Genomic DNA, 142381 nt, shown 5'->3' with positions numbered 1-142381 from the left:
GACGATGAAGGCTAAACTCCAGATAACTCCAGGCCATCATTTCGCACACAAATTCAGATTTTTGGCAAAGTTACTGTAATAAAAAATGATCATGTTGGAAGACCTATTCAAACCTTTACTTTGAGTAAAGTAAAAGTAGTAATATGAAAACATAAAACTATTCCACATACTAACTTACTGCATACAGTATCTAACATGAGTGCAGAAATATCATCTGCTAAATGCGCTATACTCAAAAGTAAATGAATTCATAGTGCAGCTGAATGGCTGCTGTTATTGTGTATTAAAGATTATTCTACTAACGCAAGAACATAAAAGTATGCAAATGTAGCAATGTTGTGCTCATTTTATATACACTCCGGTAATTTATAAAACACATTTTATAAATGAATAAATGTTTAATGTATTTGCAACGTAACTAAATAAAAGGAGTGAAAAGTATAATATTGCTCTCTGAAATGTTGTGAAGTAGAATTATAAGGTAGCAGAGTGGAACTGGAAATTCAATTTTGGAGTCGTATTTTGTTATTTTCCATCACTACAAGCCTCATTAGTAATTAACAAACACGTCATCTATGAAAGATAAATACACAGTGCAGCAATAATATAAAACCGTACTACACTGTTTTACACTTTGCATCTTTATTGTAAACGTCTTGCCTGACTGGTTGACTGGGTGTGTCCCTGTGGGTGGAGATATTTGGTTCGAAAAACAGAGAGTACAAACTGTACCCGTACATTTTTAAAAGCCGCACATAGAAGCACCTGGAAAAATAATGGCTCAGATCCTGGCACTGATTAACGAACTAATGAAAGTCTTGCATATATTATGGGCGTTTATACGAGGAAGTAAAAATCTTACTTAATGGGCCTTAAGATCCTGACTGACGTATTGTGCTTTCTGCTGTGTTTGTAGTCAAAGTACGCTACAGAAGAAGAAAAATAGATTAGTGATGTAAGATTATAGCATGAATGACTTGGTTAATTAAGTGTTTAAGAGTCTGCCAGGTCATTACAGGGGCATTACAGTAGAGAGATTAGCACTGATGGTTAATTGAGTCACTGAATGTCAGTGGAAATGACTGTGCCATGACTTGATGTCTGGTTTTCTACAGAAGCTATAATGAGCTGTATGTGATCTGTACATTAAAGGATAAACATGGAAAAGACATCAGACCTGGGTCACCTGTGGGTGAAGAAAATTAGAGGCAACTTTTTTTTCTTCTTTCCTGTGTGAGTCCATGTTGGCTTCAGGAGACCTTTTTTTTTTAAAAAAGCGAGTGAAGTCATGCCAATTACAGTACAATGAAGCTGGTGTAATAACCAAGAGAGTTTGACTGCTTTATTAAAAAAAATAGCAACAACATATTTTCTTTGTTTTACTATTTGAGCAAAAAAATAAAGCTCAGCTGGTCAATTTGTTATCAAAAGAGACCGCATCCCTACTTTGTTCTCACAATATTTAGATGATTTGCCTTCATTTTATCTCATATTTTTTCAATTATTATTGTATGACCATGCTCTGACCTCTTGGATGGGAGAGGGAGAAAGAGAGAGAAAGAAATGAGACCTGTGGACTTCCAAAATGGTGAAGTGATAGTGATGGAAATGTGAAGGGAGCCAGTAAAAAGGGGCCTGTGCTTTAGTTGGAGGCCGACCAATAATTGGAGCAGAGAAAACAGGGGTAGGGGAGCTGCTGCAAAGACAGTTGGGATATTATCCACGCAGGACATGTATGCTGAGGCTGATTTATAACAGCTATGTGGAGCTTGGCAAGCTTTATTTTTCAATGAATATCTGTTTTCTGCCTCTTGTGTTGTTTGCCGGATTCCACTGCGTGTTTTGACATTCTCTGGCGCAAGTTTTGTAAGAAAGCCATGGAGGAGGAAATTGAAAGTCATTCACAAAGAATTTTTTTTTTTTCCAGCAGTGATAATGTGACTGTCAAATCATGACTTCTTCAGAGAGCTCGACGCGTGCTCCTCCTTCTTCATGTGGTTTTCAAGATGTGTGCACTGACAGAGATAGCCACAAATGGAAACAAAACAGGTGCTGCTGGCAGAGCGTGAAGCTACACAGCCAAACATAAAATGAATACAAATCAAAGACCGCAATGTGGAGACAGAGGTCATGGTCATCCACGCGACAGAAAACATAATATGTATTATCTGATGTATATGTATCAGTATGTCATACATTTTAGTGGAAGACACTGAAACTCAAACACGTAAAATATAAAGTGAATTGTAAAGTCACAAGCATGCACTATAAAGTTGCATATAGAATCTGCAGTTCCCCTCAGCTCTAGGAAGCTTTAAGCATCTTTCAGCTCATTGTTTTGGTTTTACAGCTTCAACTTTAATGGTCTGGTTGAGTATCACAGCTCTCAACAGCATCGTTTCCAGACAAAATTAGCTATAGAGACCAAAACTATATGTGTACCAGGCTGTAAACACGTTTATTTCTGCTGTGGAGTTGGGAATTTTAATATGGGCACTTAGGGAGATTGCTATATTCTGCAGCCAGCCTCAAGTGGCCACTTTGAGGAACTGCATTTTTTGGCACTTCCACGTTGGCTTCACTTCACAGCCACGAATGTTGTTGCTTGGTCCAGACACATGACTGTTAATATAAATGTTGTCTGTATCTGCTACATGTGGAATTGGACAATTGTTTGCTCACATGTTAGCCATAATCAAATTTATACCATGATAATATGTCAGTGTTTTGTTTAAAGCTTGTTGTGCTTCCAACATAAAACACGCAACACAACTAAACAACTGTTCAAGATATTTTTCTGGGTTTTTTGATAATGTATACCCAATTTTTTGGGCCTTCCTTTGAGTGGCATCTCAGATTGCCCTAATTTGTAACAATCTTTTTGTTTGTTGTCAAAAAAGTGAACTAACTTTGATGTCATTTATCAAAATAAGTTACAGAAACTTAGAGATAGACACTGTGAGATTACTTTATGCTAGATGTTGCTTCGCTCGACATCTCATTCTCCCTCTCCCCCTCAAAAAGGTGCAACAACTGCTTTACCTTGGAAAACTGAATAATGTAATTGAATCTCCAGACACCAGAGAGAAAGGCCAACCAGTATAATCAAATAAAGTCCCTGGTTGGGTAAAGTAATTGGTCACGTAGAGTAATGTGTGCAGCTTATGAGCCAAAGCAATGACTAACAGCTGATGAGTGGAAATATCTATAGCATAAATGCAGCGTTGAGTTCTCTGTGTTGCTCCCCTTCTCCTCCCTTTACTCTGCTGTGCTCCCCTCCCTGTATCCCTCCTCCCCTCCCTTCCCTTCCTGCTTTTCCCGCCAACTCAAATTTTCTCAACTGCATTTCACAGGCATGTTCTCTCTCTCTCTCTCTCTCTCTCTCTCTCTCTCTCTCTCTGTCCAGTCTCATTTTCCTCTTTATCTTTCACTCTCTCTATCTCTGCTACGACAAATAAACAGGTCTCACGTGAGCTTTTCTTCTGCCCCGTCTGCAGAGAGGACACCGCCCTGTCTGGCCTCTGTGGCGACCTGAGGAGCACCGGATTGGCTGAGGGGGAGAGAAACTGCAGCGAGAGGAACCGCGAGTGGCAGACAGACATAGCGAGACAAAAACACAGGGCGGCCGGCCAGCTGCTGTCCCTGAGGGGTGAGCACTGGAGATGGAGAACATGGACGGAGTGCCTGGCTGGCTGCTGGACAAGTCAGCGTGAAGGGTTTCACTGCAACACACTGTACATCTGTTTTGCATGTACATTGTCACCACATGTTTAATACTTACAAAGTGCAGATGATTATATCCTTTAAAATTAAAGTATTTTATTCTTGACAGTCAACCTAAATATCACATCGTAGCATTAAATCCAGCAGTCATTCTGCTGCAGCAAATGTTACAATTTTTTAAACCGATATCAAGTTTAGGAATGAAACCCTTCCCTTGCGGACTGGCTGAGTGATGAAATGACTAGATGCTTCAACAGATGTCAAATGCTTGAAACACCTCATGGAAAAACTAAACTAAATCACAGTTTCTGTCAGTTATAAAAGAGGTCTGGCACTCCATGCTTTAAATATGAGTTTTCAAAGCAACATGAGACAGCAGAGCTCTATTTTTGCCTCATGTTGACATCTCATGTAATCTGTTCCCAAAGTCCAGCTGCAACCAATCCAAAAAAAAAAAAAAAAAAGCTGCAAAATTATTTAATATGGCATGAACAAAAAAAATTGACACAAAGAAGAACAGTGGTCACAATTTAAAACCTAACCAACAGGGGCATTATGATCATTAAACGTTGCCTGACAGACTGAACAGCTCCCTAACAGCTGACTAATTAAAGCTCTAATTAACTGTTTAATTGCCCTCCTGAATGACTAATTGTCAGTATGACAGGTGTGTGGGGGGTAACTGCAGTAGCTGATGTACTGCACAGCGGCCATCTTGAGCCGGTGCTTAAAGAGGAAGCACGACTCAACAGTCTATTGAATGTAAGAAGAAATCCCAGCTAATATAATTACTTTATCTTGAAAGTGCAGTATATTTTATTATATATTAAAGAATCCAATAAGACGCTGTTGGTACAAGCAAATTAAGAAAATATGTTTTGTGTTTTTTTATTTATTTTATTCTTAACCTTGTCGACTCTCCGCTCCAGACTTATAGCCAGCAGCGCCCTAACTGAGATGGCACACCTCCCGGCCAGTGCTCTCTCATCTAGTGGTGTTTAAAACAGTCATGAAATGCTGCTAAATCATGTGGGAAGGGCAGTTGTTGCTAATTGCTTTAGGGAAAATAATTATAATCCATACATCCAGCTAACCAATGGCAGAGGGAGGGTATAGCCAGGGCTGACAAACAACCATTCATGCTCACTTTTACAGAGAATTACCAATTAACTGCATGTCTTTGGACTGTGATAGGAAGCCAGAGTACCCAAGGAGAACCCATACAGAAAATGCAGACATGGGCAGAACATTTAAACTGCACTTCAGCAACTTCAGCCTGCTGTGAGGTGACAGTGCTAACCTCTAAACCAAAAAACAAACTTTGAGCTGGGTTGAGTCACTGATAGAGAAACAGAAAGAGTAAGAAAGGGAGTAAGGATGATCCACATAGTCAAGACAGGATAAAGAGAGACAGCGAGCAGAGAGATATTTTGAAGTGCTTCAGACAGTTTCTCCCTGCCACACCCTTTGTCTCACTCTTCTCCCCCTCTTCCATTCCCAATTAGCTTTTTGCTTTATGTGTCTGAACCTGCCACTTTGTTAGCAGTGTCTGTGTGTGTCGTGCAAATACTCTTCAATGACTGTATCACAGACCAATTATGGTGCTTTAATTTGTTGCATGTAGACCAAGTGGTTAGACACACCATCAATAAGATGATCTGGGTTTAAATCCATCTGTTTTGATGCAGATCCCTGGATAGCAGAAAGTGGTGACATTAATTGAAGACGATAAACATAAAATAGTACAGAAATGATTCAACAGCAGGAACATTTGGTTCTTACTTTAAATGATCCCAGAGGCACTCTTTACACTCACATGTCAGATTAAACTTCCTCTTTCTCAGCCCGCTCCCGCCAAGGCGCTGACTGAGCTTTTCACCGACTCATCACTTGATCAACTAAGAGTTAGAAAAACATACACCTTCATCACCTAAAGCATTGTGGTGTTTCAAAACCATGTCTGGGTTTGACATGTGTAAGCCATTGAATTAAAGAGGATTTAGAGATGAGATTATATTTCTGTTTGCGTGAAGTGTCTGGTTATGTCATACCATCACTTTGTCTTTTATTACAAGGAGAAAACGTCTGCAACTTGAAGAAACATAATATGACAATTTTGGTACAAATTATTTAAAACAACATTATACTTCATGATTCGAAACACCGTTGATCTTTTTTTCCATGTGTGTCATTTTGTTTAAATGTCATGTCCTTCGCTAATCCTCCCACACCCCCTCGCTTACTGTTGCTACTCCTGTCAACTTTTTATTCTTGTACTTATTCAGTTTAAACTGAGATTTGTAGGAGATTTACCACCCAAAATTATTAGTCATTTTTGAAACCTTGATTTTAGACAGAGATAGAAAAAAGCAAGTTCTCATTTCTAACCAACCACCAGTGATTTTGCTGGTTAAAAATGTATCAGTATCAGATTTTTTCTGATATAAAAGGGATCCTAAATATGCATATAATATATATGTATTATATTATGCTAAAAGTAAAGCGTAGAAATGGTTAATAAGAAGTCTTTGTGTTATAGGAATGATGAATAAAAATGTTGGACAGTTCTAATATAACATAAAACATAAATGAAGCCTGGTCACTCAAACAAGACACCTTTAATGACACCCACCTGTCAGTCAAAGTGGCCACACCCGTATTTATGCATAACTTTAAGCCTTAATATAATTTGAACAATTTAGTTATATACAAATTCACCCTCAGTACAGTTGTCATGAAGAGGGAAATTAGCTTTAGAGACCAAAACTGTTTTTTGTACCAGGCTGGTAACATGTTTATTTCTGCTGTGAAGTTGGACATTTTAACATGGGGAGTTACAGAGACTTCTGTAGCCGGCCTCAAGTGGCCTTTTGAGGAACTGCAGTTTTCGGCAGTTCTGCATTGGTTTCATTTCACAACCATGAAGGATGCCTCTTGTTTCATACTTTTTATTTGTACTTTTTACTTTTTAGTAATCAACATGTTTGATGAACGGCCAGGACTAGCTTGCATGCAATGGAAATATGCTGCACAGTTTGTTTTTCTTTAATGTAACCTATAATGCTACACACTAATGTAGTTAATGATGTTCTCCATGGCCTTGGAAGTAACTCTGGATTAGCTTACTACTCTAAGTTGGTTAGCTGGAAATGCCAATGATCGGGCCATCAACCTTCAAACATTTTATATAACTCTTTCACTGTACTACAACCACATGCATGCTTTCAGCATGTGAATATATCCAAAGTTTAGCAGGCCTGCTGACCTGAATAATTACCAAGCAATGATTGGGCAATCACTATTTGTGGGAGGGGTTTAGCGACAATTAATTTACAACAGAAGTTTTTACTTCAAAGCTAAGGTAAACTGGTTTCAGATAAGAGGCCACAGAAACCATTATAGAATTACAGGGTGCAATGCATCATCACAGTGACCTTTGCTCAGAAACTTCCTGCATATTTTGGACTTCAAAACCCCCCTATGGAGGAGTCCTTGCGTCTGCAGAGATGTTTGTCTTCCACCAGGATATGATGCATGATGATGTCACCACATTCCCAAAAAACAAAGTCAGAAATCTGAACATTCCAGCTGCAGGAATGTGAAGAACGCTTACCGTCAGCCGTTTTCGGGCCCCGTGGGGTTATCAGGCAGCTGTAGGAGCTGACTAAAGTCTGAACAACAAAACAGAAAAACATCGATCTATCTGACAGCAGAGTGTCTCTTTCAAAAGACAGGGGTCAAAGGGTGTCAGGGTTAGGTGTGATGTACATGACAAACGACAGTTACAGACAATAGGAGGATCTGGAGGAATGAAAGCTCCAAAGTGTGGAAGGGTGAAGGTAGATGAAAGTGAGAGTTCTTGACCCCGGCCAATTCTCAGCTCAATTTTCATGTTTGTATTAGTTTGTTTGATGGTGTAAAATGTCAAAGGAAAAAAGGTAGGTGCCTTAATTTGCTTAAAAGTTGTTTCTGGGTAATATAGGAGGAAAAAAAACATCATGGACCTGGGACAAATTGAGACTTGACCCTGTAAATTTTCATCTGGATATTCACAAAACACTCTTGATGCCACCAGCGTTATTGAGTAAACTGAAAACAAATTAAAACGCAATTTATTTATGTGGTACTTCATGGAAATGTCGTATCACGGACAATGCCTCTGCTATCAATAACAAGAAAAAAGAGAGAGGGACTAACATGCTGTTTCCACAACTCCTCGCATGACTCACAAGCAAATATGAGCCTCACTGATGTCCTCTTCCTCCTTCTTCTTCTCTTTGTTCTAATTTTAAAAGCCTGACACTGACAAATAAATAACCTCTCCTTGGGGTTTCAAATGAGTCAGCAAAGCCTTTCATCACACGCCGATGTGTCAGTGGGTTCAGACGTCTGTAATTTGATCGGAGCTCAGAGAGAGCACAATCCTGGCCTTTGACCTCTGGCCAGGCTCTGCATCCTCTCATCTCTCGTGAGACGTGATGCAAAGCTACAGAGTTTAAATGCTGCCAGGCCTCCCGGACATCTGAGCGCAGTTGCTGCTGTCCTCAGTGTGCACCCCTGGGACAGTCAAGTCACAAAATATGTGACATGACTAATGTTAGAGATTTGTTTAGCTGTTTCTGTGACTTTATATATTTTTTTCTTTCTGTCTGTCTAAAAAAAAAAAGATGTTTATGATCAAGTTGTTGTCCACAAACGTCTTCCCACATGCACTCCCTTTCACCATAACCGTCTTAAGCACCCCCCCCCTCTCTTAGTTACATGTGTTTTCATGCTACAAGACAACAGTGAGGCTCCGGTAATCCTCACAAACAGATATCCACCACTACCGCACAATTAAAGCTGCAGTAGGCAACATTTGAACATACACACTACAAAGCCTTTTGCTGCTTGTATCACTCCGTTAAACCCACTAAACCCACAAGTTCAACCGCAGCAGAAGGAGCCGGTTGCCCTGTGAAACCTCATCCCTCGTAGGGCTCGCTCTCCACAGCGTGAGTCTCGGTTCGTCTTCTCAAAGACGTCCCTTCAGTCTCAGCCTCTGGAGTTTTTGGCCACTAGTAGTGCAAAGGAGCAATATTTTTACATGCAAGTTCTGTTTTGTTTGTATCTCAAGCAGAGAGGTGATATGACAAACGACTCTATCATGGTTTCACCCTATTTAACTGAAACTGGGGGAGGCAATTTGCAGAGATGCATAGCAATGTGCCAGTAAAGGCAGTAGAGCAGAAGACTGATAGTACGCAAACACGGATGTAAAGCAGGAGTTCAAATCTTTGGAAAACTGGCTTCTGTTAAAGGTGTTTTACGGGAAAGGACACGTATTTGAACATAAAACTTACCATAATACAGGACACCTTTGAAGACGCCAAACTAATGCTGTTGATTTTTGAATGAGCTGCTGATGAACACTTATTGTTCCAAAATGCGACAACTGGATATAATTAAAACAATTTGAGGACAGTGGTGAGACAATTCCCGTAAAAATACTGAAAAACAAAAAGAAATCTGGTATTGCACCTCTGGCAAAACTTATTTCCCAAATTTGAAAATTAGCAGTAGCAAAGTTTAATTGATGTCTGCACGTCTTGTATTTCCTGATAGTACAAAACAATTAAGTGCATTCAAAACAATTTTCCATGAAGTTATGGGAGTTTAGCACATGTATATTTAAAATGCAAAGATAAATATACAGCGTGAAATTGGGGCAGACTGTTTGCACACACGTGCATATACAGTACAAACACTCAGAGTCATGATCAAAGTGGTGACTAAGCACAGCTGTGACAGATTTATGTAGCACATGACTTTTGTTACACTGATAACCAACCGTTTTTTCCTTGAACTGAAACCTTGGCATTTGAATTTTGTTGTTCGCAAGTATATGTTGCCCGGTAACCGCTGACTGAACCACAAAAGTACACATCACTGAATACATCACATTAAATGCCCAAGATAACTCCATGCAGGACGTGTTAACATCGGTGACAGGTTAACAATTTGCATCTTGAGTGGGTTGTTTGACAGACAGAGGGGGGTTGGTGTATGATACAGAGGGAGATAGACTGTTGATAACTGCTGTCTGGTGTAGCAAACCGCACAGGGCTGTGAAACCACTGCTGAGGTCTGAATAATGAGGAACTATAACTGTCAACTTCAGACCCCCCGACACACAAACACACACACACATCTAAAAAACTAGTTGGTTATAGGTAAAATCCCTTTTTTAGCAAAATGTAGATTCATGAAATGAGAATGATGTGAACTTCTTGATGGCTCTGACATTTTGCAAAGTTAATAACTTACAGAAAAGTGTCTTAAAAGCTGGACGACAAAGACAGACAGACGTGTGTGGAGCGATTGCATCATTCAACTTGCCTCGAGCAGCTTTTTCTACATCAGTTGCAGACACCTGATCAATACTACACACACACACACACACACACACATCCTGCATGCATGCCAGTACACTCTCTACAACACATGACTCACATGCTCTGGCCTATTATTAAAAGTGGGTACATGATAGACATGTGGTGAAAGAAATGGCAGGAGCGTGAGTAGAAGAAGAAGGAGGATGTCGAGGTCAATGGGTTCCTCCACGCTCCATTCGCTGGTCATACCGCAGAATCACTTCTAGCTTCTCCTCCACTTTTCTGTCTCATCCCAACAGACGTGCAGCCTTACCACACGCTAACGGTCTGAGTCAGAGAGTGGGACGCTTATGAAATCCAGGTTTGCCACATCGCCCCTCTCTCAGTTAGATAAAAAGAGACATAAGTCAGCTCTGTCTTTCAGCACTCATCCCAACTGCAGCACCGAGCCTCCATTCGCTGCCATTATATCAGTCCGTGCGAGATGAAAACCAGACACAGGTGATGTGTGTGTGTGTGTGTGTGTGTATCTGTGCTTGTGTGCTGGCCTGCATGCTTGTGGCCTACTTGTTGATACATGCACCATTTAATTTTCATGGTCCAGCTTGGTCACAACAAGACGGTTGAACAACATGAAGCGTTTGGCAGATGTTCAAAAGCAATATGGATTAAAGATGAATGTGGCAGCACATAGATCAGATCAAATGTCAAACCAGGATTTTATGGCGGGATAGGGCATTTTTTTGGTTTTCCTTAAAGAAAAAAAAAAAAAAAAAAAAAATCCCACTTCGTGATCCAAATGTTTTGTACAGAGACATGCAAGTAGTCCGTGCACACAAGTGGTGCATTGGGATATATCAGAGAACATAATCCGAAGCTTGAAGGAACATAACACTGCTTTATACAAATAAAATAAACCAACCACACAATTAGAGTCAAGCTTTTAGGGTTTGCTTTCAGTTAAATAAACACAGAGGAGTAACAGAGCAATGTAGCGGGTATAATGACACGCAATTAGTTTCTTCAAAGTTTACATGTTGGTGTAGTAAAAGTTTCCCATCATTGTGAACGTTCACATTTTCCACGAGAGAACAAAAATCGAAGCCTGAGATTTGCAGCTGTGGTGCAAAGACATTGTTTGCAAATGAGCTGAGCATACAACAGCAATAACGACAACAAAAATACTTAAATCGCCATTAAAACCCTCGCAAAGTTAAAAGATAATGCCGGTAATTAACGTATATAAGCTCCAGTTGTAAATGTACACAGCTGACAGTTAACAGATGTGGGTAACTTTTGCATTGGAAACATATTTTTTGTTTGTTTAATGTACTGCTGCAGGGGAAAAGCAGGAGGAAAAGAAAAGAGAGAAAGAGAGAAAAGAGTGTGTGACATAAGCTCAAGCTCACATTACTGTGTACACATCTTGGTTCAAGGCCACAACAAAAGATGAACCAACACATGAAATACAGTTAATTGTCAATAAAGCCTATATCTTCTAATAATCTAGTTGTAGCAGACATATTCCCATCACTGGTAACCAAAAAAAACCCCCAAAAGAAACGCCCACTATCCTATGAGTCACACTGATATTTACCCGCCACATCCAACTGCTCGTTCGACCTCACGGAGGACAAAACTCTAATAAGAAATGACGATGATGATCACTTGCAGCTGAGTTTGCATGTGTGTTTACATCATAGTGCTTTCATGCAGTGTATAAATGCATGCAAATGTGCATGCATCTGATCTGATTAAGAAGGCACAAAGTGTACCTGCAACATGCAGATAATAACAATAAAGCTGACACTCACACCCTTCGCTTCTGGCTTCTTCCCACTGTTTCACACACTGTTAGTTACAGTATGGTTTCACGCCATAAAAACAACATTACAACAAAGTGTGAAATGAAATGGCTTTTCCTTGTATGAACTCACTGTCCTAAAGAGAAGCGACCCTATATTCACTCACCAGCTAACTGACTGAAATGATTCAGCCGAACAGGACAAGGAGAGTTATTGATGTGAGGTTGCCTCGGGCTGAATGACAGACAGATGGCACGGAGTCAAACAATCAAACAAGAAGCAGTAGTCACTCTCATACTTTTTTCTTTGTCCTTCCTCACATTCCCAAAAAGAAAATGTTATAAACCAAAAAGATACTCAAGACTTATTTAATGTATGAACACTGCCTGTGGCTTAGGACTTTTACTCTGAAGGAACCTAATTACTGCAAAGGTGGCTCATATTAGCGCTGAGCGCTAATCACCACCATGAGGCAAAAAAAGAGGCCTGGAAATCAGAAGAGTGTGTGAGCTCATAATGATGCCACAGTGCAGGGCCGTAAGTCAAAAGCAAATAAACTGACTAAGCAAAGATGGTATCTGAAATAATAACCCAACATCCTGCTTCAAATGTAAACAAACATACATGATATTATACATGTCATGTATGTACAGTAGCAGCTAATTGGCATGCAGCAGTGTTTACAAAAGGGACTTAGATTAAGTCCTTTTTCATGCTTGCAACATTTCCCCCACCCCATATCTAATGTAACCCAAAGAACAAACTAATGGGCGTTTATTTCCAAAAGATGTTTCGAACCATAAATCATGCGCTAAAGAACTTCAGTTTCCTGAAAACCAACAGGAGGAAATATTGAATAATGGAAGCAGCAAATGGTGTTTGTCTCTTCTAAACCCTTCTCTTTTCCCAAGAAACCACTTCCCAATCTCCCATTTCCTTATAGAGATGTAGTCACGATTGGCAGGAACAGGCTGATGTGCTTCCCCCTTTTTCTGAAGGATACTGTGGATAACAAGGCCCGACTAGCACCACCCAGCCACATCAAAACTACATCCAGTCTCATTGAGTACATGCACATTCTTTTTTTTTTTTTTTTTACCAGAGAGGAAAGCAAGAAAACAAGGATCTTCTATCGTGTCTCGCGGCCAGTAATTTTTCTTCAGGGCACCCGTGGGAGCCATACATTTTCACATATGGCAAACTGAGCCTGGATTTTATGGGGTGTATTGTTTTGGGATTCTGTGAGAAGAGAAGGAGTGAAAATTTAACTGTCTGTGGCAAGACAGAGCAGGAGAGAGATGTTTTGATCCCGCAATTTTTCTGTTGTGACATGAAAAACAGGTCCAAGCCCAAAGTTATGGGCTGACTTTTTAATACGCATTGAGATGTAGAACTGTTGTAAAAAATAAAAAATAAACTTTGATGTGACTTTCCAGGAGATTCTCAGTAACACATTTCCAAGGAGTGTCCTACCCAAACATAACTCTAAGCTCTGCACACACACACATTCATGCACACTTACAGGAGGGGTGGCCCCATTTGAATTAAATGTTGCACTATGACTAAGGTTGGGTTCAGTTCAGGGCTTCTGTTTGCAGAGACAACACATGTTGACACACATGTCTCTTAATCTTCACAGTTTGATGCAATCTTTGCACAATCATTCCAGCGGAGATTAAAAAAAAAGCCAGAAAACTTGCTTGAAATGCAGCCCAGAAATACACAAAGTCGGTCCTCATCATGTGTACAAACAAATAAAAAATAGTAGTTTATGAGAGTTTTGGAGTAGATGTGTCACTTTTCTTCATGTATATAGGCCTTTTTACTTGACCTCAGTGACAGACTTGAATACACTGCCCCCTAGTGGTTCACAAACTAGAGGTTTATACACAGGATATCTGAAGTATATAAAAACCTTGTTAATTGCTTATACGTTCTCTTAAAAGCTTTTATTAATGTACATTTGAGAATCTATATATGTATATAGATATGTATACATATACGCATATATATGTTTCATGTTCAGTCTAGAAGTCCATTTGCATCCATACATCTTTGGTAATCAATAACTGTACAGCCACATTTGTTTGCTCGACATTCTCACACACACAAAATGAAACCTGGCCTAGATTTGTTTGTCTTTGCCTAATATGACCTTGCGATAATGAAGTCATACATGCATATCAAGGATAAGTACACGCTTAGTTTGGATAATGTGTGTCAACTTAGTGACGTGAAAACAGAAACAGAGGAGAAAGTTTTCACCTCTGATTACTACATAAGATTTAAGAGAATAAGAGAGCTAAACGCCCTGTACACTTGTGGTACACACACACCTTTTTTGCTGATTAGAAATCTTGCATGTCTACAGACTCCTTGACTCTGATGCTAGCTTGGTTGCACCTGTTAGAATGTATCAAATTACATTTTTATTATTTTTGTTCATCTGAGGAATCCAGCAGGCACCCATCAACCAGAGCAGTCTCATCAACCGATATACCTGAAAACAACTTTGGGGGTGTGCAACAGCCTTTAAAAAAATCCCCTAATTCCTAAAAAGTTGCTTTCTCTATGAGGCACGACATGTGCAGTTCTGTCTGAAAATTCATGTCTGATGAAGTGGCAGGTGGGAATCTTTGGAGGAGTCCCGACACATCACCCTGATTAAGATGGATGCGGTGATAGTGTTCTTCAGCAGCTAGTAGAAGTGGGATTTAGAGATGATACGCTCTGTCGAGGCCCTTCATGTCCCTGGAGTACCCATGCCCATGAAGTGGACCACCACCAGAAGAGTGAAATATGTATCCAGATGTTATGAATCTGTTCCACTACCAATGAGCTGGCAAGAAAATCCTGCCCTGGTGGATGGTTTCTCACATGCAACGTGGTTAAGACAGCAGCTCCATGCCGTTCCACCTCTACCGCTAATGTTCAAACATCTACCCAACTGCACAAGGCCATGGGAAGTGCACGTTCTGGTAATTCAACAGGCTGGACCAGAAGTACCTAAATAGCAGGTCTGGTATAGCCATTCTTGGACTCTCATAGATTTAAGTCCAGAGGTGGAAGTAGAAAATGGGGGCATCCAGTTGGGGTGATTGGGATCAGCATTGTGAAAAGCTGAACCAACCCAAAGGGAACCGACCCAAACAAAACCAGGAATTGTCACTGGTATCAATCATCAAGCCTTTCATCACTTTGCAGGTTATATTATGGTCATTCTTTCCTATGGGCCTGTAAAAATTGGGCTTTTCCTTTAACAACCCACAAGGAAGTTCCTTTAGAATAAGCTTCTATTAAGCGTCATTCACTTCCAATAAAACCACACCCTCGTCTGGGAGGATAATGTCGCCTACTTCGCGCTCACGCTCCTACTTCTACAGTCTGTTTCAATAAAATCAAAATTTAGTTATCCTTTATTTAACTTTTGCTTATGTATATTTTTACATTTAATCGATTTATGATTCTTTTAATTATATTATTTACGCATGTGCATTGCAGTTTATTCTCACACTCCTTTGGTCTCTTTGAAAGGAGAATGCTAATCTCAGTGGGATCCAGTAAGTCTAAATGAAATAAGGTTCTGCTCCCACGTTCCTTCCACTCCTCCCTCCTTCCCCTCCACCCTAAACAACCTGTAAACCTCTGATTTATTGTTATTACAGCTGAGCTGAATCAAAGAGTGGCAGGGGCATAGACAGGAAAGGCAGTGAGGAGGGAGGGACTGACGTGGCCCAAGGCTACGCTCCGCAGACAGTACATGGACTTTTAAACGAAGTAGGCCGATATGGCATTTTAACATGTCTGTCGCAGCAACTTCCATTTCCTCATGTGGGCCAATTGTCGTCTGGTAGGAAATCAAACTCATTTCACTAGGTTCAAGAACAAAATTGGTAAGTGCTGTGAGATATATACATAAGTTTAAATATGACAAAATATGAGCTAAAAGAAGGGAAAACTGAGGTGTTTTGTAGAGGATTCACCAAACGTCTGGGCCCATTTCTTGTTTGTTGCAACCTCCTCTAATTTTTTCATTTTCTGTCCACGCCTTGCCTATCTTCTGCTATTCTACTTAGCTTTCCAAACTGTCTTCTGCAATCATATTCCTTTGTAAATATAACAGAAAGCTTGGACTATTTCTGATGAATTTTGTCAGAAAATCACAAGTGCTGAAGCCAAGATCAGGAAGTCCCACACTGATTACATATTCTTAAGCACTCTATGCAGCATAATTATGTTTTTCTCTCTCTATATATATATATATATATTTTTTTTTTCATCCAGATGGGACCCTCAGACAAGTATGACAAGTCAGATGGCACAGACCTCTCTTTGCCAAAGTCACATGATTGTTGTTCAAAAAGCCTGGAGAGCAGTAATTGTCCAGATGTTTTATAATTTTGACCCTCTTTCAACATGATACAGCTGTATACAGCCTTGCTGATTGACTGACTAATTCACTCAATAAAAACCTGCTGGGAATATGTTTGCAATCAAAATGTATAATCTTTCCAATATGGTGAAGAACAGTTCTCAGATCAGTGATGTTTTCTGGCGATATCCCATCAGTTTCTTTGTTCACTGATGTAAAAGTTCATGAGTCAAGAGCAGTTAAGAATTTACTTTTTCATGTTCAAAAGGTTTGAAAAGTTTAGATTTTAACCATGATCTGTATGATCTGGGCTTTTACTTAGCAAGCTTGCTCCAACAACAATGGCGAGCATGTGGTATTAGGAACAACTACACCAAAGTGCATATTACATCATTTAAAAATGTTGGTGACTCCATGTAAAGTGATTAATTTGAGGTTTAATGTTTCTTAAACTGGATAAACCAGGATTAGGGAACTGGTGAGGCTGAACCTAAAGCTGCCTTCACATGGTAAGAGATTTGACAAAGCATGTTGCGTTCAGCAAAAATACGTTCTTCTTCAACAAAAACAGAATTTCTAAGAAACAGCGTCTGGGATTAACTGTCACTAAGTCAACATTTTCTGGTCACTGGATGTTTATTTAGCTATACTTCATGTTGTATTATAATTCTGACATTAGAGAAATGTTTATTTCACTCTCTGATCTCTACTTCCCCTGCTTGCTGCCATGCTGCTACATCACGTACAGCTGTCATTTCATTGGTTTCACTTTGTAAGGTCAGCTGCACCTGAGGTTGAAGTTAAAATAATGTCATGGTTTTGAGTTTCTTGTTTAGTGTTTTCCTGTTTTCTACCCTTCCCTTGTGTTTGTAACCTTACTTCCTGCTGTTGTTGTAATTCCCGCCAGTTTTGATTGTCCACTCCAGCCTAATTAGTTTTTATCTGTCTTGTCATCTTGCCTTCACTTGTGTATTTAGTCTCTGTGCTCCTTTCTCAGTTTTATATTTTCATTGTTGGACTTTTGCTTTTGGGATTTTTCTTAGATTGTTGGATTAAGTTTGTTTTTTACCTGGACTCCTGAGCCACCTTTTGCTATTTTTGTGTTGACCTGTCATTGCCTTTTGTTTTCATTCTACCTTCCCGTCTACATTTGGGTTCACTTTTGAATCAAACCATAACAAATAACTGGAACTTTGAAGAACACTCTGTGGCAATTCCAAGTGGTGCACCCCGCCTAGTTGGGTGTCACCATTTTCCCGGTAGGAAAACAATGGCACAGCCAGCACATAGCGGTTTTACCTTTCATCATGTGAGGGTGCCTAATACTAGATAGAGAAGCACCACTGTTACGCTACATCAGACAAACTGCTAAAACATGAAAAGGTGAAAGATGTTGGGAGACGTTCTGTCTTCTGGCTTTTATACCTGTACATTGTAAATATGGAGCCCCACAGGGGTCATAAGGTAGGAAAAATATTCATCTGAAAACTTGTGCAAATGGATTAATGAGCCAAGGAAATTGATCATTAAACCCATGTGTGCAGAGTGATGCACAAAGGGATCTGATGGCAGCAACCACTGCAAAGTAAGTAGCTAACATTATTGTACGTTTTGATAATTGTATCATCAAAATGTACCATATAAAAAATATAATTATTAAAAAAGTGTTGGAGATAAGTTTGATATAAATTAAGAAGGTTAACATGGTAAACATTTTACCTGTTAAACATCGGCATGTTAGCATTTTTCTCAAAGCAGTTTGCGTAAGTACAGTCTGACTGGCTTACAGATCTACATTGGAACAGGAACTGGCTGGGATTTGGCTGTGCAAAGATTGCATGTATCAGTATGTGTGTCACCACTGATAAATAACCATATCTCTGCTGGTTGCGCCTCCCCATAGTGAGCCGAGTTTTGCTCTACTTTTTTCCTTGCCACCGGAGCCAAGTGCATGCTCATGGTGGGAACTGTTTCGTCTCTGTAAATAATATTATAAAGAGTACGGTGTAGACCTGCTCTATATGGAAAGTATCATGAGATAACCTCTGTTATGGTTTGATGCTATATAAATCTAATAAAGCCTTCATCCTGTGTGTTTAATTGCTTTAATTAAAGCATGCATTATATTTTTTTCTCACCATATCAGTGAGAAAATGAACATTACAGCACATGTGAGTTTATACACAACACCAACACTTGCGTTTGTGCCCTTTGACCTGCTGTTTCCTGCTTCCTAATGCCCACACTTTCACAGGCTAAGTTCCCACCATCCACCCCTCTGTCTCTCTCCCAACGACCACTTCTCCTTCCCTCCATGCAACTGTTTCTGCTGCCCTATATCCACTTACAGCCTCCTTACACACCTAAATCCCTCTTCTCTTCTCTCTCCACTTTAGCCCCCTCCTCCATCACTTCTTAACTAATGCCCCCTTTCATTTTCTCAGCTCTCTGCTCTTTCTCATCACACTTCTGTCCTCCTTTTCCTCTCTCCCTTCCCTTGTTTCTCCTGCTCTTTCTCCTCTTCTTTTGGCATTTCCCACACTGTACACTTCTCATCTCTCTGACACCATATCTACCTTCTGCCCTCCTCCTCAACCGTGAAATCTAAGTCCAGCTGAGTTCTGCTGGGAGCCAGAGCTTCCAGATGGCACCAGGCAGAACCCAAACATCTGCGTTACCCAACTCGGCCCAAAACCGGGCTCCGAAGGATACGCAGCTGTATAAACAGCTTGTGTGTAAAAATGCAAGCTATGCAGCCAAGCACAAGGGTCCTCACCAGGTCGCTATGAAAAGAAATATTATTAATAATGATAATAATGACAGAGGAAATACCTTAGCTTGAGACGTGACTGTGTGCTCGTGTGACAGTGGGGCATGGGAAAGATGACAGAGGCCTGAGGCCACTACACGCACAGCACAAAAACATCTTGCTATGATGGGTTCAGTAAGTTGCATTAAAAACATATTCAACTGCCTCGAACAATACTTAAAGGATTAATGTCCTTTTGGGAGATTTCTTGAGTTACATAAGATAATCAGTACCACTTTCATGTCTGTATATCAAATTTAAAGCTGCAGCCAGTTGATTAGCTTAGCTTAGCATAAAGTCTGAAAATGGAAAAACAGCTAATCGGGTTCTTTCCAAGGGTTTATAACATTTGGAAACCATCCGAGAAGTCAGTCCTCCTGACCAAGAGATAGCATAACGCCTTTTAAAACCACAAACCCAGACTAGCAGTCAACAGTCGCTTACAGGCTTTATGCTAAACTAAATGGCTACTGGCAACAGTTACATATTTAATGTACAGGATTGAAAGTGCTATCAATCTTCTCATCTCTATGTGCTCTATAGAAAAAGTCAGACTGTTCCTTTAGTCTTATAATCTCATGAGAGAGTTCATTAATGCGTTCTGATCACTTTCAGAGAGCAATGAACAAAAGTACAGACAAGAAAGATTAAAAATATGTTAAGTTCTTAGTTTTCTACATTTTCTAAAGTTGGTCTGAGAAGTCCCTGAAGTACAATCATCTATAATCAGAATACAATATTTTTAGACAAATTTTTTTTTTAGGTATGTAAAATAGTATGCATACACTGCTAAAAGTTTGGTACACCCCCCGAGCTTCCTTGATACAACCATGGCACTTTTTTTGCATTAGTTAAAATAGGTATGTATGTAAATCATAAATGCTTATAACTGTCTGGTACTTCCCAAACTTTCAGCTATGCATTTTATGAAAGCTACCAGATACAGTGTCACACACACACACACACACACACACACACACACACACACACACACACACACACACACACACACACACACACACACGTAAAGTACCCAAAAAGTCCCTTCTGGTGAAAGTTGAAGCACACACAAAGGCAAGGATATAGTGCAACAATGGCACAGCACAGAGTACATGAATGACTAAGCCAAGCTAGATGAGTTTGGGCTAAACTAGTATTATCAGCATGTGCACTGTAACACAAGTAACTACTCACATACAGCCTGTCAAAACTCAACAAAAGCCTCTGACTTATGTCTGTTCAGTGTACATTTTAAAGAAACAGATCTGGGCTGTTCTGTGTTTGTGTGTTGAGTGGATTATAATAGCTTATCTCACAGGGAGCCATTGGCCTATTCTCTTTTGCCTCAAACTCCAAAACAACACTCAGGCCCACTTGAGAGTACTCTGGGCTTTGGATGAGTTTTGCTTCTGGCATGGAGTCATCGGCACAAGAATCTGGCTGCCCTCCAATGACAATATTTGTCAGAGTAGCCTTGTTTCAAATCTTTACTGTTTATTACATTCTGCAGCCTCCACTTTTTTTTTTCTTTAGAGATGGGGTTTCAGATTCAACCTTAAGATTCCAGTGGAAAGCCCTTTCATGTTTTTAATCACTCTAAAAATGTTCAAAGGGTACAGTAAGTGTTTTTAATCAGCGCGCACAGCTGCAAGGAGAGCGAAAAAAAAACATGTATTAATTTTTCATTTGCATCATATGGTTCAAATAATTTCTTTTAGTATGCTTTGAGACATTGACTTGAAGAGCTTCCACTTTGCGTGTCAGCCCAGTAGAGAGGGAAGATGTAACCAATCTGGTTTCGAGAACAATTATGGACCACACTGAAAAAATTCAGATCTCATCCAGTTTTAAATTCTTACTTTTGTGAAAAAGATGCCAGCTGGATGGAAAAAGTTGATTTTATTGCTCATGATTGATTTCATTATTCCAGATTTAGAGAAAGTCCACTTCTCCAGTTACCGTTATTCTAGAAGCATATAGAACAGTGATTTGCCTTTGTCAGAATCAATTAAACATTTTTGCAACTGCTTTTATAAAACAAAGGTGAAGAAGTTTTGCACTGAATAAAAAGAAAAACCATCCCGATACAATCTAAACCCCCTGACCCTTGCTGCTGTTTGGTTACATAGCCATTTGGTGAGTGGAAAGAAAATTGGCTCCTGTTCAATTGAATGCTCAAAAAACTTCACAGACAATGCAACAAGGCTTTTAAGTCAACACTTTGGGTCGAGTATCAAAAGGCGGCGTGTGATAGACCCAAATGTGCCCAGTGTTTAGAGCTGTCAGCTTCCTGCACCTGCAGGCTCGGCATATGGCAGAGGTCTGGACCTCCCGTGATAAGTCAGTCACAATATTGCAAAAAACACAAGCTTGTGTGTGTGTGTGCATGTGTGTGTGTGTGTGAGAGAGAGAGAGAGAGAGAGAGAGAGAGAGAGAGAGAGAGACTTTCCATTTCGCTGTTCTTCGAGCTTCGAGCTGCACTGAAGCCACTTGACTCGGTTGAACACGTCATTTCAAGAGTCTCACCACAAATTTCAATAGAAATTTTAAGCCATTAGGTTTGCCTACAGTGTTTTTCTCTCGCTGAGGTTATTGCTATAACTGCAGAGAACTTTCAGGTTATGTTTTGTTTTTGTGCTTTTGGAGCCATCTTCACTATTAAAGTCAGCTCCCTGGCCTTGCCTCTAATGGATATAACACACCCAAAGGTCCAGATTATTCTGTCTTTTCAGCAAGAACATCAAACTCCTTTGAAGATCAAAGTGACATATGCGCCTTCGCATCTGAGCGTGTGCCCTCACATTGCTGCATTCGGTGCCAGCTCCTTCCTCTTAACTGCGATGGATGGCAGGCCGCCACGGCTCAGGTTCTCCATCATAAAGCAACGGAAACCCCTTCTGTCCATTGTTTGAAAGCTCTCCCGATGGCACACCAACCGCAGCTCTCAACGGCGCAGATTTGAAAATGTTCTGGGTAACGTTAATAGAAAATGAGTGCTGAGGTCTCCCTTGAATGACTTTCCAGCACATTAGTGCCAGGAAGCCGTTCATTTTAATGTCAGGGGTGTATTAGCGCTGCTATATAGTGTTTTGACTGTAACTATCCCAGCATTTACTCTAAATATACACACAGCATTCTTCTTCTGTCGAGCATATCTTTAAGGCATAGTTAAGTAATTACTGGAGATTTTAAAATAAACACATCCGGTGCACAGACTCGGTTTTGTTAACAGGACGACGGTTACCACCCTTTCATGGTGTACATCCAGCACTGTATAACACTTGAGTCGAAGCCCGGAGAACATGACACATGAGCTCTCTCCGGAATGAGGTGGAGTGCTGCTCTGGGCTTCTGTCCTGCATCTCAGCTCTACAGTATCCTTCATATTTCACACTGTCTCAGTTAAAGAACTTTTCATTTTTAAGGCCCTGGTGTCCCAGTTACTCAAGCAGGCTGGCATGTATGGTATGTGACCGCAGTGCTGTGCATTTAAATCTGGCCCATGTCATGCCGCTCCATTTTCCTCCTCTTCCTGTCTCACTTTAGTGCATAAATACATTAATAAAAATCAGCAGTATAAATTAAAAAGATTACAGAAATTACTAAAAAAAAACAAAGAGGAGGAAACGTTGCAATGGGTCATACAGGAGATCTGCTGTATCAGGAAACAGCTGAATATGAAAGTGAGAAGTCTTTAAAAAGTAAAATCCACATACAATTAAAACAAGTCTGGCTGTATCTGTGCCATGCCATTGTTCAGACAGTCCATTATTCTGAAACCCAACAGTTCAAAAAATGTTGCATTGGACTAAAGCCCACTTGTCTAACAGCCTGTTATTTCAAAAACAAACACCCATTTATCTAAATACACACTCTCATATCACTAAGGTAGGTAAGTACTTACTTGAACCCAACCTATGATCTTTACCTAAACTTAACCAAGTAGTTTTGGTGCTTGACCTAACCAAACTTTAACTAAACAACTTTAACAATTTGACAGATAAGACCAAAACTTATCTGTCATTTACATTTGCTTACTGTTGGTTGAAGGCGAACAAGATCAATATCTTGCTAAGGCTAGAACAAATAATTCAATATATTTCGAGGCTTCGGTCATGGTTTCTTTAACCTGAACACGATCTCGCAGTCATGCTAGTGGTTCGGTACAAATGCACATGGCTGTGTTTTGAGCTAAATTCCAACATATGGCATTTGTTTGGAGACTTTCAAAACAAATAAATAATGTCAACCTCATGGTGGCGCTAGATGTAAAGTCAGGGGATCAATAAAGTAGTACTCTGGATGAATGGCAATCCATCCAATGGTTATTGAGCCTGGACCAAAGTGGTGGACCAATTGTCCAACCGTCCCACATTGTCATCCATAGACACATGCAGCTAGTGGAGCTAAAAGTACAAAAATGTGAGTAAAACCCATTAATCTGCCATTTTTGATACATACAAAAATATGCCTCATGTTAAAAATATGTTTTCGACAAAGACAAAAATGACTGGCTGCCTACAGAAGGTTTTATATTTATAATTTAGTTCAATATCTCAGTTGAAAGGAGGTATTTTCAAGGTTTTACTGGTATCTGTTAAAGCCATTGTTTCCTCGGTCTGCATCGTCAGTAAATTCACTGTCTTGGTATTCAGCCTGGCATCCACTGCACTCAGCTATCATCGAGGCCAATCCCCACAGTCTGGCACCAGTCAAAGGTATTACAGTAACATCCTGCCCGCTCTTCACAAAGAATGCTTGTTTTGGCATACATTTGGATGTGCTCTCCATTAGTGGCTTTAACACTCTCAGTCACTGCATTATCTGCACTCATTAATGACTGTCAAAACATGGGAGGAAGGTTACAGTGCCAGACGTAGAGCAGGATACTTGACACCACTTCTAATCTTTGCCTGCTTGAAATACCAAGCAGAAGTAGGTGAACAGAGGTACAGACAGAGAGAGAGACTGTTGAAATGATGATGATTAATGGCAGTGAAGTGGTTTCAGAGTAGTGAAATGGAGCCGAGTGACCATGTGTTTGAGTGACTTCTGTATACGCTACATCTCAAATATGTCTTTCCATCTTTCACAAAGCAGTTGTTTTGATGAGTTTTATTCAGTGTCCATTTTTAGTCAGCATTTTGGGAAATATGTTTGCTTTCTTGGTGAGAGTTAGATGAGAACACTGATACCACAACTGTTCTTGAAGGTACAGCTACCAGTCGGTTAGAATACCTTAACCTATAGACTGGTATCAGGGGAAACAGCTAGCCTGGCTCTGTCCAAAGATAACAAAATTAAACTTTATACAATTATACAAAATCAACATGGGTTAGATGTCGCAACTTAAGCAGAACATTAACCAGTATAAATTAAGACCTGTTCTGCTTTGTTTATGAAATTATCTTAATAAACTTGAGCACCTCGGAGTGTAAGTTTTGCCAAGCTTCCTGATTAAGACTCATGTGAGAACTGGACCTCCCTGGCATTTCCTCTCAAACACCTGCGTTTCAACTCTGTTCTTGATCGGGTCAGGTTAATTTGATCAGACTCCTGCCTAACATGTGCTGCAGATCCTACCACGGTCTTTATAACGGCGTGCGATAGGTGAGAGGTGGAGCATGCCATTAGCTGGGAAGCAGAGTACTGTAGTCAGAAGGGCACGTGGGGTCAGCCAGCCCCAAATTCTGATGGTAATAGCCTGTAGCACACTATAGGACATTTTAATACAGGTTCCTTTTCTTAGCTAAAGCTTTGGTTCTCTGTTAAACATTTCTTTATACGTTACAAAAATGATGAAGTTCTTTGTTTTGAGACAAACTAGCATTGCATATGATAGTGATTGAATGCACACTACATTATTACAATTCATTCTGTGAGCTCTGTTTTCTGTTGCCTTTATAATGAGCTGGTCCTGGGCCCAAACCCTTGGGAGCAGTATAATCACAGTTTAATGAGCTGTATCAAGACCAGGGCCGAGAGCTAAGGGATTTAGAGAGTTCCTGACGAGGCTACAGGCCCTACAGTACCTGTTACCCCGAATGCTCCCATAACCGAACATCTGGATTTAATTGCAATAAAACACAATTCGTGTGACCATTATTTACGCCTGTATTAGGTTTGGCCAATCCACCATCAGCAAACTAGTTCCAAAAAATTAAGGGCTATATTGTTCAGTTGCTTCATTGATCTTATGCAGCGTTTCTCCAACTGTTATATGTGTACCACAGGTGGTATGTGAAGTACCCTCAGGTTGTTCAGCAGTATATAAAGCTAGATATAGTGAGATAGTACAGAGACATTACTGCATTTGTTGCTCTGCATGAGTGCCTAGTGTATGATCATGGTTGAAAGCAGTAGACACCAGCAGAACTGACAACAGCTCTCACAGATCAGATGCAACCAATGAGTCATCGGCAAATCTCTTGCACCACAGTGGAGACCTATATATTGTTGTTAGCAATGGTAGCATTGAAGAGAGATCTTATCTAAATGCAAAATAGACTCAACAGTCTCAGGCAGCACAAATATACCTTAAGAACATATGCTGCTCCAGTTTCCAAAGCAAAAGTGGTGAAAAGCTGGTCAAGAACAAACACATTTTACCTGAAGAAATACTTGTAGGATTATTTACAAGGCTGATTACACTGATGCTACATGATGCTAAAATGCATTGAAATAAGCAGGTGCTTTCCACTACAGTTAGATGAAACTACAGATGTCTTTATCTTGTATGAATTTTGGTGTAGCGAGTTGGGGCATGACACCAAAAAAAGCCTCCGAATTTGTACAAACAGCGCCAAAGCAATGACAAGCTGACAAAGAATCACAGGATGTGGATTAAAGAAGTTGCTTCACATATGATGTGGATCTTTAAGTGAATTTTTTTTTTGTCAAATTTTGTTGAGACTTGACCAGTAAATTCATTTCATCTCTTCAGTTTGCTTTGCAAGGATTTGGGGACATGTCCAACTATTGCTACACACCAGAGTCAGATGGTTATCAGGGGCTTAAGTTTGATGATCCAGTATGTCAGGCAAAATTAACCTACCTCATGAATATGTTCTCTTGCTCACATAAATAAAGGACTACAGGGTCTTCCTTGGACCGCTCTTGACATGTCTGACAAGGTCATGAAATCCTAGAAGAGTAAAGGAAGTTCTGGAGAATCATCTGCAAACATTTGATTATTGCGCACCTCCTCTTCCTGGAACGACAGTGACTGGAAGGTCTGGAACGGTTGTTTATCTTGAAGAACAGTGACTGGAAGAGCATTAGAACTACTACTGTGTTTACCCAGAAGTGTAATTTTCAGTTATTCTTACTTTTTTCACAGGAAAGTAGACCAGAAATCCAAGAGGAACTCTGTGATACAAGGCAGACGTCGCTGGACACAAGTTCAGACTCTGGTTTGAGAGGCAAAACAGCCTTCACTATTTAATTCCTTGGTTCAAAGAAACAATGGAGGTCCAGCCCTTTGCTACCATCTGCTTTTGCAATACAAGCGTTTCCACTCATTCATTGAAATCAAGACAAAGTACCAAACTAAGGTCAGATCAGATCAAATCATTTTGTACCTTGATTCATGCAAATCTGTTCTGTCTGTGCATCTGTCTTTCTTGCATACACACCGTCTGAAATGTCATGGTCTCCATAGTCAGGTCAGGGTGTATTTTGGTTCCTTCTGAGTGGAAACTAACTGGAAGGAGACCCTTCCCCGGAGGCAGCACTCTGAGCCACCGACAGCCAAGACGTATAAAAGGACAGAGTGTGTGTTTGTACAAGTGTTTCGCATAGGACCAGTCCCAGACATATTTCTGAATAAGACTAAGTGACGGACGATTTTCGGAATCACAACGTTTTTCCTCTCTGAAGGGTCCAGTCAGATTCCAGGGTCTTCAGACGCCTGCCTCACTTCTCAGGAATTCATTTGCCGGCACTACCGTGCTACACCTGTGTCCTTGCATTATATCCTACAAAAGCTCATTTTTCTTGCCTGGATGTTATTCATGTAAACATTCACGCACAGTCAATTAATCAGTAATGAACATGTATGACGGCACCAGTCATGATTGCTATGACATTTTTGATGCAACCAATGAAGCTCCAGCAACTAGACCACCCGCTCCCAGGTTTATTTGAAATTTCAACATCTAATTGATTATAAAAGCTGCAGAAATGTAAACTACATTTTTGCAGGTCGTGCCAGGTTCTGTTGTTTACTACTGTTGCTCTCTTCCTATCTTTGCTTTGGAATAGAGAAGACAGACAACTATGAGCAATCGGCTCCATCACACTGAGGATCTATACTAATTGATAACATGTGTATAAGGAGGTAATTTGATACTAAACTAGTGTACGACCCAAACACAGGCCACCTGCTGCGGTTTTGGAGAGAGCTGGGTTTATCTCCCACCACAGCAGAGGCCTCTCTGATTCAGACAGTTCAAATGAGGACACACTGGCCAGAGTCCATAAGTCAATCAATCAGCTTGTTCAGTCTAAAGTCCAATGTTGAAAAGGTTTGGCCAGAGTGGGATTGTTGCCTTTGCAGCAGCAGAAAATGGAGAGTCCACTTCCAAGATGCAATACATTTATTTTACAGGAGAAAAAGACTTTTGGAGGAAGGTCATTAATCACTGCTTCTAAAATAAAGAGAATCCAACATGTAAAAGTGTTTTGTCAATGGAGGTTTTTTCACTATTTCATTGTGTGCTGTTTGGCAAGACGAAGGTTCACCTTTTTCCAATAATGGATATCTCATTTTGGTACAAAATGTTCAAGGGTTATTGCAGCCAAATTGACCCATATGTCATTTAGAGGATTTCATTAAATGTCTCTGCCCTGTAGGTCATTAAATGTCTTTGAGTTTGCTCTTCAGCCAAATACGAGCTTATGAGCTAACTGCAATTACACTGTACTTTTCTTTACAACATTTTTTTCTCTCTCTGGACAGTTTTGTACATATCAACTCATAGTGCAGTGGAACATCCTGGGGAGAATGAGCTAAAAACCTGTGCACTGTCTCTCAGACTCACTCTGTTGTAAAGAGAGACAAGCCTAAAGTGGCTGCCAGCTACCACACACACAACTGTGCTTGTCACTCCCAGGACACGGCACAGTCAGTGGCTTGGACGGTACACAGATAAGATAACGCACAGCCCAGCCACTTCCCCTTTTCCCACATTTATCAAAATGAGGTCCAGCTACCTCATGTGAACTGTACATACAGCATAGTATGACAGCCCTGATGTGTGTCATCAGCCAGGAATAGTGAGAAGTTTCCACACAGCATTAGCTTTGAGTTGGTTGGTTTACACAAGCAACTTGACAAAGTGCTACATATGTGTACAAGAAAGCTGATTTTAATTTAAGCTAAACTTTCAGTGTGGATTGGAAGTGAACCCATCATTGTGGAGTGTGACACACTTTGTTTTCAATTGTCTCATGAGGTCTGGCACACAGTAGCTGGATTGCAACACACTTTCAGATTCATAAAGGATGGATAGTCAATATTTTCAGAGCATAATTTTGTGTTTGAAAGATGTTTTATAGCAGAAATGAAATCAAATTGACTGTCCAACAGTGGCGTTTGTCCAGGAATCCTGAGCTTGTCAAAGTGTTAGAACTTGTGAGAACTTGCTAATATTTTTCCACTCACAGAAAGGTCTGGTATGGATCATATCCCTTAATGCTATCTCTGTTCTATGAGAAGAAGAGTAGACTGGGGCCCTGGTTGTCTGGAGTGCTGAGGTACTACCAGTTAGACACATGATTTGTGTGGTTCCAGTCATGCCAAGGAGGAGTGCAAAGAACTTTTTTTGTTCTTAAAGCCACTATTATGTGAAATTGTTAAAAGATTTATCATTTACACATCTGCATTTAGATATTTTAAATGTTGTCATTTGCCAAGACTGTGAGGGATTTTGCATGCACACGTAAGCGTGGACTGTATAAACACTTTTACCCAATGCAGACACACAATGTACTATATAAGTAGGACCACATCCACATCTGGTTTGGGCCTGTATCCGCACCTTATCTGACACCATGTCAAGGAGGCGTAGCGTGAGCAGCATGTTAGCAGAGCAGCAGAGTCCAACAGTTAAGCGTGCAATTCAGAAGAAAATAGCTTTGAAACGTAAAAATATGCTGTTTATGCACATATAGTGTGAATTTTACATAATAATATCTCAGTGAAACAGGTTCACATTGTTTTTAAACTGTTTCATAGAGATGTAAAAGGAAAACTCGGATGTTACCTACAATCATATAAAATATCTGATTAATTTTGGTGCAAGATTACACACATGGACAGACGTCTGTGTCCAGAGAGTGTATTTAGTGTGAGTAGTATTACATGTCTGTGTGTGAATGTCCAAATTACTGTCAATTTGTTTTAGCAGCTCGGCGGTAGATGAGACCTGGAATTTTATCAAAACTGCACTCAAAAGACGCACAAATACACACACTCACACACACTTTATTACTGTACACTCCAATGTATTTACCATGTGCTTGGGAGCTCTTTGCCAAAGTTTTACTGTTCCTCCCTCTCTCTTTTCCGAACTTGTCACATCATCTTAAGTGAATACATGTCGCATATATTTCAGTCCCTCATTTTTACAGTAATGGCTTTTCAATATTTAAAGCATCGGTCTGAATCACATCACGGTGGGGTAGTAAAAACCTTGTCTTTGACCTACAATAACTGATTCAACACCATCCACAATCTGCACCGGTGGAAAAAGTTCCCCCGTAACCTTTTCCAGAATTTTCCAGACTTATGCTGGTTAAAAACCAACAGGAGCACAAATCACTGTGAGGACTGGCTGAAGTGGAAAATGAAGAGGACCAAACTTAAGTAAAACCATGTTGTTTTTTTTCATCACAGCATGTTTTCTATTACTGTCATCTTAAGTGGAGAGCAGCAGGAGCCAAAGTATTACAGTAAAGATACAACATTTGGAGCAAAGCAATATACTGCATATCTTCAGAGACTTGATGGTATCTTGGCAGGGTGTACCACAAACCTGTGGAAAGTTTCAAGGCTGCTTGAACAAAACAAAAAAAAAGCTCTATTTACTTGCCCAAAATACAAGTCAAATACTGTTGAATTGTGGCCTTTTTCCATGACATTATCAGCCAAAATCAGAGCAAAAAAAAAGATTTATAGCACACAGAGAAGCAAGATAGGCAAATAATGAAAATCCTACACCTGAGTGGAGATGTAGATCATCCTGGACACACACAGAGACAGCGGCTAAAAGCACTCTTGTTACAGCTCTAGAACAAAATAAACTCGGCCACCAAGAGATAAGCATTTCTAATCCCAGAGAATAAATACACAGAGTGATGAATGACTGAGTGACAGCTTAAAGACAGAGCCTATTTGTATGGGCGTACTTCCTCATGGCAACATTACTCACAGGCAGCGCGTACAGTTGTCAGGCAATTTTCTCTCTCTGCAAATAGCACTGCTCTCTCAACACGCTCGCTATGCTCTGCATGCCTGCACATTAGTCCTGTTTTTTAAAAAACACCTTCAATTACTGCAGTTGACACCAGCCCAAAAAATGAAATTACAGTCAAGGCATTACCACAAGTGGCAGAATAATCCCTGATTTGTTATGCATACACATATAAAACACATGAAATACACACACACACACTCAAACACGAGCTTGACGTTGATGTAAAAACCACGCGTTACTCTATATTCTCCCTCTTTATGCGAGTAGTAATTGTCAGTCAAGCTGTTTTATGTCATGCTGGCCACTGTTAAACTACAAGTGTGCCGGAGCAAGCACCATCGCAGGTATAAGTGGATCACATTTCATCAGGAATATCTTTTTAGCAGATGGTAGACTTTACAGGAAAGGATATTATGATTGTTGTGGATTCTGATTGGCAGTCACACTGTTAATGTTGGCAAGCTAACTGAGGAGGAAGGTGAAAGGTGACGAAGGAGAGCGGACAAAAAAAAGAAATGTGCCTGTGTGCACATGTATGTATTCAGTGTCTGCGTATGCAAACAAAGCCCTACATGCATACATGCTGGTAGCTGACATAACAATGCTCGCTGACAGTGCAAGTACATGCAAAACTAATAACAGATTGTCATCAGAGGGCTACTGTAAGCAAATGTTAGCGTTCTAACATCACAGACAGCATAAAATATGGACGTTGCATCCGTGATGTCACCCACAGGTTTCCGAAGAGCCGTTGTGAAGCTCAGTGTGTGGTGGCTCCGGCCGCCACCACCTTGGCAGTCCTGCCTCTGCCGCCTCCTGCCTAATATAAAAAATGAACATTTATTATGAGCTGTTTATTCTACATAACTTTGAGTTAAATAAAATTCACCCTCAGTACAGTTGTCATGAACGGAGAAATTAGCTTTAGAGACCAAAACTGTTGTTTGTACCAGGCTGTAAACATGTTTATTTCTGCTGTGAAGTTGGACATTTGAACATGGGGACTTATGGAGACTGACTCACTTCTGGAACCAGCATCGAGTGGACGTTTGAAGAACTGCAGTTTTTGACACTTTGCATTTGGCTTTATTTAACAGCCACTGATTCTGCTGCTGGGCTAACATGCAAAATAACGTGAACATGGCAAACATTATACCTGCTAAACATTTGCATGTTCGCATTGCCATCGTGGGCATGTTTGCATGTTGACATTAGCTGAAAGCAGTGTTGTTTTTAAGTAGAGAGCTGTTAGTGAGCTGCTAACTCTTAAGCTGGGTCTGTAATCACCAACTATTACAAATTAACAGTACTTCTTTTGTTCCATTTAGGGGACTTTTGTGGTGAATCAGAATTTGGACACTAATCTACCACACTACATAGTAAATAAGCGATGATCTTGGACACATCTTTTGTCTTGTGACCACTTTCTAGAGCAAAACATATTTTCTGATTAAATCTTTAAAGAACTTCCTGACTGGGCTTACATACTGCATTGTGCACTAGGAATGTGCAACAGGATGACATATTAAGAACACACACAAAGTTACTCAGGTCCACACACACACACACATACAAACCACATGAAGAGAGATGAGTCTACGTACTGACACTTGCAGACCGGACCACCCTGCAACTGTTCTGACAAAGAATCCCCCGCCGACCGGTCTACATGTGCATGAGTGTGTGTCTGAGTGTGTGTGTGTGTGTGTGTGTCCACTCCTCAGGCTCCAGACAGACTGCTCTCCATGTTAAACACAGACACAAAGTCAGACGATGTAAGGTGAGATAGGAAAATGTAAAAAATTAGGGGGTGTGACCCTTTAAGAAAGGTCCTTTGAGCTGAACGAGTGAGTGAGAGACAAAGCCGGAGAGAAAGGGAGAAGGATTTTAACCCTTGTCATCAGATGCCATGACTAATGGTGGTGTAATAGTGGTGTGGATAAACTTGGACACATACAGCAGACCACATGCGGACAGGCCTGACGGATGCACCCTCAAGCCTGGAAATCTATGTGTGTGGCCTGAGCTTCCCTACCCCCCCAACACCAAATCCCCATCCACCCTCTCTCTCCCCCCTTTTAGGAGCCTCTGTCACCCCTTTTCCTTTCTTTAAAAATATGAGATTAAAGAGTGAGAAACAGAGGCCACAAAAAAAGGGTCAAAATCACAACCCACAATGGTTTTGCTCTCCTCAAACTACCCTCACTGTTCACGTCCAGCACAACTCTGCCTTTTTTCCCCCTCCACTTCCTCCACCCTGTTTGCTTGCTCCTGGTCTGTGTCCATGGTTTTAAGGCTTTGCTGTAACATGGCTTAGCAGCAGGGAAATTGAAATCTACCACTGCTAATCCCTTTTTTTTCTCTCCTCTATACTTTGTATCACCTCACTTCTCCCCCTTGTCAAATTCACCTCTTCTTTCCTCTCCTGCCCTTCTCCACCGTTTTCTCCTCCTGTTGTTATGTCCTCCATATGCTTTGATGGCTCCTCCTCTGAAAAGGGGAAATGATTCAGGCCCCTGGCATGCATGGCAGGGCTGCAGCTGGACACTGCACCTGCAGCTCCGAAAAACAAGCTGTCGGGTGCATGTTCGGAGTTCGGATGTGTATGTGTGTGTGTAAGTATTTTTCTCATACATCAAACTCTCTGCTCTTTTTCGGCAGCCTTCCTCTCGATGTTTCCCGCCTTTTTTTTTCTTCTTTTTTTTTTTTATAACTTTCCTGCTGTTTTCTTCTTTGCTATTCCCACACTTGTGCTCTCACACTGGCAGCGTCAGGGAAATTAAAATCAACGTGAGATGTTTAGAGGAGCCGTGGACTCGATCATGGCCCCCTAGAGTTCCCAAGTTCCTACCAGACACTAAAAGACTCTATGGGAACCTGTAGGTACCATATTTGTGTTGTGATGACAAAATTACCCCAGGCACCCCAGCGTAATTTGTACAAAATTGCATATGGCACCTGGGAATCACAACCGCCCATGACCCCAAGCGTTTTTAGCTAATTCAATCTTGCCGGCAGCTTTTTTTTTTTTTTTTTTTTTTTTGAGGGTTATAAGAGAAGAGGTATAAAAATATCTGAAATAAAAAAAAAAAGGAAAATGACATTAGACTTTTCATTCTGATTGATGGCAAGTGCCGCTTAGTTGCCGCACCACCCCCTCCTGCCTCCATAAATTGCGCTATAAATCATGCAATTAGCAGAGGCAAGCCTCAGAGGGGTCCGAATGCAAGTTTGCAAGCCTTAAAATGAGGTCAATAAATCTCTGGAGAGACTTTATAATTGAATCGGTGGTTGGTTTTAATGGGCCGTGGTGTTTGTATGATTTTATTTCTGCTAAGAATAATAGGCATAACTACATTGCACTGCTGAGTCTTGCAGCAGGTTCTCACTTGCAGGTAGATGTTTTCAATTACCGGCGTAATGCGGTATCACGGTGTGGCATCTCTTAAAGGTGGAATCCAGTCAGGTAATAGGGACCTCTGAAAGGCACTTTGCAGGGAAGATTAGTGTTTCAACAAGCTATTGTTGTTTCGAAGTAGCAGATAAGAGCTCTCGCTCTCCTTGACTGAAAACACATGACATTTGTGCTTGCAGGGGTGAGAGATATTCCACAGGGGAGTTTGCAGTGGAAATACACCAGCGCAGGATGTAAGGTTTGGGGGTCAACCCCCGCTGACTGGAATTAATTGAAAGCATGATTACCTCTGCGCTAATGAGCCAGTTGTCTTGAGCAGCAGCCAGGTGTTTAGCAGGAAATAGTATGTGACAATATAGGTTGGGTGTTACACACACACACACACAAAAACACATTTCAAAGAATCGGAGTGAGTGAACAAACATTTCAGCATTTGCCATCGGTGCTTGTCTTTCACCACATCCATTCATCTTCCTGAGACGCCTCCTGTCCCACAGCGCCGCAGCTGCCCCACCTTGGGATCCACATAGGAAGCTGTGGTATGATTTTTACTCTGTGACGGCTTCACTGAACATGTGTGTTATAGAGCGGTGTGTCTCAACCTCTATTCTCTGGTGTCAGACCACTGTCAGCACTGTCAGATCAGCTCAACTACATTGGAACCAACTGTCATGTCGGAAACGTGTGTTTGAAATGGACAATATTCAACAATATTGATTATATGAAGTGGATATTGTTTCAATATGTTTTCATTTCACTCAACTGTCAAGTTTGCATTCACCTACTACTGCGTACAGTGGCAGAAAGGCGACATTTCAACAATCTACTTTGAGCTATTTCAACTGTTTATCCGTTATTTGAGCTAACCACTTCATCATTACTTTTTATACCATTAATCAAACAGTTTTAGCTAACGCATATTTCAGTTGTTTTCTTCATTGCTAACTATAACCATTTATCCGTTACTTTTAGCTATCTGTTTAATCAATACTTTAAACCAGCTATTGCAACTCTTTATCCATTGTTTAGTTAGTTAGTTAGTTAAACTATCAATTTAACAATTGTCCAATACTTTTAGCTAACTACTTCATCCATTACTTTTAAATCTCTTAGCCAGTTAGTTCTAGCTAACGCATAATAAATTGTTTATCCTTGGCTAATTCATTACTTTTAAAAATCTGTACCGTTTAACAACTAGTTTCTGCTACTGCATATTTCAGTTGTCTGGCTAACTATAACTATTTATCCATTACTTTTAACTATCTAACTGTTTATGTGTTTGATTTATACTTTTCTATTTATACATAACTGTTAGCTGTTTGATAAAGATTGCATTTTTTTTTTTTTACCAATTACTCCACAATAAAAGTAATAATAAAAACTACTTATGGTTTTAGAGTAAAATGTGCATGTGTGCATCAGCCTGTATCTGTATTTATACTCTGTACTCTGTAGTCTGTGCATCTGTGTATATGCATCAACAGCTGTGTCAGCAGGTGTGCGTATTTGTGTGTGTGTGAACTTGCCACTAACAAGGTGACAGGTTAGGTGCTGTGTGATGCCCTGGAGGCCCATGGGCTTGCTCAGCATGCATAAACTGAGCACACTAGTTCTCAGACAATACTCTACTATGCTCTGCTCTGCACCTGTGTTATATTTTCATGCTGACAAAGATGTGCTTTCCTCTTCGTGGGCTAAAGATCTGCTTTGTTTCCATGACTCAGAGACTAAAATAGTAAAGCTGCCACCAACTCTGAACCGAGGCTCTTTGTAGTAAAAAAACCAAATAACTTCGAACACACAAACACAGCAGTGAATGGTTAGCAAATGGGTGGTATGTGGATTACTCACTGTGCAAAACTGGCACACAAATGCTGAGTAAACACAATTCACTTGGCTTTGATATTCCTATCAGGATTTTCCAATGTGTAACAAAGCATTATCATCGCATACAATATGTTTTTACCATAATCTCATCATTCATAATCTGCAAACTGGAGGTTGGTGGGGAAATAGATTTGCAAAGTTAAGAGCCACATTTTAAAATGTGACAACATCAAGACCCGCCGCTTCAAAACAAGCCAACAGAGAATGTTTATTTACTTGTCAAAGAGTCAAACATTTGTGATGTTATCACTGTTATGACTAAAACAGAATTGAAGCATTGAAGCAAGAGCAGCAAAGCAGGTCTGTCATTTCTGGTCATTCACTATCAGTGTCAAGATCATGTAACCAGAGAAAATATACTACTGCCCCCTAGTGGTTTCAGAAGATACTATGACTGAACTTTCAGTGCATACGAAGGGTGACCATCAAACTGTGGAGAATGTCTTCCTGTCAGCCATATGTAGCTTACAGAGACCAATATTTCTATACACTGTGTTGTTTGTTCTTATGAATGTTGACACCTGAAGAATTCAAGAGGTTTCTGGTTAGCCCGTTTTTTTGTGAGTCTACAGTTCCTTTGGTGGAAAAAAAAATTGTGATTCCCAACAGCCATCCAATCATGAGTCCTCGAGTGAAAACCCTCAGTTTCAACACTGATACAGATGAGGATGGCGTGGACGAGTGTCAAATAATTATTTCTTTTGTCAAATTTCAGTCTTTCTGTGCTTCTTTTGTCTCCTTCTGTGCAATTACAGTGTCATTACTTCTTGGAAAGAAACTTCATTTTGTTCCCTGGAGGAGAGGAAAAGAAAAAAAAAGAAGAGTGGTTTAAGGTGAGATTTTTTCACTATAGCAAAGAAACTCTGGCAAAGAAACAACCTTACCCAAGCCTTTGAGAAACCTGTTAACCCTCCGGTGTTCATTCTCATGGATGGAGTCTAGATACTCCTGCACCCTCATTTCAAACAGTCCTGAGGAAAGAGAAAGAGTCATGAATGACTGTAACGCCTCTCAACAGATGAACCTCCTCGTTTTTAACCACAGCCTTTTACCTCTCAGAGCCTGCCTGTGGAGCTCTCTCTCCTGGATGAACCAGCCAAACATCTGGGTCTCCATGAAGACCTCCAGGAAGCGGCGCACAGTCTTAGACGGGATCGCTTTACGAAAACCCTCGCGCTGGAAGGAGCAGGGCACCGGGGATGAGGAAGAGGATGAGTAGCCGTCTTCCCGTTCTCCGATGATGAAGAGTTGGTAGTGGCCTACAAGCTCCACGAAGAAACGAACAAAGGCCTCGGACACAACGGTGCTGAGGTGACCAGAGTCTGAAGAAAAGAGGATAAACTTTTGTGACATACATACAAAAACACAACCACATGGTGCTGCTGAACTTTCTCCAGTTGCAAAATTTCAGTTTCAGTCCTTGTTATGTCTCACCACTGGGTGTGTCTCCTCCTCTCTCATTAGCGAGCTCTCGTCTCCTCTCCAGAACATTCTCCAGAGCTGATTGGAGCTTAGGCGGCAGGATGGAGTCCTCATCGTCCAACTGCAGACGACAAAACAGGATAGAAAATCCATTTATACGTTTGTCAATGATGAAATCATGTGTTAAAAAACCACGGAGAGCCATAAAAAGACACAAACATGACTCAACACATGGCCTACCTGTCTGAGAAATCGACTGTTTCCAAGATCCACCACCAGAACCTGGGCACAGAAAACATACATTTGCACTAATGATGTGATAAATCTGTAAATCTGCAGATTTTGCCACATAATTCGACTCTCTGACCTCCTCCAGGGGCAGCTCTGTGAGCTGAGGCAGAGAACTGGACAGCAGGCCAACGATAAATGGGGTTGGAGTGCAGACGATGTCGAGCATGGCCGAGGGCAGCACGGGGATGTAAGTGTGCTGCCATACAAAGGGGTAAAGCAGGGCCACAACAGCATGGCAGCACTGGGATAGAGTACTGCAAGGAGAGATACAGGAGCAATATTAGTTTTGAGAAGGCCAGAGAAAGACACACAAAGTGAGTAACCTCCTCATTCTCACCACATGAGGGCGCTGTGCTCTAAAATACCTTCTAATCATTGTGACTATACCCAAAAGTCAGAACATTTCCCAGAGTGGAAGGCAAAACCACATACTTTCTTTCATTTACGTCACTCAAACTTTGAATTCCAGTCATCTGCTAGTGTGACCGCTCTTTCTGACTCCCACTGGCTCTCTCCTGCAGAACAAACAAACTAGCCCCAGCACAAAACAACTCAACAGGCTGGCCTCAAAATAACTCTCTGGTATGTTCCCTGAATAAAAACTGGGGCTGCCTTAAATTTATTTAAAACTGTGGGTCGGGACCACCCGCAGTTCTTATAACTTCATAATGAAAACATCTCATTCTTGTACCTAATATCTGCCGACTGCATAATTACACAAACAATGGAGGAAGGATGTTCAGCGCAACCTCATATTTTAAGAGTCATTATATGAGCTGTCACACAGAGGGGAGCTACAGTATGTTGTGGAAGCCTGCAGGATACATGGCTTCACTAAGGGGCGGACCTGAGTTTGTCAGCGGTGAAGATGACCCGTCGCTCCAGCAGCAGAGAGCCGAACACCCGGAGGAGAAGCCGCAGACTCAGACAGGAGAACAGGCACTCAAAGTCCACATGCTCCAGACGTGAGTCAGAGGGCCGACAAAGCTCCATCACCTGAGGATAGGACGGATAAAATAGTCTACAAAGTTATATAACACCATAATTAAATTTACATGAATTAAACTGTGTCGCTCACCTCAGTGCCTGAGCCAGGGAGGAACGTCTTAATGGTGATTGTTCTGCCTGGAGCTGGAAACTGAGCTTCCATGATGGCCCTCATAAAAGGTTGCACAAGGGCTGGAGACAAAGCTCTCCGCCTCTCTACCTCATCCAGCACCTAAAGCACACACAAATACACTCACCTTATAGATTTGCTTAATTACCTTTATGATAATTATAGGACTGTAGGTGAGCAGCGGTTTACCTTGGAGAACAGGTTGAAACAGCCAAGGTGACTAACAATACAGTACACCTCTGGTAGACGTTTACCTTTTCCACTGGGCTGAAAACAAAAGATAAAGGTTTATTTGCTGCTGCTGTTGACTGAAATACAGTTTAACAGCTATTTAAAGTTTAAGTATGTCAGAAAATATTGCTGTACTCCAAAAAAAAACAACATTTTTGCATATTTTTCCCTTGACAAGACATATAATTCTTCACTCACATATATACTTCTGGACATATAATAGAAAAAGAATGAAAAACACATTAATACACCCTTCAACAGTACTAAAACACTGTGGAAATACACAGACAGAAACGTATGTGAAAGCACACACATACACACTTTCCCAGTCTCACACACTTCCTCCCAGACTCAGAGATCTTCTGTTTTCCCACAGGCACGTCGACTATTTTGGCACGCTTATTTACTCAGCCGTCATCGTGGTATTTAGCCACTTCCTGTTCGGTAGCAGCACACTTATTTATTCTGCTCATTTGCTATTTACCAGTAAACGCCGGCAGTATCCAAACCTCCTGCTCCCATCCTCTCCAGTCAAAACAAAAGCGAACATCTCACTATGAGGGAAGACCCACAAGAAACACACAAATAAACATGTGATAAGCATATTTTGATTGTACATATGAAACATACAAATACATACAAACTGTAACTGTAACTTTAAATGGACTGTATCTTTACATCATCAGTCCACATCAGCCGTCATGTGTATCAGGGGCTAAACAGCAGGTTTTCTTCTTCATTGAGTTGCTATGGGAACAAATGGTTCTGTGGAGAGTATTTAAAACTATGCTGGCCATTATATTAAGTGTAATTTATGTGATTTAAGTTAACTTCGACGCTCTCACCTTGGGTAGGTCTCCACCGGCTCCCAGTCTTTTGCATCAGGGAAGCAGAACTGTGGAATAATCCTCAGCTGATCCTCTGTCTCCCTCATGAACTTGAAGCTCCTCTCCAGCTGCAAAAGCAGTGACGCAACAGGACTAAATTTTTGCTACTTTGTCTGTCTTTAAAGATTTAGTCCTAAAAAGTTAAACGGGTACTTCAGGGATTTAGTGTTGCCCTTCCATAAAGTTTGTAGACTCACATAAGACACTCAAAATGAATGCAGCACAGGCTGAGATATCCTGACTTTCTCAAGCCCAAGTTGGGATATATACCGTTTATGGGTTCCTTCTTGACTTTAGGAAACTCCTTCTGGAGCTACAGAAGAGTTATACAACTGTATTCACAGGCTGAACAGTACTCTACATGAGTTTATTAAACTTAAGGTGTAAAATCGATGGATTCACCCTTTAAAACAAAATTACCACATAAAAAAAGCAAAGTGTCAAGCACTTTTCTGCTCCAGACCTTTGGGGGGAACTGCTGCGTGACCTCCGGCACATAGTGGGCACCAGCCTTCGACTTCTGCAGTGACACAACTAGAAAATATTCAAAGAGTTGACGCTGGTGGAGCTCCTGTTCCAGAGAGCTGTTGGCACCGTTGTAGTGGCCTTGAGACTTTCCTGGCTGGCTCAGTATGGACTGGACTGACACAAGACGCTGACGATGTGCTGGAACAGAGGAAGGTAATTGATACAAGTTATAAATTGAAGATGTCAAGAGATGTAAAAGCTTATAGACATTAAGAGTTGTCTACCTTTTGCTCTTTCTTCAACTTCACTCTCAGAGTCGCTGTTCTCATCTGTCACTGCAAACAAGAGTCATCTTCAGCCAAAACTCCACATTTACATTATCTGCATAAAAAATAACTAAGAATAAAGTTTCATTTCTTTGATTTCTTCCATCATTTTAACATCATTACCTCTCCCTGAGCTTGTCTCAGCGTAATGATAGATCCTACGTAGGTGCTTCTTCCCGATCCGAGCCTCAAAGATGCTGTTGATTCTTAGTACAATCTGTGGTACAAAAGCTCTGACTCAGTGTGAAGAAACACTACAGCATGACATCTTTCGACTCTAGTTCGGGGATTCTGAATAGGAGAATACATATACAGCCCTAAGATATGAACTCAGACACACACCGTTGGTATCCTGCGGCAGGTGCGGCTGTAGGGATCCCCGGGCAGCCAGGATGTGTTTTCATGCCCAATGGGAGTGGAGGGAGGGCTGAGCTGGGGTGGAGATGAAACACCCCCGCTGCTGCTGCTGTGGGTCGACTGGTTACTTCTCCGCAGGTCCAGCAGTTTGAAGCTCTTGGCTGAGTTCTGCCTGAAGAAGCCAGGCCTCGACATCTATAGTCAGAAAAACCAATGAATGCATTTTCACAATCATTTAAATAAGAAGTGTTGTCACTGCAAAGTATTGTGCTTGGCTTGTACTGCTGGAACCTTGGTACTATCGGCGCCAGGAGAGGAGGGCAAAGACTGCTGGGAGCACTGACTCTCCAACTCTATGTCCTCATATGGGTTCTCCTTGGAAGAGTCTGCAGGGAGACCAAAGATGGCAACATTCAATGCACGTTCATAGGCAAAATTTAAAAGTCTCAGGGAATCTGAAAGCTATTCTGATATACAGTATTTCTGCATAATGTTGTTGCAGTTGAAGCAGTTTATATATAGACAGACAGACAGACAGATAGACAGACAGACAGTGTAGGTGACTGACCGAGGATGTCTTCATAGTGATGTTCTTGAGACAGTGAGTGAGAGAAGAGCGGGCTAGTTGACCCCGCGAGGTCTTCAAACTCAAAGGATTTCCTGTCATGGTGCAACAAAAGTGCAAATTAGTTCTTCTAAAGTTTAACTCAATAAATATGGTCCAAGATTTAACTATTATTATCTGCATATATTTTCCTTATTCTTCCAGGTAGTCTCACATTGGGTTTAGCTATTACTATAACCACAAAATACTGATTCCACTTTATGTTAGTTTAGCTCTGGCTACATTTTTCTCTATACCTATTGATGCTGTCTCTGACTCTCTCCCCCCGGGGTCTCCTGTAGACACCAGAGGGAGGTTTTGTGGAAGTTTTCGTGGAGATTAAAGGCAGCGGTGGAAGGTTCCTCTGTCCTCTACCCTGACTCTGACTCTTCCCAATGGAAGCGGTCTTTGGATGCTGGAAGGTTCGTTGAGGTTTGGGGACTGGGTTGATGGGGGGCGCCCCTGGCTCTGTGTACACATTTTCTTGTTGCTTCCCATCTCTGGTCCCAGAGGATTTCACTGCACCAGTTTGACCCATAACTTCAGATTCTTTCTTCTTCACCTCGACTTGTTTGTCCTTGCTCGGTGGGCTGAAGTAGTTTCCAAGCTCTGTGGGAGTTTTCCCGTGGTTCTCCCCCATTGCCTCCAGCTTTTTGAAAAGAGTAAATACAGCTCTCTTCTCCTGGCTGGTTTGTTCTGCGGCTCTTCTGTCATTGCTTTTCCTCAATGTCCCCACCTGCTGCTGCACTACCACCATAGGCGAAAAGGGTCTTGAATCCCCAAGCTTTTCTACATTCTCCTTCTCGTGATCTTGCTTTTCCTTGTGGACAACTCTACTGCAATCTTCTCCTTTTTGGTTCTCACTGGTCTTGCTGCTCTTGAGCATCCCTGTTTGCGGTTTTCCAGTTTCAGCAGGTGAACAAGGCCTTGAATCCCCATTCTCTTTCCCAAGATTTTCCTTTTCCTTCACGGCTACTCTCCTGCAACTCTCTGCACTCTGCTCATCAGTAGTTTTACTGTTGCCTTTTGTCAGGGAGTTTGTCCTTTTTATGCTGCCGCTGTGGCCCAAAGAACCTGAGGTGATGGGTGAGTGAGTGGGCTCCTTCCCCTCCCACAAAGAGATCTTGTCCTTGATGTTGCCTCTATTGGATCTGGGGAGCTTGTTGTCTACCAAGAGAGTGTTCTCATTGCTGTGAAGGTCAAAGGTCGGCCTCCTGTGAGCCATCATGGGTGATTCTGCCCTCTGGTTGCTCAGGTTGTCTATTGGGGCAAAGGGGAGTTTTTGTGCCCCCACTTTTCTTTGCCCAGCTTCCTTGTTTTCCACTGAAGCAATATGGAAACCAGTTATGTCACCACGGCAGCCCTTCTTCAGCCTAAACAAACAAAGGAAAAACATGTTTACAAAGTTAGTATAAAAGTTACAAATGAGTATAAGATCATGAATGTCAAATCTAATATTAGACAGAGTTTTGTATGACATCCAGCAATAATTCCCACCCAAGGCACTTAGCTTAAATAACAAAAATACTAAAACATCAACCAAACATAATGCTGATTTCAGTAAATGTATTGTCATAATAATCTGTACCTAATACTGGACAGTACACCTCCCAACCTGATAAGACAGTTAGCACCTGAACGCTTGGCTTGGCATATAAACACTTGCTTAAACAGTTATCTAAAAGGACTGTATAAACAATATAATTAAAGCTAGCTAAAAGTAATGTAAAAATGTTAAATGTACTGGATAAAAACCTTAAATTAGTTAGGTTAGCTCATTAACTGGCTAAAACTCCTGGATAAACAGTTAACATAATCACCTAAAGCTAATGGTTAAACAGAAATCATGGATGAATGGTTGAAATATTTAGCTTCTGTCACTGCAAGTGGAAGAAATATTGTAATAATATGTGATTTTATATAAGCAAACGTATAAAACAGCATCTACTTTAAAATCAACTGAAGCGTATACATTTGGTGATAGGTTTTTGAGCTTATCTGATAGGGCTATGGAGGTATGTCACAAAAAAACACATCTTTCTGTATGATAATTGCATCACTCATTATCTGAATTTAATCAGAAAAGGGCAATAATATGCTGACAAAAGGCTCTGAACTTCCCAGTACAGTGACTGACTGCCAGTTCGGGGACACTTAGTCTTTTTCTGGCGACAGTGGGAAAATTCAGCCTGAGAGTAAATGCCAGAGGACAACCCTATGACCGAGCATCTTCTTCTCATCAGCCTCGCTAAATAAACACATACTTGGAGCCGGGCCCATTTCATCAAACCGTTATGTTTTAATAAATAAACTGGAGGAAATGGGAAGCCTTGAGTTGAAAGACCTTTTCTGACTTTTCCTTAATGGATGCGATGAGTAAAGGGCAACTCAAAACATGTTACTTATTTCTCAAGCTCAGTGGGAATTTGAGAGGAAAATGTACATTTCCTATAGGGAAAGAGATGAGTAATGAACTTCTTCCCATACAAACCTGTTGATAGTGGAGTAGGTACAGTCAGTTGTCATTCTCTTAGTGGCTTCCATGATCACTGTACACCTGAGACACAGAGAGAGGAAATCATCTTTAGCATTTCTTAGCTCTGAGTTTTAAATATTCACATTTTTATTACATAAACTTGAAGAATTTATTTCACATTATTTGTCAAAATTAGATTAAGATCTTTGGTAAAACATTTTCTGCAGTATTCGAGGGCCAGCTGGGCAGACTCAAGGAAAAACATGACAGGCCGAGACTCTGTGCAACTCCCTCGAGCAGTCCATCACACAAACCAACATTTCAACAGTCATTAGGGAGCTCTTGCATGATTGAATCACTCTTCTCTGCCTTCTCTTTCCTTCAGGGTATTGTTGTACGCTCCTTGTACTGCTGCCTTCTCTTCACAGGAAACCAACCTTTGACCCGCACTGCGACTGAAACGCTCTGCTCTCCCTCCTCTTGACTCTCATACTTTCACATGTGAGGCCAATGTTTCAAAGTTCGGCGGCCTCTAAGATAGTGCATGGTAATTTCCCAGCTTTGAGGCTGGTGTCATCATTTGTTTAGTTGATACAGTCCAAGTGACAGTGTGCATGAGCAGAGGGACCAGATACAGCCCTTTAAAATCTAATCTATAGCTATTTAGCTGGAAAACAAGGCATTCAGATACATTACTGCGATAAAGCCATCCAGAGCTGCACAATTAATTAAAACGGGCATAAGCAGTTGCAGTTTTCATCATGCTGTTAGGAAATACAGATGTCCATCCCAAGTGACATGACAAAGCGGAAAAATGTCTCAAATGTTTGTGCGCTTGAGGCACACATCACATTTTGTATATTAAATATACAAAGTTAAATCGGTTTCTTACCTCCTTCTGCCGTACAGTATCCATGTATTCATAAGTGAATTGAGAGCATAATGCAACCGATGCTGCTATAACAGTATCCATTGGTATGACCTCCAAAGCACCGTGGTGCGGTGTGCTGTACATCCAGGTTGAACAATCTGAAATAAGGTTTTCTAACTGGATTGAAGCCTTGAAAGCGAGGCGTCAGATGTTTAACTGAATGGAGACATAAGAGTCTCACCTCAAACTTCTGTACACTCCACTTACTGTCTCTTCTCCAATCTCCAACTTTCATTCACTCTTACTCTGCCCACACACACCCTGGATATGACTTCCTCCCTCTCTCTCTCTTTCTCTCTCCCCCTCTCTCTCTCTCTTCATGCCTGTCTTTCTCCCTCACAGCTGACATTATAAGAAGGCAATAAAGAATGAATGACTCTTCAAAACAGACGCAAAATTAGAGGGAAATGGAGGGAAATTATTGACAGATGAGACGGACGTCATTGCCTTACATTGTTTCCCACCAAATCTGAAGCTTGTTGGAATTCACATCACAACTGCTCCTGAGCTACAGTTGGTCATGCAGCTGTAGCACGTCAGCCCGCCATCCATGCCCTACGGTGTATATTCACTTCCATACAGAAATAATTAAGAGGGTCCCATTGTGATTTGAAAAAATGCAAGAAGAAAAACAAAATGACGTGGGACTTCTAAAAGTGTTACATTCAAACGAAAACTACTCTTTTGATACAAAATAACTCACATGACCAAGAAGTAGTATTCTTAAATTATAGAAGTGCTGTTTTATAAATGAGCACAATGAAAGACTTGTCATAATGTTTGTTTTTAATGTTGTTTTCTATCTAATCCATTTCCAAGGTTGCAATAGTTGCCTATACAGTTGGAATAGAATATTTTTACCTCTTCTCATGAAATGATTGTGACAATGTGATTTATTCTTGATAGATAAAGTGTATCTGTTCAAAACTCAACACACATCACAGTGAACGTTAAACCACAATTAACCTGATGTGCATGAATAGGAATATAAAGAGGAATTATTCCAACTTTATGGGCAACAGTGATTTTTTTCTTATGTACAACTTCATTTTTGCATATATTTCTAATTTTTTGTTGTGTGTTGTGAATTTGAATCCTCAATCCACACTCATCCAACTACATTTCTAGTGCACTTCACTAAAAATATTACTTCAACAAAACAAACTATCAAATCCTTGAAATGATTTAACACATAAACTAAACAAACGAACTGCGCATTAGAAGAAGGCTTACCAGAATTTAGGAGTTGATCAGAGCTGGATCCTTGTTGAGTGTTGAACGAAAGTATTCTTGCCGGTGCAGATTTTAAACTATATAGAAACCCGCCTGCCAGCCAATGACAGGCAGGCTGCAGCTCGACAAGTGGCACGGTGTGACAGGTGTGACTGGAACAGCTGTCTATGTGGCGGGCCTCGAACAGCTGTCCATGTGGCCTGGCCTGTAGTTCCACTCCTGTCCTGCTGGTGGCAGCAGTGCGCCGCCGTGCTGTGGCGCGCGCCGGCGTCACACAGTAAACACAGATTGTTGTCACCTCAAAGAGCAGCGCGAGCTAGTGATGGGAATTCCGGCTCTTTTTAGTGAGCCGGATCATTTGGCTCAGCTCACCAAGAAGAGCCGGCTCTTCCGGCTCCCAAGTGGCTCTTCCTTTTTCCTTTTATAATTCAGGCAGATTAGTATTTGAACGCATATATCACTTGAATTTAAATAATTTGCTGTAGCCAACAAACATTTACAGCTGTAAAATCCCTTGTAACTCCCTGAAACCACCCAATGAATGCACTAACTTGCTTGAAGAACCACTCTGCTACACAAAGCAGATCGAAACGCCATAATAAAAACCTAAGCATAGAAATTTTTAAAAGGACAGCTATTGACATTTTATTTTTTAATATTTATATAAACACACACACACACACACAAAGTACTGAAAAAAAGAGAAATTAAATAACAGCGCTTAAGTAAATGTGCTTTGTTAATGCCCACCACTGACATCTGGACAAATAAAAACAAAATGTTTTTAGTATAGTGTAAAAAATGATATATTTTTACACCACACTCCTCTCTCATCTTCAGCGTGCCTCCCTCCTCTTGTCTCTTGTCACCTCTCAGCACCGCCTGTCCCTGCTTGGTGTTGTGCTCCTTGTCAATCCTCAAATGATTGGTTGCACAAACATGCATGTGACACCCGTAGCCAATGCCCACAGGTACTTTTCCTAAAGAGAAAAGTAAAAAAGAAAAGAAAAAGAGCGGTTCGCGGACGGACGGGAGCCGGATCCCATCGTTCACTTAAAAGATCCGGCTCTTTGAACCGGCTCTTTGAACCGGCTCGTCCGCGACCGACACATCACTAGCGCGAGCCATCCATGGAGCGAGCGAGCTAACAGTTACCTGAGCAAGGAAAAGGGAAAAAGGTAAGAAGACGGTTTTTGTTTTTGGTGTTTACAGCTTCAGGACTTAGTAACCTGTTTGTCTGTAGACATTGTAGGCGTTTAAAGACGTAAACAGACCCGGAACTGGCTCTGTGGGTAAAGGCTGTGTCACAGTTTGAGCTGTGCTCGTGCTGAGGTGTCACCGAGGCTGTCACACACTAAAGCAGAGATTGTGACACATTATCTCTCTGAAAACAACCGAAAAATGCTGTTAAATGCATGTTAAATGAATTAAAATGACTGAAAATGCACGGGCGTGTTGTTTGCTGTCAATAAAAGACGAGTTGTTGGTTTCTCTAAACACAAAAGTCATGAAAACAAGAGCGTTGTGTTGTACACAGGGCACAGATCACAGTCCCACCTGTCTGTTGAAACCTTATTTACCTTCAGGGAGCAGCATGGCAGCTTACAGCCTGTTTTAGCTGATAAGAGGAGGCTGAGGGAAACATTATGAAGGTGACAATTATGTGGCTGCACGTTTGTGATGAAACCGCTGAGGCAGTGGTTACATTATGACTTTCATATCACTTTTTATGTGACTCATGCCTTGCCTCACTGCTGCTTTTCCAAACTCTCTCTTTTTGCAAGAACACACACACACACACCATGATTATTGTCTGTGAACATACAGAACTAAGCAGACTAATTCATATTTCATATATGATCTTTTAAAAAATAAACACAAACATGTACATGCAACAGAAACCAGAGCACGTTTGAGTATTTTCTGTAACCGTGAGCATAAGAAAGAAGAACATTCAGTCTAGGGTCAGGGTTAGGTGTAAGTGGACACAATGCTTATAATAGGCTTTGCGAAGGGCACAGACACATGGGAAAATGTATAAAAGATACTTTAAAAGACTCTTAATTACACCGAGATCGGTTAAAAAAGGGTAAGAAGGAAGGTAATCGATCAAATAAAAACAATACCAATAAAGGAACTGTGGAGAATCGTGGTTAAATGTGGTTAGGGTTCTCTTCTCTATAAGTATTTGCACAGTTACCAGTATTATTAAGCAAATAGCCTACAGTCAACATTTTGTTTTAATCCATTCATTCGCTGTGACACTTCTTTCGTGTCTTTCTGGTTTCATGTCTGCCTTTCACAAACACACAGGGGAGTTGCATTTAGGGTAGAAGTACAGCACCGGTATCGTGCTGTAAAAGTAAAAGTATCATTCATGTCTAGTTTTTGTGTACACGACATGAGGCAATGCGTGGCTGAACAGGCTGGTGGGGGGGGAGGGAGGTGTAATGGTTTCAGAGGCGGTGGTTTCACACTGGCTCCATTGATACCTGTAGATGCCAGAGCACACTGCAGCATTCATGGATGCTTTCAAGGTAGTATCGCCCGTTGGAGTACAGGAGTCAACTAGGACAGGTAAGATCGGGTCAAATATTCACCACAGTCTTAGGTTTGAGGAGTTGCATGGACACAGTTTGGTCATGTTTAAACCTGGGATGTGTGGCGGTGGTAGTTGGAGCCATATGGGTTTTTATTTTTGGTGATCACTGCATGTTTTTTTTTGGTTCTTAAAAAGCCAAGCACTGGGATCATTTTGTCTAAGCTGTTGCCCTACAATCAAAAGTCAACATCAGCACAGTTAACATTGGTTTCCAATTCCTTCTTTTCAGGATTCTTTGTTGTTCTCCTTGTCCCCTCTGACATAGTTGGAAACAATACTTGAACCCCCCTCCCTGTCCTGTTGCTGCTCCCCCTTGAAGACCTCCACCTCCACCTCCTCTTCCTCCCTCCGCTCCGCCGTCCCTGTGATGCCTCCCTCGTGCTGTGGCTACCTGTCACAGTACACCCATCATCATCTGGTTGCCTTCCTCCTCACCTTCTTTAGGTAAAAATAGACCCACCCTGCCTGGGAAAAAAAAAAGGCCTCCTCAAACCTGATAGCATTGTAAAAGTCCTGCTGGGATAGTTTCTAGACAAGCTTTCACGTAACTAGAAACCCACTGAAGGCTTGACGGGTACAAGTGACCTTCATAGCCCACTGAGCCACAAGAACGAAGCACAAGGAAATAGCGGAGTTGCATAAAAGTGAAATGTAGCCAGTGTAGAAACACACATGAATGAGTGTGAACTGTTAATGTAGGTGAAGGGGGGTGTGGGGCAAGGTGACCCAGGTCAGACGGTCAAGATAACATGGACAATAAGTACTGATTTCCAATGGACGGGGTCACTACACAGATTGAAAAAGTCTTAAAACGTTCTGAAAAGTGAATTGTACTTTTTTCTAAAAAATTAAGATTAAACAGCAACATTAAACAGAGTATGTATTTCTGTTTATATATCACATGTATGACCACTCAGTGAGTTTTATGCCAGATGTTTATTTAACTGCTGTTAATCTTTACTTACAGTAGATTTAGTATCACATGTCTGCGGCCGTGTCACGGCACTCCTATCAGGAGGAAACCTCAGCGAATACTGCTGCTCAGCAGAAAAACCGGGCTCGCGTTGGATTTTGCCCATTTCCTCTTTCTTAGATAAAGAATACTGCATTCCAGTATTTTCATTTACATTCCTGTACTGAACTACTTTAAATGTAACCTTCTGCAAGCCTAATGTGACCTGATGTAGCCCAAAACAAACGTGAACAAACAAAAACCCACAGTGATGCGTCCTTTATAACTACGACCCATTATCCAAAGATCTTGAACTTATTTGTCTATTTATATATTTTAATCTGTTGAAATCTGTATGAAAATGCTATACAAATAAAGTCTGACTGACTCAAGTGTTCCATAATTAAACAGCTGCATCCCCTCCAGCTCGAGTATGAACTTGTCCGTTGTACATGGACGGTTTAGACAAACCTCCCGTTCCCTTTGCATGCTGAGTAAACCTGTCTCCTGTCTCTGCAGCTATGTCTTGCTGCATGCGTCCAGGAAGACGTTCAGCAATGTGAAAGTGAGCATCTCGGCCCAGTGGACACCATCCATCCAGAATGACAGTCTCTCCCCCGGCGAGGTATGTAACAGAACAGCATGCAGTCCAATACAGCTCAATGTTTCTCTCACACATAATAAAAATAAAATTTAAAAGGTAAAAAACGTTGGCCAGTGAAACGTACCGTAATGATTCTTGCTAACAAAACTTCCCTTTCATCTGCTCCCTGAGAAAACAATGCAAGTTGTCTGTTTGAAATCTAACGCCATGGCATTTAAACCCACGCCGTTCTCTCCATGACCGTCGCAGACATGGGGGGAAAATCATCTGTTCGAGGATGAAAAGCAGGCCACTCTGTTCCTGGGAGCTCTGGACTCCATCTTCCTCTTCTCGTACGCAGTGGTGAGTGGCGAACACGATTTTCTGTGTTTTAACAAGCTTCTGAGAGAAGCGTCGCCTGCCACAGAAATCGGCAGAACTGGCACGGGCCGGCGGCGGCATGCATTCACAGCGTGCCAAGTAGGACGGGGGAGAAAACCCGATTCCTGCCGCTCGCGTTCATTCAGGAGTGACGGCCTCTAGCAGCAGCACAAGTTTCTATTCCATGATAAAAACGTGTAATAAGCTGGCTGATTTAATAAAGTCATATTGGTGCTGTCTTCACAGGGTCTGTATCTCAGCGGTGTGATTGGGGATAGAGTGAACCTGCGCTACGTGCTCTGCTTCGGCCTGTGCGGCTCTGCTGCAGTGGTGAGTCAGTGGAGCACGTTGGAATGAAGATACACTGTCTCCATATGATATTTTGGAGTACAGCCCAATCTTTCTTTTGTGTTTGCAGGAGTTTGTGTTTGGCACTCTCACCGAATGGCTCCACATCTACAACATCTATCTGTACTGCGGCCTCTGGGTGCTGAACGGCCTGCTGCAGTCAGCCGTGTGGCCCTGCGTGGTGGCCGTCATGGGCAACTGGTTCGGCAAGACGGGGTGCGTGTGACAGTCCTCCATTCGTCTCAATTTTAACTTCACGTTTTGGAACGCTGGCTGAGACATCTCTCTCCAGCTGAGAAACATTTAGTCAAGTTCGAGTCTGTCAAGTCGAGCTTTAAGACACACACCCACTCACGCTCGAACAATGACATCCATTCATCGGCGCCGCTGCCGAAACATAGACGCCCATTTAGAGTTTTCTTCAGCGGCAGCACTTGTAAATACAATTTGCTGAATATAGAAAGAGCAAGTCATTGAGCTGTGTGTGGAGTTGTTTAGTGAAATATAGTACGTTGAGTATTTAAAGTGACACTGTGCATTATTTACAGTCAAGGCTTTTTATAATTAAACTTCATGATGTTGTTTTCCAGCCGCGGCTTTGTGTTTGGCCTGTGGAGTGCCTGCGCCTCTGTAGGCAACATCCTGGGAGCCTTCCTGGCTTCTAGTGTGCTCAAGTACGGATATGAGGTAAAACATAGACACCCATACACATTATTGTTGTTGTTTTTTTTTACCATATTCTCAGCCACTAAATGCTTACATGAAGCACTGTATGTTGCTGTGTGCAGTATGCCTTCCTGGTGACCTCAGTGGTGCAGTTTGCTGGTGGGGTGGTGGTGTTCTTCGGCCTGCTTACCTCCCCGAAGGAAGTTGGTAAGGACGGCAAGGAACATATTAGATAATAACTTATTCCCTTGTAAAGACATTTTGTTAAGTCCGGAGCTTGAATGTGTGTTTGTGTGCATCAGGTTTGAGTTTGGAGTCAGAGACCGGACTCAGCCCGGTGGAGACGGACACAGACAGCCATCGGCCGTTAATGAGCGACGAGGAGGAGGAGGTAGAGGTGGAGGTGGAGGTGTACGGCAGACAACACCAGTCAATCCAGCAGCCGGACGAACCTCTGGACGAGGCTCCTCAAGCCATCGGCTTCTGCCAGGCTTTCTGTCTGCCCGGAGTGCTGCCTGTGAGTCCACAGACGTTTCTTTTATAAAGTGCTTTTAAACACCACAGAGATGAAATGATACAAATTCATTACACAAGTGTACACCATGTCGACTCTGTCACTGTTTTATGTACTGCAGTATTCCCTGGCGTACGCGTGCCTGAAGCTTGTCAACTACTCCTTCTTCTTCTGGCTTCCTTTCTACCTGAGCAACAATTACGGCTGGCAGGAAGCTCAGGCCGACCGCCTGTCTGTGTGGTATGATGTCGGAGGAATCATAGGTGAGCAGCTGGCAAATTTATGTATTTTCAGTTGCTCTTTTACATACACAGTCAGAGTAAACACAAATATCCTTGGATGTTAACTTTTTCCTCACTGTGTCAGGAGGGACAGTTCAGGGTTTGATATCTGACTTCTTGGGAAAAAGAGCACCAGTGTTGGCCACTAGTCTGGTGTTGGCGATGGCAGCCCTAGTGGGATACAGCCGTGAGTATGGCATCGTTATATCAGTCAACAGAAAATCAATTGGCAAACAAATGAGATAATTAAGTAAGCAGAGTTTGGGTGTTCAAGCTATTTTTTTTTTTTTTTTACTATTTGCTCATCCTGGACAAAATCATTAAGAGATTAACCTCTGTACTTTGACACATAAAGCTTCGACATTCTGACCTGGAGTGATGAAATCCACCAAAACTTCCTTATATAAGATCGATGGTGACATTACAAGTGTATTACAGTTCGTTCCTCTATCTTTCTCCGTCCTTCTCAGGCTCACCTAACGACCAGTTGATCAACGCTGTGCTGTTAGCTATCACTGGCTTCTTCATTGGCGGCCCGTCTAACATGATCAGCTCCGCCATATCTGCTGACCTGGGCAGACAGGAGGCTCTGAGGGGGAGTAAGGAGGCTTTAGCTACCGTCACTGGCATAGTGGACGGGACTGGGAGTATAGGAGCTGCTGGGGGACAGGTGAATGACAACAGAAAAAGCTCTCTGTTAATGTACTTTACCATGGTTTGCTGACTCTTTCTAGCTTTAGTTTGGATTTCATAATGCATGGCTGTGCACAGGTTGATATTTGACTCAATTTATATCTCCATCGTCCACTAGTACCTGGTGTCCCTGCTTGAGAGCAAGCTGGGCTGGATGTGTGTCTTCTACTTCTTCGTTGTCATGGTAAGATCATTGTTTTTAAAGTTGACTCGACCCTCCTGTCTCACCCGCAGCATCATTTTGTAACGTTAAAAGAATAAAACTCTCGTGTAACTTCTTGTGTCCTCGTGTTACAGACAGGGGGCAGCATTGTGTTCATCACTCCTTTGCTCGTCAAAGAGGTGCGTGCCATGTGGAGGGACAGACGGGCGATGCGCCGGCAGCTGTGAAAGCGGCAACATCTGGCAGCCGTAATGTTTTCTACTCTTTATCAGTGAGTACAGTGCAGGGCTGCTCAGAAAACAGCTCCTTTTTTAGGTGAGGTGGAACTGTTTGTCACAGCCACAATGGTTAAGGTGATGTGGAGTACTCCCACAGTGACCAGTGTTTGTCTGTCAGCACTCCTGTGAGCAGAAAAGGAGAACACTGAAGTCTTATCCACTCACTTAAAGCATAAAATGTGTGAATGATTTAAAGGTTTGAGCTGAAGTGCCTGAATGGGGGGGGAGAAAAAAAGAAAAGAAAGGCTTTTAAAGGGACCTGGCTGTCAGGCACAACCAGTCTGTGAATTCATCACAGAATGTACACAAATAAATATTATGTAAATATTTTAGGATTTAAATTGATTTTTAAAATGTATATGCTCCAGTCAGTTTGAATGGCCTTTTTAAATCAGGGGTTCATTGTCTAAAGAATGTGAATAATAATTGTAATGTGGAAATCTGTTGTCAGCTTTTGTAGATATGTATGATATTTTTTGGTCGAGATAATGAATATTGCACTGTAGTATTCTAGAAATCAGGCAAAGACTTGAAGATTTTAGTGAACCACTTAGACGTTAGTTGGGTTTTTGGGGAAACTCACAGCCACTTTTGTATAATCATGTTTAGAAACTATACTGTAAAGCTTTTTCATTACGGGGACTGGTCCTCTCAATGTTATGTTATGTTTTTTTCCACTTCCTGTTCACTGGAATGTTTACACGTCATGTTTTAGTGTCTTAATTCACAGGAAAACACTCACACCCACACTAACAGGAACAATAAAATGCATACTGACATTGCAGAAGAGAGACATTTGTAGCAGAAGTTGTATATTTGTTTGTTTCTTTAATGAACATTGTCATGTTTGTTAATGAAGGTAAAATACTAATCTTATTAATGTTATAATTACTCCTGATCAGAGTAGGAAAATAACCTTACCCGAGGTGATGTTTGGGCAGGGTTTCTAGTTTACACTTCAAGATCATTTTAGTTCCAATCAGACAGTTTGCTCTGTTGCATGCAGATACATGAACCACATGTAAAGTGCTTCTGGAACAGGTTCCTCATGTTAAACCGTCAGACCCCCCCACCCCTGGGCAGTCTCACCAAGTAAACTGTAATCAAATGTAAAATGAAATGTATTAAGAACTATCTGTGGTGTACGATTTTATTTTGTTTTTATTATTTATGTGTACTTTTCACATTTTAACCAGTGTAAATGAAACATGTCATTTTTAAATAAATGACATTTTGAAAATTGTGATATATCCTGTAAAACGCCTGCAGAATATTTCTCATAACCAGTTTATCCTGACTAAACTGATCTTAAAACAGTCGACGTCAATGTTTTCTCAAGCTCGTTACACTTTTTTACATCACGTACCACCTCCAGAAAATATTCATCTGTCCAAGTAGCACTATAACACCAGCAGTGTAGATCCACCCTGTTCAGAGGCGGGTTTATACCTGATAAGATGATTTATTGTTGACTTCTTGTAAACCGGTTCAAGAACCAGAGCTCATTGGTAGAAAAGTGATACTCCTTGATCTTTCTCCCTTTTATTTCTTGTTTGAAGCCACATTTGAAGAGTTTTTGAACAGATGATTTTACCTCTATGGAGCTACGGAAGTAGAGCGGATCATCAGACGATTGCCGGTTCGGTCCCCGGGTCCTCTGGACTTTGAGGGGTGTATACCAAGTCAAGGTCAAGACCAGACGGTATGTAGCCCAATTCAGTCATATGCCCACATTTGTGGTCTAGTTTGAGGACCAGTGCTCTGACTATATGTGCAATGCAACTTAAAAACCAGCAGGTGGTGCTAGAAGAAGCCTTTAGCGTCAACCTTTTCCCTCCTCATACCTCCATGTTCATAACACTTCATAACAAGAGTGAAAGAAAAAAATTGAGACCAGTGTTTTGTGGTTTATATCTCATTCATCAACATTTTATTATTTTGAGCACACTATCAAAATCAACAATATGAAAGGCAACAGTGCACCAATAACCCAGCAATATAATATTTTCTATACAAATCTTAAAGAAGGAATATGATTCTGATCTCATACAAATACACTTCTTACATGTTGCAAGGATACATAAACCAGTATTAAATTACAATAAAATTATTACAAAGGGTGTACAAAGATTATCATACATTCATGCATATACAAATAAAGGCTACACTTTTGATATAGCTGCGACTGAATTAGGAAAGCGAAGTTAACAGATCGATCTTGACGTTTATTAATTTAGTTTTCCTCCTAACAGACGTGAGGAAGTTTAACACCGCTATAACGAAATTCTAAGAAACCAATGAACAATGTTAGAAACTGTTTATTATCATTAAACATGTTTAATAATAATAATTCTAAATGTCAAGAAATTCCTAATCTGTGCCTCAGTTTCTCCATGAGTATTTGTATGTTGTTGTTTTTTTTTTTGTTTTTTTTAAGGATTACCATAAAAAAATAGTTCTCTTGTCAACAATGTTTAAAGTAGTGCAAAGATATAGTTTCAGAAATAACAGTTAGTTAGAGCAAAAAAAAAAAAAAGAGGGGGGGGGGGGCGGGTTTAGAATTATTTCCCCGCTTAACAAATGATACGAACTCAAAATAAGTTAATACACTCTCTTACAAGTCTCCTCTTAAACACACTGAGAAGGTAGGTGCACACACACACACTGTCTCACACACACACACGCGTAGATAAGCCGACAAACGAATTTAAAACTATTTTTAACAGCCGTGTTTGCTATTTTTAGACCTGTGAAATATCGCCTTCATGATAATGAACAAACTGCTTTCATGCCGATTTTTCGCAGACCCGAGGCGGCTGATTCATGAAAGAGAGACTGGAGAGACTCTTAAGAGGGGGGGGGGGGGGGGGGGGGGGGGGGGGGGGGGCGGGGGGGGTGGGCAGACAAAAGCTTGTCTGAATCACAGGCCACTTGTCTGGACGCAGAAATCCTTTGATCCAGAAGGGGTCTGAGACATTTTCTCATTTCCTATTAAAAAGTTGTCCTCGTTCTTCCTCCCCCCTCCCTCCATCCCGCTACTATTCCTCTGCTCTGTCTATTTCTGGGAAAGCGTCAAAGCAGAGACAGGGAGAGACAACAAAAGCCGCCTGGCCCCCCTCCCCTCCGTCTCCTCCTCGAGGGACCGGAGTTTCCTCTGCGTGGCGCTGGGCCCCGCTCTGACACACTGACTCTTTTACCTGATGTGAAACTCTACACGGAGCGCTGAACCTCGACAGCTTTTACCACAACAGAATAATAAGCCCCGAACCCCCCTCGTTCCTGTCTCGCTGTCTCTCTTTCGTCTGTGGACACAGACAACCTGAGCTACATTTTTACATCTATTTAACTTGTTTGTTTTACTGAATCACTTGATGAGGTAGTAGAGTAGATTAATCCAGGTTATGGCTTTTAATCCATTACTGTAGTCAGGGAAAAAGAAGTAGGCACGCACGTCCTATTTGAGTCACTTAAGGTGTGTTTACACAATATATTTGAAGATCTGGACATGCTCGAGACCCATAACTGATCACTCAAACAGTGAACAACTTTGTATAAATGATGCGTCTCTAAATTTAATGGCACAGCAATTTTCTTTGGTTCAACTGCCTCAGCTGCCATAAAGTTTAACCTCAAGATAAAACAGACACTTTCGCACACAAACACACGTATGTACACTTGAAGAGACACAGAAAAGAACAGCACAGCGACAGGAAAAATGCGAAGCAGCTCGACTCTTCATATCAAAACAGAAAAAAAGTTTTGATCCCTCTTGAGCTGCAGCACAGTGATAAAACGCTACATTCCCTTCATGGAGAAAAGAGGCGTGTTTAAAACCTACAAGGTGAAAATCGCATGAAGACAAAGAGCGGGGAAAAAAATGCTACATAAGTTACAAGCATGAACCTGATGAAAAACATAATAAGGTATGTTCAGGTCTGTTGCCAAAAAATAGAGAGATTTTTTACAACCCCATTATGCAAATAATACAAAGCAAAAAAGGGAATATAGTTGGAATATTTTTTTTTGCTATGTTGTGATGGTGTAAAGTATTTATAGCCAATATTTCTAAGCGGCAACGGTGGAGTGTATATGAGCCATAATGACTAACGCATAATTTGGGGGCAATGGCACAGGTTTCCTAACACCTTATCTTACCTCGTTTTATTGCTTGTTTATTTTATTTTGATGATATACCATCAAGAATAATAAATAAATAGTCACATATGAAACATTATTATTAGTACTTTTAAGATTTGAAGTCACTTATCGTACAGGTACGGCCGCATTATCTCATCGCCAGACCTCCACCGTTGACCTTTAACCTGGAGCTAATCACAGTCGCGCTGCCAAATTTTGAGCCCTGGGTGAGGTTTTGACCTCTGGCTCGACTCTCGTGCTTTGGGAGCTGTGGGGCGAGACTAAAGGCTAAGTGTGACGCGAGGCCAGGAATAGTAACTCATCTAATTGAAACCTCTTTGTGACTTTTAGCAAGAGGGAGGAAAAAAGGTTGAGGACTGAGGTCAAATACTATCCGAGGCCCCGCTCAGAAGAAAATTAACCTCTTAAAACAAAAGCCTGGTTTCTGTTATTAAGAGTGCATTCAAAATCATTTCACAGTATAGTCAAAAGCTGAGAAAAACAGTATATAGAATATTTGTAATTATCAACACAAACCGTTTCTAAAGTCTGAGCTTGACTAAGTAGGAAAAAAATGGTAGCTTCCTTGTGCTGAAAATTTAAGGTATGTGGTGTCAGGAGGAGTTTTTAAGCCCATGCTGCATGAGCTTGTTGACAGTCAGTTACAAATTGCTACATATATACATATGATATGACACATATCTATGTGAGGTGACGTGTAGTAGGGATCTCGACCACTAAGTGATCTCCCACTAGGTCTTAGTTGTGCTTTTCTACTGCCGGGAAGATGCTTTGTAATGGAGAAGCTTGGTCTTCTTCACCTTGAAGAAATCTGGGAGAGAAAAAGAAGACAATGCAAAGTCAGGAAAAATCTGTTCTTGTTGACTTTTATAACTACGACATTATGATACATATTTGTAGAACTACGATGAATAAAAACAGCGTTAAAGGGAAGGTTTATGACGACAACAAGCTAAAGTTGAACTATTGCGTTACTCAAGATATTTAGGGTACTGACCTGTGATGGCAGACTGTTTGCGTTTTCCTTGCCGTTTGAGCCGGTAGCACCCCCTTGTGGTCACCTCCAGATACTCATCCCCAGACCCGGACGAGCTGCTGGACCCCGGGGAACAATCGCCTGACGACGAAGAAGACGTCCGCCTTTTGTCCTGCAGTGGCGCCGCTGCCCTAACCGTGCAGCTGCGGTAAAACGCCGGCACGTCCTGGCACCTGAGCTCCTCCCACTCGACGTTGGTGCCATTTCCCGGCATCTCGCTCTGGAAGTCGAAGTTCCAGCGCTTGTTGGCCACTTCCACGCTCATGCAGAGCAGCCGCTGGAAGTCCTGCTGCAGCTGCTGGTGGTCCACCGGCCCGAAGAGGTTCCTCCGCACCGGCCCCACCTTCAAATTTAATGCCTCGATGCCCCCAAGACGTGAGAGCTCTGAGTCAGATGCCATTGCTGCTGTTGATGTTAATGTTGATGGAGAGACCTTAGCCATTTCCCTGTCAGAGAGCAAACACATGCAAACGTGTTAGAGGAAGGCCAGAGGTTGACTGTTGGCTCTGTTGGGCCTGCAGAGCTTCAATGAGGTGTGATCTGGGTTAACATACCCACCACACACACACATACACACCACCATCATCTGCCCTCTTTGGCGCCTTTTGTGTTTTATGTGATCAAACACACGTGTGCCCCTAACCCACTGAGTAATTACTGCAGCAACAGGTAAAGTTGAACCAACACCAAATAAATCTAACATAAAACTCACAAAGTCAACCTGATTCTCCACCTGCTCTGGTGTCTAACAGCCAAAGGTCAACAGTATAGAGGTCAGCAGGTCGCGTAAGAGAAAAGGTCCATGAAGGCTCCTTGTGAGGAATGTTTCCCACATACCCCAGCTGCCATCTGCCACGTTTAATTAGAGCAGTACTGTTGAACTCTGACATCGATTTCTACACTGGTAACCGATATTCTGCCTCTGAAATAAAACTTTACACATCCTGTACGGAGTCTGTAAGCCTCTGTTTGACTTCCACTGAACTGACTGCTCGGTGCTTTATCAGCTGTGTCCGGGCACTAAAAGACTGATGATATGGGATTTTTTTTCCATGGATGGGTGGTAACTACTAGAAAGCTGAAAGATATATGGTGCTGCTACTGATAGTGACACAGTATTGTCTACGCTCTAAAATGTTTTTACATGCTGCAAACTGGGGCAGATTTCTGAACTAAACTTACATGGGGACAAGGCATGTGAGGAGCTAAAAAAAAAAAAGGGGGCCCCTAGTGGGTTAATCCCCTCCCAACATCTATGTTACATTGTTGTCACATTATGGGTTTCAATCAGGTATCCTAGCTCTGCTTTAAAACATTAAACATGAGTCCTTTCAAGCTGAAAATGTGAAATAATCCAAATTTTTTGTTGGAGTTTTGACACTTCAGTTTTATTCGTGGCGTTTCTAAGCAAGTTGTTCTTTATATTTGCTTAAAACACAGTAGGGAAGAGTGTACAGAGACTTTAAATACCAACATATCACCCACAAGACAGAAATAATGGCTTGGAAATAAAAATAAAAAACACCCCAGAGGGGGGAGCTGAATCAAGGGTGAGGAGGTAGGGAGAGAGGGTTGCGCAACTGTTTGACACTTGCAGAATAAATATCTGGTGAGAGCACTTTCACAAGTCAAATAAAGTGTAATTTTTACGACGTCGGTCTGCTCATATAAACCCATGTGTTCGAGACCGCAGCGGGAGACTTTTTTTTCTTTCTTTTTTTTAAGTGCGCACTTTGCTCGATAACAAATTTAACCCGCACAAATTGCTTCAAAGTTGGATAAATTACAAAACATATGATGGAGCAATGAAAAAAAATAAAATAGTTGCTTTATTTGGCCAGTAGGGTTGCTCTAGAGGAGTGAAAGTTGTTTGTGTCGAAAATGAAGTGGGCGCGGTATGCAGGTCAGGTTTCCACTTTGGTCAGTGTCCCCGCACACACACACACACACACACACACACACACACACACACACAGAGGAAAACACCGAGAAAACCTCTCTTGCGTTTGAACCACAACTCACCTAAACTCGTGACTACAATTATTTATTTTTTTAAATGCAACAACAACATCTGCAACAAATGAGCGTGCAAGTGTTGGGTAAAAAAAAAACAACAACGCAAACTTCATTTTGTGTCTGAAGAAAAAGTGTGCAGGCAAAACTTTGTGACGCAGTCAGATTCAGTGCGGATGTGGGTCAATGAGATGCGACACAAAAACACACTCCGCATCTTGTCAAAGACACTTTTACACACACACACACACTTAAATGTTCGTAAACAACACCAAACATTAACAAAAAAAGTGTTAATTAACGCGAACACACACATTTCCGAGGACTTTGAATGCGTCTTGACAGCTAACAACAACGCGTCAAAAAAACTACATCCACTTTTATCCGGACTACATTTCAAATAAACACAAAAAAAGCGACTTTTAGAGTGAAAATGATAAACCGTGGTGTCAAAAACACAAGAAATAAATGATATTTCTCTCTTACCATCAGCGTCAGTGTCCTAAAAAAAAAAAAGTTTTCAAAAGTTGATATCCGTCCGCAAAAACACGCACACACTAGCTCCAAGTCAGAGGAAGAAGTGAAGAGTGCTCCTGACAGCGCCGTGGAAATAAACAGTGTCACGTTGAGAAGTGTTCGTGAGGCACTACCCACGGGAGGGTCCTTCTTGGCTTCTTATCTGCGACTTGTTTGTAAAGGAGCTCAGAAGACAGGAGGAGGTGGCGGAGGAGGAGGAGGTCCTATTAGCGGAGTCAGTCACGTGGGTTTCCATCAAAACAGTCATTGTTGGAGCGCGGCCAGGAGGTGAAAACGCGGCTATCATAAATTCTTACGACAATTAAACGCAACACGAGGTGCAGTATGTTTGCATTGCTGCAGAGAAAAAAACATCCAATGTGCATGAAAGCAAAACAAGCCACACACTTGCATTTAATGCTTTATTGTTAAATATGTATAAAAGTATTAATAATGATAATTATAAATAATTCCTTACCCTGTTAACATGTTAAAATCTCTTGATTCTGTCCGTGCGCTCTTCTGCTCCAAACCTGTTGTTCCCGCGCTCTGTTGCGCCCCTTGTGCCCCACTTCTCCTTCACATGGACTGGAAGTAGGTCAAATATCTTGGCAATGGCGGCCATTTCCCTTCTCCAGCAAATGTGACACACATTCTCGTGTTGTGCTTGCATCACGTTTAGTTTTGGCACCCAGCCCACTGCAGAGAGTCACGTTGAAATGCAACGTGACTCTCTCCAACTGGGTCATGCAGCTCCATTTTAACTTCTCCTACAGATTCACCACATCCTCATTTGGATATATATATATAAATGTACTGAAGTCTATGAAGTGGAAAAGTATTGCAACTGCACCTGAATGTCACGGTCATGTGCAGTTGGTTGCTAAAAGAAGAAGAGAGGAGGAAACACGCGGCTGTTTCTCTCTTTACAACTGTTTCTGACTTCTTGACCTTTTAATTGACTCGAGTCTTGTAATGATGAATCGGAATTAAATGAAAAATAGTTTTAATGGTCAGATTATAGTATTCTGTTTTCATCCAAAGCCAAACGCACATATTTCTCACACATTACTGGAACAGTCCAATTCTGATGATAATTCAAAATCAAACTTATTTGTCTTGTTTAATGTACTTCAGTTTTATTTTAAAACTACCCGGAACAAATTCCAGGAATAAAAGCACTAACCCGATGATCTGAAACAATTAATCGATTAACATGTAATTAATCAGCAACATTTAAGATCATTTTTGAGTTGTTTAAGTCAGAAATGTCAAAACATTTCTTGTTCCAGCCTCTGAAATGTGAATATTTTCTGGTTTTCCCCTGTCTTTTTTCAGAATATCTTGGGTTTTGGACAAAATAAGGCATTTGAATATGCCAAATTGGTCGCTTGGAACATTTTTCCAACCGATTCTTATTTTCCCATGTGTAAAAAGCAGATTATTGCCCACTTCAATCATTTATTAGTACATTGCACTCATAATCTTTCACACTTTTTTGGTTCTTTTTTTCTTTGAATCTCTTTTGTAATATCTTAATTCTTGAATAATCTTTCCTTATAACATCCTGTTCGTTTCCCATAAGACTTCCTACATTTCATATGACTAACGATTATGGAAAACTGTTCTCCTTGACAAATAGATTATTGTTGCATAGCTTTTCAGTGACACATTATAGAAGTCATTTGAGAGGCCTGCTAACTGACCAACGCCCCTCGCTCAGAAAGTTTATTCCAGGTTTTACACAAACATACTTTTGCTATTTTTACACATTAGTCAGTGCGTGGACAGCCTCATACAGGGAAGGTTTTCCCAGATTCAGACGCTGCAGATGCAGGCAATGTGTCTGCAAGTGGTTTACGAGGTGCACTGCCTTAATAATGTCTTAAGCAAAGCAGGTAGCAGCGGTGCGTCCATTGTTTGTGGGCAATGTGTGTGACAGTCATGGCTTCTTAAGTAATTATGTCACCACCGTGGAATGTTTCTAGGTCAGAAAAGAGGTATTTTCACATGGGGGGCTTAGCAGAAGTTTAAGGCAATTACACACAAAGCAAACAAAATAGATTCTTGAAATGCAACCAAGAGTGTTTATGAGGTTCACACAAATCCATTAAGCTCAACCTTGGACTGAATTTATAAAAAATTAAACAAATTGTTGGAAAAATAGGCTTAAAAAAAGCACAAAACAATTTGGTTAGATTTAGGGAAACAGCGTGGTTTAGATTGACATTACTACTTCACGGGGCACTCCCCTGGTAGAGTGTGAGCCCCATGTACTAAGCTAAAGACCTAACCGCAGCAACCCGGGTTCGATTGCAGCCTGCAGCTCTGTCTATTTCAAACTGTTGTTGCCAAATAAAGTCATAAAAAGACTTAATTTAAAAAAAAATCTGAAGTATGGGGACTTTGTCACTTTGCTGTTAAGGTCAAAACTGCTAATGTAAACAAACAGTGCTATAGGAGGACTTAGCAATTGCCAAAAACAAAATCAAATGTTTTAACCAAGCGGCAACATCCATGGAAAGTGACGTATATGTGGAAGTGCCAAAAACTGCAGTTCCTCAAACGTCCACTTGAGGCTGGCTACAGTCAATCTCCTTAAGAACCCATGTTCAAATGTCCAACTTCACAGCAGAAATAAACATGTTTACGGCCTGGTACAAACAACTGTTTTGCTCTCTATATCTAATTTCACCATTCATGACAACTATACTAAAGGTGAATTTCTATTTAACTCACCCGTGTGAATTATATTAAAGCTTAAAGATATGGATAATTAGCACATGACTGCTTTATTTGACCAGTGATCCACGTTTTTAGTCGATTATGAGGCAGATCAGGCAGGAGTCTTCAGAAACCTACAGGTGACTTCACACATATGCCATCCATTCTTTATACTGTCAGTTGCTTTAAAGTGGGAGTGGACTGTTGACTAGATCCACATCAGAATCTGAATCAGAAATACTTTAATAATCCCAGGGGGAAATTCTTTTTTATTAAATAAAATTAAAAAAAATAAAAATTATATTTTTTTTCATCTACTGTTTCTCAAATGTGACCCCTCACATAATTTGCATACAGTCCCTAAATTAAAACAAAGATGACCCGCTCCTTCATTGGCATCGTGTTTCCAGTACAAACACTTGTTTTTCTACATGCTGAGTTATTTTAGGTCTCTCCCATCGTGATACATAATAGTCAGTTAGGGTTGCGCCCCACTTCCCTAATGTCCTCTAATCTGTGTCAAGAGGTCTTTGTACACTGTCATATTTGAGGGTTCAGCAGCAAACAATGAGGACTCAGCAGCATGATCCCTCACTGTTTTGTCAGTCCTCTGACCTGTATTTACAGTGAGCTTATTGTTTGACATCAAATCCTTAATCCTCTCCTTGTTGTCTACAGTGCTGTGTGTGTTTTGGTGTGTGTGTGTAGTGTGTGTCGTCCCCCCCACCCCCCATCCTAAATCCTTCTCCAGTACATTACAGTTTGCAATGCAGTCATTAAGCCCATTGTCTTCCCTCTGTGGTCGGTGCACTTTGAATACATTAGCATGCTTGTAAAACAAGTCACACAGTACAATGTGACTCGGGTCAGAAGACAGAAGATGTGCTGGGGAACTGTCACGGTGGGTCTTGTGCTAGCTAAAAAAAAATCACCTCAATTCACCTCTTTTCATTCAAATGTAACTGATTCACTGGGTGGTAAAATTCACAAAAGACACTATAGAGAAGCTATTAGGAAGCTGACCATACCTATATCCTACAACTGCAGGCAGTGTTTTGCAAATGAAGCAGTTTGAGTGTTACTCAGTTGGAAATGATCTGTAATGTGACGGTTTTTAAAGGATATTTATCAAATAAGCCACCCAGAAAATAAGTTGTCAAATGAATCGTTACCATTATGTATTTCAGCGATAAAAACGTATGAGGTGTTCGGTTAACAACAAAGCAACCACAACACACAAAATTAACTAAAGACCAATTAAAGCTAGATGTTTATTAACCGATTTATAACCACATACTCTCATTTAAACATCTTTACCAGGTCTTATTAAAGGAGTAGTTCAAGAAGATTGATGTCCCTGTCATGTTTGGGGAAACAGCTAGACTGACTCTCCAAATCCTATGCATCTAAAGCTCACTCATTAAAACATCATATTTCATTTGTATAATCTGCACAAAACCAAGCGTAAAAACGAACAACTGTGGTTTTCACATAGTGTTATGTGCATTTTATGTCAAGCTAAATAACCGGCTGTTGGCTGGTCTTAATTTACTTAACAGTGTATAATTTGTCAGTCTTGTAGACATCTTAATCTCTTAATTAAGATGTTTTCCTTTTTCTGTGAGATCCTTTGACAAAAGTACGGAACAAAATAAAGTTGTACTATGAGTGAAATATGGTTTCAATTCATGTGATGGGCCAGTAAAGCAGCTACAAACAAGGATAGTGTTTTTAACTGTTTTTAACTGTAACCACCTGATATCTTAAGTAACACTACTTATTGGATGACTTTGTTGTGTTGAGTTTCACTCAGGATGACACAGAGATTTCAGAACGCTACAGGTCAGAGGTCAATGGCTACACCAGAACCTTGAAACTGAGAGTTTGGTGCTGATGCGTGAAACATCAGGAGGATGTACAGTGTGTACAATGTGGTCGTCTCATTTCAGCAGGAAGTCTGTGACTGAGAGAACATAGCATGAAGCATAGGAGAGGAAGCTGCTGGTTCGCAGGTGCAGTACGGGGGTTTCCACATCCTTCTGCCCTTCAATTGAGGAAGGAAGTACTGAGAAGACGCTCACCACAGACACTACATTGTTTACGTCAATCATAATTTACTGATATACCACAACAAACAATGGGAAGAGGAGGGACTTGATGTAGTACCATGGCAGAGGAGATGGCAACATGTTGGAGAATTACAGGAAGATAGCAATCAAATAAAAGTGAAAGAGAAAGGACGGTGTGTGTGCATGATTCAGGCAAGCATTCAGAACTGTCTGCTAAATAGTGATTTATGCAGCTCACACACACGTACATGTATCCATGCAAACATGTATACAGAAGATATTTTTTTAAATGACCGTAAAATTAAAGTAAAATATCATAACTGCAATAAAGGTTCATTCAAGGTACAAGGTTTTGCAGAGAAACACTGTTATTTCCCTGAATCATTATCTTATGACTACTTAACGTGCTTTTACTATACTTGTCACATGCATCCATACATTCAGGGCACCAGGGTTAAATATGTTTGTTTAAGGACACTTCACCATTTTAGTCAGTTGATTCACCATTTTGTATCTATTCATTGTCCCTAGTCGATGAACCCCAATAACTGATGATTCCCCTAACATTTCCTGTAGTGGCATCAGCAGGGCAAAGTTTTTATTTAGTGAAATATGGTCATATCTACCTGATGGATTGGCATAAGAGTTTGCACAGATATTCATGATCCCCAGGGGATGAATCCTAATGACTTTGGTGATCGTTTGACTTTTCCTCTAGCAGCACTGTGAGGTTGACATTTGTGGTTTGCAATGAATCGTCTCAGTGACTGTTGGATAGATCACCACGAAACTCGGTACAGACATACATGTCAACGTGAATTGAAATAACTTTTAATTTTCTTGTAGCACCATCATCACGCACCTTCATGACCAAATATCTGCAAAACAAATGACTTCCCTGTCAGCCTCAGCTGAACTTTATATTGAATTATAATTCGCTACCTAACAAGCTAAACTAAGACGGTCAAAACAGTCAGAACATCATCAAACAGCAGAATCTGAAAAACTACACACTGAAATATTGTTACTATAATGCTATATAAAGAGGTTCTCTGATCAATTTTTTCTTTGACCTGCAAATCACTAAATCCATTCTTATTGAGATATAAATATCATCCAGGCTGTGTCCCACACTGCAACTTTTCCTCCAAATGAATCTGTGGAGTGTGAACTAAATTTGGAACTTTGTGAGAGATGACGGGGGCGTGCTGAGATAAACCGATGAATACACACACACACACACACACACACACACACACACACACACACACACACACACACACACACACACACACAGTACAAAACTCCACGCGTAAATGGGAGGAGTTTCCATGGGAGTATTCGCCCAGCTGTGGAGGCCACAGGTGGGGTGGTGGGAGGGAGGAGGAGCTCTGATTTCGTGTGTGTGTGTGTGTGTTTGTGTGTGTCTGTGTGCTTTCTCGGTTTGGGTTTGCAGAAATTTGGGGTGCAGGGAAAGCGAGGCAGCTCGCTGGCAGCTGGATATTGTCAGGGGTTCACCAGAGGAGCTTGCATGTCAGGGTGAATGGGTTTAAGATGAAATGTGCCCAAGGAGACCCTGACTCAGTGTGTTTGTTTTGGGGGGGGTCCTCAGGGCTGGCCTGAGGGAATGCCGGTAACATACAGATTGGGGGTCTCAAATTTATTTTCTTTAAGCAGTGGTGGCCTGAAAATGTGTGTATGCGTTTATCTGTATGTCAAAAATGAAAGTGAAGCGTGTCTTGTTCTTTCATTAGCAGCCTGTGCTTTGATGTGATAACATCACGCTCTCTGAAATATTGTTTTTGCAAAGTGTGTTTGTGGGCGTGGAGGACGAGGAGGAGGTGGAGGAGGAGGAGGAGGAGGAGGGGTTGAAGGGCGGGGAGAGGCGGGTGTAAATCGATCCTTTGTTTTCGTCCCTGCATATGTGTCTGTGAGGGACTTGTTTTGGTCTCACTGAGGTGACTTTGAGACGAGTTCAATGTCAAAACTGAAAAGTGAGCAGCGAGACTAAGAAATATTAAACAAAGATGTGTTTTATTCAGACTATGCATAAGATGCTGCGTTCAAATAAATCCATCTCTCCCCCCTAATATTATACATGCTTATTTTCAATGCAAGGCCATGTAAGCAAGTGCAGGAGTGATACTAATAATCTTAAAAATATATACTGTATCTGCCATTCATAACTCCAGGAGGGGTTGTGTCCCGCATCTGTTTCTGCTCCATGCAGCTGAGGTGAAAAGGTGGTGTGCTTCAGCTGATGTGTTTTTCGCCCCTTATCTACATCTGGAGAACATCTGGTTTGCATCTGGCCACGGCCTTGTAGTATTAGGCTGTGCATGAGCGTGACAATATATGTGTGTGTGTATGTTTGCGAGAGAAATAGAAGGAGAGGGTGAGTGTGAGAGTGTGTGTGTGTGTGTGTGTGTGCGTGACTGGCTGGATGAGAGGATAAATGAATGAGGGGGTGAGTGAGCAAGCAGAAAATAGAGAGAAGTGAGTGTGATTGTGTTACCTGGCATGCAACCAACGATCTTAATGTTGATGCCTTAGAGTGTAAGAACGTTGAGCTGAAACCATTGTGTGTATGATGTATGATGTAAAATCTGATATTTCATGCAATTTGTTCAACACCTGTGACTATCTGAGATGAAATCTCCTCTCCTGACTTTACAGTCAGCTTTATCCGTTTGACATTTGCGGGCAGGAACCTCTTTATTCCACAGTTTGCTGGTTTTATGATTCAATTCAAAGTGGAAAGATCCTTTACCCTTTTCAAAAGTAAGTGCAAGTGCGATCATGGAGTTTTCACCAAACCACAACCATGTATCTGTCGCCAAATTTCTAACAGCGAGCGGTGAAGCCTGACTGGGTTGAGCAGAGACCCTTCAGATGATGAGACATTTCTTTGAAAAGAGCAAAAATGATTCACTTTACTGCAATTTAAGACAAGAAAGAAGAAGAAAATTTGTTACAGTTCTTGATTAAATGTACTTAGTTACTTTCCACCACTGGAAAAGAAGGTTGAAGGGCGAGGAGGTGGGAGAGGAGATGAAGGACGAGGAGTCCCTGTGTTTGGGGGCCCACGGTATTAATGGTAACAGGGCCAGCTGGGCTGAAGTATAATTTCTAAGGTATGCAGGAGTCTGACTGTCAGGGGAATGTAGAAAAGGAGAGTGGAGGTCAGTGAAGGAGATGACAAATGTGGGTCATTATCTTTTTTATTGCTATATCGTGACATAAGAGCTGCAACGATCAGGTGATTAATTGATTAGATCAACTTTTTGGCAACTATTTTATTACTATTACTGTAAAAGAAAAAACATTCAAATCTCTGTTTTCAGCTTCTCAAATGTGAATACTTTCTGGTTTACTTTAATACTTTAGACACTTTATGACAGTAAACTGAATGTCTTTGGGTTGTGGACAAAACAAGACATTTAATGATGTCACCTCAGGCTTTGGGAAACGTTGATCATGGCACACTGGTGGCTCTAACTAAGCAGTAAACTGGAAAGTATGAACTGCAGTGCCCAGAAGCCATGTGACACCAGTAAACTGCACTCAGCACGTTCATGTTTTCCAGTCTGGCCAGTATGTGATGTGAAGGATGCCACAGGGATGACTGAGTTTCCCAGATTGAACTCTTGGTGAGTTCGGAGTCCTCACGTGCTGTCTGAGAAGGACGCCCCACCAGTTTTAATTTTTAGGAGTGGTACACACTCTGTTAAAACAGTAACGTCTTCTGTGGTTCTGGAGGGAAACACCCCGGATGATGTCATGATGATGTCATCAGAGTTGTCTTAAATTTAGATAGATAGATTGCTTTATTGACCCCTGAAGGGAAATTCTTGTGTTGCAGCCGCTGTTAAAAATATTATTAGCTCTCTAACAGAAATCCGGCATTACAAACTGGAGGTGTAGGCGTTCAGTTGCATTATGGGAAACGTAGGATCTTGTATTTTTGCAGCTTGACTCATATATGAGACTAAAAGTCAGGATATCTCGGCCTCTGCTGTTTTGATTTTCACTGTTCTTGCTTTGGTCTGTTTCATATGAGTTCCCCAACTTTATAGAAGTGTAATACTAAAAACGTGGAGAACCCCTTTAATTTCACATTGTTTGACTGTATCATCTGTACTTTTTTGAAGCTACTGCATGTGATGTTTACAGTGAGTGCATGACTCCATCTGTCCATTATTTATAACTGCTTATCCTCATCAGGGTCACGGTGGGGCTGCAGCCTATCCCAGCTGACTTGAGAGCGAGAGGCGGGCTACACCCTGGATGAGTTGCCAGCTCATCACACAGCACATAGAGACAAACAACCATTCACACTCACGTTCACACCTACAGCATCACTCCATCAAACATAAATATTCATGAACACTGATCATTTTCAGACATTTAGACCAAATTTAAAGATGTATTTCAACATATCTCACATCTTTGGAAGCTGTGAGATCTCCACCAGAATTAAGTTTATTAAAGTTGAATGGCTTTTAACATTGTTTATAAGACTGTGGTGACAAAGTTGAACTTATCACTTTATAGCAGCAGAAAAGTGTTTCCAGTGGTTCCCCTTTTTGTTGCATGTGCGTGACCCTTTAAAACGAAGCCACTTGCAACACCAAGTTGAACATGCGTCTCTCAGAAGCCTCTTGTATTTCTCAAGAGAAAAAAAACGAAATATTCGAACTGTTGAACATATGAACATACTGGTTATTTTCTTCTTATCAGCTCTAAAACCTTTAGATTTGCTGTGGCTGCCCACATCTAAAGAGAGTTTTACTCGGGCAGAGAAAGCAAATCTATGAGGTCTCAGTACAGTGTTTGTTTTTGGTACTTTTGCAGTCTCAGTTTGAGATATAAAAAAAAACACAACATTCTTGGCATGAATAGGTCCAATGATTTTCAGTCCCAATTATCTTATTTGTGCATTTCCCTCCATCCATCCATGGCTTAGATTTTGTTCTCGGGACAAGGAGGTGAGTGTCACTTCGTAATGAGACCACAGAGAGATGCTGTTCTTTCATTCCTAATCGAAGCGAGTACGTATGTGGGAGGGAGGGGGATTTCAGATTCCTTGGAACTATGATCTGGAACAGCGAGCCTTGAGTGGCCGGTGCTGGCGTAGGCTGGAGAGACGTAGGGAGTGCCCGGCCTCTATGGCCTTGTCACTCTTTACCTTGTATTATGAAAAGATGTACAGGGCCGTGCGTGTTTATATTACTCTAGCTGCTTGTGTGTGTGTGCAGCCACGTGTCACTCTCGTTCTGTGTGGTTTTAAAACTGTGTATAAAAGTAGATGTGACAGCAATAGAACAAATACATGTGTGTGAAAGTGTGTGTGCATACAAGGGAATGAGACAGGAAGCAACTAGGGGCCCACTCTCAGCCACAAAGTAGTAGCAGTAGTGACTAAAAAGAGTTGGTATAGGGGGAAAATGTGTGTGTGTGTGTGTGTGTGTGTGTGTGTGTGTGTGTGTATTTAAAACTCAGTACACCAATGTGAAATGTAGCTTGTATGAATATATTTACACTATCTGTGTGCACTTCCTTTTTGGGGGGCCCTGAGTGGAAACATGATAACGACACAAAGATTGCTGATATTTTTGTACTTAAAAGCAGCCTCTGTGATGTTTGATCTTTTTGGGCTTTATTTTTTATGTCATGGAGTCTTTCTTTGCCTCTGTGTTTACTCTATAGACATTGTGTAAGTGGTTTACTCACAGAAAAGAGCCCTAATCGGCTATGATCAGCTACAAAAAAGAAAAAAGAAAAGAATCACAGTAGAAAACGCTATTGTTTGTTGTCATGCTATCATGAGCTCATGTAAAGCTTTAGGCTCTGTTCTGCTGAGATCATGTGTCTTGGTGATGTTACACAGGGTCATGGGTTCCCTGCAGGATCCTGGGGGGCACAGAGAGTCATGCTTGTCTAGCAGCTTAATCCCATGTTTTCATCCAACTGCTGAAGCTTCAAGGCTGATTGGCCTCAGCTTGTGATCTGAAATGAAAATACAACAGAAATTGAGCTATTCATGCGGGAAATAGTTATGTAATGTGTTGTATTGTGTAAAAGTAACTTTTTGGGGGGATCGTGCCTTCATCTTTAGTGATTAAGATGAAGTTCTCTTTCTGTTAATTACAGACTTAAAGACAAATTAAAGACGAAAATAGAAAATAAACACGTTGACATAAGTTTTTTTTTTCCTTTCGCAAGCAAACATAACAAAAACACCTCACAGCTTTGGGTGCACATAGTCTGAAAATACTCTTTTGATGAAGTCTTCGTGCTCTGCATCTTTATTGTGCTGCGCCATCTAGTGTTTCATAAACTCTACAACATCTCGCTTTAATGAGGACATCACGAGGAGCCACAAAATGTCAGCTCTGAATATGATTCACAACTCCAGCAGGCAATGTGCACTTGTAGCTCTCTCTGCTGGTGATTAAACAGGACTGCACCTTTAAAGTACAAAATCATCTGGTTACTTGTTAAGATGTGCAGGTTTCAAGTCAAACAATAAAAAATTAAAAATTGGTATGTGCTTACAGCAGTGTGATATTTCAGTGGGTGGGTGGGATCTATGAGAGGGGCCCCGTGTTCACAATGTCCAACAGGGAGGTCTGTTAAGATGTCTGTTGTCAGGACAAATAGACTCAGCCACACCCTCTGAATAACCAAAACATAACATGTACTGTATGTATAGCCTCCCACTCAGCAGTGTAGTACGAGCTTAACAGAGTACTATCTTCTGTTAGTTTGGAGGACTCACAAGAGAAAGACAAAGGTCAAAATGTTGCTAAAATTCAGACTTTTTATTTCTAATTTTGAATCAGTCAATTTGAAAACCTCCTGATCCTTTATTGCCAGCAAAGCTCGACATTGTCTCTTTGCAAAAGAAAAGGGAGGCATGTCACTATCCTAAAATTAGAGATCACCTCAGTTATCATTAGTGTGTCCACGGTATGGCAGCTAGGTGGAGAGGAACCCCAATACAGGTTGTGTTGGTAGACGATACATTAATGATTAATCTAAAAATAATCAATATAAATTTTATTTTTAAGTTTTGGCAAGAAGTAAGTGAAATAAATAATCCAAATATGTATATGATTTTATTCTCAGATTAAAGATTTAGAATGTGGAGAAATTACAGACCGAAGAACTGAAAACTCTGAACAAAGTTCAGAAAATGCAAATAGTTCTTTTGTTAAGCTGCAAAATAATCAGTCAACTATCATCAAGGTCTTTAAGAATCCAAATTAGTCATAAATTAAAAAAAAAAAAACTCACTACCACCTTATTGTCCAGAAATCCACAAATGCTTGGAGATCTTTTGGATGTTTTAGTCTAGTAGTGTTTAGGCTGTGTTCAGGTTTAGTGACAGGTTAGGACAATAAACACATAATAAGAGTCTTACTGATAGGGAGCAGGAAAACTGACTTGTAAATGGCTCCCTCTGGAGGTACCATAAATTAGGAATGGTTAAATATGACATAAAATATACTGTATGTAAGAAAGACTGACTAAGCATTTATAAATAAACATGTGCAAGATTGATTTAATCTTGAGATGACGAAGCAGTTTCTTTGTAGGCTGTTATGTTGTGATTTGTTTGTTACTCCGTATTCATTCATGTTTGCTTGGAGAAACTTTCACTTTTGTTTTGTTGCCACCTGAAGAGATGTAGCCTCTAAACCTATCAGATGGATTCATTTAAATCATAGTTTGAGGTCAGAAAAAGCTAAATTATTTCACAAAAAGAACAACGATTCGAGAAAAATACAAGAATGAATAAATATTTGTGTAGCAAAACTTTGTTCATCTCATATAAATCATGTCATGACCCCACAGATTTATCTTGTAAGCCTTTAGAGGGGCCCGACCCCTATGTTGGAAACCACTGAATTGGACTACTTAAATATATATTATTAAATAGTAGTTATATCCAATAGCATTACTGTGGATTTCCATCCATCCAGCAGCTCTGACAGCCAGTTTGGCCCGAGGCGGCAATAAAAAAACATGTGTCACTGATTTTCTGTGCTGGCATTGACCAGCTGAACAGCTGAGAGCTGATAGTAAAAACCTTCATCATGTCGATGCAGTGTGGATGAAATCCACGGGGCGCTGTGTTCAAAACCAACCTTCTCTGTTTTGTTTGTCTTAACTGCTATATCCAGTTGCCATAATGTCCACACCTCTGTGGTTATGTCACATTCCTGGAAACATGTCGGGACAGAGTGCTCACCTGAAACCAAGAGGAGGAAATAATCACATGCACTGTGTTTTTCATCCAGCACCAGAGGAATGTTCATGTTTCCACTTCAGCTGCAGGATGACACGATTCCCAGAAAATTCTTTCAGTCTTTTGAGCAGAGAAATCCTCTCAGGGCTTGTCTAACCAAGGCTGTTTTCCTCTAACACTTCTTTTGTGTTTTTCTTTTTTATCCAATAGCGTTAAACACACACAGGAGCTGATCACACCTATATCCTCTTCTCAAATCTCTAATCCACAGCTCCACTTTCATATTTCCTGCCAAAATGCTTTTTTCCTCTGTTATCTTTTCTCCTTTATTCAATCCTGTACTGTCAGTTTCACCTCCTCTCCAACCCCATCCCTCTCTCTCTCTTTCTCTCTCATAGTGTCACTGTATGTCGATTAACCAGTCATGGCAGTGACATGTGGAATTTTTCATTACCTCGCCCTGGGGGCACCATGCTGCCTGTGCCTGTGTAACGTGTTGCTTTTTTTTCCACTCCTGCCTTCCCTCTCTCACACACACACACACTCATTCTTTCTTTCTCTGTGGTATTATTCTGTGTCAGCCAGTGGGGATCGGTGGTTTGTTGTTTGTTGTCCAACCAGCTGTATGGGGCAGTAGTAGCAGCCTTCGGTGACTGATCTCCTCTCCATGGCCTGTCATCCCTCCGGCTCTGGCTCCTACACCGTGGTTATCATCCCCCTCAGGACCAGCCTCTACAGCCTGGACGCTCTTCGCTTCTACCTATGGGTGAGGAGGGCGGTGGTGTGTGTGTGTGTGTGTGTGTGTGTGTGTAGGGGCTTGTCGAGGGTGATATGTGAGCGTTTGATCCTAATGGGTTTCATCTCACTGTGTCCTTGTTGTGTGTGAACATAAAGTGTGTTTCACCTTCTTCTTAGACCATGCACACACACATCTGTTTTGTTCCACAGTTTTCAGGACAACATGACTATAGTATACTATTCTACAGCCTGTTTAGTCATTTTCTGTTCCAAAATGTGACTAATTACTCAAAGTTGAACATTTATTGCTTCTTGGGTGTGTGAAAGTGTCATCTGTTTGGCACATTTGGCCAAGGTTTGACCTTTTCTACACCTGATTTAAAGGTATATTTTGAGTCATTTCAATTATGTATGACTGTATGTATATTTCAACTTAAGTAATACTAAAAGATTTAGGCTTAATTTAGACATATATAACATAAAAATATGGTGATATTGTCGTAAATGTGTGAATTCACTTACTGAAATCATAGTTAAAGGTGTTGTTGTGCTGGACAACATTATAGGATTTGGTATTCCTATTTTTTTGGCCTTCCTTTTTAAATACACGAGGATAGAAAATCAGAAACTCCTCACTAAACATGAACTCAACAATAAACATATGATAACAATGTAAATCACCAAAAACCATTAAAGATAAACAGGTTTAACTGTATTGCACAACATATGCATTCAGACTGTACAGGTGTACCTAATAAAGTGGTCACTGAGAATATTTGGAAATATATTATAGTAAGGAATTTGTGCTAAATAACAGCATGTACAAGCTGGTAGAATATTTAAAAAGTGCTCTATAAATAAAATGTTTTTTGTTTTTATTATATGGAAGGAGTGTCAAAGTTAATTGACAACAGAAATGCAGTCATAGTCATAAATTTTGCAAATACTGAGATAAATATTCCAAGTGTCTGAAATGCATCAAAACATCCAAAAAGAGTCTCGATCAGGTCATGCTGTCTGTAAATTTGATTTCCCAAAATGCAAGTTTAAATGCTGCTTAAAATCTTTCTCCACGCTGCTATGAATGAACTTATCGGGGCAAAATTCTGTATTCGTTGGCCTTAAATGACCAGTGTGTAGGATTGAGTGGCATTTAACGGTGTAGTTACAGGTTGCAACACCCTTGGAACTATGTTGGCTGTAAAATGTTCGAACAATACGAAAGGCTCTATCGAGAGCCAGTGTTGAGTTGCTCTGTTCTGGGCTACTGTAGAAACCTGTTTTTTCAACATGGTGGACCCCATAGCACAGGACCCTTTTTGTCTGTTGATATAAAAGACTTGATCCAAGGTAACAAAGTGTACTGATTCTTACTTTCATGTGATTATACACAAATGAAAACATAGTTATGAATTGTATATTCCATTTATGTCATATTCTGTAAATACAGACACACTGGACCTTTAAAGTAATGAAACTTTAGCAGTTTGGCTTTAAAATGACTGGAATAAACCTTTAAAATACTTACTATGTTGAAATGACTGGACAAATGACAGATCTTAGTGTGTGTTTTGGAGACAGCTGAATTAAAACCAGCTGGAGTTTGTTTTTCATACTGGACAAAATGTTTGAGGAGTCTCAGTCAGTTTCTCCATCTTAGCTCTGTGAGTGTTGTTTTGGAGGTATCGTGGCTACAGGCATCCCAGTGACACATTCACACATGGCAAGTCTGACCATCACAGTTTCCTGTTAAAGTCTCGGAATAACCAGTTCACCGCTGACTGTAAATCAAATTATTAACTGTAATTATGAAAGGAGTGTCATGAGTTTCTAATGTCCTCCTAAATCAGTTAGCTGTTTATTGCCTTGAAAATGACTGATGTCCTAACCTCATGATACCAAAAGTGGACCACCACCACCATATGTTATGATTCCCTGCTTGGTGTAGCACTGTTAGCTCTGTTTGAGCCCATTTAAAGTACATGTAATCCAACTGGGTGTAGACAATAGAACCAAAGGCCTCCTGCTGCTCTGTAGATTGGCTCTGCTCAGATAAACAAAGCCTTGGGGCCTCTGGAAGACAACAGGCAGCACTGTGCTTTACACCAGGCTGCAGGCTGGATGTTTGGTGGTCAGGCTTGTTAGTCAGTGCCCTTGTAAGCACACACATACCCAATGACTGGCTATATCATGAAAGTCAACAGTTATTCTCATTTTTAATATAGATTAGTGGGCATCTTTTTGCTTTATTTGAGAGTATACAGTTGAAATGAAAGTAGGTGCTCATCTCCCACTTGGTTGGTTGGTATCTCGCCAAAAACCTTCTTAGATGATTCAGTGTTTTTGTCCTGTATGTGAACCTAATCAAGCTGTTTTCTTCCATGCTCCCATCTCAGATTAAGCGTCTGAAGGATCTGGAGAAAGAGAAGGACGCTCTGTGCTCTGGTCTGGAGATCCTGGAGAAGTCTCGTCTCTGGTATCTTCAGCGACTAGAAGAGAACAGAGTCAAGCAGAGCATCGTTGAGGCCAAAAGTAGGATCACCTCCAGTCAGGAGGGTGCGGCAGAGGTACAAGAGGCTCAGTGGCTTTATTGATCAGAATTCAATGTATGTTGCACTGAACACAAACTGCTGTGCCATTTACACATTAGTACACCCACCTTTTCATTTTCTAAGGATCCCTAGAGTCATTTTAGAATTCCCAAACTTAAAGCAACATTTCGTAGAAATTGGTATTTTTGTGATTTAGCACCTCCAGTTTCAGAGCGTAAAAACCACTGTCGTAAATTTAGACAGCTGTACATGATTATGTAAAACTAGCAAGTGGACAACAACACAAGACCTCGCAGCCAGCTAATATTACCTACTAATCCAACAGCAAGAAGCCCAGCTGGACTGTCTTTCAGACTTTTATTTTAAGTTCACGTCAACGTCAAAAAGTCAGTCCGAGATTTACTCTTGTCCAAGGACTTCTTGCTCACTTGCTCTCTACTTTTCTCTTCTTAGCTTCCTTCATCAACCACCTCTTCGGTCTTTTCCCCTCTATCATTATGTCCATAGAGGCTGCTTAGCCCAGTTACATTACCCACTTGCACAGCTCCTGTTCTGGCACGACACTGGCTCCATTCCCTGTTGGCATCCCCCCTGAAAACTTCTCCTTCCCTAGTCTACCTGTGGTACAAAAACAAACACTTCCCCAGTTCTCTGAGCTCACAGCTATGGATGTCGATCAGACCGGTTGAGAAATACATAGTTTTTTACAAAGACTAATATTTAACAGTAGTTTTCAACAATCATTGGCTCAACAGCTGCCTGTCTGTTTTCTACAGGCTCGGTCTTGCCTCCTCAGGTCTCGTATTCAGCGGGTGAATGGCTCATTGGGCTCTATGATGAGCGAGCCCAACGTCACCAGCAGCAGCATCCCTTCTCTGCCTGAGGGAGTGGCAGACAGCGACCTCCGGTGGCACAACACAGTACTGACTCAGGTAAAGAACAGCACATTTTAAGTAGTTTTCATCATTTCATGTGAACTGTTGTCCTCAAAGGTTACATATTCTACTTAAAAGGCTTCAAACATGTCTTATTTTGTATTCATTTCTTTTGACATTTATATATTGAAATGAGTGGTTTGCCCCTTTAAATGATCTTTTTAAACAGATCCTTTGGTTTCAATTTTCCATCATTCTTGCTTGGTGTGTGTCTATGTAATACAGCCATTTGGTTTTATTTTTCTCCTTTGACAGGAGGTGTGTGACAAGAATCGTCAGATCTCCATGTTAGAGCTGGAAAAAGACGCTCTACTCGAACAGCTTGATGAACTGCAGGCCCATTGATTGTATAAACACACACACACACACACACACACACACACACACACAGGCAGACACATGAGCTTACATTTGACTTCATGTGACGCAGTCGCTGACTTTTCTCCACTTGTAAATATGTATTTAAACGAATAAATTACAGTAAACGATGCATCATTTGCTTTTGTGCTCTCTTTTCAAAACAAACCTGTTCCGGTGAAGTGTTGAATAACCTGACTGACATGTGACTATTACTGTAATGACTCACTAACTTCTTTTAATTTCATCAAAAGCCAAGCCCAGCTGTCATCACGTGAAATAACTTCCCATTAACAACATTAGTAACTGTTAACATAATAGGAATTTGAAGTTAATCCTTTAATTGTCTGATAATTGTTTCCCTGTTGATGTAATGATCTGTGTGAGAGAGGTGGACAAAATACCTTCAATCTAGCACGATATGTGTGGTGGAAATAAACTAATTACATGTACTTACAGTACGAACATACGTACGAGTATTTCCACTTTATGCTACTTAAAATTATTTTATTTTATTTCTCTTCTTTCAAATTAAAGGTAAGCATACAAATGCACATAAATTATGATTTATTTCTATAGATTAAACTAACAAAAAGTATACAAAGTAGTTAAAATTGTTTCACCTTTAACCAACTATTATATGGGTAAATATTGTAAGTAGTAAGTATTACTCACATGCTAATGCCTCAACAACAATGACCCAGTTATGAAATATTTAAAGGTCCACTGTGTAGGATTTAGTGGGATGAAGCTGTGAGGTTGCAGATTGCAGCCAGCTGAATAACCCTCACCTCACACACATCCTTCCAAGTGTGTGAGAGAAGCTATAGTGACTGCAAAACTTGTGAAAGTCCCTCTCCAGAATCAACGTTTGGTTTGTCTGCTACTAGTGAAATGGCAGACTGGAGGAGGATCCAGAGTATCTGTAGCTATGAAAGACTTGTTCAAATTTCAGACAATTAGACACTAACATACAAAACATACTTCTGAATATTATATTCCATTTCTGTCATATTCTGTCAACACATCTCCCGAAATCTCACTCGATGGACTTTTAACAGTTTTAACTCTTACTTTATACTTTAAGTATATTTTATTGCCAGTACTTCTGTACTTTAAAGAATTGAATGCATTTGCACTTTTGATTGAACTGGGGTATTTCTATAGTATTGTGTTGCTACTTTTAATTCAGTAAATAAACTACATTACTTTTTTTTATATTACTCTTTTTTTTTCTTGCCTTTATCCAAAATGACTTACAATAAGTCCATTCAAACACGTGGATACAACCCATAAAAAAGAAAATCATGCAGTATCTAAATACTTCTTCCACCACAATACAATGTACAATACAATACAATATAACTCTGTTTCCAAAAAAAGTTGGCACGCTGTGTAAAATGTAAACAGAAATAAAATGTGATGATGTGCAAAACATTAAAACCCCATATTTAATTCAAAACAATTGTGTTTGGAAATTTTGAATGTGTTTCCAGCAACACCAACCTTTGCCAACTTTTTTAGTAACGGTTTTGTAGACCTCTTATCTGGTGTCGCTCGTAATTCGGATTTGGATCACAAATCCAGTGTGAGCAGCATTAAGTTACACTTTAATCCACATGCCACAGATTAAATCACTAAAGCTCCATTGGGTCCCAAATGGTGCATACACTGATGGACATTTTTCATCTTTGACACTAAATGATATTTCCAAGTCTGTTTTTAAGCTGAAGTGCATCAATATTTTTCCTCCAGAGTGCAGGAGACAATCCTGCATCACTGCACATCCTGTTACTAACAGTTGCTCCGTTTCCGTCTCTGAATGTGGGCTCTCTGCCCCAACACGTCGCAGCAACCTCTCCCGGTGGTCCTGCACTGATCTTACTTCAGCTGATAAAGTTTATCTAGCCGAGTCATCGCGCATGTTTTTTTTTTTTTATTTAGGAATTCTCCCTCCTGCGCTGCACAGCTCTCTAGTCTTTCAGACAGAAGACAACTTTAGCAGGCTTAAAATAGGACTCACATCCCTTCCACGTACAAGATATCTGTGCTGCCTGGTGTTCTCATCATACTGTAGTGTTTCATTGCCTATTTCAACAAAGAATTGAGAAGTCCATACTTCTACATTACTTTAAAACCTTTGACTTGTTTTCATGTTTTCATTTTTTTTATGCTTTGTATCCTTAACTAGAATCTTGTTTTGTATGCTCGTCCCCAGAAGGTGAATGGTGGAGTTTTTGTCTACAAGTGGGTGTTTAGTCCGGGGCTCATGGTGGCCCTGTGTCTCTAAAGATTACAGTCATCACAAGAGAAGGTAAATAGATTTGATGAAACAAGGGATGCAGTTTGAGGGCATTTTGTTGTATCTGTTGGTTGGAGACAACAAGACAAAACTGATAGCATTCAACAATTCCAGAAGTAAATCATCCAGATGATGTATTAGTCTTCTGTATTAATTCACATTCATGTATCAGCAACAACTTTCCAGTAAAACATAGCGATGCCTGCAAGGAATCTGCGTTGAAATCAGATTAGAATCAGCCTGTGTGCATTGGGGAAAAAAAACATCCATTATGAGCAGGCTTTCATTTAAGTAGCTTCATGTTCTCTATCTTCAGAATGCCACTGAACCATCAAGCCCAGGGTACCAGCACTAAGTTAAATATTGGGTCTTATTCACAAACAGCACAGCCAAACACCTTCTGTTATGGGTATGTCATGCCTTTGTGGCTGTCAATGCCATTCTTCCATGTCAGCATGGTTCACTTGAGCTGCACTCTGCTGGTCTCTCCAAATCCATTTTACTTGTATACAATATCATGTTTGCTTTCTTTTCTTTAATTTGTGGTTTTGGTATTGCTGAATATCAGAACTTGTTGAGCTGTTTCCGTGCAGGTCAGCGGAGGTGGGAAGTATAAACACACAAATAGAGTGTAGGGTGGAGAGGAGGAGGAGGTGTTTTTTGGAGGTTCCTCTTGCGGTGCTGAGGGCTTCCTGATAAATGCATTCCTTTAGCTATTAGGAGAGGAAAACTTCCTGAGAACGCTGCGATAGTGCAGTGAGTAGTAGGTGGTCTAAAAACAGGGAGAGAGACTTTCTTCTGAAAAGACGCTTTACAGGGGCAGATCAGCCTCTATTACTGTAATATAACCTCCACTTCCACTGGCCATAACTAAAACAACCACAATAATACCAGTTTCAGACAGAATACCTTTTGTTCAGAGAAGACACGAGATACTCAGAGGTGAAAGAAGTACTCAGATCTTTAAGTTAAGTAAAAGTACCATAGTGTAAAAACACAGAAAAAGACAAAAAGTAAAAGTGATGTATTAAAAATCGTACTTATATAAAAGTACATAAGTATTAGCATCAAAGCATACTTGAAGTAAAAGTAAAAGTACTAAGTATGCAGAATTTCAAAATAATATATATCATATCGCTGGATTATATAAGTAATCACTTTAAAGTTGCAGCTGGTAACTTTGGTGGAGCTAATTTGCACTATTTCATATACTGCCTTACAGCTGTAATATTATATCATCACTCATTATATTATTTATATTTGAATAATAATAAATATAAAAAATTATAAAAATGATACAAATACATTTTATTTAAGAGTCCTTTTCTAAGTACTCCAAGACACTTTACAGGGAATGATCATCAAAAGACATCAAAACAACACACTAAAAACACATAAGACTGAATAAAGACTTTGTATTAATAATCTAAATCTGCAAAGTATAACTACTGTTGTCAGATAAAGGAGTAAAAAGTATGATATTTTCCTCTGAAATGTGGTGAATAGACCTTTTTCCCAGCAGATATTTTGACATGAAATAGTAGGGTAAATACAGGCAGGTTTTTCCAATTATACTAATTAAGGATCCATTCCATTTCAAAGTCAAAGTCAAAGTCAAAGTCAGCATTTATTGCAGCAGAGAGTGTCCAGTGAGCCGACACGCACCATAGCAAGCACCCTGACTCTGTTTGACCTGAATGGCGCTGAACCTTAATTAGTAAATGTAAATGTACTTAGTTTGTGTCACAGCAGGAAAATCACAGCTTGATTAATAACGTGATAAAATTTTATTTATGCACCAGTTCTGGAGCTGAGCTACAAATTCATGTTTTTACCTGTGATTCTCCTGCTGCGACAAGTCAAGGAGAAAAAGGTCCATCAAGGTGGCATCGTTTTTTTTTTACAGTAGGTGTTCTGAATTTACAGCTTGAGGACAACATTGTGATGTGTGTGTGTGTGTGTGTGTGTGTGTGAATTAGATTCAACTCTTGAGTCGCTCACTCATTTTGTGTCAACAAAACACATGTATTAAAGACAGCTGTCCACTTAAAAAATTTAGTTTCATTCATTGTTTAATTTGTATTATACAAAACTTCTGATTGCTATAGATTTGGATTATATTAGAAAGCATTATGATTGGGTTGTTCTTGTCAAGTTCACAAGAACTCACATAAAAAAAATGATTAAAAATCTGCCAGGTGATGGATGAACCTGCACTAAAATCTACTTTTTTCACCTCTCCACGTCATGACCGAGACTTCTTTGCTAATCTATATTTACAAATTTGAATATCACTTCATAAAATATGAAGACTTTTTCAGTATTTCAGTGTTTCAGTAATAAGAACTCCCTGGTTGATAATGTCACACTAATAATGGCACACAACCACAATATCAACCAAAATTATTAAATACAACAAAATAAAACAAAAAACAAAAGATGAAACCTTTTTTCCATCTTCATTCAGATGTTTTTACTCTGTGTTTCTCCTTATACTGCATATAAACAAACTCAGACTCTAGAATAAAATCAGACAATGGACATTGTGTCAGTTAGGCATCTTTACAAATTAATTAATGTACATCAGATCACACACAGAGTGTGTGTGTGTGTGAGAGAGAGAGTTAGTAAACTATGTCCCCACTGTCGCTGAAGCCAGTTTTGGATTCTCCATCACTGTTATTACACTCTGTCCTCTGCTGCGCATCTCCAAGTGACACCTCCATCCCGGACAAGTTTAAGTCCAACAGGCTCTGCAGGTGTTTGATATAGTCAATGGCCGCTCGCAGGGTCTCCACTTTGCTGAGCCGTTTGTCTTCGAGTTCCTGCGGCAGATGCTCCCTGAGCCGCGCGTAACCCTCGTTTACGCAGCGCACTCGGTGCCGCTCCCTCTCGTTCCTTTTCCGGATGAACGCGGGCTCGAAGGAGTAATCACACACGCCGAGGGGTCCGTGAAAGGGCAAATAGGAGAACCGTCTGTAGGGTGACCTCTGTCCGTGCACTGGGTCGAGGTATGCAGCGTCAAGGTGGAAGGGCAGTCCGAGTCCAAGCGCATCCTTGTAGTGCGCTCCACTGTTAGCCAGTGGAGGGACATATGCCATATGCTCCATTAACGCTTTCTATGAATAAAAAAAGGAGATTCTCAGATTAAACATCAGTTAAATGTATGCATTAATTTTGCACCATATATGAGCTGTAATCGATGCAACTCACCTTGTTAGAGAGTCACGGTCATTTCGGGTTTTGATCTCGTCACTTTGTAATTAAACATGTAGACTTGGATCTTTAAAAAGCAGACACTTCTTCTTCTTGTTCGGGACTTTGTCAGTCTGTGTGACAGATTGTTTGTTGGGGTTTTGAGGCTGTAGGCATGGTGGGTGTGATCCGGGGCGGAGATGCAGCCAGGCTTTCTCATCAAGATAAAGCTGTTTACACAACGTTTTCTTCCTTCCGTCGACACATCATGCAATTCTCATCATAGCGCCATGTGCTCTCTCTATCTAAAGGCTTATAATAACTGACTTTATTGATTCTAATAAATGTATCTCCTTTATGTGTCCAGTGGTGGACTGTTTGAGCTGCGTACTGTGGGTAACCAGTGCGCACAAAGTCATGACATCCAAACCTATGATTCAAAATGTTTCATTATGTGAAAAATTTAAACAATATCTCCTACAACTCTGTAACAAAAACACACATGCATCATATTTTCTCCACTGGAAGGCCATAGTTTTTTTGCACTTTGGGCCATCTTCATCATGTTTTACGTACCATCTAAGAGGACACTGTTTTGGATATGGGTACACAGTTTTTTCATTCTTAGATTGTTTCATTTGACTTTTAGTATGTAGAGGTCTGAAGAGGAAAACAATTCAATATATCAAAAAGTCAAAATTAAGAGAAAACTCACTGAAAAAGAATTTTGTACAATAGAAATATTTTGTTTTGTATTTGTTTTGTTTTTTTGTCTTGTAACCCTGCAGATTCATAAAATGATCTAATGTTGGGTCCTGATCCCCTGGTTGAGAACCAGGTTGGGAACTACTCAATAAAAAAACAAACAACAACAACAACAACAACAACAACAGAAAACCCCCCAAACAAACAAACAAACAAACAAACAAACAAACAAACAAACAAACAAACAAACAAACAGTTGTTGTTGTTTTATTTTTGTAATAAATATGGCATAACTTTTTCTGATATTACGGTAAAAGGTTGGCATTTTGTTTTCAATTTTACATATTTGTTTTTTTTTTATCAAAAGAAATGCTGTCTTGCAATATAATTGACATGAAAATACCATATGAATGCAATGCATAAAATATTACAGTGTTTTACTGTACAATTAACAGTCTCTATTTAAAATAATAATTTATTTTGTATAAATTCTTCTAAAATGTGTTTATATCAATAAAGATTTTGCCAAGAAATCTGATGTTCATCTTGCACATCTCTAACCATGCCTGTTTCTCTTTTCTTTCTTTTTTCCACTGATATAATTTGAGCTTTTACTCTTGTATTTGTGTTTTTTTTATGTCTGTGTGATCTCTTATCTGTGTGTCTCATCCTGTGTTGATGGTTTTAAATTGCCACTGCGACAGAACAAGTTGCCGCTCAGGGACAAATAAAGGTCTTGAACTTGAACTTGGAAAGGTGTGATTTTTAAAACAGCAGTGCCACCAAACTGGGAGCTCTAGATGGTTCAAATCAAGTTGAGCTAAAGGGAAACTCCCCCAGTTTTTACACAAATATAAACCTCAGCCTGTGAAGACAGTTGTATAATATCTTATGTGGCTCTGGGGGATATTTTTTTAAAATCTGGTTTTGGGATAGAACAGTGGTTCTTAACCTGGGTCTGAACCCCTGAGAATCAGGTCTCAGGGGTTCGGTGGAGCCTCTGCCCTGGAATTTTTTATACCATTTGTTACAACATATCTTTATGAGCAGTCGTTTTCGAGGATGCTGGACATAAAAACGAAGAAAAGGAACAGACTTTGCTGTGAAAATGACATGAGACTGGCAACTTAGTCCAAGTGAAGCACGCATATCTGAACTGGTCTCTCAAAGGCACAGCAAGAAGTCACACTGAGGTAAGTTGTGTGAGTTCATGCACGTGTTGGTTTTGTTATTTGAACAAGGTGATGTTAATGCACGGTTCATTTTGTGCACCAGTAAAAAAAAAATCATATTTATTTTTTTTCATATTTTATTTTTAGTAAAGAAGGGTTCGGTGAATGAGCATATGAAACTGGTGGGGTTCGGTACCTCCAACAAGGTTAAGAACCACTGGGATAGAATAATAAATAAATAAACATTAATAGTGTCAATAATAATAAGACACAAGGACGGCTTTCAGACAAAATTGGGTTGTTGGATTCAAAACAGTGTATCATCATCATCATTCTAATATTTTATAGCCATGCAAACACCTTCAAAAACCCAATAAACTGCAGAAAACGATGCATGGAAATGATCAGCTGTTGAGGTTTCTTTTATCTATTTGCATCTGATATTATTAAGTCATCTTCAGAGTTCAGAGGCAGTCACAGCACATTGTTTTATAATTTGCATTCTGAGATTTTGGTATCTATCTATCTATCTATCTATCTATCTATCTATCTATCTATCAGACAAACTGACCTGTGATCAGCCAAACCGTACAGCGCCGGTGCGCATGCGCAGGGCAGTCTGCTGTCATGGCCCCGGTCGGGGAGGCATTGTGTTGGTATGTTGCTGTTTTCATGTTATCGCCTTTTTTAAAAACACTTTGTGTTTAAACCATGAAGCGAGGCGGCAGTGACCGGGCACTCGTGTACTTCATGCTGACTGAAACACCTGATAATTCACCGTGTGAAGCATTTATGTAGACACAAGCTACCGGGGCTAACGTTAGCATTGTAACAAACTGGCTGATGTTGGGCTAACTAGTTAGAAACAAGTGATTTCAGATGCTGTGCGAGAGTTGTTACGATCGGCAAGGTCGGTGTGTTAAGTTGTTGTTCGTTTTATACGACAGGGAGAGGAATATAAACCCTTCAACTGCGCACGGATACTGATGGACATCAGTCGTTGAGTTCAGGTAAGCTAACTGTGTGTGTAAAAGTCCTGACAGCGACACACAGCAGCTCAATAGATCAGATATTTATATGTTTTTAAAAAAAGTAAAGGCTCTCTAATGCTTTCACAACACAACAGAGCCTAAATCCTCGTATTAAAAGTGCAAGCAGCAGTCCAAGACTCAAACACTTTGGATGTTATTGTCCCTTTGGCTCAGCTAAAAGTTGATCTTGATGTTGTTTTTCTCCAGGATGAATGACATGAACCTGAGTCCTGTGGGCATGGACCAGCTCAGTGTGCCCTCAGTGAGTGCCAGCCACCTGGGGCTGCCCACCTCCCCCACACACAACCCCATTCCCACCCCAGGTATGAATGACTCAAGCTGAAGCATGACACGCTGCGTCACCTTCTGGCACCTTCTGATTTCTGTCTCTTCCCTGTGATTCAGGCATGCCGGTGGCCATCCCCAGCCTGGGTCCTTCCCTGGGCTCCCTTCCTTCTGCCCTCTCACTGATGCTCCCCATGGGTCCACTGAGTGACAGAGGAGTGATGTGCGGCCTGCCGGAGAGGAACTACTCCTTGCCGCCGCCTCCATACCCCCACCTGGAGAGCAGCTACTTCCGACACATACTGCCAGGTGGGTTTGATGTTTGTGTCTGCACGTGTGGATGTTTGTTTAATTTGTCCGTATGCCTCGAATTAAATCTTTCTTCCCTTGCTGTAGGTATCCTGTCCTATCTGGCAGACCGTCCACCACCTCAATACATTCATCCCAGCAGCCTTAACATGGATGGGACCCTGTCTGTAGCCAGCAACAATCCCTCAGGTCTAGACCCTTACAGTGGCCCTGGAGGCCCCCTGGAGCAGGGCCTGGTGCCCATGGACTCAAGACAGGTCAGCGGCCAGGGAGACCTCCACCAGACTGGTGCACATGAGCTGGACTCTACAGGCTTGGCCATGGAATCACGTGTCAGTAGCCCAATGTCGCCTGATAGGATGGGAGAGGAGCTGGCCACCATGGACGGGGTAGGGGTGGTGGCGGTGTCCGATACACAGCAGCAGCTCGGAGGGGGAAGGCAACCTCAGCCACACGAGGGCCTGACCGGTGTGGACTCATCAGGTGGGGTTATGCCCCTTCACGGGCCTCCTGTGCTCGAACTACCGGTGGTGATGGAGCCAGATCACATGGGGGGGCGAGTGGGAAACGCTGGGGGAGGAGGAGCGGGAGGACTCGGGGAGCAGCTCCATTCAAATGGGGAGCTGAACTCAGGCGTGGTCAGTGTGGTGCTCACTGGGTCCATGACCAGCCAGGGCCAGCTGGAGTCGGTGTCCCTCCATGGACACTCTGGGATGGGGCTGGAGGCGGTAAATGTGTCTCCCATCACTGCAGAGGTGTCACTGGGGCCAGAAAACAACCTGGTGCTGGTCAACTCCACCCTGCAGCTTGAGGATTCTACCTCCAACAAGGAGAACATGGTCACTGCCTACACCATCTGTGAGTGTATATCTGTGATATATTCTTCAGGTGTTCAGGGTTTAATTAGCTCTGACAAAAATATTGGAAATTATACACTATAGCAGCTATAAAGAGTCGGGGGTACTATAATCTAAATATTAAGTTATTTAAAAAGCAGAATTGTGAAAAGTGAAATGTACAACAAGCCAAACTCTTTTGCTGATATCGTTCTCCAGGGTGCACACTGTGCGACCGCTCATATACCTCAGACTGCCCAGAGCACGGCCCAGTCACCTTCATCTCCGACACCCCCATCCAAAGCCGGGCTCGCCTGTCTCTGCCACGTCCACTGTGCCTACGGATATCAGTGGCTGACGAACCGCTCGGTAATGCTTTACGTTTTCATCTTAAGACGTGTTGCTAGTTTCATTCGTGTGTTATTTGTGAAACAGAATAGGAGCGAGATGCAAGATTTTATGCACATAAACATACGAGGAGAAGCACAATTAGAGTTTATCTAGATAAAGATGAAAAGATTGGATAGACCATTGATTAGTAGCAATGTGATTACACGCCTCTTAGGAGTTTTTGCACGGGACATCATTCCTCCAAGGACCTGCTTTGGACCAATGGTGGGCCAGCATTGTAGTAACGTGGATCTCTCTGATTGGCCAGAAAAGGACACGCCACAAATATGGAAGGTCAGCGGAGCGGCTTTTGTTCGAACCCGTTGGTTGTCACAGTCGATGCGAATCCGTGATAAGCAGATGAACTTGTTTCTCTGTTTCAGATGTATCACAACAACGTGCTGGAATTTTATATTGTGACGACGGACGAGAACGAGTGCAACTGGATGATGTTTGTGCGCAAAGCACGGTATGATCCTGGTGTAAAGCGTTGAGTTTTTATGGTGTTTGTCATGTTATTTCAGTCTCGTCATTTTTTGTTTTGCTGTGTGTGTGTGTGTGTTTAGGACCCGTGAGGAGCAGAATCTGGTGGCGTACCCTGCTAGTGGGAAACTGTTCTTCTGTACAACCACAGAGATCCACCCGGACCAGGAGCTGCTTTTCTACTACAGCAGAGACTACTGCAGGCTGATGGGTGCGATAACAGATGATTAAACATGTTCAGATCTGATTTGAAGCCACGCTGAGCCATTACTGACATGGTTATCCGTTAAGTAATGTCGTGGCACCATCCTCTGTGTCTCCACAGGTGTTCCTCAGGAGCCTGAGGGTCAGATCTGCCAATGTGGCAAAGAGTGCTCCTCCTTCTCTGAGCTCAAGACTCATCTGAGCAGCCATAACAGTAACCACAGCCATAACCAACCTCCACACAGCCACAGCCCATCGCAGCAGGACCACGCTCAGCAGCAACAGCAACAATCGCAGCAACAACAACAACAGCAGCAGCAGCAGCAGCAACAACAGGAACAACAAACGCAGCAACACACTCACCAGGAAGAGAAACTGACCAATGGGACCTCGAGCTCCTCCTCTTCCCCGTGGCCCTGCCACACCCACGCCGCAGGACAAACAAACAGTGATAATAACAGCAGCAGGGGCAGCAACAATAGAAACTCTGATAACGTTACAGCCAGAGCGAAAGGTCAGGGTCACGCGCGGGAGAAGAAATTCAAGTGCAGCATGTGTTCCCGGGCATTTATCACATCCACTAAACTCAACGTGCACTTCATGGGACACGTGGGGATGAAACCCCACAAGTGTGAATACTGCAGTAAGGCCTTCAGCGATCCCAGCAACCTCAGGATGCACCTCAAGATTCACACGGGTGTGTATCGGGATCATTGAAGTGTAAACATTTGTCTTTTTAAGCTGTATAGCAACATATAAAAACTCCAGATGTCACAGCACCCTTTAACACTTTAATCTCAAGCTTCTTAAAGGAATACATTTTTTGTAAATACATTGATTTGTGCTAAGCTAATCGGCTGCTGGCTGTAGCTTCACATTAACAGATACGAGACTGGCATCAATCTTGTAACTCTTAGCAAGGACGTGAATTTGAAGTGTCAAACCTGTTGTGATATTCAACCACCTTTTTTCCTACTAACAGGTCAGAAGAACTACAGATGCACAGTTTGCGAGAAGTCCTTTACCCAGAAATCCCACGTGGAGTCGCACATGCTCATCCACACCGGTGCAGAGAAGCTCAAGTGTGACCTCTGCGACCGGGCATTCATCAGGAAACATGACCTGAAACAACACATGTTCTCTCACACACAGTATGTATTTCATTTATTGTGTCAGAGATTGCCTGATGAAATAAAAGTTACATAATGTGTCCTTTTCATATTTGTTTGCCTTTCCCACTGCAGTGAACGCCGCATACAGTGCCCAAAGTGCAACAAACATTTCCTAAAGACCAACCACCTGAAGAAGCACATGAACTCTCACGAGGGCCGCAGAGACTTTGTCTGCGAAAAATGCCACAAAGCTTTCCTCACCAAATACCACCTCACTCGTCACCTAAAGATATGCAAGGGGCCCAAGACGGAAAGAGCGTCCCGTAAGGAGCAGGACTTGGACGAGGATGAAGACGAAGAGGAGGATGAGGAGGAAGATGGTAGGGAACGAGGAGGAGGAGAGAGACTTGTTGACTCAACCAGCAATGAAGACTGCGGTTTAGACGTTGGAGGGTATAACTCTGAAAAGTCCCTGTCACCCTCTCACTGACAACACTGTGCCTCTTTGTGTATTTATTTACTTTACAATACTGACGTTTACTTCTATTTTTTTTTGCCAAATATTAGTTGCTTTGTCAAAGTTTAATTGCAACATCTTACATAATCCGAATTTTACCATCAATATATGTTTAGTCTCACAAGCATATGCGTGCTGCTACAATAAAACTTTGTCATATTATAAGCCAACTGATGAATATCTGACTGTAAAGCTACTCTGTCTTTTGATTGAACTCAGGCCTGTGTAATATTGGTTGATGGGATTCATATAAGCTATCTTTCATTCATCGTTATTCCTTTTTCTGTTCCTCTTTTGACTCACTAACACGGGGTGACTTGGCTGATATTCATTTGTAGTTGCACAATAATGTCAATTAAAATTTCTGATGCCATATTCTTGCCTTTTAGTCCCCTTATATCTGTATGTAATATGTAATTGTGCTTTTATTCTTTATTTATTAAAAGCAAGATTTTTGTATTCCTTTTTTTTCTATTTAAAATGTACGTGTGAATGAAAGCGAGCCTCTAGAAAACAGGAATCTGGGCATTAATGTTATATTCCTCATTGTGTGAGTGTTGACTTAATGTTGAAATGTTACAGCTCCATCCTATCTGTCGCATAATGTTTTAATAAATATTTGTCTGTTTTATGTTTTTGTTTTTTTTACTGATACACATGATAGACTTAAACACGCGAAGTAGTACTTCACTGACTATATAATTTTCTTGTGCCTGTATTGTTTTTTAACCATATTATTATCCATATGATAAAAAAATAATGTGACACCGCCCTCACCTGGTCGTGTTAATATTTCACTCCGGTATAATTTATGACTAAAATCAGCAAATATTTATAAAAATCATTCAGTCCTGCTCATTGAACCCCAGAAGGAAATGGAGGCGCTAATTGAAATAGCTGCACTGTACACACACACATAGTGTGCAACATTGTACTAAGAATTTAATTAAAGAATAATTTTTACTCTGCTGTGGGTAGACTCATTTTTTATGTAATTATTTATATTTTTTGTTAGTGGCTTCGTTCAGTTCAGTGCACTGCTATAGATAATAGTTTAATAGAAATTTAATTTAAATGACTTAATTTCTTTCTTTTTCTTTTAAATGCAAACCTTCATTGAAAACTTGAAAAAGTACAGACAATTCAAGTCAAGTCAACTTTATTGTCAGTGCCGCTATATGTACAGGAGATACAGAGTATTAAAATTTCGTTTCCCTCTTATCCCAAACATTAAAACATGAAATATAAAATATAAGTAAAAGATGTAAAAAAAAAAACATAAAATAAATATATACAAATCTAAAAATATATACAAGCTAAAAGACATCCGTGTGGCAATATGGCACAGTGTAAACAGAATTATTAGTGAGACAGACAGAAATAATAAAACAATATACTGTATTTAAAATAAAATATATAATACATTACAAATATAAATAAAATAACTAAATAAGGCACTTATCATATTGGGATAAATGAAAATGATTTTTTTTAAGCAAAGCAATGTGTGCTCACTTTTCCTGTTTGTCATTCATTTGGTGTCTACATAAACATTAAATTCATTCATGAAGACAGTAAAGTAAAAAAAAAAATAAAAAATTCCTAAATGTGCACTACAGCCTGTCACCGGAAGTACGCCAGCTAACTTCCGGATATAATACAAAACATGCAGCGCCGCGGTTATCATTCACTTTAGCGTGGTATGAATTATCTATGTACTTGTTGTTGTATTTATAAGTTGGTTGCGTCACTTTTTCTTGCTATAAATTATAAAACACTGGCTGCACGTCACGGACGATAACTGAGACTTAGTAACATTGTTTATATGCAGGCTAGCTAACTTTAGCTAACCGTTTAGCTCGCCGTGCACACATGTCGGGAGAATCACGCGCGAAGATGTTTGAATCTCTTCCTAAGTGTGAAACACTGACTGTGTTTTTCTCTGCCCCTCCTCTTAGCCTGAACAGTTTTGATCAAACCATGTTGACCCCGCCGAAAGAGGGGATGCCCAGCATGATCGACAGGGCGCTGAGGATGAGGAGGGAGGAGCAGGCTCGTCAGGTGGTCCTGGCCTGGGCTGTGCTCAACGTGTCTTTAGCTGGCATGATTTACACTGAGATGTGAGTTGTTCAAAGTTCAGTGATGTCATTTGTAAAGCAGCATTGATTTCCTGTCCATCCATCCATCTCTCCTCTTTAAGTCTGACATCTGTCTGTCTCTGCTTCTTTGTTTAGGTCAGGGAAGCTGCTGAGCCGATACTACAACATCACCTACTGGCCTATCTGGTACATCGGTGAGGTCCCTGAACTCTCGTTTATTTAAAGAAGTCTTAAAATGACAGCACAGGATCACCTGTCAGCATTAAATTCAGTCTCTGAGTTGTGTTTCCTGTCGACCTTTGTAGGGAAATTTGACACCAATCAACACCCATGTGTTTTATACTTTGTCGCTGAATGCTGAAGTGCGTCCTCCTCTTCTGTTCTTGTTTTCCAGAACTGGTGCTAGCCTCTCTATTTAGCCTCAATGCTCTTTTTGACTTCTGGAAGTATTTCAAATACACGATGGCTCCCTCTACCATTGCTGTATCCCCTGGGCAGCATCAACTCCTGGGTCTGAGAAACACAAGTGAGGCTCTCTTGCAAATACACTCTGGTCCTTTCAGTTTTCAGTGTGGGATTAATTCATGATGCTTGGTTGTTGTCTGTTGCCTCCTTGCAGCTATTCAGGCTTCTCCGCCTCAAAAGCCAGAAAAAAAGGAGACCCCAGCTCCAGCCCAGTCGTCTCCACTGCAGGGCCAAAGCGTGCTGAGCTTCAGCCCCTCGCGGCCGGCCACCACCAGCCCAAAGTTCTCCCCCAGCTGTGTACCCGGGTACAGCCCTTCTCTGAGCAACCCGTCTACCCCAAACAGTGCAGGAGGGCCCTTTTCACCCTCTGTGGCCTTTGGAAAAGTACGTCCATCATTACTGTAGTCTTGTAACTAGAACATGTACAGTGTAGCCTGGAGATGTGTGATGGATCACACTTTTAAAGTGATTCTCTTTGTCTGCTAGAAGATAGATTTTCAGATGTAACGTTCAAGCTCATGACTTCACGTTGAGTTCTTCCTTTCTCAGGTTCTGAACTACAGTCCCTCTCCTGGCTCCTCTCCCTACCCCAGCAGCATCGGACCAGTAGAAGGCTCCAGTTTGAGAGCCCGGTATCGCACGTCGCCGTCGGTGTTTAACTCCCCTGGAAGCAAGGAGGACTACATGGAGGATCTGAAAAGCCTGGAGAGGTTCCTCCACACAGAGGAGGAGAAGAGTCACCGCAGCCAGCTAGGTACGTCATGCCAGAGTTGGAGTAACTAAAGTGCTAGTATGAATCGAGCAGGGCGCTTCACCTAGAGTCATTGGTATATCAGAGACAGGAAGATGTAGACTAATATGAGCACAGAATGAAAGCTTCAGGTGTCATGATGAACTGATGCTCTCTATAGGGAGTCCAGAGGCCGTGTCTCCAAACCACAGCCCAACATTTTGGAACTACAACCGCTCGGTGGGAGATTACGCCCAGAGCCTGAGGAAGTTCCTGTATCAGCCGGCCTGTCGCTCTCAGGCTCCATCTGCCCACAAGGATGAGACGGACCTGGGCTCCAAGCAGGCTGCAGAGGAGGTCTGTAAATCAGCATTGTATGTTTTGTTGCTGCGCCCTAAGAAGTCAAATGTAGAACATTATATATATATTTCGCTTCCTGTTATGTAGGTGTGGGCCAGAATCACAACCAGCCGCCCCGTAGTGGACCGCATTGATAGCTGGACGGCCAAACTTAGAAATGTAAGTGTTCAAAACATATTTACAGAACTCTATACTCAAAGACACTTCCATTTAAATCTGACTTGAGAAGGAAAATAAATCTGTTTGTATCTTTTGCAGTGGATCAGTGACACCATCTTGGTCCCCCTGGTCAAGGAAATAGACTCGGTCAACAGCCAGCTCAGGAGGATGGGCTGCCCTGAGCTCCAGATAGGAGGTGAACCATCTGATGCATACAGGACCAAAGACCTTATGCGTTTAGAAATATTATTTTTTAACATGTTATATATTATTAGCATTTTATAACGATTTCATAAATTCAGAAAAGCATCTTATTACTCAAACATAGTGAGAACTACAGTATAACTGTTAAGAATATGTCTTATGTGTTTTTGTTTTTACACTTAAATATCTAGACGATCATAAAAAAATGTTTTATTGTGACAGCAGCAGAGCTTTCTAAACAATTCAAGGACAAAGCCTATTCTGAAATGTTTGAGTCAAAGGAGTCATTATTCTGTTTTCTAAGGAGTCTTGCAGGAATTTTTGAAGTCTCACTAGTTTGAACTCTTTCCTCCACCAGAGGCCAGCATAAGCAGCTTGAAACAGGCAGCAGTGATGAAAGCCTCGTCCATCCCCACTATGAACTCTATTGTTCAGTATCTGGACATCACTCCCAACCAGGAGTATCTAGTGGAGCGCGTGAAGGGTAGGCACATCGATACATGTGTGTGATATTTGATGTATGCCTAATGTGTCGGTGTGTTTGTGTGGGACTGTGAGAACAAAAAGTCAAATTTCATGATGGTATGAGTTATAATTTCATATTTATGTGTGTGTTTTTTCTCACGTGCTTGGTGTATTATGTCTCGTCAGAGCTGGCCCACAGCGGCTGCATGAGCTCTTTTCGCTGGAATAGTGGCGGCGATCTGAGGAACAGGAAATGGGACACAGACCTCCCTACTGACTGTGCTGTGAGTCAACACGCACACACACAAACACACACACTGAGCCAGTAAACCAGATACCATTGGAAAAACAGTTGTTATGGAGCAAACAATCAGTTATGAACAATTATTTTTAGGGTTTAATGTACTCATGTTATCTTGATTAATTGATTAAAGGCTTAGAATAAAATGTCAGCAAATTGTGAAATACGCACAAAGTGTCCTGAAATGCCTTGCTGTGCCTAACCTACATATATGACCTTAATATATTTTAGTTTATTATACAAAAACCACAAAATATTCACATTTGAGAAACTGGATCAGTGAAATTTTGACATTTGTTTAGACCTAAACAAGTTGAAGCAGTCCATTTGTTTGGCTGTTTTATGTTTTCATAGCAGTTCCAGTACTTTTGTATTAAATCCACAGAATTAAGCTCATATTTCGAGTCTTTTGACTGCTGGATCTGTGCTGCCAACGTGATTAAAGTAACAATATGAGTGGCTACTCTCGTCAGTGTGGGATCATCAGCTGAATACTTTGTCTGTCCCTCTAGATCCTCATGCACGTGTTTTGTACATACTTGGACTCCAGACTTCCCCCACACCCGAAGTACCCGGACGGGAAGACGTTCACTTCACAGCACTTCAGCCACACCCCAGACAAACCTGGTAAGCACACACAGACACACACACACACTGGAAGTACAAATAATAAAATACTTGTGATTTCCACTGTATGTTTCTCATTCTTGAAAAATCTATTTTCTATCATTACGTCACACTACGTCAATTCTTGTGTCCCTTTTTTCGATTAACTCTGATAGATGTTACCAAGGAGAACCTCTTCGGTGTCCACCAAAGCAGCACCACTCCCCCCCACTACCAGCTCATCTACCAGGGACATATCTACAGTCTGCCCAAGGTGACAGCAAAAACAACCAGTTTGTCAGGCTCTTAAAAACCAGCTTGTGCTGTTATTTTGCCCTTATCATTTTTTAAAATCAAATCCCAAGAGAAGTCTGTCTCGTTTTTTTTCCCTAAGTTGTGCTATTTATAAGTCTCCCCCGACGTGACACTGTAAATCAAACATAAGAACAAATCATTTTTAATGAGTCCCTTAAGGATCGAACTTGCCAAATGTTTCAAAAAATGCAGAATGAATTCAAAGGTCATAAGGGGAGCACTGCAGCACAAATTTCCAACAGTAAGACATGGTATTCTACAGCCTCTTCAACAAAATGCACAAAACTTTTTTTCAGCATTCTGTAAGCTTGTCAATATTTATGTTCTCAGAGTTTAACAGTTGAGATCCACAGCAAGAATTTAATGATTTTTAGCCGAATAATAATTGTTTTTCTGATCTTTACTTAAAGAACTGGAACAAAAGGTGAGAACATCATCTTTTTTAACTGGATTTGGTCTTGTTATACACTCATGAAGCAGAGCTTTGTGTCTGGGGGACCTTCTTCATATCAGCAATACCCACGTGTAACAAATATCCCAGTGAAAAGCCAGCAAACTCAGGGCCTCAGAACAGACCTCTCATTCATAAACCCTTCAGGATGTCTTCCTCTACTCTAACAATGTGATTGCAATAACATGAACCCATCTTGATTTCCATTACAGGGCAGGAACAACCTGTTCCACACTATACTCATGTTCCTCTATGTCATTAAGACTAAGGAGTCAGGGATGCTGGGGTGAGTACTTCTACCTAAGATCCTCTAAAAGGCTGGCCTGCTCAGCTAATCCTTGACATGAGTGTATAAGTAGAGAAAACCAAAAGGTCGCATATCAAAGTGCAGATTGCAGTTTGACTGAAAAGATTGATTTTACCTTTCTTTGTCCTTCTGTAAGATAATGAAATTGTTTTTCATACCTTGTCCAGGAGAGTAAATCTTGGCCTCTCCGGCGTGAACATCTTGTGGATATTCGAGGACTGATGCGTCGTCTTTCACATGCAACAAAAAGCTGCAAATGGATTTCTTCCACCCACAATGCTTTGTGGCTACACTGGTTGGAATATCGCCTCAACTTTAAGGACTGCTCTTTCAGAAAAGAAGCGCTTCACGTTGAAAGAGAATAAATGCGCATTTATGGACATTTTCTCAGCGTTGGCACACAAATGGGCAACATTCTGTACATTTTCAGTATGTGACACCACAGTGTGCTTATGATGAAATGCAGAGTTGTATTTTTTAACATGGTTTGGTTTTTGTATTTTGAGAATGTACCAGCATGGCAGCCTTGTAAATAATATACCTCAGATTTATCTGGTGGATGGCTCCGACCCATTCAGCACGAATGCAAATATAGTATGTGTGGACTTTTGTTTCTTTTTTTATTGGTATGCTGTTTTTTTTTGTTCTTGTAGTTTGATGGATGGCTGCTGCAGTAGAGATGCTCCTGACATGCTTGAAGTCAACCACAGAAATTGGACTTGTGAAAATACAAGCAATAAATAACAAATTCAAAATTGAAGTATGATGAAGTTACGAAGCTTCCCATTGTTTTAGGCTGTAAGGTGACACGACTATGTATGCTGTTTTGAGATATGATGGAGAACAATTGCAAAACCTTTTTGAATGATAAATGTCTTTTTTTCTGAATATATTGTATTTTACAAAAGACATCTGAATGCAGTTTGTCCTGACTTCCTGTGTCAGCCAATTCAAACTTTCTACGTTTGCTCGTTTTCAAGAATGTCATTTTACAAATGTCAGAAATCAAAAATAAAATTGAGATATAAAAATAGAAAGCTTAAACTTCATTCATTCATTTCTCTCCCTATAATGCATTTGTTTTAATATTGTAGGCATCCACTTGGTGGCAATGTAGTTCATTTTTGATGATTTGACCTTACTCTTGGTACCATTATCTCATGACATACTGCATATCTACCGCATGTGCATAGTAATGTGATGCAGTGCCTTGTGCAGAAACATCCATGATATGACTTGACAATTTGACAAAAGAACATTTTTTTTTACAAAATTAAAGTAATTTAGTGTTCGTATGGGTTGAGTTGTTGGGATGTAGCAACATGTCCTTCTTAATGTGATATTAAAAATGATTAAATTCATCCCGGTGTTATTAATCTAAACATGTTAGATTAAGATTCAATCACATACTTCAGAAACTGACTGCCCAAGTTTAGAAAACCATGAAAAAAGCATCATTATCTGGCATAAATCGCGTTTGTTTTGTAGTTTAGTGTCGTCCTCTTTTATAACAAACATCATTTCCCATAATACACTTCGCAGTGTAACTCCTCCTGTTGGGAAACGTAGTCACTTTGTTGATTACACCTGCTTCTCAGGTAATTTAAATGTATATGTCAATTGTTTTATTGTTCTTTCCCCTATGTTGGTTATTGTTTTAAATAAAACGTCTGTCATGTGGTCATCATTAGTATTCAAGGTGGACTATGAGGGTAGTTACTCAGAAGAACTACAAGGACCACAATGCACTTGGCCATCATTGCTCCTCCGCTCACATCCGCTTGACTCGCTATTTGTGTTGGAAAAAGGACTTTGTGAAACTGCAGCGATGTCAGTCCAGGTTGTGGCAGCGAAAATGGCAGAGGTCGAACTCAAAGACGTCCCCACCGGCAAAGACTTGCCGGCTGGTTCCCCGATGACACCGACCTCGGAGGGCAAGAATCTGGCAAGAAACGACCCACACGAGGCCGGTTCCTCAGCGGCTGCTTCCCCTACAGCGGAGCCCTCCGCGAAAGCCGGGGAAGCCAGCCTGGGTTTGCTCACCCCGAACCCCGCGAAGATGCCGCAGGCGTCGGCTATGAAGCGGACGGACCCGCAGCAGAACGGCGGGGAGGCTTTTGTCAACCGTGACGGCACCGTGGCTGAAGCGCCGCGGATGAAAAAGGTGAGTGAGACTACGTCTTTTTTCCTCCATAGCTGCCGTATCCCCGGTGTTATTGCACCGCCGCTCAGCACCTCGCCGCTGGGGAAAAGCTTGCATTGTGTGACGATGCTAACAGGCTAGCTGGTCCCAAAGCTGATTCAGCAGTGTCATTTAACACTTTTAATAACAGTCTTCTGCCCTAATAACACCGTGTATGGCGTAACAAGGGCTAAACACTTATTAAAAATAGGTGTACCCATTTAATTTAGGCTGACGCAGATACATTTTTAGCAACTCCTGTAAATTAGCTGGATAAAAAGAGTCCCAACTGGTTACACAAGTTAGTTTTTAAGAAGGAAAACACCATAATATAACCCATATAAATACATATATGTACATACATATATTTTTGTTGGGTTTGTGCATGCTTCACTTAACAAAATAACATCACACAAACTCATTATGTTAATAAATGATAGCTGAAGTTGCTATTTTGCTCAAACAGTTACCATTTGGCTTGGTCCACATAGCAAAAGTAGACAATTTAACCAGCAACTTCCACACGTGGTAACTTATTGCAGGATTTTAAGGGTTAAACTGTCTTTATTTGCATTATTTAGATACAGTAAAATAATAGAAATCATGCTGCTGTGTGCCTCCAGCCGACAAACTGCTTTTGCAAAACTTGGTGGGTAGTTCAAATGCTCTTTGTGTCACATCGCATATTAAATGAGTTCACATCTTTAAAATGCATGCGCTGGTAAGTTTTAATTTGACTTATACACACTGTCACCCCCAAGCTGTGTGATCAGACATAACAATAGTCGGTAATCCGTGACCCCGGGGTCATTCCTGTCACCTACTTTTTTCTCAAGCCTGATTTAGCCTTTAGATCACTGATACTTCACAGAAGGGAGTTCCTGCCCTTGTGGCGTAATCCAGAGGTCGGACTGACTTAGTCATATCTTTCTCTTGGTGAGCAAGGATGGGGGAAAAAAACATTTCTTGGCTGCCCTAAATGAACCTTATCTTTCTGTGTCTCACAAGTCCTTGATTAGGATGTGAAGAAGTGGATATGAAGGGCAATGTTCAAGGAAAGACCCTTTTTTTTTTTTTTATAAGGAATCCTTTGAGGAAGCTTCCAGCTCTGTTCTTCTGATCAGAGTTATTATTAACCACTGACAGTGATTCGTAGCCTGTGGTCACTGTAGTGCACTCTATCAGTGGTGGTCAGTTTCAGGGATTGATTTTAGATATGCGTTTGGTGAAACTCCCTCTGATTCATTGACCTCCTGAAGGCATGTGGTCTCAACAAACCGGATGTTAAAATGAGCTTAACCAGTTTGTGCTCCACTTATCTCACATGAATGCAACTTAGTGTGTTTTTACTATGAATGATTAGAAAGTTTTGGTGACTGTCAGAGAACAAGTCGGACAGGATGTACTCACCATTTGCATTGCTATTGAAACCAAAAGTTTGGAGATTGTCAGGGTGAAACCCACACCCACTGCTACGCCCAGACAGTGATCCTAACCCGTTAGACAACCCCCTAAAGTCACCCCAATAGAAACCCACCCCCCCAGTAGGAGAGCTGGGATAGTCCAGCGGGAGAATGGACTGCGAAAAGACAGCAGCTCCGAGCAGATGGCTACACGTACCTCAGTGTGTCAAAGCGAGCAGCAGGCGTATGGAAGTTACCCAACAGTCAGGAGGAGCGCTGGGCCCACGGGCTGAACCACTCTCAGGGGGCAGAACAAAAGCCGACATGTCGGACATCAACAACCACATCTGGATCATTGAGGAGACGAGGTTTGCGTACAGGACCATGGTACAGAGTGTTGATTTCATTTTGTAAAAAAAATACCATGATGATAGGTTTTTTTTTGGGATCCTGTGTAGCAATCATTTTTATATCTAATCAGAACAGTGATCATTTTCTGATGCTCTTATCCATGCATTTTGAATTAATAAAATGACTGACTTATAGATTATTCTCTGTGCAATCCATTTGAATTCAAAGAGGTCATGTTAATATACAGACAAAATGATCCCGGTAGTACATGTTGAACATCAGAGCAAGCATCTGTGATTAATTCAAATAATGCAGAGCCTTAGTAATGCATAACAAACACTCTAAACACATTGAGGCAGGAATCTGTCCATTACATTAATCGAAATGCTCACTGCCTGATCAACCACGTTACCATGTCCACTGGGACAGAAGGTTGCCTCCAAGCTTATTTATAGCCCATGAGGCACAGTGGGTCTTATGGCACACTGCATTATAGATATATACGACCACAGGCTGGCCTTGCACATCTGCCGAGTCCTGCTCGTCCGGTGCAGTAAAGGCTACATGAAGCATTAAAGTCTGATAGGTCAAGTATACAGGCACGCAACTGTGTTTGACTGACTGAGTGACTGGATGACTGGCTATCTTTTAATCCATGCCTTTATCATGTCATCACACGAGGGGATTAAAAAGGCCAGCTTTCTGTTGTAGGTGGGCCCAGATGTAAGCTCAGCGATGACTTTCATTGTAACCCACATCGGCTTGGCACGCATATCTCCGGCTTCTGTGAAGTCTGGAGTGATGCCTCCAGCTCGGAACAGAAGGAGACTAGCAAAGAGCTCAGAGGCGGCAGCAGGACCAGCTGCTAGCACGGCCGTTGAGTGTGTCCTGTTGGGCTGGACGGGCCATCACGATACCGGCAAACACTTCTCATCTGACCTTTTAGCATTTGACAACGACTAAACTGAACACTGTAGTTTCAGGACAGCTTACAGAGTGATATTCTTGAATGACTGCAGTCAGCGGTGCGTCGGTGACATCATCACTCTCTGATGTAATGTTATGTCACCCACTAAGCTGGTATTTCTGCTAGTGCTTACTGGCAAACAGGCTTACCTGTGGCTGCTCTACTTGGGGAAGAGAACCGTGTGGAAGAAGAGGTCATGCCTTCAAAAAGACGTCTGGGGTTTAATGCTGTGCTCCACTTTCTCCAGCCTAATTCTGCATTTGCATTCATTCTGCTCTAGTGGGTCACTAAAAACCTTTTTGGGAACCCATCGTGTATTGCATTTCCTGATCCCAAAGCACTTGCATTAATGGCATGTTTAAACTTTCCTTGTCTCGGCCCAGCTAGCCAAGTTCCTACACTTCAGTGGTTTATGGGTGGTTGGGGAAACTGATATAACTTGTTGGACCTATTTGAGCTGAAGGTAAATGGTTAATGAGGAGGTTAATTAAGCTGACAGAATAGTGCGCTGTTAGCTCTGTAGCCGGTTTGCTCATTAGTTCCGTTCACATTCTCGTGACTGCTCAAAGTTATCCCGTAAAGGATACAAAGTCACTCCTCTGTGGATTGACGGCTTTGTCATCGAGCAACAAAGAAGAACACGCCAGTTTCCTTCTCCCTCTATGCCCTCGCATGTGTGAGTCATAGCTGACACTGAGCTGGTCCGTGTGTGTCTGCACACAGTGGTAATCACATGTACTTCCCTGGGGGATCATGTCCTCTTTCATTGGAGTTGAAATGTTGTCACAGTCTAATCCTACTTTTATCTTAAACAAATGGATTTTGGGGATAACGACTTCTCTGAACCAAGGGAATCACCTGAATGATATCGGTCTCCTCTTGGACTGTATGCAAACTTAAATAAAACAGTATGATTGGCTGTATTTGTTCACATCAGAGTAGAGAGTCCTTTTGTTATGAGTATGTTGTTAGAGTGTGTGCTAGTGCTGCTAGCTTTTGAAAAGCTCTGGAGATCTATGCCGAAATGAGGAGAAGAAGACGGAGTACTTACCGTGTGAGAGTGAATTTCCTCTGTGGGATCAATAAAGTCTATTTTATCTCATCTTAACAGAAAGGTATTGTTTTTTTTTGATTGTTTAACATCACAGATAGGAAAGATGTCATTCGGTCATGTTTGTCAGATGCTGACATGTCATAGTTTTTTTTTTTTTGAGAAGATTTGCTTTCCCAGTCCACACCACAATACAAATGTCTTTTTTTTAATTTTTTTTAAATGTAGAGGTGCAAAATGCCATCGTAATGTGGATGGATGGCCAATAGATACACGTCGCTTTAAAAACACACATCTGGAGTCACAGTAAGTATACTTGAGTCTTCAGCTGCAACATAAAAACGGACAAAATGTGATTTCATTTGGAGTGTGCTGCCAGCCTTAGCCAACGTTAGATAGTGTGTCTCCAGGACTTAGAAACACACACATATCTCTTGCTGTGTGTTGACAGGGGGAATGTGGCACCGTGGTGTGAAGTCTGAGAAATGCCCTCAGGAAGAGAGAGACAGGGAGGGAGGAAGGAGAGCATTGGATTTAAATCCATTTGTTCCTCGGTCTTCCACCCCTTTTTTATCCATGGATATTGAGCTCAAAGGAAAAATGTTGACTGTCCCAAACCAATCCCAAACTTGTGGAGGTCACACAGGGCTTTGGAAAAGATTTGTTCTTGAACAAATATCCAGTGGGTTTCTGGCCATCGTGTCAATCTCAAATACATACTGTTTTAAATATTCCAACATGGTCAGTGTGGTCTTCTTTTAAATGTTACATTAATATTGGTTTGGAAAATAAGTGACAGGAGTTAAAAGTCCCTGCAATCTCAGTGCAGCCCTTTTTTTTTATTTGACTGACAAGAGCATTTCATTGGTTGTTGAGTCATCAGGGAAGATGGTGAGTTTGACCATTGCCAGAGGTTACTGGCAGGATCACCGGACAAGAGGATGATGGTCAGGCCCAGGGGGTGTGAAGACCACAACACAGATGGAGAAGAGGATGTAGGTTTGCTTTAAGGCTTGGAGCAGCACCAGCCATGCCTGCATGTGATGCACTTCCTAATTATATTGCACACTTAGTTAGTTAGGACTGCATTGAGGAAATGGAGGTCGGGAGTGGATGGAGTTTTTACTGCTGACCGTATAAAGAGTGGACAGCGTGTGTTTTGAGGGTCAGAATGTGGTGCCACTGGCCGCTGCCATGTTGGCAGTCCTCCTCCTTCTTTAGGTGATCATTTATTATTTATAAATGATGTATGTATATAGTATTTTGTGTTCTTGTTCCTTTTGTTGGTCTGACACTTCAATATAGATTGATAGAAGTTTATATAATGGGCGGGCAGGCAGTGCTGTGCTGTAAACTTCAAAAGAATCAAGAGCTATGTGTCTGGACTAATGTGAAACCAGGCAGCAGAACAAGAAATGTGTCTCAAAATAAATAGTTAGAGGAAGTCAGTTGTGCTGCTGTGTAATTTAGCATGTCTTACCTGCCTTTGCCACGCATGGAAAAGGGAGTATACTTGGCTGGCTTTGCCCCGGTGCTCTCTCCTCTGTTTCTGCTTGTCGCGTTTCCCTCATGTCACCCTACTCAACAGCACTTTATCCTTGTCATAAAGAGAGTTTGACAGACGACCCGAAATAAGCCCAAACCTCAACGCTTACTCCCCTGTCTGAGTTAAAAATTGCACACACACACCCCAGGACACCACTTCCTCTGTTGTTTTTATTACTTTGTTTTTAAGCCCCTGTCTGGTTTTCTCACGGACTCATTGTGTTCGCGTACGACTCGTTCTCCGTGGTGCCATCTCGCAGCGTAAATCTCAGCACCACGCAGCAAAGGCATGTGTGTGATCACACCTCCTTAACTGTCTTCATCCCCGCCACAGAGGCCGATTCAGGAAACCGACTGTCGGTACTTTACACCAGTTTGAGTTTCTCTCACCCGAGGGTTGCCAAATAGTGATCTCTTCATCACTGCCCAGACGGGATGTTCTAGTAGCTACTGTGCCGAAAGGCTGCCTAAAAAAAACGAGAATCACAATTGTCTCACAAGATTTGAGATTGCAATTTTCTTACAATTCTTGGGAAAAACCTTTTTTAAATGACATTTATTGCAGTCGCATTTTTCCTACTTCAAAACACCTAGTACTGTATCAACATGAGTGACTAATTTATTTAAAAGCATGCAAATACATCTGGTTTAAAAAATAAGCTAAATGCCACAGATTTTAAATGGGGATTTGTTAAACAAAACTAAACCTACAACCAGATGTAGCCTGTGCTCGGGCCGCTGCTTTTATTGTGTCATTTGGTTAAGTATGCTACTAGTACTACCAGCTGTATCTGTGACCTGTCATTCAGATGTACATGCATGAACACGCACACGGCTAAGGGGGCATTCAGACAGAATTCAGTGCAGCAGAGTTGCGTGTTGATTTGTTGGGGGTGCTGCTGGTGATGTGTCTGAACGTAATCGCTGTGAAACAATCAGGAAATAACTTTTTACCTCACCAATGCCGGCGCTCCCTCACTCTCATTCACTGTCTGTGTCATTCAACCACTGTCACTCCTCAAACCAAACCAAAGGAAACTTCTTCGTGTGACTATTTTGCAGAGTAAATCGTGAGCCAGACTCAGCTAACAAAGCCCAAACACAATAGGTAGAGTATTAGAGTTTAGTCCATGAATCCACCTGGATAGTTTTTAAGTTGGATCCGCCTCAACTTCTCCACTGCAGCCAGCGTGCAGCCTAATTCGGTTAAGTATGCTACTAGTCCTACCAGCTATATCTGTGTCCTGTACATGCATGAACATGCACGAGTAGTTCGTGCTAGAGTACCGCCGAATGTGCTGAGATTTAAAGTCAATATCAAGCTAAGTTATTATATTAGCTTTAATGAATTCTATTGAAATAAACCCATGTTCAAATGTTAACGCAATTTCCTAAATGTCGGTGAAATTTGTCTCTGTACTAGTAGCTCTTGTAATGATCGCAGCAGACCTTTTTGTGACATTTCAAGCAATACTAATTAGGGGTACGTCGACATTAGAGGCTTTCCCTCTCTTGTACTGAGAAAATAAACCCTCCCGTATCCATGCTTCCCTGTTCCTCGGTGCACCACCCACACATTGCTGCGGGTGCGATTCCCCGATTTGAAATTCATTTCCTGCCTCGTCATAGCAGCTCGCTATCACCGAGCGTACAGCTCATTGAGTTACACATCTTCCCATCAAAAGGCTCTTTACATGGCTCAGGTTCTTGGAACAGTGAAGTGAGCAGAATGAAGGGAAAGGGAGAGCCTTCCTGGAACCAGTGCGCCTACAAGATGCCAGCATAGTGTGAAATTTTAAACCCCTTGGTGTAGTTACTGTTGAACGAGTGAGCGAGCGTGTGTGTGTATGTGTGTGCCCACTAGCTGACAGTGTTGAGTTTACATGAGGATCAGTGGACGGTATTGGACATTAAGACTGAACTGGCTATGCAGCATGACGAGGAATGCAGCTTCATGCTCGAGTGCTGCATGCGAACAAAGAGGTAACATTGTGTTCAAAAAGTGCTGCCTCACAAAAGGGCCCTCACAAAGCCTGAAATGAACCCCCACACACCCATCTGTCTGCCCTGCTTCCTATTAGTCAGGCCAAACCACCAACTCCTGGCAGACGGATGCGATAGCTGTTGAGGCCTGAAACAGGAGGGCTGCAGGCCTGGGAGATACATATATACACCCGGCCTTTTGATATAATATACCATCAGGGTACATTGCTTTACAATGCCTCATGAAACAATGCTACTGCTAACCAGTCATATAGCAGTGCTGCAGAAAAGGTGGTTCTCTTCACGGTAGAGTTATCCAAATGCTGTTTGATGGAAAAGATCAGCTCAGATGAAGGTTCAAACATTAGCAAAGTAAGAGTCATTTCAACATCTGGAACCATCAAACTTTTTAGCAGTAGTTTATTTACATCCAGCACTTTTTTTCCTGGTTTAAGTGCTTCTATAAATCTGCTTCTGAATATGTAAATATCCTACATAGTTAAAATGTTTTTCCTTTTTCAGCTTTTTTTTTTTCCTATTTATTTATTTTTTAAATTTTTTTATATGATCAGAAGTTTGTACAGGATGTTTTATTTTGACAAGGTACTCTATGCAGATTGACTTGGGCTACTAACGGTGAAGTTGCAGGATGTTAAAGCCAAAACAAAGAGCTGAAAGAAGCTAAAACGTTGTGTAGAGCTGAGGGGAAACTGCAGAGTTGAGTGATTGTGTGGGTTCATTGCTATAAGAGACACCTTTCACGTTAGCCATTTGGTCTTTTAATATACAAATATTGTTAAGAGCAGCTTTAAACAGACATTGCACATTGTTTGTTTTTTACCAGCATCCACTGGTCTAGAGCTTCTGTCAAGAGGATTAAAATAAATCCAAATCCAGCCTAATAACTAATGAAGAATTGCTTCACACTCCTAATTAAACATAGATCACTGACCCCATAATGGGTTTATTCAGAAATAGACCGGCACCACCCCCGTCTGTGTGCCTTTTTGATGTAATTATACCTTCCCCACAGGGAGAGACGGCTATTTCTGGCAATTCAAGAGGAGCGAAGAAAAAAAATAAATACAAACATGCGATTCCAGAAATAGACCATTTAATTTTTGAGACTTGAAGATCTTTGTTGTTTTTTTTTAACTTTCAAGTTTTATGGGAGGATGCATGGTTTCAGTTTAATGACCAACATTAACAATCCATTTGTTTTTCAATCCAGTGAAAGGATTTATTGACTTCTCTGAGCTGGAGGGGCTGAAAAAATATGATGAAAAGAACGTGCTGGTGGAGACGGATGATTGAACGAATGGGTAAATAAATGAGTAGATGAGGATGGATGCACCCAGTCGATACAGCTTGTTTTAATTTGAGTAAAAGCCGTGGGTTGACAGTAACTGTATGCCGTAATTTGTTTTCTCTCAGATTGAGAGCCATATAGAGGCGGAAACGATAGATTTTTAAAAGACTGGATCAATATTAATGTTGATCACTTGTGAATGTAGGTCATTGGATGTGACCGCCAAGCCTTTTGGTGTCCTAACTGTGTCCTAGTTTGGTCTTTATGAGCAACAAGACCCTGTTACACAACCAAAATGTGCTTGTGTGTGTGAATTAGATAAACTCTCGCCGAGGTGATATGATATGAATTTTAATTAGCCATTTATGGCCAAACCACACACTCCTCTAGCAGACCTAGTCATAAAATAACCCTCATATAAATAAACTAATTGAAAGCGTTAACTTGTCCTTGAATGACATGCGAAGCCTGCAGTCTTGGCTCTCTTCCTCCCATTCAGTGGCAGATAAGAAGGGAAAGGCATGTGAACGAGGAGGAAAGGAGAGGGGGGAAAAAAAAAGTGAGAGGAGCGAGTTGGCTGTTCTCCTCTCTCTCTGTTAAGAAGCAGGTAGGGTTTAATCTGTCACTAAGCCCCATCATTCATTGCCTGTTTTTTCCTCTAGTATCAGTGTCCCTGGCATTTACAGTGACTATCAGACCGTATCAGAAGGACAGGGTAGTGTTGAGTGTAGATGGCCCTGAATACTTTCCATAGTTTTATAGCAGCACTGAGATTATTAAGGGCTGCAGCAGTCAGATAGAGGCGTTCAAAGGGAGGCTAGGTTAATTGGAAAACCCAGTTTTGGGGTTTAATCGACAGTCCTCTGACATGCTGGGAAAAACATCTTTGGTACAAAATTTAGGGTGTTTTTATTTGTGAGCAATGCTACAGCAATATACCAACAATTATTGGATTTCAATTAAATTGATGAATCCATCTAACTTTGACTTTTCCTTTAGCGCCACAGTGAGGTTCACACTTTTGTTTTTTTACTGAAATAACTCAACAGCTGTTCATGTGACACATTTAGGATTCACTCGGCATGAATTGTGCCGTTGTCCGGTCAAAATTTGACATGTACTTTTACAACAGTGCTAATTAGTGAATGAATATCAGTAGTGATGGGGAATCAACAACTGGCACCAAATGGTCGTCTTCATCATACGTGAATGCCTCAGAGCTTATCCAGTCCTTCAATGAGGAGTCACGGCAGAGAGGAAGAAACGGTGCAAAACGTGGCTTCATTCAAAGAAGAAATGAAGACATTATTAGATATAAGAAGACATTACACTCAACAGTGCTTGTGCTAGTTGTAATGCAGTATGCTGAAACGTCTTTCTACACGACATGAGCTTAAACGTATTGGACACTCTTCGCTCAAGTGTAACAGCCTCCCAACTGAGCAGCACATCCATTACTGAGGGTAAATATCCTATTCTCTAATAATAGGCAACATTAATATTACTATTTTTTTTCTTTGATTAATTAATGAAACTGTGTCGTCTTTCATTTCACTCATTTTTAGTCAACTGCTTGTTGCTGGTTCATGTTGCTTCAATAGAGGGAAGTTTTTTAAATACGTGCTGTCTAACTGCGACTGGAGCAACGTTTATTCGGTCTATCATCAGAATTGACGTGAGAAATAAATTAAGGTTTTGTAATTTTAACCCAACTTGCACCCAGCTCTACTCTTCCAGTGACATTTGTGAAGTAAGCGTCTGTGTGTTCTGTCACATGGTTACATGCTGACGCTTGTATGTGGGGTGCAGAGTGAAAGAGCGGTGACGTGGCTTCACTGAGTGTGGTGAATTCCTGTGTTGGCACGAAGCCTCTGGTGATGTATACATGGTGTGTGTGTGTGTGGGCACGTGTAAGGCCACTGGTAATTGCATGTGGACTCAGTAACTGCCAAGTGAATGCACGGTAATGGGCGCGTGTGAACACATCAGACTCGTGACTGTGCGCGTGCGCCGTTATTTACAGTCTGAGCGCTTGTCTGTGTGTATAAATCAGCAGGGCCCATTCTTACATCACTGCCGCCCTCGGGGCAACACGCTCGCACTCTAGCACGCACCACCTCCCACTAGCTGCTTCCTCGCTGCTTTTCTTTTTTTCTTTCGGTTACTATTGGATGAGAGCAGGGTAAAAGAAGCCACGACTGGAGCAGCCGCCTTCCCTTCCTTTTCTTTATTTCCTTCCCCTCTTTTCAGTCTCGCCACACATGGACTCGCTACCTGCCTGTTGTATCTCACGTGTTGCATAAAAAAACACACGTCAAGGTCATAACATCTGGCTCACACCTCCCCATCTGTACTTGTGAACATCACACAGAGGCCCACGATGACAGGCATACATTAGGTAATCTGTGCGTGTGTGTGCGCTTCTTTTCTACTCCGAGCACCTCCCTTCTTTTACTTGCCTGTCCATCCCTCCACGTCTGCGTGGCTGCCAGAGCTTAACAGCCACACAGCCCTTTTCACTAAAAGCCAGACTTCTTTGAAAAGACTTGCCTGTTTTTGTGTCTGTCCAGTAAAAAGTTGGCTGTTTCCTGTGGTTCAACTTGAGGACACGGTGCTGGCTTTTTTACAGGAGCAGTCGTCGCCAACCAGATAAATATATAGCGTTGTTTTTCAGATGGATACGAGTACATGTTTGCAGGATATTCTTTTAAATCTGTCCCCCCGTTTGTGAGCCATTTATTTATGCTCGAATCTGAAACACACTGTTGATGTGTCGGTGCAGATTAAAGGAGTTTGTCTTGCTATTCTGATCAGCTCCTCATCACGAAAACAAAAGTGATGAGGAGCGTGTTTCATAATGTGTTGACTTATGACTCAGCGGTACAGAAAGTGCCAGTGACGCGCACAAATTCGGTCATTACGCAGACAAAAGGTGCACACGCCGGAGATGGCTCTCTCAAACGTGCACATTGCCCCCCTGCTGGGAGGAGAGGTTTAATGGACTGTGGTGAAAACTGTCGACAGCAGTTAAATTGAAAACCTACTGCGCAACAGTAAGAGGAAACGGGTCCCTGTCTTGTCCGGTGGGTAAATGCATTAACATAACAAAAAAGACACAGCTCTAATAATATCTGTTTTGATCACTATGAATGTATAAAGCGGTCCTCGACACAGAAACAAACAGGAAAAGTAAAGTGAACGCATCATCATCAGTCGTACAACACAAACAAGCTCCTCATGTCCAGCTGAAGCCGGCAGTCATCCAGGGGGGCAGTGTGGCCTGAGGCGTAACAGGCTGTCCTCCACTCAACAGAAACGGCAGCATCGATTGTCAGCCAATCACCAGCAGTGTGCCTGTCAGCTCTGTCATGGTGAGCTGCACCAGATAACAATATCCTTTTAGCTGTACATGTTGTGCAGGTATATGTAATATAAAAGCCTGGCAGCTGCTGTGAAAAGAGGGAATCAAAAATAATGAAAGATGTATAAAGAGAACTTTTTTTTTTCTTGTTATTCTCAGTCTGAGGCGGTACACAGCACAAGCCGTGCGTTTTTCATCCTCAGACATTGATGTCCTGCGAGTTGAATCAGAGGACACCGTATCCCCGGCTAGCTGAGATTGTTTGATGTAGCTTCAATTAGGGAGGCAGGGAAAGTTGTGAAAAGAGAGACTGTGTGTGGAGTGATGGAAAAACATGGGCACCTCCGCGACCGCTGCAGTCTGTTATTCCTTTAAACCACAATAGTAATACAGGAATAGCTGTTGAAAGCATGTGCACCAACGTTTGATCTGCCATCCGAGGGCTTCCTAGAAGCATGCACATAATAAACTGTGGTCTGCTCTCCGGTTTGTCAAGTTGTATTTAATCAGGAATGTTGTGGCAGTAGAAAAGGAGGAGGGGAAATGAAGAGCGCAGTGACTAAAAAGCATGAACGAGCGCACGTCCACCAGCGAGCGCTGTGTGTGTGGGAGAGCTGAAAAACAAGACATCCGTTGCTTTGTCAGTCCGTCAGCCTCTCATGTAGGCCCAAAGGGCTTCCGCTGCCTTAAGAGCCAAGGCCAAGCGTATAAGAGAGATGTCGCAAGAATCTACTTTTCCATCCAGGTGTGTTGACTCCTCTGTGCTGCCAATAGATTCTTTTTATGACTCTTCTGACAATAAAATGACACATGGCTGATTATTTATTTGTCTGAGCTGGACGGAGACGCTTTATTGTGACTGCCAACAAGCCTGTGTTTGTGTGTGCGTGCACATTTCTTAAGAAGTTTCACTTCAACCCAATATGTTTTTGTACAAAGGCTGCCAACTCATTAGTGTTAAATGTGGCGTTTCTCAGCTATCACAACTGACACAAGAGCAAGTGATGAAGTGTGCAGAAGTGACAGAGAAACCACCGGAGGCTAGCTGTCTAACAGCAGAGATGGTGGCCAAGGCGAAGAAGCCACACATGATTACCCAAAACGTCAGCATACATTTTAGATAGTGAGAGATTGTGACTGAATTTCGCATATTTTTAGGAGGCCATGGCCGAAAAATTTGTGCTAATGAGTTGCATTATGGGAAATGTAGGATCCAGTGTTTGGTTTTTTTAGCTTCAGGAGCCGACAGTCAGGATATTTTGTGTCTGCTCCCAGTAATTGAAATAAGTTGCATTCTGATTTTCATATCGACTGTGCAGTATTTTTATGTTCATTTAACAGTTCCTGGCTCCGTTTTCTTTCTTTTTTTTTCTCAGATGATTTTGTAACGTTGCATGCCTGCATTTCTTTTTTTTTCCCTCTCTCTTAAATTGCTCCCAGATTTGGTACAGTCTGGCAGAAGCACTTTTAGGATTTAGCTTTGAAGATATTTGCAGACGTTTGTTTACAATGTTAAGCCGTTAACAGGACTTGTTCCTCCTCTGCGTGCCTCTTTTTTTTCTCTTTTTATTACTCTCACTCGCTTTTCTAGGTCCTTTCTGGCAGACGACATCCAAACATAAAGCTATTAAAAGCCCGCTGGTACTTTTGATCTGAGAGTACTCATCCTTGCACTCGGCTTGTCTGATCTTCTCTGCCCGTAAACTTTGTTTAGTCATTATCTTTTATACCTCTGTCATGACATGGACAGTTGTGGCGCTGTGGGGAGGGGAAAAAAAAAGATGGAGCATTAACGTTAACCACTGACGATTCACTGGTGAAAGTTGGCTGTGGCTGAAAAGTTTGTCCACCAGAAATGCTGACAGCCGTCATATTAGCGGTCATGCTGTCTTCTGAAATAACCTCATTGACCCGATGACTTCTCCACAAATTGCACACTTTAACAATTAGGCTTCTGGATGGAAAGCGCATCACAAGACTGACTGAGCGATTTGGTGTCAATGCAATCACCCTCCCATCACCAACACAGACTTTGTGTCTGTATGGTAATATGAGATTTCCTGGTCTTGTGCAAGCTTCCCAGAATGGAGCAGGTGTTGACACAACACTTAAATACTGTGGTAGCAATTCATGTTTTTAGTTAACACTGAAATGGGTCACTGGTGTGTTGTGTTTGGTTTTGGTTCAACGATGTTCGTTCAGTCATGATAAAGGGCTCGTGTATCTTTTTCAGCGTAATCTTTACAATATTTTCTTATACAAACGTGATACCAAAGATGGAAAATGTGCACACGAGAATGCAAAATACTTTTTCACACCATTTGTTACTGTAAAATGAAAGCCAGGTCATAAGGTGATTCACATCAGGCTGAGATTTCTGTCAAGATTATTAACAATGCAGAATGATAAATGAGTTTTTCTTGTTTAATGCCCATTCCTGGCACACACACACACCCATTCGGTGAGTGTTCTTTGGCTAGAGCTCAGCTTGTGTTGCCAGTGATTGAGGCTGGGTTCCCCCCAGAGGGGAGCAGCATCGAGGAGGTATAAACAGACAGCTTCCCACTGGCCCTGATGGAGAACACGTCCTTCCCTATTCTCCCTTTTGGTTTCATCACAAAGGACCTTGGCATGGGTCTCTGCTGGCCTGGCCTAATTTGACTCCAGTTTTTAGGTCACCAAATGATGTGCTGTAACCATTTCGTCAATAACAAAAAACAAAACAATCAATTTTTTTATTTGGCCTTACCTAACTGTATGTTCATGATCAATTGTTACGTCCCAGCTCATGAGGGGAAAGGAAGCAAGACATGGATACATAGATCTTCAAATTGGAGACCGGTGACTGGTGGATCCAGACAGGTGCCGCTCCAATCCTGGTCCTACAGGGCTCCAAAACGCAGGGCAATGGTGGCCATGCCTCCTAAGTGGGGACCATTTTGAGCAGGGCGACAACACGTCTGGATTTGGATGCACAGGAAAATACTACAAGCAAAAGTTATCCATAGGCGTGTTGGCGGCAGCTGTGACATCATTTAGATGTCGTCAACGTAACAACCAGAGCATCTAAGGCTGGATTCTTTGTCTACTTGGAGCCAGCTTCCCGCAACTAATTCAAAATGTATTATGGCAACCACAAAGCCAAGTAACATAAATCTTAAGGAGTGAAGTTGAAGCCATTGTAGGTCCTATATTTTCTGTTCAATGTGCCATAGTTTCTTGTCCATTCATATTGAGTTCAATAGAAAAATGCGTCATCGCCACAGTGGACTGCATCAGAAAACGCAGCTGTTAGCAGTGTGTTGTTCATATCTAGGGAAACGCACACTCACAATCAGATGTCATTCAGACGAGGTTTCTCTGCACACGGGGTCTTAGTGTCCCTGACACAAAGACAAACACAGCGATTCTCACAATCGGTTTTGTCTCTCTGGACAATGGCTCTTTGGTTTGGAGTGCAGGGGGAGTTGAATGGCAGCTCTTTGAGGTAGAAACTGTCACAGCTGATGATGATTCTTTGGTCAGCATCTTTAGGGCAGCAATCGTGGATGTTCTTCTTAAAGGCCTCGAGGTTTGAGTGTTTTTAAATATGACTTAAGGACGAGAGACAGTCGAGTCTTCTTTTAGCCTCATTATATTGACTCTCCTCTCTATTGTCCTCAATTCACCTGAGACAATCCTCCCTCCCTTCTTGGAGTAAACACTCAAATATCCGAACTTCTGCGTACACGTCTGCTTATATAATGACATTTGGCACCAGATGGAAAAAGCTGACAGATGAGACGGAAAGGAATCACCGACTTTTTCAGCCTGTATAGTCACGCAGACACACAACTTCAGCCTGAAGCTTGGAAATGAAAAGAAATCGCGCAGCCGGCGGCGTAAACAAAGAAATGAATCAGAAACATGAGACCAGCAGGAAGCATGCAGGAAAAACCTAACCATGTACACATGACCTTGTTGACCGGTTCAAGGTGATGGTGAACTGTTGGGGAGCTGAACAAGGAAAGGCTGTGTGGGGGGATGGTTTCAGTCTAATGAAGCCAGAGCAAGCCAGTCATTTTGACGTAATGAACATCATCACATTTCAATTTTCTTTCTGGTACATTACCGCTTCACAAGAGCTTGTCAGCAGCAGCCTCTGAGTCATTCTTGCTGTCGGCCTGCAGAATATTAAGTAATAAGTAAGTACTTTACTGAATGTATGAGTAACTTTATGAGGTAACCATTGCTGTCTGTTGGCCACTAAAATGAAGGACCATGTGAATGAAATCAACAGAGTTTCATATATATATTGGATTTAGCCTTTGTTTATCTTGTTGTAGTTCAGTTTAAATCATACCAAGTGTTGTCAGCGAGGGCATGTTTACCTGTGCAGGGCTTCAGAGAGGACCACAGACCCAGCTGACGGCTCAAGAGGCCCAGCGTTGGGTTACCGCAGGGGTCTCCACTTCATCCCACGACCCCATTGTGTTTGATTAGGATCGGGTTCCTTCCGACACAGGTGTGGAAACACACAGAAGATGAATCTCTTCTGGTCTTGGAAGGAAGCTGTGTAAGCAGAGAAAAAGCTCATACACGGAGATACAATGTTTTTTTTCTCTAATTTGTGGAGTCGGTAACTTTTTTTATTTTGAGTAACCAAAATGTTTTCAGAAATTTGGAGGGAATTTTCACATGGCACATGCATGGAAACCCTGCAGATAACACAGCTGTGAAGACATTGCTGTGTGTCTTTAACATCATACAAGCTTGCATCCCTGTAGTTACAGCTGAATACACACAGTGTAAGCTTTTTTTGGTAAAATATCTGTCTGAATCTAATGGTTCCTCTTGCTTGGACAACATTCAGCTCCTTCTCCTGCTATACATGCTAACCGAAGGGAAAACAAAGAATGGTAGAACAATGATTAATGCACATTAATTAGTAACTAATTCCCTCAATTATTAACTTTACAAATAATCGGATACAGGGCTGCAACTAACTTCCCATTGTCCTCCAGTCCAGTGCAACATTTTCAAACAACTTATCCAAGACCAAAAGATATTCAGTCCTCTATTTCTATATTTAGATTTTAAAAATTACTTAAATGGGTATTGAATTATTAAAAGTATTTCAGCTTTAATACTATAAAGTAAATGTGAAGTATGTCAAAGATGTTCAACAACTTAAAATGCCTGATTGTTTTTTCTTTCTTCCATTAGATTATCCAATTTGAATAAAGTCTTTATTTTAGTTTAATATGTTTATTAGGAAACATGGAAAAGAGAAAAATCAACATCTTCAAAACAACACAGGATAGAGAATAGCAGCATGCCGACAGCGATATAATAAGATTAGATAAGATAGACTTTATGACGCCACACCGGGGGAAACTCACGTGTTACAGGAGCAGTAAAAAAAAGGTACAAGTGATAGGCCTTTTTTACAGCAGCCATCTTGACATGAAATAGCAGGGTCAACACAGGTGTTTCCAATGATACTAATTAAGGTTCAGTACCATTTAGTGCAGCAGAGCCTTCCCAGTGAGCCAACACGCACCACAGCAAGCACCCTGACTCTGTTGGACCTGAATGGAACGGAGCATTAATTAGTATCATTAGTAACACCTGTGTCCAGAAACAACCAACAGCTTTCTATGCTCAATACCCGCCAGGTGACATTGGCCAATAGGAAGACTTTGCCCCTATGCTCAACCTTCCCTCAACAGGTCGCTCACCGGCCAGCATTAAACTGAGTGACCTATTCACTCGTCTTTTCACAGCCGCTGTTTGTTTGACTTTACGGGTTTGCGGGTTAAATACAAGCCAAAGAAAAATGTGTGTCCGTGACGTCAGGCCTGCGCACATTTGGTTACAATGTGTTTTCGCCAGAGCGAGTTTTCCTCTTCGCTCATCAATCACTGACATCACCGAGGACGTCAAGCTGCTGCGTTCGAGAGCCCGTTAGCGTGAAGTCGTTCCAGTGCTGATGTTCAGCCAAACATCAAACTAACCTTCCAGAGTTTTTAGACTTAATCTGGATTTCAGCTCGCCTGCAAAGACCTTTTAGCTAAACATTAATTTTTTGGGGACAAACTCTTTTTCCTCCTTGAAGTAATGCCAAAGGTTTAAGAGCAGAGGGGAGCTCTGCATGTCTTCTGCTTGACAATCAGAGCGAAGCGTTTCACCCGAAGTTGCCTTGCAGCTGTTTTATTTATTGTTTCTCACCTTAGCATTCACCACCTTTGCTGTTTTTCAGGTAGCTCTGAAGTAATCTTCTCACAAAAGGGCTATGTGCTACCTCTTTGCCGCACGAGATTCAAGTTTCATACACAAACACAACCGTACCTGTAACCGAATCTACCCTCCTTGCATTGTTTTTGCTACAGCGTCTGTAGTTAATATTTTGTTCTCTCCGCCTCTTACAAAGGTACAGTCGGTTAAAGCGAGAGAGAAACGTTTCTATTTTTTTTGTCATTCCAGATTTAACATAAGTTTGCGTTCCTGTGCAGTTTGATTCAGAGGTTGTGATTTTCAGTAGTTGAATTTTCCGCTGTAAAGGAAATGAGCAGTGTGTAACCTGGTGGCTCTAAAGACGATGGAGAGAAGCGGAGAATCCAAGCAAACCGAGGTAATGCAGAGTATTCATGGTGGTGGTTAGGGTACCAAAAAAGTTATTGTCTGGTTTACAGTTTTTACGTATATTAGCATTTACAAGCGGTATATTAAATTATAACGCACTAGTTCAGCTGTGTTTATTCATATGTTTGTCAACGCCTCCTGTGAGGACTCATGAGTAGACTGTGGTATATAAACATATGAGTTACTTTATATCTGATGATTTTAGCAGTTCAGGGGGACGAGCTGGCTCTCCACTAAATGGCTGCGGGGGAACCCGTACAGTATCACATCTCATCACATTTGCTGCTTCAGTACATCTGTGCCTGTTTGTTTTTCCTTTTCTCTCGCCCAGAGGGGGTTTCTGTTGTTTCACCAGGCCGGCCCAGACGCTCTCCCTGCCCTCGGCCGCAGATCCCATGGCGTTTGGCTAGGTTGTTGTTCAGCTATCCTCTGCCCTGTCCTAAAACATTACTGTTTACCACAGAGTTGGAAAAAACCATGACCTTCCAGGCAGCAGCCTGGATTTAAATTTTCTGGGTGTCAGTGAGTTAAATAAGCAGATGGAACATTGCATTTGCTCTGGCATGGGTTCTGTGCACAGCTTATGGACATACGGTTATTTGGTGGATGAGTTTAGACCATCACCTTTACCTCACCCCAACACGCACCTGGAAAATTCACTTTTATCTAGCTTGGTTACCACCAAGGCCAAATTCAAACCAGGCAAGGATGTGATTCCGCTGCTGCTAGCTCCGTAGCCGTTCTAGTCAGTGTTTCAAACCCCACCAGAAGCGTCTCTCTGCTTGTCTCCACTGAGAATATGCAGCTATTCTATCTTTTTTGACTGACACCATGAGTAGCCTGCATCAATCTGCACAAAGCAGCTCGAGCTGACCGGATGGCAGACACAGACATATATGTGTGAGAATCTGGTCAGTTTTCAAAATAAAGCACCCTGTGCAAACTGCCCAATGGGAAAATAGCATATTTAGGTGGATAGAAGCACATAAACCAAGGAAAACGACGGAATCTGAGCAAGTTAACAAAGTGTGGCAGGCAAAGCGCTCTCTTCCGCAAAGTTGTCAGAAGTGTTTATACTCCGACACAATACTATCATTTAATAGTATCTAAAGTAGCAAAAGGAAATCAACAGAACGAATAACTTGTACCAGCACTCTGTGTAGGTGTTTAATTCTAACACAATTATGGTATTTTGCGACTTTTCCTTTTTTGCTGTGGTGATGAAAGTGATAAAGTATTGTATCAAAGTTTAAAATTCTGATGTACTTTCCTGATCGGGTGCTGACCATGTTGGAGTTTGTTGTAAATTTGTTTGAGGTGTCCTAGTCGATGCCAAATGTGTGTTTGTGGTTTTATTTTCAATGCAACACTGGCTGGATAGTTTATTTTTGTTTTTAGCACTTTAGAGCTAGTGTGTGCCCTTGAAACGGTGTCAGTTGCTTAGCAACATTGGGAGCCATCGTCGGCGGTGTGCACACGCATCCGTATAAGACTACTCGCGTCAACAAGTGTGGACATGCTGTCTGAAGTCTTTCTTGCAAACCAACACAGTTCACCTCAGAGGGACTGCCTACACCTGGCTTCACTCCCAGTATCCCACAGCCGCTCTGCTAATGTGGCCACTGCTACTGCGTAGAAAGTAGAAAAGTTTTAACAGCTCTACCAAAACACACACACAAACACACACACCTGAGTTGAAAGGTGGCAGTTTTAGGTGAGCTCCCATGTGTCCAAGTATTAGGTTAACATTCATTATTCACATGTCATTAGCCTCCCAATCAGTCACCATCCATAATGTAAAGGACTGCAGCATGCAGGACTGCAGAACTGGTTGTTCAGTCCAACATTTCTTGTCTGAGTTGCCTTGATGTTCTCAATTTTATAAAATGAAAATCAGACCCAGCTATGCTGTAAATGTTAAGAGCGTTTCCGCTGACGACATGACATTTCTGCCTCCGGCTGCTCTCTAAATTTAGCTTGAATGAACTCCACATAATGATTTTTTTCTCTCCAAAATATCATCCAGTGTTTTGGAAAATAGCATTTTACATGTTGTTGAGTGTATATACGTTTATTCCTAGGTGGCACTTCTCTGATGTGCTAGTACGGGAGCAGCAGAGTGTTGCTGTCTCCATTAGTTGTCCTCAGTGCCGCTCTTACATAAGCCATAATAAGTCTCTCTGTGACATCGGCTTTGTCATGTTTGTAATGTTAGCACAGGTCATCCAGATATGATTAATGCTTGTCAGAGTAATCTTTTTATCATTCCAGCTTGTGACACTTCATTCATAAAGACAGAGAGACTCTGTGCAGACTCGGTGATAGTAAGCTGGCCGAACAGCTGACTGTGTGTCATTGTTAAGCGTCTGTGGATAAGAGCATCCACTCATTCACTGTAATCATTGAAATGAATCGTGAATTTTCACAGCAGCAAATTAAAGATGGTTTTTGTCTGTTTCTGTCAAATGTACTGTAAAAGTAAAGATCACACGCACTGTTACGAGTGAAAATCTGCACCTCCTGATTATACATACTGTATGTATTAGAGCAGAACAGGTTACCTTTCTGTCCTTCGCTGACTTGCTCTCATTTTACGCAGCAATGAACATTTTTCTCTGGCTGTACGCGCTGTTCTGAGGCCTGAGCTAACCTGGGGTAATCTTGTCCCAAAAACATGTCATAAGCCCCTGTATCCCCTCCTCCTGAGCACCCAAAATGACCCTCAATCCTTCACTGCAACTCTGAGCTCCTAAAGCTCCTCATCTAACCTTCATCCGATAAACCTGAAGAGACCAGTGCCCTGTTATAGCTAGTTATAGGGTTCACTGTTATTGTCACCTCCTGAACAATGCACAGCAGTTGTTTAGTCTTATGGTAGACCTGTCTTTCCAAGGTGCATCAATTTATTTCATCAAGGAAAATCTGTGTATTGTTAGGCTAGCAGGGTGGCTCTTGGTCTCTTGGTTTAACCATTTAATCCAGGCTAAAATATCTCCACAAATATTAGATTGCAATGAAAATTATAGTAGATATTCGTGTTCCCTTAGAGGATGTATCCTTAAGACGTTTGGTAGTCTTCTAAACACCGCTATGAGGTTGACATTTGTGGTTTTGGATGACAACTGTTGGATGGGTTGTCATGAAATTGTCGTCTCCATTTGCCATCTAGCGCCACCATCAATCCAAAGTTTGTTTGTCAAATGTTTTAGGTTGTGACCAAATACCTGCAAAGCTAACATCCCAATCAGCCTAACCTGTACTGTGTTAAGTGCTAATTAGTATGATAACATGCTATGATAAGGTGGTGTATACACAGTATAAAGAATGGACTGCATATGCATGATGTCATCCATAGTTTTCCCATAACTTTAAGCCTTAATATAATTTGAACGGGTGAGTTATATAAAATTTTGTAGCCAGCCTCAAGTGGACGTTTTGAAAAACTGCAGTTTTTGGCACTTCCCCATTGGTTTCACCTCACAGCCACAGAGGTTGCTGCTTGGTAAATCTCTGCTACATCAGCCTGTTAGCATTGTCATCGCGCGCATGTTACCGTGGTGTTGTTAGCATTTAGCTCAAAGCAGCACTGTGTACAACATCACAGAACTGGTAGCGTTGCTATACACTTTTCCTCTTGAGAGTTTTCTGGCTCCCTTTTGTATCTTATGCCTTGATTAATTGGTGTTTTGTTTTTATCACTGGCAAGGACTCGCAGCGATTTTGGATACAAGTTGTTCTTTTGTTCCACTTTTAGATGTTGAGCAGTGAATTCAGCATTCAGTAGTTTTCCGTCACCTTTTCAATAGTCTGACGCTACACATCGCAACCACCTCGAGTCAGCAGGGGCAAAATTTGGCTTTGGTTTTGATACCAGAAACTTTGGTAACCCAATCTCTTAAACAATCAACAATTAAATAAGAATACAGAGGTGGCAGAGAGGGGGAGAGAGGGAGGAAAAAACCGAAGGGAAGGGGGGGAAACAATTCGTTGCATTGTGTTTGCCGGCACATGGTTGGACCAGTTTGGGCTGGATTGCAGGAAAGTGGAGGCTGAAAAGAGGCAGAGGGAGGAAGAGCCTGTAAAATGATCAGACCTTGAAGAGGAGGTCCCCCCCCCTCAATACACAAAGGCCTCGAATCAGACGTTACTTTGCAACTTCGTCACACATGCGGCAATGCTGAAGAAGAAAAAGAATGGGGAAAGCAGTGAGCCCTGTGTGAAAAAGGTAAGAAGAGAAGAGGAATTGGAGGGTGGCGTCAGTTTCTGGAGGTTCTGGATGAAGCTCGCGAAGTGAAACTCAGCAGTTTGTACATTAGTTTGCATTGAGTTTTAACAACTTAAGTCTCAGGAAACTGCTTACTTGTCTTTATGGGATTTGGTTGATTCTTTTGTGCTCTGAGAAGTCCAGTTTGGAAAGGTCCAGTGCTCATACTTTACCTGCTTGGGCGGCCTCATACCTCCCGACTGTTGCGTTCCTCCAGTGAACGACACCTGGCTCTGCAATCTAAACTTTTCTCGGTTGGTGGAAGGTCTTACCAGATCAGGGGCGTCCTTCTCTACCTTCAAAAACCTCCTGAAGATCCATTTCTTCAGAGAGTTGTTCCCCCACCCCCTTTTTTATTTTTTATTTAAGTCAGTTTGGATAAAAGTGTCTGCTAAATGACTAAATGTTATGTAAACTGAAGTGTCCAGGAAAGGGCAGGATACAGTAATTATAAAAAAGTTAATCGTGATGATGATTTCATGATGATTGATGGTTACACACAATTGGCCTTTGTGTCATTTACTGAAACTCTCACACATTGTGAGAATGAATGAAGACTCCCCCGCACACAGTCGCACCCAGAGGATGTGTCTGAATGTCAGATCAGTCCCCCTCCCCGTTCTCTCTCTGATTAAAAACCTGAAAATATTTGCTTGCGTCACACTCAAGGACAGTCTTTTTTTTTTTTTTTCATCCAGGAGAATGGAAATGAACGATGAATGACACTTGTTCGCTGCTTTTATCAAATCATTCACATCCGTCAGAGGACTGTGGCATTGGAAAAAATCTCATCTTTCTAATTCATATCTGTACAGAAAGATTGAACAACTTCTCTCAGATGTTGCATGGTTTTATGGTAGCAATAGGTCAGCTATTCATCCTCTGTAATATTATCAGTACACGAATTATGATGCGGCAAGCTATTGGTGTAATAGCGGAAAGATCAACAAGGCGATAGTCCGTGTGTGGCCTGACTACAGCAGTGTCACAGCATTTCAGAGAACCGGGATGAACTGTTGTACCTTGTGCCAGCTGTGTGGCCTTGTCGACGGTTGATAATAGCCTCATTGTCTCCATTATCTTCTTTTTAAAGTCAGAACAAACTCAAAGCTCCTTCCTTGAAGATGGCAGTGTACTTGTTCTGTCTCTTCTATTTTTATTATCAGGCCTTTTTTCTGTTCTGTATTTTGTGTTCTTTCTCATCTCTACAAAGACTTTGTTGTTCTGTTCATTTGGGAAAAAAAGTCTGTCCTTACATAAACCCAACATGACCTGGAAAAACAGAAATGGAGTCATTAAAGACACAGTTCGAGTTTCCTCTTAATGCTTAGCTTTGAGTTTCATCATAACCCTAGTTAATGTATTACAACTGTGTGTGTGTTCTGTTGTCTGTATATGTCCACTTTAAAGATTCATTATGACAAAGATAAGTTGTTAAAATGTTCATGATCAGTCCTGATCTCCCCCTCCTTCTGCTTTCCCTCCATCTGCCAACAGATCCAGTTTGCGGACCAGAAACAGGAATTCAACAAGCGTCCCTCCAAGATCGGCCGACGCTCTCTGTCCCGTTCAATCTCCCAGTCATCCACAGACAGTTACAGCTCAGGTAAACACACACTTTTCCGTATTGCTCAACCTCAACAGCTCACTACTTATCAGACATGTTTCCAATGCAACACCACAGATACAGAAAGTTGGCTCGATTTGTCGTTTTCTCTCGAGCTCACCTCCTTGGCTCTCATTCTCACACTCTCACACTCCGGTTCATGTGAAACTCTCAGCTGTGTTAGAGGATTAGTTGCTGGACCGTGGTGTACCGGAGAGGGAGAGAGAGAAAGAAAGAGGGGGAGAGCTGGGAAGCCTTGGGTGTGGTTGAAACTGAACAGAATCCACAGTCCTCTCCATGATTGTAACAGTGAGAGACGAGCAAATGTCCATTTAAAAATGCTGCAACGAGCAAATAGAAATAAAATCAGCGTACCAACTTCACGTCCTGTCATGCTTGTGATGTTTAAAGTAGGAAGTAGAATTCTTTCGAAATTTAGGCGAGTGTCTCCACGCTCTCAGTAGTCGTTAGTTAAGGCTTCAACGTTGAAATGAGGTTTAAAATCCATCAGTGATGCAACCTGTGACAGAACAGAAAACACTTTACTTCTTCATGTCATTACGAATTTCAACTCTGTTATTTTCCAGCAGGGACACTTTTTCGTAATCGTCCCGCCTGAGTTAAGCTGTAAGGAACATTTACGTACAAGTCACCTATGAATGTCCAAAATCCATTTAGAACAGCCGCCAATGTTACATATTTATGGCCACAAAGGGTTTGAGAGGATGTTTGTTCTTCTAATGTTCTAATGTTTGGTCTGTAAAATTGTAAGAAAATAATGAAATATCGAAGTTACCGCCACCTGAGGTGCTTTATCCAAGTTGGATTTTGAACTGATGGTCAAATAAAACAAACACTTGGCTGAGATGAACCTCAAATTTGAAAGGCTGGAACAATCCGATATTTGTCAATTTTGCTTAAACAATGATTAATCACTTATCAATATATTTGCCACTTAGTGTACGCGTGATTGGCTAATTGATGATGAAGAACCATTTTCAACAAAACCAATCAGACATCTCAGAGAGTTGAGAGTTCAATAAGATTGTCATACCTGCCTGCTTTAATATGAGGCTACAGCCAGGGAGTATTTAGCTTAGCTTAGCATGACTACTGGAAACTTCAGGGTTAGGTGCTGGGCTGTTCCTCAGCCAGGTGCAGTGACTTCCTGGAGTCTTGTTGCCACCAAAAGGAAACTTGAACCAAGTACCAGAAATAAGTTCATGTTTTCAGTATTGAGAAATAGTAGCATAGCATCAAGATGAGTCCGATATAAATAAACCTGTTCTTGTTTACGTACTGTTTAAGCCTCTTCGGCTATGACTGTTCTTCCTGTTACTGCTGTGCGTCAGGGTCATTCACAGGGCATGGATGTTCCAATGACACCATTAACGTGATGAATTAATCTGTGTGTGTGTCATACTGCTTGGACAGCTTTGTTTCTATTGGCAAAATATGAAGGACAAACAGATGGATGGCAGATGGACAAATGGACTCTGTCAGTATTAGTGGACGGCCGTAATGTGACTCTCAGGTCAGGGCATCTAAAGTCTAGCGAGATTTCAACACTTACTGAGAAAAGATGAAACATTTTAGTCCTGTGACTTCCCACCGGCACATTTACAGGATCACCAAAACACAATGTTTTGTTCTTTTTAAATAAAAACTCTCACTCACTCGACCCGTAACTGCTTAAATATAGGGCTTAGTTAAAAAGCCATGCTGTGAACAGCCACAAGGGGTCAGCAGTGTTTTTTTTCCAGTGCACAGCAAGATAATGCGAGGTGACCACGGGGAGAGGTGACCACAGCTTTGCCTCTCGTCTCCCGCTGAAGGGGAAAGGCAGGGCCGACCCGTCACGGTCTACCAAGCTGGATCACAGCAGCACCAAGACACACTGCTGTGACGTAGTCGCTGAGACACATCAGCGTGGTTTGGCACCGCTAGGCTAATAGAGAACTTCCTATATTGTTTCTTGTAGAAAAAGAGCCTTAGTTAATGCTTAAAATATAATATACAGAAATCACAGAGGAAGGTATCTGCTAGTGTTCATTGTCTGAACATGTCACGTCAAATAATCCCTGTGTTCACGCTGGTTTGCAAAAATAATCCAATCAGTTTCCCCCCTGAGATTAAAATTGGCAGCCCTGATATAGGGTCGCTTTCTAAGGTGAAAGATTTGTTCCCCTCCAACTTGCTATCATCATCCCTTCCTTTCTCCTTCTCACTTCCCTCCTGCAAATACATCGGGGCTCATTAAATCACTCTACCTCCCAAGAACCTTCCTCTCCAGCCTGAGGCTGTCAGATCACGACTAAACTAATGACCTGGATATTTTTTCTCTTTCTCCATATCGAGATAGTGATGAGAGCACTTAGCCTGCCTTTATTTCACACCGTGATTTGACAGGCTCGTTTTTGTCTGTCGTGTTAACATCTACCGTTACCAACAGCAATCGCGAAATTAAGTGAAATGTGTCGGTGCTGCTTTCAGAAATGTGTACAGCCCCCTTTGAACCCCCCTCCGTTCTCCTGATTCCCTGTCTTCTCCCATTATTCCTTCACCGGAGTGCATCTTATTTCTCTGATGGTTCCCACAGTGTCGAGGACACACTGAACACACCAGCAGTACTTCTGCCAAGACCACTTCGGTGTTTGTTTCATAAGAGTACCACATAAGGTGGTGGAGAAAGTGTTGTTGATGTTGTGAGAATACCCAAAATATGTGAAGTCATCACATTTAAAAGGAAACTCCACCAGTTTTACACATCAAACTCAGGACTTAGGAAGTACTGTTATATATGTGGGACAGGGTTGTAAAAGTCTCCAAAAGGAGTATGAGTAATAAGTAAATTCAAGTAATGTCACTTGAGTCAGTTGGGGCTGAAGTTTGAAAATAGAAAAAATCTGGGAGTGTAAAGTCAGTGAGAAGTGAGTTTAACCTTTTTGTTCTGGACGATTTCCAAGAGGAATCTAGATGTTTCCTCTTCCAGCACACTGTGTTTGGCTTTGTCCCAGTATCCTTTGCAAGTATCACTTCATCCACCCTTCATGACCTCTAAGATCTCTTCAGCTCACACTCTTCCCCCACCCTTTCCTCCTGTCTGTACAGATGGGAGATTTAAAAAGAAAACGGTACACTCATGGATTATTACCTTCCCCCTCCTGGTACAGTACATCATGTTCTTTGACTTCACTATTGTTACAGTACTGGCAGCGTAGCCGTCTTATCTGGTGCTGGTTCATGGTCATTTTGGAAAGGTGGTGGCAGGGATACTGGCATGGCCTACCTACTCTACATAAGAAGGACCACATCTGTGTAGTGAGTCAGCCTGAAGGCGTCATCCATATGCTGTGGGCACTACTGTTTATACCTCACAGAGGTGATACGTCAGATACTGATACCTCTCAATGTCATGTTTCCCTTTTCTGTGCAAGTGATAAAACACATTTGTGCCGTGTTTATGTTTCTACTGCTGTCTTGTATTGGAAAGAGGTTGGAGTAGAGCTGTTAATGTGAGAGGTTTTGCAGACAGCTTTATAATCAATTGAACTTGGTGCGGTGCAGAATCTGCAGCCTTCCAAAGACAAATTGTAGGGCTGGGGAAAAGTACAGGCTTTATTCACAGCAAAGAAACCAAAGGCACATTGTGTTTTTTTTCCTGCACTTTGAAACCTTAAAGTTCTGGCTAAGGCAAGGCAAATTTATTTTATTTTAAAATCATTAAAACACAGTAAACTAGAAGGTGAACTTAAATAGAACAAAACTAATTAAGGAGAATAAAATCACAGTGCAGTGCAAGATATGAATATATAGCCTTTAATTTAATAAAATTCAGTGAAAGTCTTTTGAAGGCTTAAGTTGGACTAGGTCTTGCATTTTATGGAATGAATGGTTGCTTCCCCATGTTTAATTTGGACTCTGAGGGAAGTAAGCAGACCTGTTCCAGACCATCTGAGAGGTCTGTGCGGTTCATAACGGAGCTCAGTAATGTATTCTGGTCCAAAACTATTCAGTACTTTCATAAACCAAAAGAAAAAAATTAAAGTCAGTTGTTTGATGGTTTTGGTGGTCCAACTATTTATTGTAGGACTATTTTGTTATATCATTTGAGGTTATTTTGCCACATCGAATCACTGATACTCAGTACTTGTATGAGATCATAGTCACCTGGTGATATCCTAAATCTCTGTCTGCATAATTATGGGATGATATTTTGTTGTTTTCCATAATCTAATGGTGGGAGCATGTAGGTGTTGAACAGAAGAGGCCCGAGAATAGAGCCTTGCGGAATTCCCTGTTTCTTTTTTAGTACGCTCAAATATGCAATTAATCCTTCAAAGAAGATTCAGACCAGTGCCAGAAATCCAATCAAGTCAGCAAATTGGATAAAACTTCTTTAGGAGACTATCTTTGCCATAGTGGGAGCAATGGTATCAATAAAATGTGTAATTTAAGAACTGAAATGATCTAATCTGATCTCTGACTGAGACCCAAGTGGGAGCAGGTGTGGAAGAGAAATCCTGAATGAATAATTCACTGGTGTTTTTCAGTGGCACACTGTTTTCTTATTAACTCCACTTGAGCATGTGTGTGGGCAGAGATAATCCTCTCAAAGAAAAACGCAGGAATTGAACCACAATGTCAGTCACCACAACCTTGAAGACCCTTGGAAGTCCAGTTTGCGCTCACATGCTGTGTCAGTCAGTAGATCGCTTGCACTGGACAAATCTTAAGCAAAATAGCAGCACCTACTTTCTTTAATACACTTTATCCTCACTTGTAAACCTAAAGTTGGAAGACTCAAAAAGAACTGCTGTGCCGTTTCAGATGAAAACATAAATCTGTGGACAGACAAACGTGGCAGTGACTGGTGGGAGGGGGTTGAATTTAATACCAACGCTGTGAATCCTGAGAGGCGAGAGTGAAGGGAGGACACTGATCCATGAGCTAGCTGTCAACACAGTGATATTGAGGCTGTGATGTTTTGTCTTTGTGAAGCCGAGGCCGCTGTGTGTCAGGGTGCATCATTTTAGGCCCAGCTGATCGGTGTCACAGACTGAACCAAAAATGGACTGACGGTACTTTTAACTTTAGATCTGGGTGGAGACTGTCTGCCCTCTAGGTCCAGTTTGTCCAGGCAGTTAACCAGTTCAATAAAAACCTCCTTTACACCTCTAGATTGCTTTCTGCAAACATCTGGGCCTCCACAAGTAATCACATCTTTCCTTTAGTCTTCTGTTCATGCCACTCTTGGCTGTCCAGCAGCTAAAGTTGACTTAGGTGAATCCATAAATTTTGGCCCCTGTTGGGAGTACAGTCTTGCACTTATCTTTAGGTTTAGCACTCAGATTATCCCAGCAGATAGAAATCCCATTCACAGCACATGACTTCACTGGTTTATTTCCAGTAAGTCTCCAGAAAGTTATGGTGTCATGTAAAAATAGCTGTCCATCCACCGAGTGAAGAGATTGCCAGAGTGTTGTTGAGTTCAGAAGACCTTCTGTCCATCCTCGTCTAGAGTACAGCAATCAATAGGTGTCATGAATTCCTCACAAAAGCAGCCTTTTGTACCTTTTTTTGTGTGTGACATACTGACAATGACCACGTCTGTGTTTCTTTTTTTAGCGGCGTCGTACACGGACAGCTCTGACGATGAGACATCTCCTCGGGACAAACAGCAGAAGAACTCCAAGGGCAACGGAGACTTCTGCATCAAAAACATCAAACAGGCAGACTTTGGACGCAGAGAGATCGAGATTGCAGAGCAAGGTAAAACAAAGGACTGTCACCACTCACTTTAAAACGGGGAAACTTAATCGACGTAATCGATTACTTTGAATAATCGTTGCAGCCCTACCACCAATTCTCCAGTCAAGTGCTGTCGAAAAGTTGCAGAAAAAGGATGCACTAGTAAACTTAGTGGAAGGTGACATCAGAGTACAGTACAATAATGCAAACGTGAGGGCGATCTACATTCAACAAGTGTCTTTGTGTGTGTGTGTGTGTGTGTGTGTGGTGCTGTGTGGCCATATGTCCTCTGCCACTGCAAAGTGAGAACAAAACTTAAGAACCCAGAACACATAAACACTTTATTCACATTACATTACATTACATTACATTGCATTTAGCAGACGCTTTTATCCAAAGCAACTTACAGAGGAGGACATAAGCTGACAAAGGTGTAAAGGAGCACAGAGTAGTTGTTAGATTTGTTAGTTTTGTTAGGCAGGGAAGCATTCTCATAAGAGAGAGGTTTTTTTTTTAAAGGTAGAAAGGGATGTTGCTGTTCTTGTAGCCGTTGGTAGGTCATTCCACCATTTCGGGACAACCACAGAGAAGAGTTTAGAGTGACCTCGCTTTGCGAGAGGCGAGGGTACAACTAGACTGTTTGTATGAGCGGAGCCTAACGCCCTGGTCGGGACGTGAGCCTTTAGTAAGACGCTGAGATAGGCAGGGGCAGATCCTGAGATGGTTTTGTAGGCTAGCATCATTCCCTAATTACCTCAGCTGAACCCTGCAGGCTACACACACACGACTTTGCATCTGTAACTCCTTCAGCTAGTGATGAAGTATTAGAAGAAGGATGAATGATGGGAATTCCTTAACCACCGAGCTGATTCCTCTGCTCCTTCCCCTCCAGAGATGCCAGCCCTGATGGCTCTAAGGAAGCGAGCCCAGGGGGAGAAGCCCCTCGCCGGTGCCAAAGTGGTGGGCTGCACCCACATCACTGCTCAGACTGCTGTGAGTAGAAAAACACACTAACAGCTCAAATATTATACAGTTTTACAGTCAAACTTGACCCTCTCGGCTCGTTTCCTCAGGTACTTATGGAGACTCTGTCAGCTTTGGGGGCTCAGTGCAGATGGGCAGCCTGCAATATCTACTCCACCCAGAATGAAGTGGCAGCTGCCCTGGCCGAGGGAGGTAAGACTGTGTGTGTCCTGGGAGTTTCCAGTGTGTGACACCTGCCCTTTTCTTCTCTCCGGTTTTAAAATATTCAGAAGCTCTTCCTCTCTCTGTCTCTCATGTTCATATCATCCTGCAGATTTCTTATTTTTCAGTTTCACACTTTGTCTGCTGGGCATAAAACGCTTCCTGTGTCTCTTTCTAGGTTTCAGTGTATTTGCATGGAAGGGTGAATCAGAGGACGACTTCTGGTGGTGCATTGATCGCTGTGTCAACGTGGAAGGCTGGCAACCCAACATGGTAGCACCAATATATTCTGAATAAAGCTATTAAAGCAATGGAATGCAATCTGTTATTTTGATTATTTAAGATTCAGTTTCACGCATCAATCGGATTTTTTGTCTCGTCTTAATTTAAATTTTTTAACATCCTCTCTCAATCTTTCTCCCTTTCTCTTCAACCTTGCTCGTCTTCGTCCTGGATTGTCCGTCAGATCTTGGATGACGGTGGAGACCTTACTCACTGGATCTATAAAAAATACCCCAACATGTTCAAGAAGATCAAAGGCATCGTAGAGGAGAGTGTTACCGGCGTGCACAGGTGGGGACTCGCTCACAAAGGTCAAATATTCCAGGGCTTCAGATGAAACCAGTTCTCTGCATTTTAAATGAGAAGTCAGTGTTTACTCACACTGACACAGACTTCTGGTGTGGTAACATCGCCATCTAGTGGTGGAAATGTTACCACCATTAATCATTTACTGTGATTTGCAGCCTTGCAGTATTAATTAAAACATGAGCACAGCTCACATTCTTTATTTTAATTTGTGTGTTTAGGTTGTATCAGCTGTCCAAGGCAGGAAAGCTCTGTGTTCCAGCCATGAACGTCAACGACTCGGTGACCAAGCAGAAGTTTGACAACCTCTACTGCTGCAGGGAGTCCATCTTAGACGGGTACGAAACACTCTCCTGTTTAACCTCATTAGAGTGTTTTCAGGATGATTACACACACCTCCTCTCTGCTGCACACAGTCTGAATAAATATGAGGCCGCTTGTGAAATAATTTTGTTTCTGTCCTCAGCCTGAAGAGGACCACTGACGTCATGTTTGGCGGCAAGCAGGTGGTGGTGTGTGGATACGGAGAGGTGAGGCGGACATTTTTCTCACACAGCCTCATAAACTATGCTTGTTTACCGAGACGATTAAATGTTCGGTCACCTTAAATCACCGGGTCGGATGAAACTATTTTCAAGCTCTAATAAATCAACTTGTGAAAATATAGGACACAGGTTAGAAGAAAAGTAAGATAATTGTTTGTTTCCCTCATCAATAATTGGTATTTTAACAGAGAGAAAATGACACTGAACGTATCTTTTAGCCCCAAACTTCCATTTAGTCGATGTCTCACAGTGTTGCAAGACAGGAGAGAAACGGTTGTAACTATTCTCCCCCCCCAAATACCTTCAATTTTTGAATTTGTTTTCCAGCCCAGAGAAACACGAGTAACCCGAGATCATTACTAAACCACGACAGGGCTCTAAATATTTTGGGAACATTTATTCTTTGGGCCTTCTGCAGTCGATTCAGCAGTCAGATTAAACAGGTTTAAACTTGTTTATCAGTCATACTATGTTTAGCTGATATTCCATGATCCAATTGTGATAGTACTAATCTGTTTTTATGTTGAAGTTTAAAGAATAGCTTTGCTACATGTGGTCTCTTCCTGTTTAAATCTGCATGACTTTTAAAACCTGGTGATTATTTAACTGTGGCTCAGAGGGATCTTTGTCTCTTTCTCTCTTGTCCAGCGTTTTTGTTCTCCATGTATTACTTGTGAACTCTCCATACACAATATCTTGTTGCAAAAAGGGCCTAATACAACCTAAAAGCATGAAAGTAGTAGTAGTCCTCTCAGCCAGCTGACTGTATCGAATCAAGCTTTTGTGGCAGATGATTCCAAACGTTTGATCATTTTGATTTGTTAGCGTGATGAAGGATGTGAAATATTACCCGGTGTTCAAATGAAGCACCTTGACAGTATGTTAGTTCAAATCAAAGCCCAAAACAGTGCCAGTGTCTCCACCCACTGACCTACATAACACTCTAGTTTGTCTCGTTGCTTCTTCGTGTACTGATCTTTCATGCCTGTCATCCTCAGGTGGGAAAAGGCTGCTGTGCCGCCCTCAAAGCAATGGGCTCCATCGTGTACGTCACAGAGATCGACCCGATCTGTGCCTTGCAGGCGTGGTAAGACTTACCGCTTATTGGGTTTGTTACGGCTCACCGCTGGTGGTGACATCGCACTAGTCTCACGCTATCTGCCCGTCTCTCTCCCGATCACAGCATGGACGGCTTCAGGCTGGTGAAACTGAACGAAGTCATCAGACAAGTGGACATCGTCATCACCTGCACAGGTCGGTTCATTCACCGTCCTCGCTCTGGATTGTTGACTAATGACGTCCCAGCAGCTGCACAGGGATTTGTCCCGTATCCTGTCGTCGTTGTTTGAGATGACTGAACAGATACTCACTAGCGTGTGACAGTTACTAATCAGTCCTCAGCTCGGCAGCCAGAGAGCTGTCCTGAACACTTAATTAGAGAGAGAGAATTACTTGTCTCTGTGATTCATTACCTAATGGTGCTGGCATGCCGAGAGCAGAGGGCTCTCTTCAGGGCAACTGAAAAGAAAAGATAAAGTAGAACACTGATTTTCTAAATGTAGTCCCAAAGTGCTGTAAAATAAATAAAATACGACAAGCACACAGGACATGTACTGCCGGATTCATTAAGGTGGATTTATTTGAGCCCTTGCAGCAAAATTTAGAAAGCTTGTCGGGTTCTGAGTGGATAATGTCGCTGCTATGAAGTCTCTCTGCGACACAGCATGAAATGGTTTGCATCGTTTGCAGCTGAATTCAAGTCAGCCTTCAGCATGTTACTGATCAGAAATGTAGCTTCACTCCAAATATAAACAGATTACTGATCAGAAATGTAGCTTCACTCCAAATATAAACAGAGTTCTTAGAGAATTCCTCTAGTTTTGATCAAAAGTCCTATGAGAGACATGCAGATTGTTACACAGCGCAGGCAGGAGAACACTCGAACTAAATAACATCTTCAGGCTTAATTAACTGCTCTGCGTGGTGATATAAAAAGTAATTAAATGCAGTATAGTAAAAAAGTTTTATAAAAATGGATAAAGACTTCAGATTTTCTATATTTGGTCCCTTTTCAACGTCTTTGTGCGTTCGTCCTTCATCTCTCTCTCGTGTCTCTCCCTCCTTCCAGGCAATAAGAACGTGGTGGTGAGAGAGTACCTCGACCGCATGAAGAACGGCTGCATTGTCTGCAACATGGGACACTCCAACACTGAGATCGATGTGGTCAGTTACCAGCTTACTTGTAAAGTAACAGAAATAATGTGAAAGCAGTGCAAGGGGGTACAGGCTCGGATCCAACAGGTCTGACGGCAAAGAGAGGTCGAGATACGACGGAAGAGGAAAGCATGCGGCTTGAACCAAAAGTGTGGCAATTCTCTGTAACAGAATCACTGCAGGGTTGGCGATGCGTGAGAAAGTGATGAATGGAACCGCTGTGAAACTATCAAGAAAAAACTTTATTTGACTGATTAACCAGCTTTATTGATGCTGACGCTCACTCACCCTCATTCACCGTCTTTGTCTGTCGACCAAACCAAATTTAACATCTTTGTGTCACTACTTTGCGGTGTAAACTGTGTAGACTCAGATTTAGCAGCTGGGTTCATGAGATAAACAAATCAGAACGCAACAGGGTAGAGTATCAGAGCTTAGTCCATGAATTCTACTGTGGAGGTTTTCCCTATTCGAGTGTCTGACTGGGGGCCGCAGACGTCAGTCGGATCCAGCTCAACTTCTCTCCCACAGGTCGCAGCATTTTTTGGCGGACACCACTGTAGCCTGCACCGCCACAGCCAAAACACACTACCTCCACTGAAGAGAATGGAAAAAGCTGTGTTTTTAATTCTGTCTGAATGCACCCCAACCCCCCCCAGCTCATGCCCTTATGCAGAGTGTCTTACAGTGAGTGCAGCGCTACAATATAGCTCAATCACAGAAATTACCGACCAGTCATAAGGGTCATAGTGCTCTGACTGCCGGATAATGAAACAGTGAGACATAAGTGCTAGGAATAGGAGCTGGATGAGTACTAGGGGAGTCAAGCAGTTCAGACACTAGAGGAAGTTGTGACTCACTTCTTGAAGTACTTCAGTCCTGGAAAAGACCAGGCATACTGAGTCAGTGATATTCAAGATGATAGATGGGTGACGGCTCAGCCCAACAGAAACAAGCTGTGGAAAAATCCCGCCAAAAACAAATGTTGATGGATGATGATGTTCTCATCTTTTGTAGGCAAGCCTGCGGACTCCGGAGCTGACCTGGGAGAGAGTGCGCTCTCAGGTGGACCACGTCATCTGGCCTGACGGCAAGAGGATAGTGCTGCTGGCTGAGGTAAACAAACACACCCAGAGGACTTTAAAAGAACACGAGTGGAGGAACTCTCGATTCCTACTTGGATATTGAGTTAATTTAGTTCTACAGACATGATGAGACACTACAGAAATGTACTTATGTAGCATATTTTTCAGCCAATGCTATTCGAGTCATAAACATGAAAAAGCCTCAACTTTCAGCAACAAATGAAGCCGTGACAGAATGAGAGCAGTCTGACAGGGCCAGACAGAAAGTCTGCCAGCCCATCGATGCCTGTGTCTCTGCTGTGTGTTTTGATCCTCAGCGGATATCAACCACCGTCCTCACCTCTCACGCCTGTCAAGTTTTGTTCCAACAGTTCTGATCCAAAATAGTCCCCAAAAATTGTGTTTATCTTCCAAATTCAGAGATTTTTTTTTTTTTACACTGCTGCATTTATTTATTCAAATTCATGATCTGTGCTTTAGCTACATTGCTAATGAAGAGAGAGATGAGCCATGAAGGCAATTTTTAGCAGACGAGGCACAATCTGAGCTGTGGATGCTCTCCATAAAATAGTTTTAATTCTGCTTTTTTTTTCTTGCAACAACAGTATGACCTTTCTCCGTTCCCCCTCCTTTTTAGCTGCAGAGTTTCAGTTTTATCTTCTAACTACTCGATTTTCTGCAGCACTCGGGATCTCCACTGCAATGCAGCATCCCAGACAGCAGCAACGATTTACTGTCAGAGTAAAAACAAACAGAAAAAACTGAGTCCATCATGTAGATCAGACTGCACATCTTTGACATTTTGGACCGCAAAGTTAAAGTGTATATGTGTGTGTGTTCTTCTTCTACAGGGTCGCCTGCTGAACCTCAGCTGTTCCACTGTTCCCACTTTCGTGCTCTCCATCACTGCCACCACCCAGGTTAAAACACTTTACATTGTTGTACATGATTAGTCCGAAGATGTTGAAAGAGATTGTTGTGCGTTTGAGTAACCCCTATGCATCTCTGCCCAGGCTTTGGCTCTGATAGAGCTCTACAACGCCCCGGAGGGACGCTACAAACAGGATGTTTACCTGCTGCCCAAGAAGATGGGTAAGATTTTTGTCAGTTCTTGAACAAAAACTACTAGAAACACACAAAACTGAGGTATAGCGCATATTTTGATAAAACAAACACAATAAGATATCAGGTCAGGGGATCTTTGTTTGGTACTTAAGTAGCCACCAAACAGGAAGTGATTCCAGATTGCAGAGAGCCTGCAGGCGTATTGCATTTATCTCTGTAGACAATGCAGTCTGTCTCATCTGTTTGGTCTCCCTGGATGGTAAATCATTCACAGTAGAATAAGTCCTGTGTGTTCGTGCACATGTTGTGTATGTGTATGCAGCCTGTCACATTTCTGGGAGCACATGTGTAAATGCAGGGCCAAATGTAGGTCATCCCGTCCGAGACGGAGCTGCTGCTACAGCAGGGACACGCTAACAGAGAGACAGAGATGATGGAGAGGAATGAAAGGAAGGGCTGCGATGAGGGGGGAAAAAAGGAAGTGGAGACATGAATGATGAGGAGAAAAAGGAAGATGCGGGGAAAAAAAGATGGAGAGACTGTAAATCTCAGAGCGTCCCTGCTACTTCTCTTTCCTTTCGTCGCTTGAATGATTAATCAAACACAGACGTCTGCTGAATGCTAACATGTTCTTCCCCTTTCAGATGAGTACGTGGCCAGCCTACATCTCCCCACGTTTGACGCACATCTTACAGAGCTGACTGACGAGCAGGCCAAGTATCTGGGCTTGAACAAGAACGGGCCCTTTAAGCCAAACTACTATAGGTACGACAACACTTCATCATTCAACGTCCATATTTTGGCAGCTATTTTGAGTCCTGTATGTCATGGTTTGGGAATCCTTTACAATCCCACATTTAATTGAACTGAAGCGTCTAGGTTAGGTTTTTGTTACTTGTGAGTAACTCAAGTAAAAAAACAACTAAAACTCTGATTTAAATTAGGGTTTTGTTCATGGACTGGCAGCCTAATTAATATTCACTATTTGTGGCAATAACCTGAAAATGAGAATTAATGAACTACTACTACTAGCTACGAAACTCCTGATTCAGAATTATTAAGTTGGGTAACTTAAAGTACTTTTAAGCTATCAATGGAAGATAAACCATAAACCCATACACACCTCTAAACTTAAACAGACTGTTTGACCGGAGCTACTAACTTGCAGAGAGAATGTTAACTAGCAGTTGTATCAGGCCGGCATTAGCAGTTTGTAAACAATGTTGCAATACAGTCGCATCCTTTCTGGTTAATGCTAGTTCTGCTACACTGATGAAGACAGTTTTTCATAATTAATAATCAGACACAGAGAGCTAGGCTAGCTGTTTTCCCCCTGCTTCCAGTCTTTATGCTAAGCTATGCTATGCTAAGCTAAGCTAACTGGTGGCTGGCTCCACATGGCATGTGAGGTATCGATCCTCTCGTCTGACTCTGGACAAGAAAGTAAATGAGTGACTTTCCATGAAGTCATGAAGAGTTGAGTTTTGTGTTGCTGCCTCGCCTTTTTATAAACATCATGCTAACTTGTGTCCCCTCTCTTTTTGCATCCTAAGGTATTAAACCAGTGTTGGGGTTGGACTGAAGAAACACAAATGCTCCATGAATGGCACAGACTCAAAGACGGAGAGGAGGACGGACAGACGGACAGTCAACAAACCTGCTTTATATTCTGGGGGGGAAGGGGAGGAGCTCTGACGGAGCCTGTGGGGGGCAGATGGGCGTGGCTTTCCCGGCGCTTACGGCAGTCGTTTTATTTATTCACGCTTGACAACAATAATAACATTAACTCTAACCTCTGCCATTAGCTAGCTCCCCGACGTCGTCTTCTAGAAGACGCTCGACTTCCCTTCCGCTCGTCATTTCACCACCATTACCAGTTTAGACGCTCATTTGTGTGTCCAGTTGTATGTAACTCCTCCATCCTCCCTTTCCGTTGCCAGATCTTTTATTGTTTAACTATTAAAGATGAAATTATTGATGCTAAAAAGATATATACTATATAAAAACAAAACTTGATTAAAAAAAAAATCTGTGTGAATGAAGATGACCTTTGAAGATTTAGTGACAGACATTTTTTCCTGTCCTTTTTTTGTTGTTGTCTTTTTCTTTTCTACTTGTGATTATTTTTGTTGTTTTTCTCTTGTGTAATATTGCGAGGGCGGGTTAGACCTAGTGGGAGGGGTTTAGGCGGGATCTCAGGGTCCAATCATATCATTTCTTTTATTTGATCGTTTAATGGAGATTCACCGTTGTGTCTGTTTTTAAACATTTTTTTATGTCCCTTTCTGATCAGCCTGTACTTTGTCATAACTTTCTTTTTTTTTTAAGTATGACTGGATGGTGATAGGTTCTTCCCACCTGTCACTAAAAGCCACAGTGAAACCATCTCATTGGCTGCTTCTTTTCTCGGCTTCCAGCTGCTCACATGGCGCCAGTGTTGAAGTAATGAAGTATTTCACGCTAGTGAGAAGCTAACCTTTTTTTTTTTTTTCATTTTGTCTTTCCCTTTACCAAGAATGACTATACTGTATTAGCATGGCAGGTTGTCAGATCATTACAATGGGAATACTGTATATTTAGATATTTATATTGAAATTAAGATTTTTCTATCTTTTCTCTCCTGCGCCATCTAATACGTTTTTTGGAAAAAAAAATTAAAAAAATCAACATATGTCATAAAGATAAGCAATTAAATGTTCTAATGATAAGTGTAATAAATGTACTTGAACCCTCATTTTGAATACTGTGACAGAAAATATTTACAGAGATACCAAATGTGCAGCAAGCTGCCGTCAGGCCGGTACTTAAGCAGATATCTTCAATCAGGTCCTCATTGAGAAGTATGGTGCTGTTAAGATTTACTGTACTTACCATACACACCACGACTCTTTGGTACTCACTGATCTAGTCAAGGGGTTCAGTGTCAAAAATAAAATCTGGGATCTCAATTCCACCATGATGTATTTTCTTTGCATTCATGTACATTTTCTGCAAATTCAGGGGATTTTACAATTTTTTTTTTAATTTTTTTTTTTAAGATTTCCAAACTTTTATTATATATTTTAGTTTCTTCTTCCCCAGCAGAAAGGCTTTACATTCGACCGGTATAATGAGCTGTACTATCTTCATCCTCAGCAGCTCGTCCCCAGCTGACCTGACGGTGGAAATTTAAAAATCCTAACAGTCATTACGTCTGACAGCCCGAGTGTACCCCGCCGCTGTACCGGCTCTGCACCTGATCCAATCAGATTCTCGGCTAACCCGCTGGGGGGGATGCTGCCAGCTCCACTCTCTCCGAGAAGGATCAAATGCTTAAACACACACACACATACAGTAGCTCATTATCCAGGGCTAAAAATTAACCGATCTTTACGTGGAAACGTGATCATTCTACAGCCTTTTTAACAGAAAGAAATGGCACAAAAAGCTTTGTTTACCAGTTGAATAAATACATTTGCTCGCTCAAAATACAAATATGCCTACACATTTCATGCAATTATGTTTTTGTGTGATACTTTAAGTGATTTCATTGTGCGTAATATCAACAACCAGTGAGGCTTTTAAAGAAACAATTTGGGATATAAGCTTATTTCCTTTCTTGCTGAGAGAAAATATACCTCTTTAATGTCCACACAGTAAAAATGCTGCTGGAGCCAGCAGCCAGTTAGCACAGAGCTAACCAGCAGCCCCTCTAAAGCTCAGCTTTTGTACAAATAAAACAGTTGCAACGCGTTAATTAGTGACTTTAAAGGTGCTGTTAGGTTGATTTTATTACCTTTTTTGGAGAGATAGGCTAGATGCTTTCAGTCCTTATGCTAAGCTAAGCTAACCGGCAGCTGGCTCCATTTGGCATGTGAGGTATCGATCTTCTCGTCTAACTCTTGACAAGAAAGTGAATAAGTTCATTTCACAAAATGTCAAACTATTCTTGTTAAATTTGCAAAAAACTAAAGTTTTAAAGGTGTGCATATGCCACCGTGTCATGACTAGATCCTACACTGTGTCGCAGCCCATGTGATCTTCAATGTTGCATTGCTCTCTGCCAACGTGTGTGCGTTTTGTCTCTGTGCTGTTGAGAATCTCCTTTCAAAGTAGAGTGACCTGCTGTCAATGTACTTCTTAAACCTGTTGTCTCGAGTCTTATTTTTATTTTTTTTTTTGTACGTTTTGAATGCGTTTCAAAGCGTACGTGACCTCCTTGAGAGAAAGCTGATTATAGACGACGAGGTGTGTGTGTCTTTTAAATGTCTTTCTGTGTTTGTACACATCTTTCTTTCTTTTGTAGGCCATCGGTTGCTTCGTTAACAGCTGCCTCAGGATCCTAGCCTGCGCGTTAGGGGGAAGAAACCACCTTTTTTTGTTTTTGTTTTGTCAGCCATAAGCTGACCAACACATGGGTGAGCGGGGGACGACACCAGCATCATATATGTATATACATACTATATACAGATATGACAACCTTTTAAAAAGTATAGGAAGATAAAAGAAGACTCTTAACTCCTGTATTTATTGTTGTAAATCCTCAAAGTGCAAACTGGCAAAATTCTCAAACATGTTGTCTAAGAAGAAAAAAAAAACCCTATGTTTAAATATTGCAAGTGATAATAGTAGATGATGAGCAATAATTAAAAAAATTCTGTAATCTTAATGAATAAAGATGTAAAAAACTGTAACCGTTTGTGTGCACCTTTTTAATTTTTACATATATTTGACACACCAAAAAAATCTCCATTCTAGCACCTTATCACTCATGTTGTAGCTGTTTGATGTGTTGTTTCATAGATTTCTGAGTGTTTATGGGTGTTGGGGGAAGGGACGTCCATGTGTCAGACCCCTCAGCTGCTGAAGTCCGTCAGAGTCACGGTGATCTCATCCCGGCCAGCAGAGAACAGACAGGGGACATCTCTGACATCAACAGCTGGCTGTGAGCCTTTATTTATTCTTGACACAAACAGGCATGACGAGGTTAAACAGGGAAGTTTGTCACATGCAGAATAAGACTCAGTAAGTCATTTACAAATTGTTCTTTTAAAAACTATTTTAAAACACAAGAAACAGCTTGACAAAAACATATTTTCAGAGATAAATAAAATGTAATGTTTGCAAACAGGTCATCCCCTTGATCAATTTTAGATAACATAAAATAAATGTAAAGGGCCCTACCAATAATCCACTGTAAATTCCCCATGTCAGATGCTTCACCATTGGTGTGTGAATGGGTAGCTCCCAAAAACTGGCAACTGGCACCTTGTATGGCAACCAGTGTATGAACGCTGTACTC

At 41.4% G+C, this 142381-nt stretch overlaps 8 protein-coding genes across 14 annotated transcripts; 5 read left to right on the top strand and 3 right to left on the bottom strand.

Annotated features, from left to right (window-relative positions):
• Positions 1-36057: 36057 nt before the first annotated feature.
• Positions 36058-46304, bottom strand: LOC104933561 (DENN domain-containing protein 2A). Of its 2 annotated transcripts, none has more exons than XM_027272499.1 (20): positions 46206-46304; positions 44057-44122; positions 41823-42938; positions 41530-41621; positions 41253-41347; positions 40947-41156; positions 40728-40821; positions 40563-40613; positions 40274-40476; positions 39769-39878; positions 39408-39477; positions 38882-38959; positions 38654-38794; positions 38423-38571; positions 37652-37829; positions 37525-37566; positions 37297-37405; positions 36915-37184; positions 36747-36833; positions 36058-36654 (listed from the first exon to the last, which is right to left on the bottom strand). In XM_027272499.1, the coding sequence occupies exons 2-20, from the start codon at positions 44107-44109 to the stop codon at positions 36623-36625; spliced, it is 3180 nt and encodes a 1059-aa protein (XP_027128300.1). In that variant the 5' UTR covers positions 44110-44122; positions 46206-46304; the 3' UTR covers positions 36058-36622. The 2 variants fall into 2 exon arrangements, with proteins under 2 accessions (XP_027128300.1, XP_010747358.3); XM_010749056.3 differs by lacking the exon at positions 46206-46304 and adding an exon at positions 44934-45248.
• Positions 46305-47274: 970 nt separating this feature from the next.
• slc37a3 (solute carrier family 37 member 3) lies at positions 47275-53910 on the top strand. 4 transcript variants are annotated; one of them, XM_019278925.2, is made up of 15 exons: positions 47276-47383; positions 48704-48782; positions 49073-49251; positions 50279-50384; positions 50613-50705; positions 50970-51053; positions 51142-51287; positions 51662-51758; positions 51860-51944; positions 52040-52254; positions 52373-52514; positions 52618-52719; positions 53003-53202; positions 53344-53409; positions 53523-53910. In XM_019278925.2, exons 3-15 carry the CDS (start codon positions 49175-49177, stop codon positions 53613-53615), a joined length of 1506 nt encoding a protein of 501 aa, XP_019134470.1. In that variant the 5' UTR covers positions 47276-47383; positions 48704-48782; positions 49073-49174; the 3' UTR covers positions 53616-53910. The 4 variants fall into 4 exon arrangements, with proteins under 4 accessions (XP_010747369.2, XP_019134470.1, XP_027127949.1 ...); XM_027272148.1 differs by having other exon boundaries at positions 49037-49251; XM_010749067.3 differs by lacking the exon at positions 48704-48782 and having other exon boundaries at positions 47275-47383; positions 49037-49251.
• A 2914-nt stretch (positions 53911-56824) lies between these two features.
• Positions 56825-62008, bottom strand: cdkn1d (cyclin-dependent kinase inhibitor 1D). Of its 2 annotated transcripts, none has more exons than XM_010749086.3 (3): positions 61868-62008; positions 58822-59306; positions 56825-58635 (listed from the first exon to the last, which is right to left on the bottom strand). In XM_010749086.3, exons 1-3 carry the CDS (start codon positions 61876-61878, stop codon positions 58577-58579), a joined length of 555 nt encoding a protein of 184 aa, XP_010747388.3. In that variant the 5' UTR covers positions 61879-62008; the 3' UTR covers positions 56825-58576. The 2 variants fall into 2 exon arrangements, with proteins under 2 accessions (XP_010747388.3, XP_010747394.3); XM_010749092.3 differs by lacking the exon at positions 61868-62008 and adding an exon at positions 61360-61716.
• Positions 62009-74485: 12477 nt separating this feature from the next.
• Positions 74486-79275, top strand: sapcd1 (suppressor APC domain containing 1). Its single transcript, XM_010749286.3, has 4 exons — positions 74486-75202; positions 77571-77741; positions 78503-78658; positions 78917-79275. Exons 1-4 carry the CDS (start codon positions 75104-75106, stop codon positions 79004-79006), a joined length of 516 nt encoding a protein of 171 aa, XP_010747588.3. The 5' UTR covers positions 74486-75103; the 3' UTR covers positions 79007-79275.
• Positions 79276-83944: 4669 nt separating this feature from the next.
• Positions 83945-84421, bottom strand: LOC113744094 (achaete-scute homolog 4-like). Its single transcript, XM_027272448.1, has one exon. It carries the CDS (start codon positions 84419-84421, stop codon positions 83945-83947), a length of 477 nt encoding a protein of 158 aa, XP_027128249.1.
• A 2537-nt stretch (positions 84422-86958) lies between these two features.
• Positions 86959-92186, top strand: prdm4 (PR domain containing 4). Its single transcript, XM_010749104.3, has 12 exons — positions 86959-87048; positions 87340-87402; positions 87631-87746; positions 87829-88017; positions 88105-88875; positions 89073-89222; positions 89419-89537; positions 89627-89712; positions 89810-89937; positions 90052-90627; positions 90913-91081; positions 91175-92186. The coding sequence occupies exons 3-12, from the start codon at positions 87632-87634 to the stop codon at positions 91530-91532; spliced, it is 2661 nt and encodes an 886-aa protein (XP_010747406.3). The 5' UTR covers positions 86959-87048; positions 87340-87402; position 87631; the 3' UTR covers positions 91533-92186.
• Positions 92187-93153: 967 nt separating this feature from the next.
• tmem209 (transmembrane protein 209) lies at positions 93154-99066 on the top strand. The gene is made up of 15 exons (XM_019278917.2): positions 93154-93259; positions 93518-93679; positions 93794-93852; positions 94053-94184; positions 94278-94507; positions 94673-94877; positions 95035-95210; positions 95301-95372; positions 95472-95568; positions 95935-96060; positions 96228-96325; positions 96855-96969; positions 97125-97222; positions 97927-98000; positions 98189-99066. The coding sequence occupies exons 2-15, from the start codon at positions 93540-93542 to the stop codon at positions 98241-98243; spliced, it is 1677 nt and encodes a 558-aa protein (XP_019134462.1). The 5' UTR covers positions 93154-93259; positions 93518-93539; the 3' UTR covers positions 98244-99066.
• Positions 99067-99761: 695 nt separating this feature from the next.
• Positions 99762-141773, top strand: ahcyl2b (adenosylhomocysteinase like 2b). 2 transcript variants are annotated; one of them, XM_010749128.3, is made up of 17 exons: positions 99762-100185; positions 124559-124667; positions 130296-130439; positions 131311-131411; positions 131492-131594; positions 131782-131876; positions 132070-132176; positions 132413-132529; positions 132658-132721; positions 133735-133823; positions 133920-133990; positions 134865-134959; positions 135968-136066; positions 136887-136955; positions 137049-137127; positions 137745-137865; positions 138654-141773. In XM_010749128.3, the coding sequence occupies exons 1-17, from the start codon at positions 99850-99852 to the stop codon at positions 138658-138660; spliced, it is 1806 nt and encodes a 601-aa protein (XP_010747430.1). In that variant the 5' UTR covers positions 99762-99849; the 3' UTR covers positions 138661-141773. The 2 variants fall into 2 exon arrangements, with proteins under 2 accessions (XP_010747430.1, XP_019134485.1); XM_019278940.2 differs by lacking the exon at positions 99762-100185 and adding an exon at positions 122884-123022.
• The last annotated feature ends 608 nt before the right edge of the window (positions 141774-142381 follow it).

Source organism: Larimichthys crocea, chromosome XX, assembly GCF_000972845.2.
Source record: "Larimichthys crocea isolate SSNF chromosome XX, L_crocea_2.0, whole genome shotgun sequence".
Lineage (NCBI taxonomy): Eukaryota > Metazoa > Chordata > Actinopteri > Sciaenidae > Larimichthys > Larimichthys crocea.
This window is presented reverse-complemented; position numbering and strand designations above follow the sequence as displayed.

What these genes read in the sequence shown, in the direction of transcription:
- tmem209 (XM_019278917.2), top strand. Translation starts at nt 93,540, where the DNA reads ATGTTGACCCCGCCGAAAGAGGGGATGCCCAGCATGATCGACAGGGCG. An exon ending in CCAAGCAGGCTGCAGAGGAG is followed by an intron (nt 95,211 to 95,300) that starts GTCTGTAAATCA and finishes CCTGTTATGTAG; the next exon opens with GTGTGGGCCAGAATCACAAC. An exon ending in CCACACCCCAGACAAACCTG is followed by an intron (nt 96,970 to 97,124) that starts GTAAGCACACAC and finishes TAACTCTGATAG; the next exon opens with ATGTTACCAAGGAGAACCTC.
- slc37a3 (XM_010749067.3), top strand. Translation starts at nt 49,175, where the DNA reads ATGCCTCCCTCGTGCTGTGGCTACCTGTCACAGTACACCCATCATCAT. An exon ending in TGATGTCGGAGGAATCATAG is followed by an intron (nt 52,515 to 52,617) that starts GTGAGCAGCTGG and finishes TCACTGTGTCAG; the next exon opens with GAGGGACAGTTCAGGGTTTG. An exon ending in TCTACTTCTTCGTTGTCATG is followed by an intron (nt 53,410 to 53,522) that starts GTAAGATCATTG and finishes CTCGTGTTACAG; the next exon opens with ACAGGGGGCAGCATTGTGTT.
- LOC104933561 (XM_010749056.3), bottom strand. Translation starts at nt 44,965, where the DNA reads ATGAATACATGGATACTGTACGGCAGAAGGAG. An exon ending in GATACTGCCGGCGTTTACTG is followed by an intron (nt 38,960 to 39,407) that starts GTAAATAGCAAA and finishes TTTTGTTTTCAG; the next exon opens with CCCAGTGGAAAAGGTAAACG. An exon ending in TTCACCGCTGACAAACTCAG is followed by an intron (nt 37,830 to 38,422) that starts GTCCGCCCCTTA and finishes CTCTCCTTGCAG; the next exon opens with TACTCTATCCCAGTGCTGCC.
- ahcyl2b (XM_010749128.3), top strand. Translation starts at nt 99,850, where the DNA reads ATGTCAGTCCAGGTTGTGGCAGCGAAAATGGCAGAGGTCGAACTCAAA. An exon ending in AGCTGCCCTGGCCGAGGGAG is followed by an intron (nt 131,595 to 131,781) that starts GTAAGACTGTGT and finishes GTCTCTTTCTAG; the next exon opens with GTTTCAGTGTATTTGCATGG. An exon ending in GGATAGTGCTGCTGGCTGAG is followed by an intron (nt 136,067 to 136,886) that starts GTAAACAAACAC and finishes CTTCTTCTACAG; the next exon opens with GGTCGCCTGCTGAACCTCAG.
- LOC113744094 (XM_027272448.1), bottom strand. Translation starts at nt 84,421, where the DNA reads ATGGCATATGTCCCTCCACTGGCTAACAGTGGAGCGCACTACAAGGAT.
- cdkn1d (XM_010749086.3), bottom strand. An exon ending in CAAACAGTCTGCCATCACAG is followed by an intron (nt 58,636 to 58,821) that starts GTCAGTACCCTA and finishes TTTCTCTCCCAG; the next exon opens with ATTTCTTCAAGGTGAAGAAG.
- prdm4 (XM_010749104.3), top strand. Translation starts at nt 87,632, where the DNA reads ATGAATGACATGAACCTGAGTCCTGTGGGCATGGACCAGCTCAGTGTG. An exon ending in AGTGGCTGACGAACCGCTCG is followed by an intron (nt 89,223 to 89,418) that starts GTAATGCTTTAC and finishes CACGCCTCTTAG; the next exon opens with GAGTTTTTGCACGGGACATC. An exon ending in ACACGCCACAAATATGGAAG is followed by an intron (nt 89,538 to 89,626) that starts GTCAGCGGAGCG and finishes TCTCTGTTTCAG; the next exon opens with ATGTATCACAACAACGTGCT.
- sapcd1 (XM_010749286.3), top strand. Translation starts at nt 75,104, where the DNA reads ATGGCCTGTCATCCCTCCGGCTCTGGCTCCTACACCGTGGTTATCATC. An exon ending in GTCAGGAGGGTGCGGCAGAG is followed by an intron (nt 77,742 to 78,502) that starts GTACAAGAGGCT and finishes TGTTTTCTACAG; the next exon opens with GCTCGGTCTTGCCTCCTCAG. An exon ending in ACAACACAGTACTGACTCAG is followed by an intron (nt 78,659 to 78,916) that starts GTAAAGAACAGC and finishes CTCCTTTGACAG; the next exon opens with GAGGTGTGTGACAAGAATCG.